Source organism: Tasmannia lanceolata, unplaced genomic scaffold, assembly GCF_043159265.1.
Source record: "Tasmannia lanceolata isolate RefF3 unplaced genomic scaffold, GAP_Taslan_0.1 ptg000015l, whole genome shotgun sequence".
NCBI classification, from domain to species: Eukaryota; Viridiplantae; Streptophyta; class Magnoliopsida; order Canellales; family Winteraceae; genus Tasmannia; species Tasmannia lanceolata.
In genome coordinates, this window is record NW_027518692.1 from 20,074,998 (window position 1) to 20,195,248 (window position 120,251).

Here is a 120,251-nt window from a genome sequence, read left to right on the forward strand (position 1 = left end):
TCCGGTGGTTGACCGTCTGCCATGCTGGAGAGCATTCCCTAATCTCTTCTCAACTGTCCTCATTAATAAAATAACTTACTTCTTAATTACTGATTTTAATACACTAATTCACATTCTCATCATCATAATCTTCTGTACTAAATTCGGTGTCTGTTCTGTCCAAAATTGCCCTAAGCATGCCTCAAGTGGGTCCGGATATCATCAGCACAGTCTAACTGTAATCCAATGGTGATCAGTTAATTTTATGTACGAAGTAGGAAGATAATTTTCACAAGGTTTGAAAGATGAAAAATGATATCAGCACGAAGACCATATTTTGACATCTGCACAAACCCAGCTGTCTTTTCTTATTTAATTGGCTCATGAGAGTTTTTTTGGGAAGTGTAATAACCTTTTGACAGCTCTTTGAATACTATAAGACAAGATGGTTAGTGAAAATATCAAATATGGTGGTGCTGATATCATTTCCCTTGAAGATATTCTGAAATTGTTTCGCGTAAGTGGGCTAAGTTCGTCTCCCGGAATTCAGCTTCCTCAGATTAAAAACATGTTTTTAGCTAGATTGATTTCAGCCCTTCATAAGGAAGAAGTGAAAGGCAAAGGTGAAACAATCTTATGTTTGAATGGCTTTTTTCCGGATTTGTAGTCACAAATTTAAAATTTTCTCTATAATTGGCAAGCAATTAGTAAAGCATTGTACCAAGGTAGTCAGGTAGAGGTTGATGACAAATGCCCCTCTTATTTTAATCATGGCAGCCCTTCTTTAGCATTTTTATGACTGTTTTCCTAAGTTAAAACTGTTGGGTATATGATATAACCTATGTATGTTATAATATAAGCCCAATAAGATAATGGACCGGTGTAGTGAGCCTACATGGGCTAGAGTCCATTAACTAGTCGTTAACCCATATGTATCTCTATATATGGGCTGGAGGCAACAAACTTGGTATATGGGCTGGAGGCAACAAACTTGGTATTCCAAACTAAATACCTTGGTTGTAATTCTTCAAGCAACTTCTTGCTTGACCTAATTACCTCCAACAATAACCACTCCAAGGTGGCCTTAGTAATGGAGCAGAACTATCATTTTCCGGGGCTGTTCTTCACAAGAGTAGAAATCCTTGGATAAGTTGTTTCAATCCTTGGATAATTTTTCCTGGAATTGGCAGCTCGGATAATTTAATCTTGAATATACCTTTAAGATTGACTACCTTGCTCTTATAGTATATCCATTGTTGTATAGTTGTGGTTGTTCTCGACGTGAGAAGATACCAAACCTATCCAAGGATAAAATAAACTAATAAATCTCGGATAGATATCCCCATGGAGAGCAACCACATTGATGGAGAAGGGAGTGTAGTAACATAGACTTGAGTTTGCATACTCTAATTGGTGGGAGAGACGGGTCCCATTTGTATCGGCATAGGTGTCATCAAACAAGCCAAGCAAACAGTTAAGTGGGCCATAGCCTGAGATCTGAATAATTAGTTATTCATAGTAATTCCAATTAATATCTTGCTTTTAAAAAATAATAATAATAACACAAAATCTCTGTGATTTTCAAAGCCGATGTTGTTTAAGTCAGATTGGATCCGTCGGGTCCGTGTTGGGATTTATGGTATATTCAATTTGGTCGGCGTTGGTCTATTCTTTTCATTAAGATCCGGGGGTATAGAATCATTGTTTCTATTGATTTGATATGTATACGTAAGCAGAATGCATCGACCGATTCGACTCTCGTGAGCCCTCTGCGAAGGGAGGAAGAACATGATGAACTGCATCTGGTAATTCATGGGGGAAAGACTTTATGAATAAACAGACAGTCTGGGTCCATTGATACCTTCTAGCTATGACCCATTCCAGAGGCGGCATTATTTTGGGACGTAGACCAAACAACGATGAACGCTAATTTGGGTGTGAAGATGTTCTACACATCGAGTCCAACTGTATTAACAACGGCACTAAAAAATACAAAATTAAAGGAATTAAGAATGATGTTAGGTGATGTCGATCCACCAGAATGCCCTTATGGCTGGGTTTTTGGAATGGGATCATGCCTGCACAATATCCTATAATAAAATAGCCATATGACTCGGTTCTTAGCATATTTTTTAATTGAAGTCAAAGTGGATGGTATTTGGAGACTATGTTTTAGATTGCATCAGAGTAAAATTAAAACACAGTTTACAAGTATAAATCCTGTTTAGTTATCAATTGAGAAAGCATATTGATGTAGACTGATCACCTAATCGTGCAGTAAGTATAAAATTTGTATGGGTTTGTATTTTGATTAGTTACTCGTCAACCCATTTCGAGAAGAGCTCTATTTATAATGGAAAAAATGTAACTAACACTCCCTTTGTTTTGTTTTATGCCAATTCTCAATTTATTAAACACTTCTTTATTAATTGTTGACATGGCTTTTTGCCATTGTAATAAACCTTCAACTGCTCATTTTGAAGGAGAGATCATAAGAAGACCACCCAATATGTCCGGAGCATCCTAACATGTGTCCTGAGGCGCCAGTCAATCGATCAAGAGTCTTGAGATCCAAACTGCTCCGAGTCCCCCTGTTACGGTCCTGAGTGGGGCCCAACCTAGGTATGGGACTATGTGGGACCTAGCTTGGTATGGGACTAGTTTAAAGTGCCTAGCCTAACACGTTCCATCAACTCTAGAGCCCAAAGCTTTTGTCATATTGGTTAGGTACCTAAAATTTGGTATTAGAGCAGCTGCTGCATCCCATGTTCGAGTCACAGAAGGGCACAACCTGTGGAGACACCTGGAAAGGGCTACCTGGTAAAAACCCAAAGTGAAGTTGCCATAAAGTGGGCTGTCGCGGAAGGGGCAACCTATGGAAAGGGCAGGACTTGTAAAAAAAGGCCAGAATGAAAAGCCATCACAGAATGGGCTGCCGAGGACGCCTATGTATGGGACTGGGTGAGATCTAACTTGGTATGATACAAGCTTATAGGGCCCAACCTAATGCATTCCATCAACTTTAGAGATTTTGGTGTATTTGTTAGGTACCTAACGCTCCCGGATTTATGAGCTTTAGTAATCCACTGGTTAGGGGCATTACCAAATGATTTGGATCAAGATAGTGAGGTACCGAGGCTCTGTGTGAGAGTTTACCTCTCCCTCCTCTCCATATTAAAGATTATAGTCTATATGGATGTGCGGCTACAAAGAAAAGACAATGTGAGAGTTACAATAGAGTGGGCCATTGCGGAAGGGGAGACTTGTGGAAGAGAGCTACCTAAAAAAAGATCAAAGTGAAAGCCGTCACAGAGTGTGATCTAGAATTTTTTGTTTCTCTTTATTAGCTACCAAGAACTAATCAGAAAAAGAACCAACCGTCTTGGGCTCTGATGCCCAGATTACATGTAATTGTCAATAGAGAAAAAGAAAAAAGGATTTGATTACTATCATTATCCCCAAAACAACTCTATCTACGGTTCCTCACAAAACCAATATACCATGGGATGTCTTCTTAGGAGATCTTCCACTAACTGTTTGATTCTCCAGCCAATAAAAACTCCCTGATGGTACGTACTTCCCAAACAAAAATGGGCTAAAATTAGAATGGTACTCCTTGTTGCAAGGTGTCAATACTTATCTCCCACCCAACAAACAAACTTCACAATTTCTGCTTTGTTATCCGTCCAGCCAAGCTGTAACGAGTACATCCAAGATGGGTTGTTTATACTGACCGTCGGATTTGATCACGATCCTCCCGGATCAGAGTGGGTCCTCCAAGATGTCAGAAGCATAAGCATGGTAAAATTTTATGGTCCTAAGTGGACTCGCCTGGGTATGGGATTAGGTGTGACCTAGCCAGGTATGGGATATGTTTAAAAGGTCTAGCTTAATGCATTGCATTGGCTCTGGGGGCGTCTTCTTGTTTTTAATTTTTCTTGGGCAGTGATAAATCAACTCCCCAGATGGATAAATCGACTCCCCATGTGTCTATCTCTCTCCTCTCTATCTCTCTGCTCTAGAAAAGAGGAGAGAGATAGACACATGGGGAGTCGATTTATCACTCCCCTTCTTTTTCTTTAACTTTATAATTAGACTACTGACATTGGCATTGCATGTTTTAATAATTGCACAAACTTATCTTGCTTTTCTTTTTTAATTGGCTTCTCAGAGCTTTTAGAGAACTCTAATAACCATTGACATCGGTTCAAATAATAAAAGACACGAAGAGTTAGTGCAGTTATCAAAAGATGGTAGTGCCAACATCAGCATCTTAATTATCATTAGCAAAATTGGCAAACTCGTTCGAGTCACCGGGTCAACACGACAAAATGTGATTATTATGTAAGGCGGTCTGTTTTTGTGTCTCTTGGTTTAGGTTCTAAAGAAGTGAAGAGGCATTTTCTCCCTAAAAAGGGTATCAAACTATCAATGGAGGAAGCAAAAACAGGCCAGACCCAGAAACTTCAGACAGGTATATTCATTTTAGTCTCTATTCTCATGGATTTTGATCTGCTTCTTCTTATTTCTGTTCTCAATCCGAGATTTTAAAATCATTAAACATCCCCTGTTTTTCAATTGTTCCTCTCTCTCTCTCTCTAGCAATTTTAAATTTGTAGAGAAAGATGTAAAAGCACCCAATCTATTAGAAATAGTGAAGGAACCTCAAAATTTGTAAAGGATAATTTTAAATTGGATTTTCTGCTTTATGGATGAAAACCCTTTTTTTGTTTTTGTTTTTGGAGCAGAAAAATATTTTCATTTTCTCTTGGAATTTTCGGACCCATCACCTTCTTCCTGAATTATCAATCACTGACCCTAGAAACAAATTTTTTTTTTTTTTTTTTCCTTCAATCTTCAATTCATCAGGCATCTGTTATAATTTGTTTTCCCTGGTTTTCTGATGGACTGGTTTGATGGAAACCCAAATAGGAAGTAATGAGTATAGAGAAAATTTCCTTCTTTTTTCCTTTAACAATTTTTTTTTGGAATATTAGACATATCTATCTTGAACTCATTGATTCAATATAAGTTTCAAGGGATAAAAGTTCTTTTTGCCTTTTCAATTTTAAATTGGCAGAAAAAAAAGTAGTAGCACCCACTCTATTCGATATAGTATAGAGATTAATGCATATTGATAAATCTTATAATCATTGAACTCATGGTCAGGAGCAGACATTGATGTTATTAATAAAGCCAAGGAAAAAAACACTTCAGAACGAGCCAAAGAACATGATCACATTAAGAGATCCCATGATAAGGAAACTCATGGAACGAGCACAGACACTGATGAACATACTAATGTTAGTGAAGTCAAGGGTCCTAACATTTTTGTGCGAGTCAAGGAAGAGGTTGAGGCCCTCATTGAAACGATGCGTGAGAAGAAATAACCCCATCACAATTCAACTTCAAAGAGGGAAGGCGATTCTGGAGCTTTCTTGGAAGAAGGTCTGAGAAATTCTGCTCCCCTTGGGATGAGAAGAGAAGCTAATTACTAAAGTTCGAGGGATCTTGCATGATTTATTACATATTTGTATTGTCTTATACATATTTGTATTGCATGTTAGGCTTAGACCCATATCTCTATTGGAAGGTTATTTGTATTTCAATATTTAGATTGTGGGTTCAAACCCTCTTACCAAAAACAAAACCTACATAATGCTCTTAACTATGTCAGTTTGTAATCCATTTGATGCTTGTTCTTTTCTTTTATTCATCTTTATTGTTTCTGGCGTGTAGCAGGGAATTTTTACTTTTTATATTTAGTGTACAAACTATTCATGTTTTTTCACAAGATTTGAATCCATTGTTATCATTCTTTTATGTTGTTGGATTTCTTTTTGTAATAGCATTGATGTTAGCTGAATTTTGGTTTTGCATCTATGTTAAAGATTGGACTGAAATGCGTCTAAAAAAGGTGTTTAAACTCTTAGGCCACGTTTGGCTTTGATATTTTAGGCAGATTTTAAATTTCAGTTTCAGCTTCCACCAAAACAAAAGTGTTCTGGTTTCGGTTGGAAATTTTGGTGGAAATATAGTAAAATCACGGAAATGTATGGGTACGTATGCAATTGATTGAATTTTTTTAAGATGAAACTTTAGGAAATGCTAGAATAAGCACAAATACACACTTAAAAACCATCACATAGTGTTTCTAGTTTGTTTTCCTCGCATTCAGTCATAGTTTGAAATATCCATGCGCCGCATAGAGTCTGTGGTTTCAGGTGGACTGCCTTCTAGGATTAGATACTGATTATCAATCATCTCCGCAGCCTTAAGATTCTTATCATCGATCACTGCGCTCTTTGTGTAGAGGCGGGTGAGTCAGTAGATCATTTACTTCCCACTGCAGGTATACCATAGATGTGTGGTGTCTCATTCTTGGGAGATTTGGAGTTTCATGGGTGTTCCCACATATCAGACCTTCTGGAAAGTTGGTACTGTATGCCTTGGCCCTAGAAAGGTAAGATTCTTTGGAGGGTGACGCTTCTGGCTACCATATAGGTTCTATGGAAAGAGAGGTAAAGGCGTTAAGTTTTCTTAAATGGAAGTCATCTTGCATATTATATCCTGGGTGAGGATCTTTCCTTTCTTTAGTTTCTTCTCTGGCTTTGACCTAATTCGGTGTTGGAAGGAGATTTGCTTTAGTAATGAAGGGGACGAGACTGTTACTCCTAGATGGACCCCCAAAGCCTGAGTAGCTTATATTCAACTTTAATGGATCCAATATTGGGAATCTCGGCCCAGATGGAGTTGGAAGGGGCTGACAGATGAAGACAGATCGGTTAGATGGGCTTTCTCAGTGCCTATCGGGTTTAAGGAATCTAATGAGGCGGAGGTGAGGGCGGTGCATAGTAAAGAATAAAGTTCTTCGATAGCAGAGTCTTGGGCATGCTTCTAGGGGAGGGAGATTCCCTTAATGTTTTAATTAGGTTGATGGATGGTAGCTGAGATATGGGATCATGTGGAGGGATTCCTGGTTTGCTGAAACAGAGATCGGCTAATGGAGAGGCAAATCACCTCACCCACACAAGAGTTACTAGACTGAGTGTGGAGATGTTTGATGAGCACCTTCCTCGATCTTTTTGGTTTGTTATTCCTTTTTCTTCTCTTGTTTTCCTTGTATTTTCCATGCCATCTCGGCCACGGGCTCTTTTCCTTGCTTTTATTAATAAAATTCTCACCATTTTTTTTTTTTAAAAAAAAAAGGAAGGAAAGAAAGAAAGAACATCAAATAAGCAAGATAGCCATCGAAACCTAGTGACATGTGTTGTCATGCACGTCAAATAATTCAGTACATACCATATTTCATATATAATTCATATAAATATTTATGCATAATACATACATTACATTTCACATAAAATTCATATTTATAATTATATAAAATATATTAATATAATATATTGCACTGATGCAGTTTTTTTTTTTTTTTGAATGGTACTAATGCAGTTATGGTTTTGGTTTCATAATGTGTTCCAGTTTCACTATGTGCTTTGGTGGGGATGGAAATGACAATATCTTGAACGTTTCGCGTCGATCTCAATGGGAAATTTAAAAGCATGATTTCTGGACACCCAAACTTTAGACTTTAGGCTTTGGGCTTCCTAGGAAACCAGCTTCCCATAGATGCACATTTGGGAACCTCAATTCTGGAAACTCGTAGCTGAGCCAGGATGCCATGAGGAGCTTTTGGCAATCATATATATAACAGTGGCTTCAAGGACTAGAAATGGGGCTAAATCATAGTTTTAAAACTCCTCCATATCATCGTGGACTCTCCCAAGTAGACTCCCGTTTTCCCTTGGCCGCATTCCGCGTTTGGCCGTCGTGTTCCATGTTTTGCCCTACAAAGTCAATAAAAACTCCTTTGACTCTTCCGAGTTATGACCTCGTCAATCGAGTGCTCAATTGCGTCAACCGAGTACTAGACCACGCCATGCCGAGTCGACTAGGATTTTCTTAGACTGCAAAACATTTTGATCCGCATCTGCATTTTAAAACACTGGGCTAAATGGCTAAAATTCTCTTGGAAATATTATAAACAATAGATGTATAGTATTCGAAACCTATAGTGGGCCCCCACTACTGGGTCCAAATACTTCTATTCACATTTTTTCAACATGTAGGCCTAGGTTCACCTTCCACATCCCTCATCTCTACCATTAAAGGGCAAAACATGTAGGAAGTGCTGAGAATTGTGTTTCCCCTACATTTAGGAAGCGAGAATTACTTAGCTGCTGAAGCGAGCTTCCCATCTAACTAATCTACCTAGGAAGCTTCTGCTAACTATATGATATACAATCGTCACATTATGCATTTATTTTGTTATGCATGTCTATCCCTCTTTTTTTAACGGTAATAGATTTTATTGAAAACAAAAAAAGATACATTGACCGAGGAGGTCAGGATAATGGAAGAAAAAACACAAAGCATTAGACAACTGAAATAGAAAAAACATAAAATCAAGGAGGGAGAAAGTCGAAAATTGCCATAGTCTCTCTTCTAGCACACACTCTATCCAATCGATCGGCCTCACTATTAGCCGATCTTCTTACGCGACAATAGGCAATGCCATGATTCTCTGCTCGATCCATAATTTCTTCAATAAAGTGCAGGAATCTCCATGGGGGCGGGTGATTACCATTCCAACCATTTAATGACATTGAGGGAGTTGCCTTCCACTATAAGGCTATCCATGGCTTCACTATCCATCATTCTGAATCCTTGAAGGGCTGCTCGCACTTCCGCCTCATTTGAATCCGAAGTACCTATTGGACCCGAATAGGCCCATAATGTGGCTCCCGATTCATCCCTTAAAATGCCACCAACCCGCCATACCTGGATTGCCAAGGCTGGACCCATCAAAATTTAACTTCACCTTCCCTGACCGGGGGGGGGGGGGGGGGAGAGAGAGACCATCTAGGAGAGTGATTCTCTATCATCTCCCTGTCTCCAAAGATCTCTCTCCATCCTTGCGAGAGATCGGTAAAATAAGTGAATCTGAAGTGAGGAAGAATATTCACCCACGATTTTATTAACGGGATCACCTTAGAGAACAAGAAGAGGGGACTTTTGGATACGCCTTCAAATATTCTAGCATTTCTTTCCTTTGAAATCACCCATATAGTAGCTAGAAGAATCACTCTCCATAAAACTTGCCCTTTCTTCCTCTATGCATGTCGATCTCTGTCTGTGATTTTATACATTCACTCAGAGATACGTACACATGGGATTCTTATCTTCAACCATTTGCTTCGATAGGCTTTGGGCAGGACTTCTGGATGAAAGTGCTCCTGAAGAAAGTTGCATATTCATGAGCATCAGTTGTGGTGTGTGTAAACTTATAGAGGTAGTTTAGTAAAAAGCTGCAGGTCATTCTTCTGATTATGGGTCGATTAGGACATTCTTGAGCCATCACTTTTGGTGCCAGACATGCCTGTGCTTGTTGACTGACGAAGCTACAGGAATTCCCTGATGTTTGTCATGACAAATGGCTATATAAAATTGCAAATTGATGGTATGACACAATATTTAATCCCGTTGATTGACAACTTCTTTGGGGCATCTGAATGGTTTGCCAGATTATGTACATGGTGGGCATTTTAAATCCCCACATGTGAATGTGTATACACATGAGTTGATAGGGTTCATCATGAGTGAATAGTGAAAAGTTGGACCTGAAACTAGTGGCCCACATGGTGTCCACCGGACTGTTCAATCAATGGTTACCTCTTTGATGGGCCAAAACCCAGATTTTGCTTCTATTGGATGACCATGGTTCATAGAAGAAAGTCTAGTGTTTAGACAGTTTGGATCATCTGATGGGTTTGATTTTGGACATGCTTTTCATTGCATCTAGGTTGGCCAAATCGTCTTTATTTTACATAATTAAATTTTTTGGGAATGCACAGTTCGGTGTTTTGGTATGTATCCCTGTTATGAAGAATTAGGAGTAGTTCCTCAAGAAGCGAAGAGAAAATAGCAAAGATGATGAGGCCAGTGAGGAAGAGATGCCAAAAGGGAGAAGGGTGAGAGGTGAAAGAAATAAAATTGGAAGACAATGAAAAAAATGGCCCGTTTGGGCTTGTCTTTTGGGATCCTAAGTCTGGTGAATGGTGATATACAATGCCGGTGTATGTTGGATTGCTCTGTTATGCATGAAAAAGGGGCACAGATTAATTGCAAAGGATTATTATCAGTGGTTACTGGGATGTAGGTTTAAGCAGATGTTTCCCTATCTAATGGAATGGTGTAACTGATCATTGCATGAGTGGGATGCCTTGTCTCCATTTGATTTAATTCGGTTAGACATCAATAAAATATGTTGATTTTGGTACCTTTCACAGTATCAATGAAAATTTTCTGTCAAATTTCAAAAAAAGATAAGAAAATCGGTTGTTTCTCAACAAAAAAGAATGGTTAAGGCAATGATGACGAGGATTGGAAAGGCGACAGCGATTATGATAAGTTGTTGCGAAATTCAGAAGCACTGAGAGACCCAAGTACTCTATGACTAGACGAAGACGAAGACGATGAGGATAACTTAGGTTGTTCATTGTCAATGGTGATGAACTAGGCGAAGAGGAAAAATTACGAGACACATGTTTCCGTAATGATCTTCCTCAAATTTATTTATCCCTCTGACATCACATTCTTCAGAACCCTCAGAATACTTTTTAACAGAACTATTGAATTTTACCATGTTTTTACTTGCATCCAATGGGATTGCCTCACATCCCATTATATGCACTAGCAAAAAGGGAATGTAACGAGGTTATTTAAGATTCAACAATCCCTACTCACCCTGAGAGAGAGGTGGGTGGGTAGATATTTAGAAATAGGAGACCTGTGGGTCAACTGTTGTCCTTTCTGAAGAAATTTAACCTTACGTTTTTCTGTTTTATTTACCCCTCTAATATGTAGGAGGTGCCTTCTCTTTATGATCTATATTATACAATATATATCGGGAAAACTTGGGTGGCTTCCAGGGTTCTTTAAAATTGTTGAGAAAAATCTGCCGGGCAATCCGATCCGATCGTGCACAAATTATACTGAAAGATAAAATAAACAAGCCACAAGATGAACACCAAGATTTTATGTGGTTCGGCAAAGCTTACTCCACGGGCGAGAAACACAATCTTCCAATATGAGAAAAACAAAATACAAGGATTACAATGGATTAATCTCAAACCCACAAACTCGCAACCCTTTCCTTGCTCTCTCAAACCCAAGACCGTACAAGAGTAACCCAAGAGAAACCCACAAGAGAAAATCCCAAGAGACAGCCCGAGAAGAAATCTTAAGAAGACCCAAGAAGAAACCCAAAGAATAAACCCTTTTCTTCTTCTCCTTCTCTATTTTCCTCTACTTCTCTTTCTCTCTCTTTTTCTCTCCCCTTTGAGGCAGCCGACACACCCAAACACTCTCTTGCCACACCCTAAGAGAGAAAAACCCTTTCTCTCTATAGTAGGGTTTTTCCAAAAACCCAAAAGACAATTTCTATTCTATGCCTCTTGCCTTCCCACCCAAGTAACCCACGATGTGTGGGAAATAAGGCAACTTTCCCAACAATGTAGATCAACTCGTCAACAAAGATCAGGTAAGCATAAGAGGAGCCACCAGCCTCTCCGCCTTTTAGATCTTTAGATTGTAGCTTTGAGGATTTGTATCCCAAGAAGAAATCTGTTCACAACATCAAAGGAACCCTCCATTTCAAAAAAATTAAAAAAAAAAACCATTTCAAAAAAACATCTAAGGAAGCCTATCTCCCCATTCTTCTGTGTCCTCTCATTCCTTTATTTCACTCAAAGCCACGACATCTTACTGTAGGGAATTTAACTGGGTAGAACTCACCCCTAAAAGCTAGCCATTAGAGGGAGGGTGCCTGCTCCCTTATAACCCATCCCCATCCATTTTACCTATCCGATGTGGGACTATTTGGTTTTGCATGGAACCCAACAATCTCCCCCTCCACGCGGAAGCAACGTGGACAACTCGCCCCTCCATGCGGTGGCAACGTGGGATCCACGATATCCTACACTGGGGTTTTCGAGATCTTCCCCGAGGGACATTCCTGCCCTTGGAGGCAAACCGGGGTTTCCTCGCCCTGAGCTCTGATACCATTTGTAGGGAATTTAACCGGGTAGAACTCACCCCTAAAAGCTAGCCATTACAAGGGGAGTGCCCATTCCCTTATAACCCATCCCCATCCATTTCACTTATCCGATGTGGGACTATTTGCTTTTGCGTGGAACCCCAACACTTACATGTCGTTGCGGGTTACAATCTGCACAAAATGTGTCTGGTGACTCCAAACCCCGTCTAAAATTTGCTAGTGTGTATGCTAACTCACATTCACGACAGAAGGCTTGAACCAGTAAGAATTTTCAAAGTACAGAGATCAGACTATTGGCTTCTTGTGCAAGACAGGAATGTTGATCATAGACCACTGTGCTCTATGCATAGAGGCCGGGGAATTGGTGGACCATATCTTCATCCACTAGAGGGTGGCTAGGAACGTTTGGAGCCTCATGCTAAAAAGATTTGGCATTTCTTGGGTCTTCCCCTCTAAGCTCATAGATGTCTTGGAGGGGTGGACGGCGATCCTGTGGTGTTGAAGAAAGGAAAAGTTTTGTGGAATCCTTCTTTGATGGCTATCTTGTGGGTTCTATGGAAGGAAAGGAACGAAAGAATTTTTCGGTAATGTCGGTTGAAATTCCGTACAAGATAAAATAGCCGTTTAATTGATTTGGTCGGATTTCGGCCGAAATTTTGAAATTTCGGTTTTGGAGAGGCCCGAAACGCATTCCTAAACCGAAATCTGAAACCATGTCAATTTGGATCGTTTATCAAGTGGGTACCGCCCTGGATGGACCATAGCTCAAAAACGTATTTGATCCTGTTCATCCGATTGTACGATTTTGAAACCGCATATGGATTCTTAAAAAGTCGTATGCTAACCATCTGATTTGGGTCTTAGAGATCTTCAAAAGTTGACTTTTATTTCAAGTGGTAAATTATGTCTCAAATGGGAATAGAAAATATATGATATGATGATTAAAATAAAGAGGGCATGATATTGTTGATGAAATCATGAAAGGGTCAAATGGGGAAATTCGTCTCTTTTAAAAGAAATTGCAGCTCAGTACTAAATTTTTCTTGTTCATGTCGGCCATGTGCCCATGTTTGGCAACCAGGAAATTTTTTTTCCAAGGGATGTTATCTTACCCAATGTTGTTTGCATTAGGGGTGTAATTCAGGTCGGGTTATGTCGGGTTGAGGCCAACCCTAACCCAACCCGAGATAGCATTCCCTCAACCCTAACCCGACCTAACCTTAGCCTCGGGTTCAGGATGGTCAACCCTAACCCAACCCGCCTCCAAATCGGGTTGGGTTGATTCGGGCTGAGTCGGGTTGGGATCAGGTCATCTACGACGACCAAACAGAAAAGTAGAAGAAAGAAAAACATAATCCTGAGAAAATCATGATAAAATTAGAAGACGGAGGTCGGATTTGGGTTGGGTTGCCAAGGCCTCAACCCTAACCCAACCTAAATTTAAATCGGGTTGGCTTTTCCCAACCCAACCTGAGAAAATGCCAACCCAACCCCTAGTTTGTGTGTGAGAGCAGTTGGGTCGGTAAACAAGAGGGGAAATCAATATATTTTGACCATTTAAAAAAAAAAAAAAAAAAAACTCAGGGAAAAAAAATGCACTCCAAGTATGATTTATTTTTCCTTCCTTTCCAGCCATTTCTAACCCTCACTGCGCTCAGTCTAATGCCCCGCAAGCCTCACCTCCAGCCTTCCCAAACCCTTATTGACCACGTGATTAAACTAATATTTCGTATGAGGTGGAACATTGCCTTAATTCATAGAGAGGTGGTCTTTTTTTAATTAAATTTTTTATTTTTATTTTTTCCATTCTATATATAAAGGAACCAATTCCAGATTCTGACAATTGAAGCACATCCTTAATTTCTTATTGGTACTATAAAAGAATCTTATTCATAAACAAGGACTAATTCTTTTGTGGTATCGAAAGAAGGCCAAAGAAGATTTTCATACAGTATACAAGGTTCATCGAATGCCTAAAAAAGTATGGGATAATTACATTTACACCCCCGTCAACTATAGCCAATTTCCAATCGGGTCCCTGTGGTTTCAACTTCATCAAAGACACCCCCTCAAATTTCTGACATTTTTAAGTAGACCCCTTCTGTTGACGGACCGTTAGTTTAACCTAACGGAATGACTAAAACCAGCCATGGTTAATATTTTGATGACAGAAATGCCCTTGGTTTTAAGCCATTTGCAGACGATTAGGGTTACGCCATTTCCCACAGCCGCTGTCGCACCTCCAGCCACCGCCGCCGTCGTAACCTCCGGCCACAGACATCACCTCTAGACAATAAAACCCCATCCCATGGCTATATCAAACCCACATTTCAAGAAAAAACAATGATAAAAACAAAACAAAAAGGCCTAAAATATTAGGGTTTTTATGCAAATCATAATAATGATATGAATGAAGACAAATAAAACTCCTAAATTAAGGGTTTATGTTAATAAATAAACAAGGGTTTGAATCAAACCCTTGATTTCAGTTTTCAAGTATGAAAACCCTAATTTTCAGTTGGAGAAGACGAGGGCATTACAGTCATTTTCTCCTCTCCATCCGTTAAAAAAACCCACGGAAACCTGAGGTGGTGTCTTTGATGAAAGTGAAACAACAGTGACCCGATTGGAAATTGGCTATAGTTGAGGGGGTGTAATCTTCTGCTGTTTTCCTAGGAAAGAGATTGAAGTGAAGAGAAACCCATAACTTTTGTTGTCTATTTATGTACCAACAAGAAAAGTTTCTATTTATGCACCAACAAAGGAAAATGGGATAATGAACATCTTCTAAAGACCTTCTAGAAAGACCGATAAGAACCCGATTCTGATTTTTTGACTGGGGGTGTTAGATTGGTATTGCCACCACCACCCATACCTATTTTAGCCATGTACTATTCGATACGGAGATTGCGGAAAATAGAAGCGAGTGTTGTAATTATCAGATCTCAGAAACACATACAAAAACAATTAATGAGTTTCAAACACGGTCTCCCACCCCTCTGAGATTATAAATTCGCTCTCCTCATTGGAAAATCCGCGCCCTTGAACGTGAATTATGTTGTAGACTTTAACGCTTTTTAACTCTACAGTGGTGCGAATTATCCTAGGGGGGTGCGAATTTATCACAAATCTCTTTTATACTTAAAATGGTTGTCATTCATTAACCACTTCCAAAACCCGATGCCGATCTTCATCTTGTCCTATTTTCAAGAGATTTGCTAGGAACCTTTCTGAGCAGTCACCTCAGATGAATTAAATCAATAAGACAAAATCTAAGCCCATGTGGCCACCCGCAAAATTCCTTCTGCGATGGTCCCTAGCAAATCCCTCATCATCTCGTACACAAATTTGATAATAAAACACCCCAACCCAACACTCTATTTCAGTCTATTGACTTTCTCCACCTTCGTCTTCTTCTTCCTGGAAATCTCTGAAAATGTTACTTTCTCTCTCCTAGGGTTTCTTCCTCCCCACTTTCATGGCCGATCTTTCCACCTTTTCCGATTCAAACGAAAACATTAGCATCAGTTGCATCTCAAACAGTGATTCCTCCTCCTCTGAAATCTCTCCTCCCACAATCGCCGCTCTCCGCCGCCTCTCCGAAAACCTAGAAATCCTAATCCAATCCCCAGATTTCAATCTATACAGTGATGCTTCAATCGTTATTAATGGCGGGTCTCTCCAGGTTCCGGTCCACCGATGTATACTCTCGGCTAGAAGTCCTTTTTTCCGGCAAGTATTTGCGGCCGCGAATGAGAAAGGTGGGAAGGTGGAATTGAAGGAATTTGCTAGGGATTTTGATGTGGGTATTGATTCTTTGGTGACTGTTCTTTCTTATCTTTACAGTGGGAAGGTGAAACCCTTGCCTGAAGAGGTTTGTTTTTGTGTTGATGATGGTTGTTCGCATATAGCGTGTAGGCCTGCTGTGAATTTTATGGTGGAGGTTCTCTATGCTTCTTTTACTTTTCAGATTGCTGAATTGGTTACACTTTATCAGGTTGGTACCCTTGTTCTTCTTTTTTATCTGTTTTTTTTTTCTTTTCTAGTGCGTCGATTGTTATTGAGATTTAATTGTTTGAGCAATTTGAATGTTGGACTCTATTTGTTCTGCTGGTTGGTTATAAGTAGTTGTCTGTTGTAGTGGAATTTTGAGTAATGATGTGGGGATTAGGACACCTGAAATGGGTTGGATTGATTTTGAGGAATTATACAAGAAATAGATTGTATTTTATTTTACAGAATTGGGTATAAAAAGTTTATTATCTATGCAAGAAAAACATTTCTGATATGATGGATTTTTTTTTCTTGGGATAACTTTTCTTTCCACGATTTAGAAGGAAATGATATGATTATGGTTAATTTAGAGAGATAATAGCGAGAATTGAAAGTACCTACCTCCTAGTAAAACTTGAATAGAGGTGGTTCAAGTTATCTTTTTTCGTGTGAAAAAAGTAGAAAATTTTAGAAATACTTTCCTTCTCAAACTTTTTCATAAAATTCTTGGAATCCAAACAGGGGTTGATACTTAATACTTGTAGAATTCTATCTTTATGAAAAACTCATAGAATGAAATGCAGAGGATGTACTATTACATGGTATCAAGTCCGGAAACTGTTAGACATGGATTGAACTTATTGCAGTTCAGGAACTTAATGAAGAAAATGCTTGCCATTCAGAATAAAATGAAGAAAAATACTTTCATCCTTTCTTTCTTTTTTTTTTGGGATCTCAGGAGTAAGTTAACATATACCCATGTTCGAATGTATGCAATTGGGTATCAGTTTCTCTTCTAATGAGATGACTATATAGTAATTGTTATTTGTTTTATTGCAGCGGCGCCTCCTTGACATTCTTGACAAGGTGGCAATAGATGACATTCTGGTGGTCTTACATGTTTCAAACGTGTGTGATAAAGCTTGTGGGAGATTGCTGTCCAGATGCATTGAAATTGTAGTCAAGTCTGATATTGATATTGTAACTCTGGAGAAGGCATTACCCCATGATGTTGCCAAGAAAATTATTGATTCACGTACAATTTTGGGCTTATGTGGAGTGGAAGGCCCGGATTTTCCGGATAAACATGTAAAGAGAATACATAGGGCCCTTGATTCTGATGACGTTGAATTAGTAAGGATGTTGCTCAAAGAGAGGCACACCACTCTAGATGACGCATATGCACTACACTATGTAGTAGCATTTTGTGATTCAAAAACTACAACGGAGCTTCTAGATTTTGGTCTTGCGGACGTCAACCTTAAGAATCCTAGGGGATACACTGTGTTGCATGTCGCTGCAATACGGAAAGAACCTAAAATAATTGTGTCTCTTCTAACAAAGGGGGCTCGACCATCTGATCTTACATTGGATGGAAGGAAGGCAATTCAAATATGCAAGAGGCTTACCAAGTCTGTGGATTATTATAGGTTCACCGAAGAAGGAATGGATTCTCCAAATGATCGGTTATGTATAGAGATATTAGAGCAAGCAGAACGAAGAGATCCACTACTAGGAGAAGCTTCTCTTTCTCTTGCAATGGCTGGTGATGACTTGCGTTCGAAATTGTTATACCTTGAAAGTAGAGGTGAGTTATCCCCATTTAACCCCAAACTTTTTTTTCCGGACATTAAAAATATGAAGTCCATTTCACATATTATTCAGAATGTAGGTATGATCATTGTCTTGTGTGAAGATCATTTTGTGGATCATTAGCTAATGAGGGTTTACATAGAAAGTGTCTTGTTTTGGCTCAATCTCTGTCTTTGTAGTAAGTGTTATGGCTTTTGTTTTATGGAATAGATCTTCGTTACTTCTTCAGGAATAAACGAAACAGTAGCTTATCTGGGCTTGACCACTTCAATCCTTTAAACAAATTCAATTTCCATGGTATGTATGGTTTTAGGATTTTAGATATATTTCTTTTCAATCCTAGAGTTGTATGACTGTGTTCCTCCTTGAGGTTCCCTTAGGCCCTGCTTGTTTTAGGAGCACTGCTAGGAAAACGGGATTCCGTTTTGGAAAATAAAACGGGCTTCAACCATTCGAGCCACGTCCACTAAAAGACAAATGGAGGGAGCTCAAATCCCCATAAAAGCAATAAATACACATTTAAAGGGGTCAAATGAAGGGTCATTTCAGTCATGTTTATTTTACAAACGGAATCCCGTTTTCAAAGTATTTCCCTTGTTTTAGATTATGGCAACCGATTGTGGAGTCCCCAACTGATTATTTGACTCAAATTTAGTGCAACCGATTGTTCTTTGTTTCTTGTTGATTCATTGTACTGACCATCTCGGTTGCGGGGGATCCCGTTTTCTTTTCTTAATATTAACATCATTGTTTAAAAACTCATTGACTCGACTCGGAACTCTCCCAAGTTGAGTCCCTTTTACCTTGGCTGTGTTCTGCATTACACCACATCCGCATTCTGCGTTTTGCCCCAGAGTCAATAAAAACTCCTTTGACTCTCCTGGGTTATGACCATGTCAACTGCGTCATTGGCCGTGTCCACGCAGATTCGACAAGGATTTTTCTTGGCCGCGTTCGACGTCACATCCGCATTTTTAAACACTGATTAATATAATCTGCTGTCATTTAAGAAAAATTGGACCATGTGTCTTACAACTGCACAGGCGTGACACGAGAGGTCTTGGCCAACAAAGATAACTTGTATTAAGTTTCTTTCCCATCGAAGTAGTGACAACATTTGAAGGTTAGTAAAACCTTTTTGAGCTCTTTGCCTAGAAGATAGAAAAGACAGGACTGCAATACGGGAAGATGAATGAGATGGAATGTAATAAAAAAAAAAGGATTAGATATTTTCAGAAAGTTATTTTTCCATTTCTTTGACTAATGTCCATACTTTGGAATAGCCCTTTTGAGTAGTTGGGGGAATGCTTGCAAGAGTTTTTTGTGGATAAACAGTAGAAATCTGTGACATCAGCAGTGAGGATGTCATGTACATACCCAGTGATTATGCCAAAGAACTCCTAGAACGTTTTATTTTCCTTTAATCCATGGTATTTTTGTGGTTTATTTTAGGCTGTTTCTTCATCTTTAGTTTCAGTTTGTCTTCCATCTCCCTCGATACAATATTCTTGCAACTACATGATTACATTACATACCGCCCCCACTCCCCACCTGCACACACACACACACAGGCGATGCAACATTGATGCAGGGCCATTCTTCTTCCGATTCAACCTTGGGTTGAAAACAGCCCTTTTTTTTACGATCATTGCTTCAACATAATGTACGCCATCATCTGGTTCATTTTGGTCTTCACCAAAGTTAGGTTCCTCCTCTTCAATGTTGTCAACATCTTCATATTCATTGTCAATTACGGTAAACTTTCTCGGATTTTTTTTGGGGGGAAGGGGGTTGCAATCGGAAGATTTGTGACCTAGTTCACCACACTTAGAGCACTTGAAAGTGTTGTTAGGATCATGTAGTTTTGGTGTTTTTATATTTCCATGATCTTGGTCCGGTTGAAGCCAGAATTGAGTAGGATCATGTGGTGACTTTTCTTGGATTGCGCGGGGGGGCGGGGGTTGGGGGGGTGTGTGCAATCGGAAGATTTGTGACCTAGTTCACCACACTTAGAGCACTTGAAAGTGTTGTTAGGATCATGTGGTTTTGGTGTTTTTATATTTCCATGATCTTGGCCCGTGTGGGAATCTCTGCTCTGGCGCTGCTTTCTTAATAATTTTTTATCCTATTTAAAAAGGCAAAAAGAACATTCAACCAAACCAAAACACCCATCTTTTTCCATCATTCTAACCATCTCACAGGTAATGACAACTGATAACACCAGACCAAATATTTGCTCTAAAAAAGTGACTAGCTCCTTCAGACCCTGCTTGCACAGTTTCCTCTATTCTATCCCTCACAATTGAACTTGTCAAACAGTATTTCTGATGAATTTATTATCTGCATCTGAATTCAGATTCTCCTGCGTAATATATGTTTCAGGCATATATTATTTGACTTGTATATGGTGATATTTTTGCAGTTGGTCTAGCAAAGCTATTGTTTCCCACAGAAGCAAAAGTTGCCATGGAGATTGCACAAGTAGATGGCACTTCAGAGTTACCATTGCCTGCAAATTCTGTGATTACCTCTGCAAACCAGGCTACAACAATGGACTTAAATGATGCACCTTTCAAAATCAATGAGGAGCATCTGTCTAGGTTGAGAGCCCTCTCCAAAACCGGTACATATTTCTTGACATTGTTTTTACCTGAGATACATCTGTGGTTAAGTTTGCATACAGGACTTTTTGGTTGTACTTAAACACCCGCATATACTTTAGTATTAGATGCTTTAATTTCGGTGTTGGTTTAAGTAAAAATAGCCCTGTTCCATTCATGATTGGTGAGTTGGTTTTTTATTTTACTTATCCTTAGAAGTGCCTTTCTTATTCATAAAATTGCCACCAACCATTTAAGTAATTATTTCGCCCAAGTTTATTTTTTCGAACAATTAATTTTATTATAAAATGAAAAAAAAATATGAATAAGAAAATTTTATTCATTCAAAAAAAATTATTACAAAATGAAAAACATATAATTAGCATGAAATTTCAAAGGCATTAGGCTTAAGACATTGAACACTTTGGAAGTACTTGGAGAAAAATAAGAATTAGAGAATGAACGAAATAAATTGTTGAAAGAAAAGGTATAAGATATTAGTGTTTCATTTGTACACTGGTTCTAAAATGAGCTGGTCAGACCACTAGCCCTTTACTAGAGACCATTTTTTTTGTTAGTACACTTTGCATTTCTTATGGAATGTAGTAATCAAGGCCACCAAGCAATCAATGGTAAATTTAAATCAATAGGGGCCTGATTTCTAAAAATAGACACGCATCCTCTCTTCTGTGTATAGTTAAGCCAACACATGGTAGTTTATTCTCTGGTTTTCATTTGTGGCCAAGGACTTTATTCTAAACTTTTCACCTTATTCATTTATCAATTTTACAACACTTCTAACCTTTTACGGATGGCCTTTTCTTCACAGTGGAGCTTGGGAAACGTTTCTTTCCCCGCTGCTCAGAGGTACTTAACAAGATCATGGATAATGATGACCTAGCTAACCTTGCCTTAGAGAACACAGAAGAGCAAGTATTGAAAAAGAGGAGATTCTTGGAAATCCAAAGTGTTCTAGCAAAAGCATTCACAGAGGACAAGGAGGAATTTGATAGATCTGCCCTCTCATCGGCATCCTCATCCACATCAATAGAAATGGTGAGGTCTAAGCTCATCAGGAAGTGAGAAGAAAAACTATTGTATGTTGTATGCATTTGTTTTCATTTGAGTTTGGTTTGTAACATAGTTAGGTTCTGCCACAAGTTTAAAGTGGTTCTTTGTTTTCCTGATTAGATATATAAGCTTGGTTTCTTTATCTTATATCAAAGTTGTACACATGTATAATTTGAGCAATGCAAGTTAAGTCTATTAATCTTGCTTAGAGAGGTAACAAGATCTTACTCTTTTCTTCTTTAATAGATGTGACTCAAATCCGATCCTTGATAGGTAAGAAATGTTACTGGGATTTCACAATGCATGCCTTACCAGCCATTGAGCACAGTACAATCTACCAAGGAAAATTGCCGATGGGGGACATCAAAATACGAGAATTACCAACGGGGGACACACTTTTGAAAAATTGTTAGAGGGACGAAATGGGGGTTATCAAGTCTCTAAAAGGGGGTTATTAACACTCTAAATGGGGTTATCAACCCCTCTTAAACAATTTTTCAAAAGTGTGTCCCCCCGTTGGCAATTCTCGTATTTTGAAGTCCCCCATTGGCAATTTTTCCATTTACAATTAACTTTCAATGTGCAATTACAACCTTTTCTCCTTTTGGCACTAGACCTCTTGTTTGCTTCCCATATTACTGTATTTCTTCCTCACTTTCCCTAGTAGGAATTATTACCAGTTTACTACTATTAATCTTCTCCCTGTGAAAACTTAAGAACACCCAGGATGCCACCCATATGATACCGGAAACTTCATCAAATAGGTGGCACCAATCGGATTCCGGTGGCCCAATGAACAATTATAACTATTCAACAAGTCAAATGATTAGAATCGAACAAAGTTAAAAGCACTTCATAATACCCATAGAGACTAGTAAATTATTGTCAATGTTGAACTTCATTTCTATGGTACTGAGCATAACTAGAATGAAACCTGAGTCATGCAAGGGGATTAGAAAAGATAATAAGTAAAACACTTCAATGTAAAAATCGAAATTAAGCTGTTCTCTGACTCTGACCTGACCCTCGAATTGCTATGGCCCTGTTTGTTTTTTATTCTGAGTACTGATTATTTGGATCGGTGTTCATTAACCCTTGTTGACACCATCCGAGCCTCTTGATAGGGAAATAAGGGGCGAGAGTGTGAACTTTCTTCTTTGGTATTTGCATGCAGAGCAAGCCTTGGGTGCCTTAGCCAGACCCATTGCGCCGCATGCAAACATCAAAGGAGAGAAATGCACAGAGTTGGCTAGAAATGCAGCGCAAGCCTTGGGGTACCTAGCCAAACCCATTGCCCGCGCCCACCACCCTGCAATTTCAACCTTGTCCTCAAGGTTGACTCGTAATAAGGTCCAAAAATTTCTGAAGGAGAGTGGTAAGGCTCCCACATGGTTTCTTCAATTGGTAAGTCTTTCTACTCCGTCGGTCTAGGCACGAACTACCTTTTTTTTAGTTCCTAAGCGTTTTCTACTAGTATATTGGTTCTAGTAGGACAATCCCAACTCTCCCTACTACTATATTCGTTCAATTAAGACAATCCCAACCCTCCGATATGTAGGGATTCATATACCACAAAAACCTCAATAGATCTGAGGGTTTGAATCATCCCGTAGAGATGATTTTAGGGGCACGACACATTTAGGTCAGGGCCCAACAACTGGATGGTTTGGATTATTCAATAATCTGAGCCCTGCTATGTTTTTTTTGGGAGAATTTTTACATGGCATTCTACGTACGTACATGCAAGTATACCAGTGGATATATAGTCCGTGAAGGTTTGCCTTTCACTGAAGGTTCTGGCAGTCAGGAAAAGATAATAATTAACAAGGGAAATGTTATCAGCACTACTGTATTTTGACGTGGGCACTCCTCTCTTTATTAAAGTACGGAATGGCCCACACCATAGGATGATCGAAACCATCCATTAGATGGGCCACAGCCTAAATAGGTTGTGCCCCAAAAATAATTTCCATAGGTTGATACTAACCCTCCGATCTATAGAGGGTTAGGATCAACCCTCTAACATTCAGATCGGAAGGTTAGGATCAACCTATGGATATAATTTTTGGGGCACAACCTATTTAGGCGGTGGCCCATCTAATGGACGGTTTGGATCATCCTATGGTGCGGGCCATACCGTACTTTTAATAAAACGAGGAATGCCCTCATCAAAATATAGTAGTGCTGATAACATTTCCCATTAACAATAGTTATCACCGATCTTATAGTTTAATATCTATACCCGCGGTCATATCACCGGTAAAAGTAAAACAGCCTTTTTTTCAAAAAAAAAAAAAAAAACTATGTGTGCAGGTAGTTTTAACCGCTGGTAAAGACCTTTTCATAAAGAAATATTTAAATTTGGAAAAAAAAAAACTAAAAAATGGAAAGAACCTGTAAACCTACATTTCAAAGAGGGCCTAAGCATGTGTCCTATCTAAATTATGGTCATTGCTGAGCTTCATTTCTATAGTATTGAATATCGGGGATTAAAAACATAATAAATAAAATAATTCAATATAAATATCGAAATTATCTCCAACTCTGACCCGACCCGACCCGCTAATTGCTATGTCCATGTTTATTTTGGATTTTTAGAGCCCTTTGTGACTCCAAAACTGATAATCGGTTCTCAAAATCCAAAACAGGTCATGTTCGTTTGAGATTATGATAACCGATGGTGAGCCCCCAAACCAACTATTGGACTCAAAATTACACTGTACATGTGTGACATGGTGTCGTGATAGGGATCGTTCATCTTGTAGGTACCACAAGACCCTAATGATTCTGCCACTGAATCAAAATGGGGGCATTTTAAAGCTCTTTATCTTAAGATTCCAAACATTAATATCTCTATTTGGCATGGGAAGAATCAGTGGCCACAAGGGTAGTGTTGCATTACCAGACCCGTATCAGCCTCAGGGTTAAAAAATCATGGGTCTTAGGATTGGTTGGTTCGGGAAACGAAGCCCAACCCAACCTGACCCGTTACCCTATTGTATAACTTTGGAGCAAAATGAGATTTTTAAACATAGGAACGAAACATTCTCACTCTGTTACAATGCAAATGATTTGCATCAGACTAGTGGATGATGGACGTCCAATCTAGACCGTTGATCAAGTGATCCTAATTGTGGATGGCAAATCTGGATCGGCTAATTATTCTCTTATAAGACTTGCTCCGGTAGAGATTTCTCGATTTCGAAATGTATCGAAGCCTTGGGTAGTAAAACAAAGTGGTGACTTTTCTGGTTTTAACAGTCCATATGAAGAGCAAATATGGGATAATCAGGATTCGTCCCTTTGGTATGATTTTCCACAATGACCCGTCCATGACAGATGGTTGCAGGCCAAGGGACCTAGAACCCATGTTTAAGGTGAGAATGATTCCTAGATTTGCTGATCGGATGGATAGCAAATTCTCAGATTTATCTACAACTAGTAAGTAGAAATTAAGAATAAGCTATCTCTAAAAAGGAAATGATCCAAAATGATCCAATATGTAGGCCTAAATATGGGTTTTCGTTAGCAGATGATAAGTAAAGGGTGCATTTGGATTGCGGGAGGTAGGATTGTAATGAACATCTTATTCCGATTTCATATTCTGACTCCCCTTGAATTGGAATGCAAAAAAAAAAATTAAAATATTAAATTTGATTTAAAAAGTTTAATAAAAATTTCATTCCAACGGGGGAGAAATTAGAATAGCACCTCTTGGAGAGGGAAACAGATTCCAACGGGGGCGAAATTAGAATAGCACCTCTTGGAGAGGGAAATAGATTCCAACATTACCTCTTTAAGATGTGGGTTTTCTGAATGGATCTGGGCATTTTCTCGGTATTTTTAGTTGGTCTGATACATTGTTTACTCACTCTTTCTTGTTATCTCTGTGTTTTATGATATGGGTAATTTATTCTGTTTTTTTTTTTTTTTTGGGTTTGGGTGTTGATGATATGTGGGTGGGTTTGTGGGTGCTATTATGGTGTTTTGTTGGTAGGGTGCTTATCTTCAACTATGTGGTTTTTGGATTATGTAGTAGTGGTCTTTTGTGTGGGTGTTGATGATATGTGGGTGGGTTTGTGGGTGCCCCGTGGAACTTGCATTCTATTCTCTGGATTATGATAATTGTTTGTTATAGTTGTTTGGGGCTTTACAAATCAGTTGAACTTGCAACGAATTGGATATGTGGTTGTATTATGGTAATTGTTGAAGAAGGGTTTCGTAATTCTCTAGTTTTCTCTAGGTTTCCAGGCATGTGAACAGCATATTTACCAATTTCCTACATATTTTCCCTCGGTTTCTGGGCAAGTGAACAGAGAGAAAACAGGCTTCCCGTCACAGTTTCTTTTCCTTTATTTTCCATTTTTCCACGTTAGATTCCTTTCATTTCTTTTCTTTTCCTGCAGTGAGAAAACAAGTGAACGGACCCTATTATAAAAGTGATTGAAATAGCATAAATATTTAGAAAAAAAAAAACTATGGGCGGAGAAATTGTGATGCTAGAGTTACTCAGAGGGTAATTTTGTCGATCAAGTTTTCCTGTCTAAAAAGATCTCAGACCCTGTTTGGATTGCAGTAATTTTCTGGAAAAGTTTTGAAAAGAAAAATATTTCTAAAATTTCCTACATTTTCACAATAAAATGATGACGGTAATTATCAAACAATCCTATTTAATTTTTATTTAGAGGGACCCTCAATTTATGATGATATTCCACTAAATTAACCATAATCATATCATTTCCCAGTAAATCATGGAAAGATAAAAATTGCAAGAAATTTTGTTACGTCAGATAAGCTTTTCTTGCAATATAAACAGGGCCCTAGTGTCTAATGTTTGCTAACAAATGTAATATTCGAAAAATTCAAATATGGGACATGATGAGCAATTTCGCGGGAAGCCATTTCACGTCTGACTTTAGCATGGGAGAAAAGCCACATAGGCTCACTTTTCAGCAGATTTTGTCTCACTCATTTAATTCATCTGAGGTGGCTGTTCTCTAATGCAAAAATCAGCCGTGAAATGGCTTTCCGCAAAATTGCCTAGCAAATCTCTCGAAATATTTTTCAAAAAGTTGACTTACAATTGTAACTAAAAAAAAGGGAAGTATGAGAGAGAGGGGTCAATATCAAAACAATGGAATGTAAATATCAATTCCCAGACTTTGAAAGGTGTAAAGGCTTTTAGCTCTATAGTGACAGTTTGAAATCGCAAAATTTATAGATTTTTGACCCTAGATAATTCAAGAGTAGTTAGAGGAATACGCTCCTTCCAACTTTATTTTGGAAATTGATAGAGTTGCCACCTAGGTTAAGGGACATGGGACTTCAATTATGAATGTCTGTAAAGTCAGGCATATGTCACCTAGATTGGGTGGGTTTAGGTTCTCGAATTACAGGATTAGAAGGGGTTAGACATCAATCACGCACTTTTAACCTTAAGGTATGTCTCTAATTACAAATTATGACTTTGATGACATATTTAACGTGTTTAATTTATAGCCCTAATTTATTTTCTTAATGGTAGAAATTCAATTAAGAAGAAAGAAGCAAAACCAAGACCGAGATGGTCAGGTCAAGTGGGGAGATAGAAGAGAAGGATCAAATACATCAAAGTAAAATCCAACAGCCTCGATGGGAAAGGAAGTCAAATGTCTCCAAACTGGGCCTATTCACACCTGCATGAGCAAGAGCATCAGCCTCACTATATTCTGCCCTTCTAACGTAACGATTTGATTAGAGCATTATCCAACTATGTCTTGAATCTCATCCATTAGCTGTGAAGACCTCCAAGGATGGGGATGACTTCCGATCATCCATCGAATAACGTTGAGGGGACTCTCATTGGCAAGTCTAATACCTTGAAGGACCGCTTTGTTAGAGTATATGCCCTGAAAAGCCAGTAGAATGACATTTTCTAATCAATAAATATTTATTTCAAGACATGAATGGGTAATTATAATAATGAATGTGTGTGATGTGCTCGTCTATTGACATATGTTCATCCTTAGGTAACATAGTAGAAATGTCATGCTCAAAGGATTCACAGATCCAAGGGAGCAAGGAGATATGACATCTCGGTTCTATACAAGCCTTAATAGTTCTTAGTTGGGAAGGAGACTGGACATCTCTTTCTGTATACAACTAGCACCAGTCTTGCCTACATGCACGTGTCGTGATGTGGTCATCTAGGTAGTGGACCCTAAGCAAGAAGAGTGGGTGCGACAATTGGATCTCGCAACCCAACTGGATCAAATAAAGATCAACTTGTGGACAAGAGAGTTTAAATTTGTTTTTTCAGTCAGGGCCATTCACATGTCCTTAGACCTGAGGGATCTTATTGGTCTGTCGACCTGTTCTAGAATCTTAGTCTATCTTATAGTAATTCTAGCTTAAAGTCACATTCAGATAGAGCTATATCCTAGAGCAAACCCTTAAGACCAATAGTGATACTCAACAAGAGATTCTTCGCCCTAAAATTTAGGAATTGACATCTACAATTTTGTCAGAATGGTAGGCCTATTAAATAGCCTAACTAGGTGGATTTGATAAAAGGTTTATCAGAATTTTTTATGAAACATTAAAAAGTTTTTAAAAGATTTTACAGATGCAGTTGGAGGCCAAACACCACTTGACCAAAATGGTATATTAACAGTGGGCCAATGGGGTAAATGTATCCACCCCCATGTGACTCAACTCAGTAGATGTAGTAAAGAAGAACGGACTTGTGCATACAAGATTTGATTAAGGGTAAGATGATCTGACAGTTATCTTCAGGGTTACGTCTCGATGGAGGCCATGACCTAATGCGAGTGTAGTTTAACTACAAAGCGAGATCGCCGTGGGGCTCACCATAGGGTTCTTTGCGACGATCCCACTCATAACTCAAATGACCCGGTAACATCCAAACAGATCAGGGTTCTGCATTTTATGCATTTGCATGGACGGATGAGATCCGTTATTATAATAATGTACATATTTATTTTATATATATATATATAATCTAATTCTAAATCTCTTTGGACAAAATGCCCTCCTCCTTAATAGAGGGGAATGAAATCTATAAGGGGTTAATTCGGGTATTTACAGTATGGATGAACGAGCAATCATATCAACATCAACGAAAAAATCGAAGGAAATTTTTTGTCCATAGTGATTTTTTGCCAATAAAATTTTTACGTCATAAGAATATTTTACTAGAAGCGAATGATCAAACAATTATATTACTCTACCTATTCGTTTGAGATTTTGACACTCTACCTATTCGTTTGAGATTTTGACAACCGATTCTAACCCCTTAACCGATTATTGGACTCTGAATTACATTAATAAGGGAAATGATCTTACCACTCCACTCCTTTTGAAAAGATGCATGACACATCTTGTCGTGTAGTATTTAAAAGGCTGTCAGGAGAATATTACAGTTCTCAGAAAGCTTTTCCAAGCCCGGTAAATACTCAACGACTGAAGTGGTGAAATCATTTCCCTTAATTTTTAGTCAAATAATCGGTTTGACATGCAATATTGAGCCTCAAACTGATTATTGGACTTAAAATTAAACGTTGATTAAACTTTTGTCTTTTTAAAACTATTAATTGATACATTAGACTAGAATTTTGTCATACTTGATAATTAAGGCAATTAATATAGGGCGCTGATATCCTCCCCCGGACGGCTGGCTAACGTTAAACATTAGGATTTAACGTATATGTCACTTTCCCACCATTTGACCGGTATCTCTCTCTCTCTCTCTCTCTCTCTCTCTCTCCACACACACAACAGGAACAGTTGGTGGGCCCAACAGAAACCGCTGGTGGAATGGTGGGCCCATCTTTGAACAACGTAGGCCCCGCCCATACCACTCCATAGGATAATCCAAACCGTCCATTTGATGGGCCATAAACGTAAATAGGTCGCGTCCCAAAATATCATTTCCATAGGCTGATCCTAGCCCTCCGATCTAAATAGAAACTACATCTTATGCAACCTCTATAGATTGTAGGGTTGTGATCATCCTATGGAAATAATTTTTGGGGCACAACCTATTTACATTATTGCCCATCAAATGAATGGTTTGGATCATTCTATGGAGTTGGTCGTATATATAGAATTAACGGAGCCAGCGGCGGGGGGGGGGGGGGGGGGAGAGAATATCAGCGCCCTTGGTAAATTTATTAGTGGACAAATAGAAAGAAAAAAAATAAAAATGAGCACAATCCTCAAGGAATTTTGTCTCTTTGTTAGTTACTTTACCCAACCGCAACGACATGACATGACGTGTTCTTCCATAATACACCTCCTCCTCATCTCCTTTTCTGCTAACCACATAAAAAATAAATGTAAAAACACAAAAAAACGAGATATTTAACTTTGATACGGCCACTCCCTTCCGAACATAAACACACCCCTCGAAAGCATTAAAACAAGAAGATGAGTCGCCATCAAAAGCATAAGAATACCAAAAGAAGAAACTGACGAACCCAGAGAGAAAGAAAATAAATTACTCAGAGCATGGAGTAATAAGTAATTACACCCCCATTTCAAACACCAAAACAGAATATTACAAGGGAGGAGGAAGAAGGCAAACCCAAATGCATTGAAACTTTACCCAACACAATACAGATAAATTACAATTTTACCACCACCATCAATCCTTCATCACAGATATTATATATAGGGAAATGATATCCACACAACCATGATTTTATATTGGCACCAACATACTTGTTTTTTAGTATTTAAAGAGCTTTTAAAAGAGAAAAAGACAAGCTGGGTTTGTGCAAATATTAAAACATAGTATATACAGATTTTTATAAAGATTAGAACAAGAGGGCACCGACTTCTTGGAGTTTAGGAAGGAGGTTGCCTCCAAGATGAAGGGCCATAAGGCTCTCTAGCCCACCCACGTGGGCCCCACCTATAAAGACAGCAGGCGCACCATAGTCGGATTTGCTATTATACGCCCCGAGCGTAGGCCTCGCCCTCTCCATCTCCACCTCATCCAATTCAATCACCGTCGGGTGGACCCCAAGCGTGGCCAGTAACCGCCTCATGACGTGGCACATGCAGCAAGAAGATTTGCTGAATATGATCACCGGATTCTCCGATATCAGCCGTTGGATCCTCCTCTCTGTGGGCTCCGCCCCGTCTATCGTTAGCGAAGCCTTAGGCTCCGTTAATTCTCTCACGGCACCGTCACTTAACGGCAGGCACCGTATCCCTTCCATCGCCGTGAAAAATTCCGTGAGAAAGAGAGAGAGAGAGGAGATTTGGAGAGAGAGAGAGAGAGAGAGAGAGAGAGAGAGAGAGAGAGAGAAGGTGTTTTACGAAGAGGGAGTGGGTTTGAGGGGTTTGTATAAATAAAAAGGGAGAGAGAGAGGGGTTGACGAGATGAGGTCATTGACACGTCAGCAATTAAGGTGACGACACGTGTCATAGAGAGGCAGACTGGGAAAAGCGGAAATGCGTCAGCCCACGACGCAGACCTGTTTGCCGTTATTACGGTCTCTGCGCCCCAACACCTGCAAAACTCTGACGTCAGAGATAATCCGGCCTCACCTCCCACGTCTGGACCGTACACGTGGCAGATCACTCGCCGTCCAATTTTTTCCAAATTCTCCTCCTTTTTTTTATTTGGAAAAAGAGAACAGCCAGGTATAAAGTCACCACCGCATAACACTGATGATCAGATCTGTAGAAGTATGTGTGAGCAATCGAGACCACCGATCTTCTAGAGAATCAAGAGTAAATTTCGACCCAAACCGAAACGTTACGAAACTGAAACCACATAAATCTACCAAATTTCGGTCAAAATCAGGAATTTCAGTTGAAATTTCGGTAAAATGCTAAATTGTTATTTCTTTAGGGCCCGTTTGGATGCAGAGAAGAATTTGATTTGGATTTCTCATATTTGCAGCCCTTTTTGCATTGTAATTTGGATCTGGATCAAATTCTTGGATTTCCAATTCAGCAACCGACAATGAAATCCAAATAAGCTGTGCAAATAAGAAACTGAAAATCCACAGATCTGGTAGTTTCCTTCACCCTCTTTGTTCCTCAACCTCTCCCCTCCAATAGGAAGTACCCCCTTCCGTCTCTCTCCCCCTCAACATGAGCTGCCGGATCTATTCATTTTGTATTCAAAACTCAATTCCAAATCCAAATACAATATATGTGGTATCCAAACCGGCCCAGATGAACGAAATCGACATTTCGTGAGCTTCTACAAAAATGTCGGGCTTTCGGCCGAAATTTCCAGTTACGGTGAACACCGAAATTATACCCGAAAATGAAATTTAAAACGATGCTTACATAGTTTCGGTACATTCTAAAGATACAAAACATGCCTAAAATACGAGAGTACAAAAATAAACGGTTTAGATTTAATAAAGGGAACCCTAACATCAAGGGTCCTAGAATCATCCGATCTAGTGTCTTTTACAAGATTTAGGGTCCCCTGATGAAGCAATGGATCCGATAAAGAAGCCTAACAGCTACCCTACGTTTAGTATTTTTCTTGAAAAGAAAATCTAGTCTCCTTTGATTGGTTACCGTTGATTTAGACTAAGGTCCAATGATAGTGTGCCACGTGCAATCCACCTTACGTGTTTCCTTAGACTGCGAATGCACATGAGGAAATTATTTCTTTATTTTTTTATAAATGCACACACCTTCTTCTCATTTTTCTCACCGTTCAAATACTAATTTTAAAGTGGAAATAGCTTTAATAGTGAAGCCCTCTTGTCTGCCATAGTAATGGGTAAGTAAGGTTTGGAAATTTGTTAAGCTAGGGGACATTTACTATTGGGTGCACTTATCAAAAAGGTCCCGACAATGAAATGGTGGGCCCACTTACATGACATCACCATTATAGATCCTTCCATCTTTTGTGGGCCCCACAAGACTTGTAGATGACGAAGCCCGAAGCTCATTGTCACTCTCCTCAGTATTCTACTTCTCCATGAAATGGGGATCGTAGAATCATTATTAAAGGAAAGCACTTGACTTTTTAGAATAGGGACAAGGGAAATGATATTTCTACCCCCTCCCTTTCCCTTCTTTCCACCCCTTTTGTTTGTTTCTTCCTAAAAGTCAAATAAATGGGTGAAAAAAATGAAAATGCAATAATTTTAAAGAAAGGACAAGCAAAAGGAGTGAGAGTGCTGCAAATGGGGGTGGAAATATCACTTCCTAAAGGACAAATGTAATGTTTCTTGCTTTTTGAAAATAATTTTCCAATGTTTTGTTAAATCATTTTTTCAGGTAAAACCATAAAATATTATGAGAGAAGATAACTTATCTACTCTCTAGTGCTATGTTTTGTTGCCTTTTTTTTTAGAAAAATAGCAGGGAATGTAATTAATTCTACTGATTCGCTGAAGGGTGTTTGGTAGGGAATTTAGCGAAATTGGGAAGTTTGACCACTAGGAATGTCGGGCGCTTGTCGGCTGATGTGGAACCCTCAAAATTCGATTGTTGAATTTCTCCAAATCAAAGAAAAAAATGGAGAAATTCTCGGGCAAATCTTACCTTTTGAGTTTTATTAGGAAGTGGCAAATCTTCGGCAAATCTTGGCCAAACCAAACATCTTTTAGATTTGCTCTCAATCTCCCCGTTAACTGATTTCCTTTTAATCTCCCTTTGACTTCTTCTTCTCCAAATCCTCCCAACATCTACCAGCAACCAAACAGAGCATAGAGTAGATAACTTATTTACTCCCTAGTGTTAAAATACAGTCGGAGCCACATTGTTTGGGTGATCCAAAGCATTCATTTGGTGGGCCCTCACATAGATAGGGTGTGCGTAAAAAAAAAGCCCCATAAGATTATCCCAACCCTTCGATTTGTGGAGGCAAAAATATGGACAGATTTGTGAAGGTTTATATCTGTCCATTTTTACCTCCACAATCGAAGGGTTGAGATGATCATGAGGAGCTGACTTTTTTGGCACACCGTATATATGTGAGGGCCCATCTAATTAATGCTTTGGATCACCCACACAATGTTGCCCATTGTTCACATTATAAGGGGGGCGAATGCGTACTGCAGGGGGGTGAAAATATCATCCCACAATCATTTTTTACCCCAAAATTAGTTTTTGTTTGCCTTTTCTTAAAAATGACTTAAAGGAAAAGATAAACAAAAAGGGAGTGTAAATATCATTTCCCGTGTATAAATATCTCAGTTAAATTGTTTGCCTCCTTCAATTTTATACACACAGGAAAACATACTTCATTTCCCAGGAATTTTATGACGATGAATTTTGTCCTGAAGCGGGAAGCACGTGGCATACCGTTGACTAGGCACGTGGAAGCGGAAAGGCAACGGCACCGACTCACCGAGTCGGGCCCATCACGATCCGGCGGACACGGAAAGGGGCGGATGATTGTACTGTCGGTTTTGTGTTTTTTGATTTTTTACGACTCAGGATATCGGTAGCGATGACGTGTCACCGATCCGACTCGGATCTGCAATCGTCATCAAAATCCAGCCCCATTGAAAATCTTTGCCACTGAGAAGAACGGACGGTTGAGATGGCTTCATTCCCGTGGTGGGGAGAGGAAAGAGATGATCTCTACGTGTAGAGCATGGTACACAGTGTGTGTAGTGTAGTGGAATGATGGTCGTTAGATCCTGACCACGGTTTTTGCCTTGTTGGTCCCACTTGTAGTGAAATTGGTGGTGGGCCCAACTATAAACATAGGGAGTAGGGACTACTATTTTGGATGCGCACTACTACTCAGAAGTGGTACCTTTTTTATGAGATAAAAAGGAGGAGTCGTCTCTGATGGGACAAAAAGAAGGAATTCTATTTCTCAACCATTGATTTGTTGGATTTATAGATAGAAAGATGGTGGTAATGCCAATTACATTTCTTAGATTTGTCACCATGCTTTGTAGGGGGCCCTTCTAGCATAATTCAAGGTGGGCCCACTTTTAATTGCAATGTGAAGAGTCAACGGGATTTTAAAATTTCTAAATCCAAGCACCATGTACTGAGTTTCTAATTATGACACACAGGGCTAATGGTTTCGCTTTTTAGTAACTTGCATTTCATATAGTTATTAATTGGAGTGCATAGTAAAGTGGGCACATGTATTGGTGCCTACATTTGAGCAGAAGAAGAAAATATTTTCATTTTTTCTCTTTATCACAACAACTCCCATGCTCTCTACGTCTCTCTTTCTTCTTTGATTTCTACTTCAATTGTGCACATCCACGTCGAAAGCCACTAATCGCCTAATCATGTTCTAATCCTCTGTAAACCATTGAAGTTGCCCAACCTTAGTTGCACACCTTGTTTAAATCCTCCTCCTTGTCCTGACCTTGCTCCAGATACCATGTATATTATCTTTACACGAGCTCATAGTACTTGAAAAGATGATGAAGATAGATATTTCAACAAGTGTGCATGAGTGCGCATGCACTCTCGCGCGCGCGCAGAGAGAGAGAGAGAGAGAGAGAGAGAGAGAGAGAGAATCATCTGCAATTACATTTACCTATATATTTATCATCTCCCTACAAAAACATCCCAAAACCCCAAACCCAAAGACAACAATTAGTTTTCAAACTAACCAAAGGTTCAACAAGCAAGACTGATCACAGGCAGACGTTGTACAGCTGCCGAGACTTACGTTGAAGGGTGGATACATGTATCTCTAGAGAGAAATGGCTGGAGAACAAATTTTCTTTTAAAAGTTAAGAACAAAAGAACGGAAAAAAAATCAGAAATTAACATGTGTTCTCAACAATTGCAAATAAATAAGACTTGTATACAATTTACCGGCCCTGTCGATTCAAGGAAGCTCATCCAGCTCCCGCGAAAACAGTAGCAAGCCAGTCTGATGTTGAGGTTTGCATTTCTGACTCAACATGCGACGGCAAGCAGAGAGGTGTTACTGCAACCTGCAAATCAGAGAAAATGAAAGAATCAGAATCTGAATGGCAGAAGTTTCAACAGGGAAGGTTTATAACTCACAAAGCCGTTTTCAAGTGCTCTGAAATCAAGATCCTCATCAGTTTCGTCTTGCTCCTTCTCCAAGAACTGCAATTTAAACAAATGTGTTTGCTCACAAGTTTATCTTATTTCTCTAAACCTTTACTCAAAGACTGAACCTCTTGCCAATAAAAAAACAGAATACGTTTATAGAAGTAGATATCTCGTTAGGGCAACGTCACAAATATCTCCGAGATTTTCAAAATACAGCGATTTTATCGCGCCATTTTGATAAAACGACAAAATCCAGAAAAATCCAGAGAATTTAAAAAATATAGCGATATTTCATTTTCTGTGAAAATATCATAATAATTTTCCAATATTTTTCTATTTTTTATTTTTTTCTTAATTTATATACTTTTATATATTTTAAATAATTTTATCTTTTATCATTTTTTTCCTATATAAACCTGAAAAAATAAAAATAAAATTTAATATATCCCGAGATTTTCCCTAGCCGAGAAATTCCCAAGAACGATATTTGTTACTTAGCGTCAGGAATTCCCGGTAAACAAGAGAAACACAATTCCCGTGTGGGTTTTGCATGATTTTGAAGTTTAAGCATCCACAAATGGATGGCAAAGGTTAGAAATTGAGTACCTCTACACGGAAGTATTTTTTTACAGTTCCTCGTTGAGAATCAGTCTTTCCTGCTTCTGCGATCGATTCTATCTCCACAGTCTTTCTTTGTGCATTGAGGCGTCGTGCTGCCCCCTGGAAGCCATAGAGTTTTGGAGGATGAACTCTGATATGCATATGAGATTCTAGAATATGAAGAGCAGCAAATAGTGGGATTTCAGAATAATGAATTATATAAAAAACTCACAGCGGCAGAGGCATCTCGGCTGAGCTGTGCAAGCTGAATGCCAAGACTTTGATGGTTGGACATGAAATGACTCGCAGAAGAGTGCCTGCTTACTGAGACAGCTTGCCAGCTTGGAGCGGACCTCCATAGACTCTGCCGGGTGACTTTGAAGCCCTGCCAAAGCAAGAATAGAACACAACCATATAAGAAAATAGCACAGGTGTAATCAGCAGGATAGGGGCAGACAATAGCAGGAAGATATCACTGAAAAGCATTTAATCACAAAAACAATACGTACTGAAGCTCGACACTTGAGCAAAAATAAATGAGCACGGAAATAAGGTGTCTAAATAAACTATTTAGTTGCTTTGGGCATTAAAAGTTGGTGTTGTAATCATGTTGGAAAACAAGTGTATACAAAGACACTATAAAATGAGACATATTTTACCTTATTTTATCAGAATGATCATCAAAATCGATGTATTCTAAATGCTTATTCAGTCTTTGAACTAACAAGAAGACTGAGAGACTTCATGTTTCATAAATTTTTAACTACAGATGTGCACAAATGCAAGCACCACAAACTCAACGTGTTTCTAACATATGATGTGGAGGCATCCTGTCAAGCCAGCTCATCTCCTCACTCTTCTTTATTTCACACCCTCAGTTATATCCCCTTAATTTACTCTTTTCCAAATTTTCAGATTATGTTTCCGGTCCCATTCCTGGGAAGACAATTCATTTTAGATTAGATATAAAATGGGACTGCCATCGCATCCACAATTTTATTTATTTTCATCATTTCTAGGTCACCAGGAGACAAGAATACAAGGTGGGCAGGTTAAAAGTACGATAAAACAGAGATCCAGATACCCAATACATAATGTACAAGATTATATTTTAAGAAATGAAGATTGGCAAGAACAACAAATTTTCCTTTTACCCCTTCTGCAAATAATTCAATCATGTGTATGTGAAGATAGATACTATCATCAAGTAGCAAGCATGTACGCCCAATGGTTCCCCCACCCCTTGGCATTTCCTTCTTGTTTTGATGATTCCATACACAAGTGATTTTGTATCACTAATGGGTTTAATAGTCTATAGTTGTAGACCTTATTAATGTGCATTCAAGGAAGCTTTGATCGAGGCCAATAAACTCTAATTGGATCATATTTGGAGTGCCAAAGTCATTGGAGATCCAAGGAGCATGGTGGACTTGAAGAGGCGAATTCAAGAGAAGATCAAGTGTGTTTGAGTCCATTTTAGAATGTATAAGATCCATCCTTAGATTAGGTTTATTGAGGCATAGATAAGTCCTAATAAGGTCCCAAATAATACAAAAGAGTAAGGTAAAATCAACCAAAAGCCCAGAAGGTAAGCAAAAGTCAAGTATCAAATTGGGACATACTTAGTTGTCCATTAACCTTAATCATAGGAAAATTAGTCCAAATAATTTTTAAATATTTTTAACAGATAGATCCCCTTCTTATATCCGTAGAGCACAAGAAAGTCGAAATCCTATAAGAAATGAAGGAGATATGGATTTTACAAGTTAACCCTGAAAATCTGGAAAACTGTCTTCGGGCACCAGAGTCCAAAGATTTTGTTCGGACGACAAAACATGGCAAACAAAAGTTACCCGAGGATCTCAAAATCTCCGAGACAGGCATCCGAAGGCATATTTTCCAGTTTTGTCTTTTTCAAACGGCTTGTTGGTCGGGTGTCCGAATGGCTTCCGAGGGACTTCCGAATTATCTGTTGGAAAGTCTATAATGGCTAGTTTTTTTATGTAACATAGATAATATATATATATATATATATATATATATATATACACACACACACACACACACACATGCGTGTGTGTGTGTGTTCCAATCTTTTCTAAACATAATTCTAAGACTCCCAAGCTATATTTGAACATATTTAAAAGTGAAGAAACTTGTTTATGCCTCTCTAATCTTAGATTAAGGATTTGGATCATAGGCTTAACTTTATACATCTTCTTCATTACATTGTAACCCTAGTGAGGATTTTGCTTTTCTTTCTTTCAACATTCAAGAAGTGTATTTGAGTGTGAAGAGACGCGGAGCCATCTCAAGAGTAAGTGTTGGAGGCACGTAGCTTTCTCCAGAGTTTGTAATTAAGTTGATTCCCCTCTGTTAAGGGAATCCATTGCCATCAAGAGTCTTGGTAGAGTGGGGTAGGTCCTAGGCTTGGACCGAACCACTTAAAAATCACGGTGCACTCTTTCTATCTCTCTCTATCTCTTTTGGTTTGTGCATTTCATTTTTACTTCTTTGTGGTTTGTGGTTTAACTTGCCATTTAGTTTTTGAATTCAGCACTTGTTTTTGGCAAAGTTTTTGAAACCCAATTAACCCTCCTCTTAGGTTGCCATCACCCCTGGGATTTCAATGCAGTTCTTTGACGGACATTCCCGATGAAAGTGAGTAAAATTTTCTGCAGTTTTGAAACTTGCAAATATTGACACCATGAAAGTGGTATTACTACTGCAGAGAGAGAAATCTGCACCCAGTTCCCAAAGTTTCATAGTCACAGAGTTGGCCTTTCTTTTCCTGGTTTCAAAAGTAGAAGCCACCTAAACCCAAGGTTTCAAATTTCGGTTTCTGCCACCACCGAAACTGAAATATTTAGGTTTCAACCGAAATCATGTAAAAAATGATAATGATTTTGTTTGTTTTAAATTTCAACCGAAATGTCTAAAATTTCGGTGTAAATTTCAGCTATTTCGTGGAAATTTCATAAATTTTGGTGGAAATTTTGTAAAAGAGGCTAAAAAAAATAGTTCAACCGAAATTTCGGCGGCATTTTTGCAAAATTTCATCGAAATCTTGAAAAGAAACGACTTCATGTAAATTTTGTTTCGGCCATGGCCGAAACCGAAATATTTTGGCCATTTCGTTTCATTTCGGCCGAAATTTAAAACCAATGGCCTAACCATATAATCGCATTTTAGGTTCAGGTTTGCAAAAATAAACACTGGTACGAAAAAAAACAGCAAGATAATTTATGTCTCAACCCATGCACATCCTTGTGGTTTGCCATTAAATTGTGTAAGCAAACAACATTCTCATGCCAGTATGACATGATCACCTTCACATGTTTTGATGAACAATAACTGTAAGAATAGCTTTGCTAGAAGTGTTTGAATGCTTTCATATGCTCTTAATTCAAGTCATTATTTACCTTGTTCAATGATTTTCATAATCTATATCAGTCACTCGATATGTCCTAGCCAGAAATTGAGTATAATATGGAGGCTAATATTTCCATCACCAATTTAAGTTTAGGTTTGCAAAAATAAAACCTGATAATAAAAATGGTCATAATTAGGGTTGCAACTTGGGCCGGGTTTTACCCGACCCGCATCGGCTCGACCTGAAAATAACATGGGTCGGGTTTAGAAATCATAGGTCTTGGGTAGGGCCGGGTTTTAAATTGGAAAACCCAACTCAATCTTGGGTAGGGCCGGGTTTAAAGAAAAAAAACCCAAAACCCGACCCGAGTCATATGGGTGTACTGTGACTTTCTTAAATATCTCTCGAATAACATAGCAAATCATTTTCCAATATATTGATACAATTGTTTTCATTGAGGTGATCATGTCTTTTATATGAAAATATAGTGTCCTTAAATTTATACACTTGACGACATAAATTTAGAGATTGTTAGTGTGAAGATTTGTTTTTCTTTTCCACAATCTTTAAAATTAGTAATTATCCTACGGTGAAAAATGAAAACCCGACCCGAGAAACTATCTTGGGTAGGGGCCGGTTTACAAATCTTGGGTTTTTCTGTAAAAATTTGATCCGACCCAACCCGACCCGAGATAATTCTCGGGTAGGGTAGGGTTTTGGAAAACCCGACCTGCCCGACCTGAGTTGCACCCCTAGTCATAATCTCATATAAATTCCTTAAACCTAATATTTCTTCATTTCTAATTTTAGTGACAACAAGATAGAATTCTGTTTTTAGGCTAGGTCAAAATAGATAAATCAATCCCACTGTCACCGAAAAGAAAAAGTGAGGGAAAAAGACGTCAACACACACACACACACATATATAATAAGAGGCTGATACTTTTTTTTTAATAGTGAGAAATTATATAAAAAGAATTGGGCAGAGCCCCTATGATTCTGATCCACGCATCAGCTAGGGTGTCACCACGTCAGAGGGTGGCCAGTCAAAAGAATCAACTCCCTAGACACCTAAGAACAAGCAAGAGCATCTGCCTCGGAGTTGGCTGACCACCACACATGAGAAATCATTGTACTATGACCCTCCAACCTATCTTGGATCTACTCAACGACAAATGAGAATTTCCACGGGTGACTAGCCTCATCTCTCAACCATCTTACCACATTAAGGGAGTCTCCTTCAATTATCATCAAACCCAGCTGCGATGAATCGAGCAGCCTGACCCAGGGATACCAACCTGAACCTCTCCCTCAATCATGTCTTTGGTCCCGATTGGACCCGAAAAAAACAGAAACAGTATCACCCGTGGCTGATCTAAGGAAGGCCACCAATACCTGCCAGGCTGAGGATGGTTCCCGAGACTTGAACCATCAAAGTTCAGCTTCAGCTTCCCTGGAGGAGGAGGCAGCCATTTGGACGTGGTCCCTTGTTGGGGACCATCTCAAGGTATAAATTTTAAGTTTCTAGGTGTCTTTTAAGCTATGATTTAGCCGACACTTCGAATTTATTCCTGACACACGCGTCCTGCAGTGTCCGACGCGTGTCCACCCATGTCAACACTCCTTTGGACACTTTTAAATGTACTGCTATAAGTGCTAGACTTAATGTGGGTGTGCGGACACGTTTTCGTTCCGTGTCACTTAATATGGGTGTGTGGACACGTTTTTATGCCGTGTCAACTGTGACATTCTGTTTTATTATTGCATATTGTGTTTATCTCTTTTAATAGTAACTCTTCTTTTATTATAAACTCTTTTTTAGCATTTGCCGTTGTATCATATATATACTTTCCATTTTAGTTGTGTCCCCGTTTCTAAATTTTGGGGGTTCGCCGTGTCCAACACTTCGTGTCCATGTCGACATACGACACATGTGTCCGTGTCCACAAATCATAGCTTTTTAAGTAGAGGGCGAGCCTTGGTGCAACGGTAAGGTTGCTCCATTGTGACCTGGTGGTCATGGGTGGATCACCAAAAGGCTTCTTTAAGCCATCGAGGGGGTTGCGTCAGGGTGACCCTTTATCCCCCTTTCTCTTTGTCATTATGATGTAGGGGATTATTTCGGTCATTCCGTGTTGGTCTTGGTGGAAATTTAAAACTATGATCGTATATTAGGATGTGATAAATGTGTGAAGAAATGTAGGGGATTACAACAAATTGCCATATCATCTTCTTGACCATGGAACTTTTTTGCATACACAATGATACTGCGCTTGGCCTAAAATCTATATCATAGAGTTTAGGCTTGAATAATTGATGCAGACTTGGAGCAATATACTATTTCAGCAACACCCACCCCCCCCCCCCCCCCACACACACGCACTCACCATCTGAAAACCCTAACCTAACACCAAACAGCCAAAAAACTGACAGCCAGCTGCAAATCAATATTAATGCATGCTCTAAACACATCAGCCCAAACACCAGTAATGTGGGATTGCAAAAATGATCGATTGATCAGCCACATGCAATGTCATATGTTGATGTCCTGCATGGCACCAGCTGCACCAAAGCTGCCGGTCATGGACAGACTCTCTCGGAGCCAACAAAGATTTTGAGATGTTGTAGTCAATTATATAGCACCAGGAAGACCTACATCATAGCATCCAAGCATGGAAGTACATATTAACTGACAAACTGCTCCGCATCCAGGTGAGTCTCAAGTACTAAAGGCTCAAAGTAATCAAACTATGGCAACCAGAAGGGTACTTAAAGATCCTCGAGTTGGACAGAGGATTTTATGCCTTCATTTTTGGTAAGAGAAGATTTTTGGTCTGCACAGTTCGTATGGCCCCTAGGTTGTAGGAGATACCTATCTGTAAACACAAAGATGGTCTCTGAAGTTTTAAGCCAGCGGCATATTCTATCACCATGACCCCTATGTGGCTGCAACTCCCTACCCTTGCATTAGAATAATGGACCGAATCATCCGTATGGGCTATTGTAAAAAAGATAAGTAGACTCTTGAGAATGGAATCTACAACATTCAAGACAACTGCCAATACCAGTAAGGAGACAGCTGAAGGTTGATACACTAGTGTTTGTATAGAAATCTATCTCAAAGAAACCATTCCGTCTGTCACCTTCTTAGGTCCCAGTTTGGCAATTTTTTTCTTATGAGTGCATCCCAGTTATCTGCCATAACTGTGGGTGGGATGGTCACCAACATGAATTCTGCCCCAAGATTCAGTTCTCTTCTAAAACCACTCCTTAGGTAGACAGTCATGTGGAAGAAAGATATGATACATGGTCTATAGCTATGTTACCTGGATATGAGTGCGGGTATCGGATACTGACAGGATCTGGCACAGAGATCCTCCAAGTTTCAAAATCTTGGAATACGGGTATGACAAGGATCCAATATGTGAGTAGGGGATATGGGTAAGAATCCTTTAGTACAATGTTAAAATCAGTGTTTCAAAACTCGTTGACTCGGCACGGAACTCGGCCGAGTCGACTCGGTTTTGTGAAGACCGCATTTCGGAGTAGCAGACTCGGCGAGTCCGGGCCGAGTCAAACACGAATATTACTTTTCTCTTGGATGGGATCGACTAGCAGGAGAATCTTGGCGATCCGTGACTTCTCCCACTGGTTGATCTTCCCAAAACATATTTCTGAATCTAAGGCGTAAAAAGACAAAAAAAAAGAAAGATCCGTGCTTGATTTATTCAACAAAAATGATACGATTCATACCTATCAATCTGTGTTGAATGTCTCACATTTCTATTCATCCAAAGAAAAGCTCAATCTCCCTTAGTTTCTTGTGCAAAAACCTTTTGCCATTGCCTTCATCCACTGTTTTCTTTTTGTGGAAGCAAACCCACATCTAAAGCCTATGATAAACCCTCCTTGCGGGGTTTCCTACTAGTTGGGCTTTCAATTTTCGGCAGAAGAAGAAAAATTCTCTGGTTTTCGTGCATTTCTTTGTTAGGAGGAAGAAGAAAGGTTCTTTTCTAGTTCTTATCTGGTAAGGTATGAAACCCTACAATATAGTATTTATTAGGGAAATTATACATCCGGCCCTGTCTTACCTGGGACAGCCCCCCATCTTTGTAAAAGAACAGACATAAACACATGAAGGTGGCTGTCCCAAGAAAGAAAAATGGGGTACAGTGCATTAAATGAGGGCCCTTGTTCTTACTTGGGACAGCCCCTTTAAGTTAAAGAAACGCTACAAAGTACAAACACACTTGAGGTGGCTGTCCCGAGTAAAAAATGGAGCACATATAGTTTTAAACTTTTAATAAAGTGAGGAGTGCCCGAATCAAAATGCAATAGTGCTGATAACATTTCCCTAAAAAAAAGGAAAAAAAAATCAAAATTGCTTTGACAGCCAGACCCATTTAATGCCATTTATTAAACACAGGCATAGCATAGCATAGCATAGCATAGGTGTACTGGGCGGCTACCCATTTTTCTATGAAAAAGTTAGCGGCTACCCATTTTTCTATGAAAAAGTTAGCGGCTACCCATTTTTCTATGAAAAAGTTAGCTGCAATTAAACTTTTAATGTTGGATAATCCAAACCGTTGGATAATCCCCTGTCATATCTATTTTAATTGGTTTGATCATCTGAGCCGTCCATTTGATAGGTGACAACGTAAGACCAATTGAAGTGGAGGGTTTCTTCAAACAACAAGGAGCTGAGGCAACTATTCAATCAAATGATATTGAGCATGTTTCCCATAATACAATAATAATTAATTGTATGGTAGAAATTGTATCATTTAAAGGAGATTGACTCCTTTAGCTTTAGAGAGAGAGGAGGGGCGGATGTAGCCAAGTGGATCAAGGCAGTGGATTGTGAATCCACCATGCCTGATTCTAACCCTCCGATCCATAGAGGGTTAGGATCAACCCTCTAACATTCAGATTGGAGGGTTAGGATCATCCTATGGAAATAATTTTTGGAGTATAACCTATTTAGGCTATGGCCCATCTAATGGACGGTTTGGATCATCCTATGGTGTGGGCCATACCATACTTTTAATAAAGTGAGAGTGCGCTCATAAGAAACAGTAGTGTTGATAATATTTCCATCTGTTTTTATTTTATAAGAATTTGCTACCAAGCTTCTCCTATGGCAATTTCTCGGCAAGTGGCCATCGTGGTGCAAAGATACGCACCTGACGAATGTTGCTAGCAAACGAAAAAAACGAAAAAAAGTAATCATTACACAGAAAAAAGTAAAATAGCTAAATTATAAAGTTTTAAATGAAAAATTACCTAAAAATGGTTATAAAATTGTAAAATTACCAAAAAAATACCAATTAAATATAGAAGGTTATGACAATTACGGAAAAAACAGATGCTGTCAAATCAGAATAATTATTACAATCCCCATATCTGCGGCATATTAGCGGGTGACCCGCGGGTTGACCCGGCCCACCCGCGGGTCACCTAAATTTTGACCCCAAAAATGCGGGTCATTTCCTCACCCGACCCGTGGACCTGCACCCGCATCACCCGCGGGTTGACCCGGCCCGACCCACCCGTTTCCCAGGTCTAAATGTGAGCCTTACAGTACTTCTTGAAAAATAATAAATCTGGTATATTTTTTGTATGGCTCACGCATAGGATGATCCAAACCATCTATTTGTTGGGTCAAAACATCAATAGGTTGTGCCCAAAAAAATGATTGCCACAAGATGATCCTAAATCTATTGATAACTACATATTATGGAAAGTTCTATAGATCAGAGGGTTGGGATCATCCTATGTAAATATTTTTGGGCCACAATGCATTTACATTGTGGCTCATCCAATGGACAGTTGGGATCATGTTATATTTTAAGCCATATAGTACTTCTTGAAAAATAATGGACTATAGGGGATTACACCATATAGAAACTCATATAATCTAATCCCTTATTTTAGTAATGACAGTCATCTCCTATTTTTACACTTTTCTAGATATAGTGACACTCAATGCCGCTTGATCCTGCATGGGAGCATGGGACGATGTCGAATCCACCATCGAGAAAAATTGTGCGTTGTATTTATTGTAACAAAATCACTACCGGTGGGATTAATCGCTTTAAACATCATCTTGCTAAGTTACATGGCAACGTTGCCGGGTGTCCAAGCGTGCCTGAACAAGTGATGAAAGAAATGAGAGCTGCCCTCGAAAATTATAACGAGGAGAAACAAGCTTTAAACATCATCTTGCTAAGTTACATGGCAACGTTGCCGGGTGTCCAAGCGTGCCTGAACAAGTGATGAAAGAAATGAGAGCTGCCCTCGAAAATTATAACGAGGAGAAACAAGCAGTAAAGAACGTGAACGAACAGATTGCTGAAGAACGAGGCACACAAGAAGAAGACATGCTAGATAGAGATATGCGTGCGGCGAGGAAAGCTAGTCAACGTACATTCTTTATGGAAATGGAAGCACAACGCATCGCACGAGATGGAGCTGGCCCATCATCAGGACCTTCACGTAGGTCAGATGCAGACCCGTCATTTGCACCTAGACGTAGGTCTGATGCTGGTCCATTTGTGGCAGCACGAAGTTCTGATGTTGGCCCATCGGCGATAGGGCCCGCAGGTACGGGCAGAGGTTTTCGTTCAGCCTCTTATCACGAGGTTCCTACAAGGACTGGAACTTTAGACCCACTTACGTTTGTACCCCCATCACGACAACCTACTTTAAGAGCAGCATGGGAGAAAGACTTGAAGAAGAAGTTGGGCAGGGTGGTGGGAAGACTATGTTATTTTGCCGGACTACCATTTCATGCGGCTTCCAATCCATACTATAGGGCGGCCATAGAAACAGCGCAACAAGTAGGACCTGGAGTTAATCCACCAACTCCGTACGAACTTGGAGGTCCCATATTAGATGCAGAGGTTGAAGATGTCAGACAATATGTTAATGACTTTAAAAGAATATGGGACAGATCGAGATGTACAATTATGGCCGATGGCTGGAAAGACATCAATGGAAGGACACTGATAAACTTTTTGGCATATTGTCCTCGAGGGACAGTGTTCCTTAAATGCATTGATGCTTCAAGTGAGCAGAAGAACGCAAAATATTTATTCAAACTATTTGACAAAGTGGTTGAAGAAGTTGGAGAAAAATATGTTGTTCAGTTTGTAACTGATAATGCAGCGAACTATAAAGCAGCTGGAAGACTATTGATGGAGAAAAGAAAAAATCTTTCTTGGGCCCCTTGTGCGGCACATTGCATTGACTTAATGCTGGAGGAGATAGGAGACTTGCCAGAATTAAAAGAGTGGATTGAGAAAGGAAGAAAGATAACAAAATTTATTTATAATCATTCACAAGTCCTAAATTGGATGAAACATCATACTGGTCAAAAAGATATTATTAGGCCCGCTGTCACACGATTTGCTACCGCATACCTATCACTTTCTAGCATAAATGAGTGTCAAGCAGGGTTGAAAAGCTTGTTGGCTTCGAGAGAATGGAATGGATCCCGCTATGCAAAACTGGCAGATGGAAGAGAGGTTGAACAAATTATAACAGATCGAAAGTTTTGGGAAAATATTCAGCGAATCATCAAAGTCACACAGCCACTTGTTACCGTGCTAAGAATGGTGGATTCGGAAGAAAGACCTGCTATGGGGTTTATATATGAAGCTATCGATCGTTCAAAGGAGGAGATACAAAAACTAACGAAAAACTTATGCAAAAAGTTGTGGGATATCATTGACAAGCGATGGGCAGCGCAACTCCATCACCCTCTTCATGCAGCAGGTATAAAAGCTAGTTTTTTCTAATGTAATGTTGAGAATTTTGTTGGTAAAAACATCTGAAAATTCTGATTAACTTAACTTTTGCAGGCTACTATTTAAATCCAATATTTCAGTATGGTGGTAGAATGTCCAATCACCCGGAAATTATGGAAGGGTTATTAAAGTGCATCAACCGCTTGGAGCCAAGTTCCTCAAAGCAAATGAACGCATCAATTCAAGTATAAATATTTACCAATCAAACATAATTTATTATAAATTCCTTTCATTAGATTCAATAGTATCTTATGTAGTATTACTGATGCATTCTCTTTTTATTTATAAGATTGCGGAGTTTCGCGATGTTATTGGTAATTTTGGGAGTGAAGATGCATTGAGATCCAAATCAGCAATGGACCCAGGTAATTTATTACGATGTAATTGTAAATAACATATGATTGCTATTTGACATGATTCTATCAAATTTATATGAATAATTATTTTTTACTTTTTTATTAAATACAGCGGAGTGGTGGAGTTTACATGGTACTAAGCATCCTGAATTGCAAAGGATTGCTGTGATTGTGTTAAGCCAAACTTGCTCATCTTCAGAATGTGAGCGCAATTGGAGTACATTTGCTCACATTCATACAAAGAAGAGAAACAGGCTTGCAGTGAAGAAGATGGAAAAACTAGTGTATGTCCATTACAATTTGAGATTGCGAGAACGAAATGTCAGAAGTGGTCCCAAAGGTCCAATCGATTTGGATATAATTTTTGCTGAAGAAAATGCTGAGGAATGGTTAGTTGAGAAGGAACCACCACTTTTAGATGTTCAGGCAAGTAGACGAAAAGAGATGGAATGTGAGGAGTCACCGACAAATGAAGGTGGGTCAAGTGACAGTTCTGATAGACATCAGCATTGCATAAATGATGAGCCTAGTGATAATGATGATGGTGATGGAGACGACGGAGGTGACTTTGCAGTTTATAATGAAGGTGTTGATGAGCCCAACCCTGATGCGCATGGAGACGCTGCGGGTCATGAATATTTTGTTGGATCTGATGATCAACATGATTATGATGACCGTGATCCGTATCAACACTACACTGGGGACGTTGACGCTTATGATTTGCATGGTGCTCTAGAGATGGATCCGAATATTGGCTATACATGGCAGCACAATATAAACACATTTGGCATATTTCTTGAATATTCTGAGAGTAACTCGATTGATAACCATAATTACACCGACCAAAGAATCCATCAATTTCCATATGGCCACTACGAGAGTGGCTATGATCCACACTACTGATGTGCCTACTCTTATATTCATCGAGAATAAATTGTCTGAGCGGAAGCCCTTGTAAAATTTTGAATTTAATGTAACACAATGCATGTATTGATCATAGGCTATCTTAGGCTCTTTTCCTTTTTGTCACCATATCGACTCTTTGCATTTTTGTCAAATATAATGTATTCATTTTTTGTAGAAAAATATGATCCATTTCACTAATGATTTAGTTACTAATGATACTTTAATACTTATTTTTACATTATTTCTATTTTTTGAATTATTTATTTATTTTTATAAAAAATTACGGCTCATCTGAGTTGGCCGCGTCAACCGCGTTCTTGACCGAGTCCGCGTCGAGTCGACAAGGATTTCCTTCGGCCGCATTCCGCGTCGAAACCGCATTTTTAAACACTGGTTAAAATAGTTTAAACCAACTTGGTTACATCTCTCCCGTACAACAAATCAAACATCTCTCTCTCTCTCTCTCTCTCTCTCTCTCTCTCTCTCTCTCTCTCTCTCTCTCTCTCTGATGCGGCATATAAAAGGAATAAAGGGACATCTAAAACTTAGAATTCTTAAAATTTACATTTCCCTTGTGATGAGAAATATAGAAAAAGATTTATGGTCAAAAGCACTTCTTAGACCAACACGCAAACAAATAGCGGCAAAAGCAAATGCCAAAAATGAAGATACAGATCAGATGTATTCAATTTTGACGGATACCGATCCTTATTGCATCCTATTAAGTTGGGTGATGGATTCGGGCTTCATCGTCCTATGGTCGAGCATTGGAAAGCCAAGGGTAAACGAGATAGTTGGACGTCCTACTCCAGCTGCTACAGTCATCAGCAGCATTACTGAGTCTTTTGGACATGTGAACCAGGATCGGTTAGCAAGCCTGATTGTTGATCTGACACCTCGTTGAGCGTTGATCCGTTCTAGATCCAGACAACCAAGAGTAACCAAGGCCCACAAATGTAGTACCATAAGAATTAGAACGCCGGTATTGAGACTATTTTTTTACATTTCGGATTCAGATTTCGATAAGGACCGAAACGAAATGGTACCGAAACCAAAATTCCCGAAATTTACCAAATTTAATTCGAAATTTCGGAAATTTAAGGAATTTCGTCGAAATTTATATTAAAATAATAATTCTTTATTCCGTCAAACAATTTCGAACGAAATTTCGGTAATTTCGATCGAAATTGTCTCAAAAATCAGGGATTTCGTGCGCCAATACCAGATTTCACCCGAAATTTCGGTTTCGGATAAGTCCGAAATTTTAGCCGAACCCAAAATTTAAAACCATGATTGACTTTAAGAGAATCACAGCAGGAAGTGCAAATTGAGTTTGGGGAAATGACAAGGAGAACCAATTATCAAGGCAAGCATTGGGTTCGATCCAGACAACCCTTGCACTGAAGCTTTTGCATTGAGAGTCACAGCACCCGAGTGCAATCCTGGTCATTCCAAAGAGAGTTTGCAAATATTGTTGTAGACAAGCCTCTCCCCTACACCCACTCGACAACCATAAAGAGCACATCTACCATCACCAAACCAAAACACGGACGTACACACCACTGCCTGACTCCAAAACCAGACACCTCCATCTTCTCCCAACCCAATACATGCCACGATCCAGTGATTCCTGTCCTCTCCACCCAATAACTACCCTTATCTACATAAAAGCCATGCAATCCTCCGGGCCCTGTGTATCCCTTTCCCTCCCTCCGCCACAGAATCGACCCACAGGCGAGGCAAGCAAAAGATGAAGCACATGGCAAGGGGCAAGCAAACAAATTGGAGGCCTCTTGGAGAAGATGGCACTAGTATTGTTCATCATGCGATCACGCCACTCAATTGAGAAAAAAGAACAGCACCAATGGTGGACTATAGATCAGAAGCTTAACAAGCCAAGCTTCAGTCGCCATGAATGGCACTAGAAGGCAAGTCCCCATAACTTTCGCCCATCAATGAAAAGTTTGTGTTAGAATATTAGAGGGAATAGGAGATTGGCTCTGTGGAATGCTTTATACACCATGACTGACTTCCACAAGCCAGATGTCCTATGTCTTTCTAAAACTCAGATCTAAATGCCAATACTATATTAGTTCACAAACAAATGTCCAATAGATTCACTGACCACATTGTCCTTCACAAGGGCAATCTGGTGGTATGGTTTTTCTAGGATCAATCACAAATCACTTTAGTTTTTGTTCCTTCGATCAACATGCCATTCATATCTCTGTGGATCCCCTCACAATATATGCTAGAAGAAACCCTGATATCCACCCAGCTCTTTGGACTAAAATTATAATTATTAACACAAATTTATAATCTTCCATATAGTCTGCTGGGTGATTTTAATGTGATCCTTGGCAATGATGAGAAGTTGGGAGGAGCCATCTACCCGGCGCACCATCACCAAGGTCTCAACCGAGCCATTAACCTAGGGTTGATCGATCTTGGATTCAAGGGTCCATGATTGACACGGACAATTGGTCATCATCACCTCATCTGTGAGACTTGAGAGGCAACCTCATCTGTAAGTCTTTAGTGTTGCCTCGCCACTTACTCTTGGAACACATGATTTTTTGGAATCCACTCTTCTACACCTCTCTTAGTTGGCATCAGACCATTGTCTGAATCTTCTCAATACGAATCCAAATCATTAACAAAAATGTCATCATTCATTCTGTTTTGAGAATCAATGGTTGTTGCAACCATCATTTCAAAATCTTCTCAATACCGATCCAAAACTCTCTCAAGCATGGGAAGAACCTCAAGTTGGATCCCCTGATTTTGTTCTGCGTCGGAAACTGCCGCACTCACGAACAACCTTTCAAACTTGGAACAAATGCACCTTTGGTAACATCCATCACCAACAACGCCAAACCCTCAAAGACTTTAGTAGACTGCAAGAAAACCTAGCCTTGGACCATCAAAACCAAAAGCTAAAATTTCATTAGAAGGTCCCCCTATGCCAACTCCAAATACTTAAATAAAAGGAAATCCATCAGAACAAAACGCTCACTGCTCACACATCAAGGATATCAAATGCTCGTTATGTGTAGATGACGAAGAAACTACATCAACCAGCTTAATGGAGAAGATGGTTCACGTGCAGAAACGCTGGTAAAATTGCTGATCTTATTCTAGGTCACTTCCAAAAACTTTATAATAACAGGTTCCCTTCCACTCCCTTTCCACCATACAATCTTTTACCACGACCAAAATGAAGAAGATAACACCTGTCTCACAAAACCAATCACTCTGGAAGAGGTATGGGATGCGATAAATCCCATGTCTCGATACCATAAAAAAAATCTAAAGTCCATGGCCCTGATGGCTTCAATGTCACACTTTACCAAGCCAAATTGGCATAATATGGGTCCACAACTGTCAGTAGGCCCAACATGCTGTGTCTGACAAACTACAATACCAATACCCATACTTGAACACTTCTGGATTTTTTTGTTGGACAAAATAATTATAATGTTTGAAATATATGTCATTCACTTCAAATTAATTATATTGTTTTTTTGCTAGTTAGTGTCACATATTTGCAATTATAATTTTGAACATGTGAGCCTCATAGATGCTATTTTAAATTTACTATTAGTTCGCTCTTCGAAGTTAAATCTAGGGTTTTTAATCACAATAATTTATTAATAAGAAAGAAGGGCCTAGAGATGACATTTTATTTATACATGCCTTGTGTCTTATCTCATGGTATATTGGTATGGGACACCATTTCTGTATTCATATTTGTATTGTAGATTTTAGAAAATGTCGATCTATATCTCCATCCTCGTGCCCGTGTCTGCATTCGTATCTAGCTAAGAGAGATGATGAACGATGCAAACATTGCACTCATCCCAAAACCATACCAAGCTACAAGGATTGACTTACTCTGAACAAAGCTTCTGCAATGTCCCTTACTGTATCCTGTCAAAAGTCTTAGCAAATTGGCTTTAAATGTTTCTTCGATAAGATCTCTCGAAATCAATGGACTTTAATTTTGGGCAGGCTGATTGGTAGGCCATTGAATGGCTAACCCTCATCAAATCAATCACCATTGGAATAGCTAAATATGATATATTTTGTTGTACCTCGATCCATCTTAGCTCTTAGCTAAGTGTGAGCAACAACAACATCAATTTCTTCGAAATAACAATGATGAGAAGGAAAAACATATGATAAGCTAGGAGTCTGGGAATAAATTTGTAGGCTAAAACACAATGTTGGATTATGGATTAGAAAGTTAATGACATGAATATCGCATTCATTAAAGAGCTTGGATGACATACTGTTACAAACTGGTCATTCCTTTGGGTTCCAGTTCATTCATGCAAAATTTCTTTATAAACATCCCTCATTTGAAGCCCAGCCATCAAGAATTGACTCCTTCAGTTGGCCGGCAATCCTTCAAGCTCAAGGCAATCTCCAAAATGGACTGCTCCTTGTAGAAGGAAATGCCAACACCACCACGATTTGGAATAACCACTCGTGGGTTTGAGACTGCTCTCACAAGCTCATACCAAACCTTTCCTCCCAACTCACTATATCAACCCAATTGACAGTGAGCGATCACCAATAGATCATACTCAACACTGGGATATTGCTAGTTTGGTTAGATGGGGATTTGGTTCAGTACTCTCAGCATTGAGAAAATGATTCAATCTCGAAGGTCTCATCTTATTAGGTGTCACTATGAGAGAATGGGGTTAGATGATTTATCAGGAAAGATTCAGAGTAACTTCAATGTTATTTGATTGACCATTTAATGGGAAAGATATATACTACTTTAGCCTTTAGGTATTAAGAGGACATTGGTATTCTCATCAGGTCGATGGATGGGAGCCGACCCCATCCATGGAAGTTTCCATCGTAGCTTTCCTTTTCCCTCCTTTGTATTGATCATCTCGGTCGTGGGGGTTTTCCCCACTTTTCAGCAATAAAAATATTTATCATTAAAAAATGGTATTCTCACAAATCTAGGAATACTACTTTTTTTTTTGGAATGGCTCTAGGATGGATATAGCCCTCCCCAGACCCCGCAATGGCGGGAGCCTCATGCATTGGGCCACCCTTATTATGGCTCTAGGAATACGATGTTACTTTATGTATTAAATTCATAACTAAAGTTATGAAGGGAGGATGGATATTTTGTAAATTTTATAATGTATAGAACTAGAGGTCTCTTAGGAGTTTTCTTTAATTATAATTAAAGTTAGATTATATAGATCTTAAGCTCTCAAATCTCAATATTTGATTAGAATTACCAACCTAAACGAAGTTTTATAAAATAAAATAAAAACCCATTTAAGATTCACTTATAGTGCAAAAGTGGAAAACCAAAGCCCTAAGGAAACCCGAGAAATGTAAGGAAGTAATGTTGCGAACATGGTCACAAACATCTCAAATTTTTCCAAATTAGGGAGATGATATTTTCACTCGCCCTGCATTACGCATGCGCTCCCCTTATAACGTGATTTGACGTGAAAAGTGGGCAACTTTAACGCTTTTTGACGACAAATCACGTTATAAGGTGGGGTGAAAATACCATCGCCCCCAAATTATCGTGATTTTATCTGAACGAGTTACAAAAATCTATACACGTCAACCGAAGGTTTTCATTTCAGCAGGAATGAAAATGAAAGCATGTAAAAAGAACGTAAGAGTAATTGAATATAAACTCATAAAAGATACGGATATGATCAGAACATAAACAAGGAGAATTTCAATGGGATTTAAATGATGACAACAAAAGCATAATTTACTTGTATGCATTAACTATAACATAACAGCGCATCAGCTAGCAAAAATTGGACCAATGCAGCATGGATGTTCCAATATATGTTCAACATTGCCAATAAAATCAAGATTAGAAAATCCGGGAAAAAAAACCTTGTTTGTAGAAGGACAGGTAGGAACTTCAATATTCAATGAGCAGCTGCTAGGGAAAAGGCCCTCCTTGATATCCCTAATGGCTGCACGTATTAATGGTAGACAAGCATCAACCGCATCCTTGAAATCACTTTCACGGCTTTCATCATTCTTCCTAACGAGAGGTTCAAACAAATCTGTCACAAATAAATATATAGAAAATACAAGGAAAAAAAGAAAATACCACATTTAACAAGGAGGTTTCCATTCACCAATTCAACGAAATTGATAGAGAAGGTACGCCACAGATTAAAGCTTCTCTAGCTCCAGCAACAGCGCCTGAGTATAAGCTGCATGCATTCTTATGTAATAAGACAAGATGAAACATACAAAAACAAACGCAAACATGGGACAAATGCAATCATAGAAATGCAATGAAGTTAACCAAACAATTGCTTTTATGAGTGGGACTTCAAAAAGGATAATCAACATTTTATGTCTATTTAGAAATTAACATAATAAACAAACTATGAAACTGGAAAAAAAAAAGATTTTGAAATTAATAATACAAAAAATATAATAAGAGTGCAATGACACAGATGCCAGATTGTAGGAGTAGATTCTGCACTGAGCTTCTATCAATCTATGAAAACACTTATGAGATGAAAATTAAGAAAAAGCAAAAAAAGACATTTCATACTTACATGTGATGACCACAACTCGATCCCTTGTTAATTCCACTGATTACCTGAATATCAAATCACAGTCATACATCATCAGTATACTACAAATGATAGATAGTAAGCCGGTAACTATGCTCTATATTGCATTTACGCACAGACTCATACCAGAGCAGGCTTCGACCAGGAGAACAATGCTCCTGATAAAGCTAAAGAGACGCAATCAGCAGGAGTTCCTATTCACCAATCAAAGTCCCAAAAAATTATCAATAAGTAAAAACTACTTACATTTAAAAATAAGAAATAAAAACAAAAGTAAAAATTGGTCAAAATTCCAATTTATCAATCATATTGATATAATCATCCAAAAAAGGAGTTCCTATTCACCAATCAACATCCCAAAAATTATCAATAAGTAAAAACTACTTAAATTTAAAAATTAGAAATAAAAACAAAATGAAAACTGATCAAAATTCCAATTTATCAATCAAATAATCATCCAAAAAATTCGCTACACAGTCTACCACAAAATATTTCATTCTTATCATAAACCCAGCAATACACTATCCTAATTCAAGATTAAACAAACCCAGATTATCTGAAACATTAAAAAAAAAAATCCACATGAAGGTGATCATACCAGAAACTTTATAAGCTGTGGCACCATTAACATCCACAGAGCTCACTGCAAGTGTTTCCCTTTGCGTAACTGAATGCCCAGAAAACGATTTATCCCTTCATACAAAAAAACCCATCAAAAATAAGAAACCCAGAAAACCCTAACTAAAAAAGAGAAGAAAAAATTATTAAGGACAGCCCTACGATTCTGGGGCGCAGACGTGAACATTGAATTGTTCTTCCTGGACTAGTGCGTCCACGAGGAACGTGAGCCCGGGCGCTTCGAATCCATCCCCATTTGTGATGAGAACAACTGGTTTTGAACTATCTTTTTCTGAATTCATCTCTACAGAACTAATTTCAGAAGAAGAACCTTCTGATTCTTGGGGTTTTGACTGCTCGATTTCGCCTTCTTTTCTAGTTATTAGAACTTGTTGGAGATTTGAAACTAGAGATGGGGGTAAGTAGTTGTTCTTTATAGATGTTGTCATGAAGAAAGCCAAGTTTAGAGAGAGAGAGAGAGAGAGAGAGAGAGATGATCAATCGATTTTAGAGAGAGAGGAAGAGTGCCCTAGTTTCAAAACCCTAGAAAAATTCAGAAAGAGAGGAACCCATGAAAGGAAAAGTGTTTGAATGGGTGCTACAAGAGGTTGGTTTTATTTGAGAAGAGAAGGAGAGGGATTGCTTGTTCTAAGAAGGATAAAATGTCTAGAAAAGGGTTTGGACAATGAAATCTAAAGTGGGTGCATTCCTTAGATTTCCTTGCCCTGTTTGGACTGTAAGAATTTTTTGGAAAAGTTTGGAAAGGAAAAATATTTCTAAAAGTTGCCACTTTTTTACATCCTATTCTTTTTTTTTTTTAACTTAGAGAGCCTTCAATATATATGAAATAACTATAGTCACAGATATGAATCATAGAAAGAAAATATTTTCCTAAGAAAACATTTTCCATCAGAAATGTTTTTTCTTGCAATCCAAAATGGGGAGGGAAAACCTAGACAGTCACTATGTATGCTCATGACATCTACCATATGGTCCATATGCATGGCACTTATATATATACATACAGCTACAAAGTTAGTTATGGGCTTAAGGCTAATTTAAGGCCCAACGGGCTTTTAATGCCCACTTCTTTTAGCCCGATAATCATAATAGCTCATGATCTGACCCTTAACAAGCCCACCAAAGTAGTTCTGCTTTTGGCCCGGAAAGTAACACCCAGTGTGGCACTTATTTTTTATGTATACTTGTATCATTGTGAAGTGGAAGAATTCATCAAATTTTGCCATTTTAAATTTTCCTTAAAAAAACAAGTTTTAAAACATTTAGGCCATGTCTGCCCGCCATGATTTTTTTTTTCATGATAAATCGGTGTATCCGAGGAGAGATGAAGGTGAAGTCGCTAAAATCGGGAAACAAAATCCAGGAAACTAGTGTTGTGGCTAAAAATCGGGAACACTAGTTTCCTGGATTTTCTTTCCAAATTTCTAGTAACTTCACCCTCATCTCCACTTGGAGACACTGATTTATCATTAAAAAAAATATCCATGATAACTAAACACACCCTTATGTTTTAAATAACATTTATGTTTAAAATTTTGAACTCTTTGCCTTCCTACTAGGATTATCATCAAACGCAAGCATATATATTGGAAGGGATTTGCTAAGCGCTATCGCACAAGGCTTTTTGCGGCTGGTCTGTTACATGTCAGACCAGCCACCTCGTGAATGGAGATAAAAGTTGTTGTCTTCATGAATGAGGTGGCTAGTCTGATGTGCGTCACACCAGCCGCAAAAACCCCTTTGCGATGGACACTAGCAACTCCCATATTGGAAAGCTTGAATGACCTACTTGCAGTTTAATATAATGGGTTTCTTTTATTATTCAACCAATTGTCAAAGGCTATTACAATTCCCAAAAAGCTCAATGCAACCAATTAAAAAAAAGAGACAAGGTGAGTTCGCCCCATTATCAAAATGTGGTAGTGCGAATATTAGTAGCCTGAGAGATGATGTATGCACTCTCTTGTTTTTATATCGGGACTCCAAACTTTATTGATCATGTTTTGATTTGTTGTTAGTAGTTTTTTTTTTAATAATTGTAGATTTCATTAATAGCTAATTGCAAAAGTATATAGCAAAGAGAAGAGTGCCATTATTAAAAGAGGTGTGCTGATATCAAATCCCTATCTCTCTTCAAACTTACATGTATGCATATGACTTTTAGAGTTATTTATCAGGCATGGTGTTATGTTTGTAATGGACATGGAGAGACTGTATGAATGGATAAAAAGATACTATATAGGGCATGGATATGAAAAAGGGAGGGCCCTTCCTTAGCCTTTTTCCACGTTGAGGACGTGCTTTCCCCTCCTATGGCCTGCCCCACCTACAACAACAATTTTTGAAAAGTTCCTCTTGTTTTTTCAATGGAAACTACAGTTGGTTTGGCATCTTTGAATGGGAAAGTAGGATCGTTTTTTGACTAATTATAAGATAAGATTACAACATTGGAACCTATAATTAAAATTTATCAGTTGATATTAGTTACATGGTTTGCAGTTTACTTTTAGTTTATGAATCATCATTAATCTTTAAATAAATTGCATTGGATATGTTAAAGGGTTTATCTCTTCAACTTTTACATGTGCATAAAGTCATCTTTTGCTGGTATAGAGTCAAAGGTGAGTGTTAAAGTATAAAAGAATAAATTCGCCTTCTCCAGCAACTTAAGCTTTTGGAGTAACTAAGTTGTTTCACATGGTACTAGAGCAATTGATCATGTTGGCCTAACTATAATGCTAGCTACACCGTTTTCCGGCGGGCAGCTGTTCTAGCCGTCCGCCCGGCTTCGCATCTACTTCTTCTTTTTCCTTACTACCCTTCTTTGATGACTCAGTAATTATTTTCAAGATCCGCATGCTCTCGCTTTACATCAGCTGTTATCAGTAGCTTCTGGAGGCACCTCCTCTGATGACCTTGATTAACATGTGTCCTTTGCAGTGAATTGGTTGTTTTTCTTTCTTGTAGAGCCATGAGGCATGATGTGTGAAACGACCGGTTACTCCAAAAGCTTAAGTTGTTGGTGAAGGTGTTATTTAATTTTTTATATTTTAATACTCCCCCTCACGTGTGGCCCCTCTTTTATGGTTGGCCTACACGTGACACATGTCGCCCCTCTTTTGGGTTTGGACATTGCATGTAGATTTTTACTAGTTTGAACTCAGGACCTCTGCTCTCATAACATGTTGCTCTGATATCATGTGCAACGACCAACTACTCTAAAAGCTTAAGCTATTGGAGAAGGTGTTATTTAATCTTTTATACTTTAACATGATGGAAAGGTGCTGCCTCAACCAGAAATGGCATAGCATGGCAACGTGTGGTGGCAGTTGAAAGACAAAAGTGGCTGGGGTAGAAATTGTTAGTCCCCCTTCTTGGGAATCATTGCAACATTCCCGACCCGTTTTGATGCTATTCCTTTTTCCTTATGTTGGCATCCATTCCAAAAATAGAAGTTTTAACGCCATATCTCATTTTACTAGGTACACCCTCTCATGTTTGTCTTTAGCCAAACAACAACCAATGTAAAGTGATAATGGCACCCTAGATTTTCTCTCTTGCCTTTCCACCCCTTATATTTATAAAAACACCGCCTCATCTTTGAACCTTCCTCTTGCCCTAAGTGAAATCCCTATCTCCAAATTTGATGTCACCACTCCCCAAACAAAAAGAAGAAGAAATTCTTGAACTGTCAAAATCCAAACTTGTAGCATACTTTCAAGATTGCCAATATATGTCATCACCATCTTAGCGTTTCTGCCAATCTTTTTCTTTAATTTTTTTGTTCTCATTTCTTATCTCAGTCGAGGTCCCTCTTCGTAGTGCATGCATGAAATAGTCGCTCTACTCAGTTGATTAGGGGCCTTGATTCCTTGAGGTTCGTGCCTGAGTAGTTTTCTGATTCCATGTCACCAAAGTCAACCCATGATGTCTTTCTCATTGATGCTTTCTTTTGCCCACTGAGGCGTTAATCCATAATGACCCATTTCTAGAAGGTTTGGTATTCAAAACTGGCCTAAAGACTCGCCTGGTATCAGAGCTAAGGTCCTGGGTTAAAAAAGAAAATATAAAGGGCAGTGATAAATCGAACCCAAATATCTTAAATCGACCCCCTATGTGTCTCTCTCTCCTTTGGGTTAGAGAGAGAGAGAGGAGAGGAGAGACAGAAAGACACATAGGGGGCCGATTTAAGATATATGGGGGTCGACTTATCACTCCCCAAGATAAAATATGCCCAAAGTATAAAATATGTATAGACCTAGAAATAAAAAGTCTGGGCATGTTCTTCAACATCTCCTATTGTCGATTATTTTAGACGGGACAAAATGGGCAGAATAGAATTGCTCGGAGTGACTCCATTTGCTCTGAGAATTCGTCGTAAATCAGCCTACATTTCCGCTCGAAATTTATGGGCCGATATTGGAGAACATCTCTCGGTTTTTTCACTCTCTGCAGTGAAAAAAGTGCAGAAGGGCTGCCGAAAAAGGTTAAAGAACGTAAAATATGCTAATATCTTAACGGTGTAATTTTTTTCCTAACATTTTCATTTGGCTAACATCATAAATATGACTTGAAGTCTTTGCTAAGTTTGTGTTGGTAAAATATAGAAAGATGGGTGCTTGGAAAGAAAGATAATATCATTTTTTTTCTTTGAAGAATTTAAATTCAATTTGGTTTCTTCCAATCCACTTTATTCAGGTAATCTCTACACTCTAGAGTAGAGGAACCCTACGCACACAAGCTATACACCCAAAGTGAGATTGCTAAGGATCAGAGGCTCCCAGTTGCTGAAAACTAGGACCCAGTTGTTTTCATAAGGTGATAAAACACAATGTGAGTCCCATCGCTCCAGTCAACGAGAACCCTTAGAATACCAAAGCACGACCAACCCTTCTAGTTATTCTAATAACAGTATTAGGTCAACATTTGGCTGAAATTTTGTCTTGTTCTCAGAGAGGACTGGGTCTCATTTGTGTGTAGTTTTGTTATAGAGGAGATCATATTTAAAAAGATGTGAGGTCACTTTCTATGGAAACATAGATTCTTACGTTCATTAATATTTTGATATCTCGTATATGGATACAACATGTACTTCATCATGTCATCCCTCAAACATTACTAAGAGTCGAGATTACGGTAGAAATGCATGGATCATGCCCATTTCTATGGTCATTTTCAAAATATTTGTAACGTTTTGCTGTGTTTCAAAACGCGGATGAGGGTCAAAACACAGCCAAAACAAATCTTAGTCGACTGGGCTCGATGATGTCGAGTACTCGGTTAATACGGTCATAACTCGTCAAAGTCAAAGGAGTTTTGATTGACTTTGTAGGGCGAAATGCGGACTCGGACAAGAACGCGGCCAAGATAAATGGGAGTCGACTCAGGGGAGTTTTAAAACTATGACATTTTGCATTTGCATTCTAGAGACGAAGAAAGAGAGGCCTCCTTCATGGCACCGATGTTAATTTGTCCAATCTGTAGAAAAGTAAAAGAAAATCAAATAAAATATGAATTGTGAGAAGAAAATGCCTACACTTAATTAATACCAGTTCTCTTATGGAATTAGGCTCCAGTAAAGACCTTGTAAGAATATCATCTAACCTGCATCCCCACATAAGGCAAAAGAGTTGGTGAGTTCACTTACACTTGTTTTTAAGGGTTGTTTTGACAAATAAGCATGCGTTTGGTAACTGCTTTCTCTGATTTTGGAGTTCGAAAGAATAAAAAAATGGTGTTTGGTAAAAGCATATTTCTTGAGTAATAATCTATTTTTGCTTTCCGGAAGAAGATTTTGGGCGATTATTTTTGGAGTGAAATGAAGTGTCTCCAAAAAAGTGATTGTGAGAATTCAAGAAACAAAAAATTGGGAACAAATTAAGGGATGATGAGCAAACACATCCTAATTTACATGAGATACCCATCTCATATGTCAAACCAAAGAACAAATTAAGTGGAGACTGCTATGGAACTAATACATAGATTGTGTATGTAGTCGAGAATCTCTGTTGTATAGACCCCACTATCCGCAAAACCAAACAAGTCCAATGGAACTATCTGTGAAACAACCAATTACTCCAAAAGCTTAAGCTGTGAGAGTTGGTATTATTTAATCATTTATACTTCAACACTGCCCCTCATGTGTGGCCCCTCTTTTGGGTTGGCCGTACATGTGGACTTTTAATATTAAGAAGTTGCTGGGTTTTGAACCCATGACCTCTCGTGAGGCATGTAATAGCTTTGATACCATGTGAAATAACCAATTACTCCAAAAGCTTAAGTTGTTAGAGTTGGTGTTATTTAATCATTTATGCTTTTAACACTTCCAATGATTTTTTTTTTGTGCGTGTTAGGCCATATTTGGCAGCTGTGAAAGTTTTCCCCATGGAATATTGATTTATCATGTGGTGGGAGAGGAGCTAGAGGGTGGGAGATAGAGATTTAAAGGGCATAAGTGAGGAGAGGGTGAGAAGTGGTTAAAAATAGGGAAAATAAAAACTCTTTTCAAAATAGAGTTTTATTTTCCCTTGTTTTTAGCAACTTTGCATGATCACAATAACTTCTTATGCTCTCTCAATTCTCTCCCTCTCCCACTCTCTTTACCCCTTTCTCAACACTGGGTAAGCTAATGTTCCATGGAAAAAAGTTTCATGGTTGCCAAACATGGCCTCGGTATCTTCACATGTTCAAACATTATTCTTCTTCCAAGCTCCATCATGGATGGGCCATAGCCCAAAAATCACACTAATGAAGTGTCCTAACCAACATTGTAAGGACCTTTGTCCAGTGATTGTGATCAAAATTTTAGTCCCACACGAGGACATATATGTGCAAAGAGAACGATGATCTCAAAAGGAAGATGAAGAAGAAGAAGCTAAATTCTGGATTTTATAAGCTAAAACCTGGATTGTACATTTTCAGGATTGTAAAATCCAAGTTTTAGCTTATAAAATCTATCTCCCAACTTACGTATCCAAAAAAAAAAATATAGGTTTTAGCTTATAAAATCCAGGCTAGCTTTAGCCTGTAAAATCCTGGATTATAAAATCCTTGTATCCAAACCACCCCTAAATGAAGCTTGATAGATCAAGGGCCATGGATCTACCTATTATGGTGCTTTCTTCGTCATGGTCGTTGATTGGATGAACGAATATAATGCACATTTGGCACAACCGGGCCCCAAAATGTGTTATTTAGGAAAGAGCCTAACAACCACAGTTGTTTAAGCATTTTTCTTCTCACATATCCATTTGTAATCCTCAAAAATCCTTTGATTGGATAGTTAGGATCAAACAATTAGTGTTCTTTTTTGGATTATGGTGTGCACAGTAGATGGATAATCTATGTGTGTACACATGCCATGTGCACCAAATGAGTGCACTAGCACCAAAATATAACATGTTTTTTTTTTCTATGGATGAAACTGAATACAGGTTGAACTTAGATGCTTGCCCATGGAGTTGGGTTAGGTCGGGTTGAGCTTTTTGCGAAAAGACGAATAGGAATCAAACCGAACCGGACCTGGTTTTAAGGTAAATGCTCAACCTGAATTCCCAAAAATCGACCCGAGTTGCATCCATTGGAGGAGAGTTTCTTTGTGGATATTGCCAAATTTGAGACCAATAATGAGTTTTGGACTTACAATCGGTTCTCAAAATTCAAAACAAACATGGCCTAAGTTTTTCCTTGATCAGTGGCCCTGATTGCCGATTGCCTTGAGATTTCATAGGATGAGTGCATGTGATGTGGAATGGGGACCACTGCTTATGATGATCGAAACCGTTCATTTGATGGGCCGCTACGTAAATAGGCGTAAATCATATCCGTGAAGTTTGGATGGAGATGATTTAGGCCTATTTATGTAGTGGCCCATCAAATGAACGGTTTGGATCATCATAAGCATTGGGACTCACTGTACTTTGAGAAAAAATAGTCCTAAAAAATCTCAAGTTCCATATATCCAAAAACTACACGAAACAAGAGTGTGGAACTTCTCACCGTGTTTTTCGGGACAGTAGATGAAGATGGAAGAAACGTAAGGAAGTTCACATCGTGGGTGGGCTTGGACGCATGATGAGAGCCCACAAGAATAGGCTATTTATTTCTCGTCACGCTCTTTGAAACTCCATAGATATCTTACATTCTACACACACAAACAGAGAGAGAGAGAGTTACAGTGTTATCAGGAAGAAACAGAAGGACAGGATCAACCCGATGAAGTCACTGATCACCGTCAGTCGCGAATCATAGAACAAAGGTATGTCAGAATTTTATTTGAAATTGTGTTTTATGATTACTGATGCCATAAATCCATTTCGAATCTTGTTTTTGGGTTGAACACGCTCAAGGGTGGAGTCAGAGACTTTGTTGGGTAATCTAAATTGATAAAAAAAATTATTAATTGGTGTTTTGTCAGAATTTGCAGTGGGGGCTGATAAATTCACCTAATAGTATGTACAATCTCTCTATGAACTGAATTATTTAGATCTTTGAACAAGATAGGCTCCACCCAGCCATACTTATTGTCACAACCATTACTCTCTCTCTCCTCTTTCAACACGAGTAGGGCCTAACAATGAATGATTTAGATCTTTAAAGAAGGTGAACACCTTGTAACATTTTATCTTTTTAAAAATGTCACCTGGGCTCACTTCTTTGGAAGATCCAAAATTCATTTAACCCAATGTAAATATGCCATGCGATTTTTGGTGTCGCCTATACGGTGTCGTTGTATTCACCTCTTTTAAGTGGTCAGTATCTTCGATCCATATATGGTGCCATCGCCCCTTTTAGATCTTTGAAGAAGGTGGACACCATAAAAAAACGTATTTAAAATATATAAAAAAAAAAAGAAAAACCCACATGTGCCCACCTAGTTCAAAGATCCAAACCGTTCATTTGTTGGGCCCCAACATAAATAGGCCTTGCCCATAAAATCATCTCCATAGGATGATCCAAAACCTTCGATCAACCTCTACATATCGGACTGTTAGGATCATCCTATGGAGAAGATTTTTGAGAAAAGGCCTATTTACATTGGGGCCCATCAAATGAACGGTTTGTATATTGGAATAATGTGGGCCGCAATGAATAAATATGTGTTATATGTGTACCCATGTACGTATGTGCACATATTTTAAAAATAAAAAATAAATTGGGGCTCAACCTTGTTCAAAGATGTGAACCGCTTGGTTGTTAGACCCCAACGTCATACCATGATGCTCATCATTGACCATTGGGTAAACTCTGGATTTCTTACGTAGAAGGAAGCGTTCTTCATTGATCATTGCGCCTTATGCATACGGGCGGGAGAAACAATGGATCATTTGCTCTTGCATTGCAATCTTGCTAGAAAGATTTGGAGTAAACTCCTAAGTATATTTGGCATTAATTGGGTTTTCCCTGAAAAACTCATCGATCTTCTATAGGGTTGATCGGGAGTCCAATGGAAGAAAAAAGGGAGAACATTATGGAATGTGTCTTTCTTAGCTACTATATGTGTACTATGGAAAGAAAGAAATGCAAGAGTCTTCAAATGGATTTATAAAAGCTCTGATTTCTTTTTTATTAAAGTATTAACGATTTCATGGGTGAAATCTCCCCCATGCTTCAAATTTGCATCTGCCTATGACTTATGGGAAGGGTGGAGAAGTGTGTAGATTGAATTTGGTTTATATGTGTAATATTTCATTGGAATATTCAAATCATCTCATGAATATTTCTTTTTTATTTCATTGTAACTTTCTCAACTCGGGAGGGTGTGGCTCGGTGTGGCTCTTTGGCGTAAGTCATGGGTATGCTCCCCAGTGACAAGCGTTCGAATCTCCCCTTGTTCAACTGATGCGCGCGTGGTCTACCGAGTGTCTGCGTGCATCCCTAGGGACTAGTCCCGCCCCACGAAGTGGGGTGGGGATACCCTATGGCATCAAAAAAAAAAACTTACAAACAATATTAACTTACAAACTCATACGTCATATTTTGTTTATATACACAATGATTAATCAATAATTATTATTGATTTAGATATTATTTTTATATTTTGTTGTTTCCAATAAGCTTAAAGTTGGAGTAGATTAGAAAAAGTGTAAAATGATGAGAAGAGTGTCATTATCAAACAAAGTAGTGTCGACATCATTTCATTTAGATGTCGACAATGGAATCAAAACGCGAAAAATTGCTCATTGCGTGCCATCTTTTATTCTTTTGCTCTCTATATTGGCCCCCACATGTTGCTTAACAATAAAGAAAGGGAAATAATATATTCATCCCCTTTTCTTCCACGGGCCACCCCTTTAGTGAAAAAAGAGTAGTCATAAGCATGGTTTAAAATTTAAGTTTCGGTACCCGTTTCGGACCCCTGGAATTTTGAAATTTCGATCGAGATCTGGTACTCAGACGAAATGATTATTTTATTCAATATTAAATTTCGGTCGAAATTTCGGTGAAATATTAAATTAATTAAAAAAACAGGATTTTTTGGGTGAAATTTAGGCCGAAATAAAATACCGTTTTGGTTTTTCCCCATTTCCGTGTCGAAATTTAAAACCATGGTCATAAATACACTAAGGGGGGTGGACCAGTAAGAAAAAAGGGTGCACACACACACACACACATATATATATATATATATATATATATATATATATATATATATATATATATATATATATATATATATATCATAATAACAGAAGTTCGGTACACGTGTTTTCATTGAGTCAGGGTGCCGTTAGTGGTTGGGGGCCACCCAACATTGTTGTCACCCTAATTTCCAACACCTGCTGTTATGGGCCCACCATGGATGAGACTAAGATGCTTTATTTCACGGGCCCACTTGGAAAAGTCATAGCTTTTCTAATCTACTCCAACTAAAGTGAAAAACCCCCCATTGTAAAGTGAATCTACATTCAAGTCATTTGATTAGATGGTTAGAATTGTGAGATGAGAGATGAGTCCCATTAGATGATCAATTTGAATTTGAATTTGGACTTCGCAATTTTGTGGGTCCGATCAGACATTGGATTTGATAGTGGGAGAGCCTTCCTAGGCAACATACTTTGGAACAGGAGTATGATAATCTCTCTTATTCATTTAATTCATCCTATGTGGCTGCTCTATCATGCAACAGCCGGTCTGAGAAATGCCTTATGGGATGGCCCCTAGCAAACCCCTCTTCATGATTTTGAAATGGAGAAATTATACGGTGGATGGCATGCCCCCAAAAAACAGTGGGGCCCACCTTTTTGGGTGATCTAAACCGTTCATTTGTTGGGCTGATGTAGATAGGATGTGTCCAGAAAATATTCTCCGATCTGTGGAGGTCAAAAGAAATCCAGGTTTTAGCTTGTAAAATCCAGGATTCAAGATTCCTGGATTTTTTATGTGCTTGTAAAATCCAGAATCCAGGATTCTATTTTTTGTGGAGACTTGCCACGTAAGATAGCTGATGGGTCCCACCTCGACAGAACGATCAGTTGTTCCCCACCGTAGCTTCATCTCCAGCTCATCTTCGAATGTAAAAAATAAAAAATAAAAAAACAATAAAATAAGAATTTTAAAAAATAGAAACGCAAAAATAGGTTCCAAAAATTGTAACTGACGAGGAGGGCCCGGGAAAACCTAGTATTGGTCCGTGCTCTCTGCAAAACCCTATTTTTTTCTCCATTTTTCTCTCATTTTCTCTCTCTCTCTCTTTTTCGATCGATCGATAGATCGAAGAATGCTTTTAATGGAGATCTGTTATTACAGCTCGTTCCCTTGAAGATTCACGAGGACTTTTTTTTAAAAAATTTTTCGTCATGATTTCAGGTACTTTTGCTTTTTTTCCCCCTTTCTTTGTAGCTGGATCGATTTTCTAGAGCTTTTCCACTTTTTTTAGCGTGCTCTACAGAGATTCGTTAGGTTTGACATGAGGAATTAACAATGTGATTTGGTTTGATCGTTAGGATTTCAAATTTAGCTAAAATTCTGTACTTTTAGGCGTTTTATTTTCTGAATTTTGGCGCTTTTGGTGTTCTAACTTCGGAATTTGAATTTTTCTATATATATATTTTTTATCTTTTATACTGCGGAGTTTGTAGATCTAGAAAGAATTAGATTCAAATTCGTAATTTAAAAAAAAAATAAAATTCACATTCTACATTCAAATTCAACCATTGGAAAAATTTGAAATTCTGAGATGTAAGGATTCTGATTTGGTAATGTTGATGCGAAGTTAGATGTAAAAATATTGTAAATTTCTTAATTTCCTGCTCTGAGATTCACTTGAATGTGGGGAATAATGGTATCTTGTAAATTTTAGGGTTTGCTGAGATTTTGGAGGATAGAGATTGATGTTGGCTATCTTTTCGCTCTTTGGACTATTTCAGATTATTCTCTCTTCCTCAACATGGCGACTTGTCAATTCAAACCTCTGAAATTTATTATTGATGGGAGGGATTGTGGAGGGCATTAATCTTTCGGATAGATCGAGGTTTTATTTGGTCTGAATTGAAACCCTAGAAGATGACTAGGGCAACGAGGATAAGGGAGAAGCTCCGATGGAGCAATCTCTACACTTTCTCTTGTATCCGTCCGAGCGTCTTAGAGTTAGAGGGGGGTGCCCATTCCTTAGAAGGCCCTGGATTTTCTCGAATCGTTTACTGCAATCAACCTCGTGTCCATCGGAAAAAGCCCCTGAAGTACCCTTCGAATTACATTTCGACCACAAAATACAATATCTTCACATTCCTTCCCAAGGCGATTTTCGAGCAGTTTCGGCGAGTTGCCAATCTGTACTTCCTTTTGGCTGCCATTCTGTCGCTCACTCCTGTCGCACCCTTCTCTGCTGTGAGTATGATTGCCCCTTTGGCCTTTGTTGTTGGGTTGAGTATGGCGAAAGAAGCTTTGGAAGATTGGCGTAGGTTTATACAGGATATGAAGGTCAATAGTCGAAAGGTTTGCATCCACAAGGGGGAGGGTAAGTTTGGTTACAAACAGTGGCAGAAGATTCGGGTCGGAGATGTGGTGAAAGTTGAGAAAGATCAGTTCTTTCCTGCAGACTTGCTTTTGTTGTCTTCAAGCTATGAAGATGGGATTTGCTATGTGGAGACCATGAATTTGGATGGTGAAACCAACTTGAAGATTAAGAGATCTTTGGAGGTAACTCTGCCCTTGGGTGACGATGAGGATTTCAAGAATTTTGCGGGAATCATTAAATGCGAAGACCCTAACCCTAACCTTTACACGTTTGTGGGTAATTTCGAGTCTGATCGGCAGATTTTTGCTCTCGACCCTAGTCAAATTCTCCTCAGAGATTCCAAGCTCAGGAATACCACATATGTGTATGGAGTGGTTATATTCACGGGTCATGATAGCAAGGTTATGCAGAACTCGACAAAATCCCCATCTAAAAGGAGCAGGATTGAAAAGAAAATGGATTACATAATATATATCCTTTTTACCCTTCTTGTTTTGATCTCTTTGATTAGCTCGATTGGATTTGCAGTAAAAACAAAGTTCCTGATGCCTGACTGGTGGTATTTGCAGCCACATAACACTACAAGTTTGTATGATCCAACAAAGCCTGGCTTGTCGGGCATTTTCCATCTGGTCACTGCTCTTATCCTCTATGGATATTTAATTCCCATTTCTCTATATGTTTCAATCGAGGTTGTCAAGGTCTTGCAAGCAATGTTTATTAACCAAGACATTCAAATGTACGACGAGGAAACTGGAAACCCGGCACAAGCACGGACATCTAATTTGAACGAAGAGCTTGGTCAGGTTGACACCATTCTTTCAGATAAAACGGGCACTTTGACATGCAACCAGATGGATTTCCTAAAGTGTTCTATTGCTGGTGTTTCATATGGTGTGGTCTCTAGTGAAGTTGAAATGGCTGCTGCGAAGCTAATGGCTGGTGATCTTAATGAGCAGAACCCAGAAAATTCCAATGTTTCAGCGCAGAACAGAGGCACTCATGATTTTTGGGGAAAAAGTGGAAACGATGTCGCGGTATCGGAGATTGAACTGGAAAATGTGATTACACATAAGATTGGAAAGCCAAGGAAACATCCAATAAAGGGGTTCAGCTTTGAAGACGATCGCCTTATGGATGGGAGTTGGTTAAATGAACCCAATGCAGAAGTTATTTTGCTATTTTTTCGAATTTTGGCACTCTGTCACACAGCAATTCCTGAGTCAAATGAGGAAACAGGGGGTTTCAACTATGAAGCAGAATCGCCAGACGAAGGAGCTTTCCTTGTTGCCGCAAGAGAATTTGGGTGTGAGTTCTGTAAAAGAACGCAGTCAAGTGTGTTCATCCGAGAAAGATATAATATGTCTGGACACCCAATTGAAAGGTAGCAGCTCTGCGTCTCAAATCTATTTTTTTTCTTGTAGATTATTGAATTCTTATCTGTCTAGTGGTAAATTTTCAGGGAGTTCAAGATTCTCAATCTATTGGAGTTCAGTAGCAAAAGGAAGCGAATGTCTGTAATTGTGCGGGATGAGGATGGGCAAATTCTTCTTCTGTGCAAAGGTGCAGACAGGTCTGATTCTCAATTCCCCTTTTCAGTGTTTTTTCCTCAGAGGACCTGTAAGCTATCAAATAGTTTGCTGATGTGATGGTTGTATATAATTTTTTATTTCCTTCTGCATTTGTCTTAGGGCTGTTTCACTTTTCTTTATTAATCATAATATGTTCTCGACTTACCCTATGCCATCAAAAATAAAATAAAATAATAATAATAATATGTTCTCGACTCATTTCATAATTAATATGCATTATAGATATGCAATTATATACACTGCTAAAATGATCAATTGCTGATAGCTACAATTATAGTATGAACAGAAAACATTTTAGTGCATGGTGATGGAGCGCTACCTTTTGAAAATCCCTAACGCCTCTTGTGTTATATTCTAAAGCTTGAACCCGGTTCTAATAGATCATTATATGAGTTCAAGCAGCACTTTTCACGGCAAATAACACAATGAGACCTGGCGTTTGATTTTGTTAGAGATTTGCTTGAGGTTGGTCCAGCTCAAAGCAGTAGAAGAAGGATCAAGCCTTGCATGACCCGATAGTGATGTTCCGACACTCAAACCCTATTCCGTTTCGTACTTCAAGTGCTTCTGTTGGGTTTAATGTAAATCTTGTAGTGGATTATTCCAACAGCCTTTCAAACTAGTACTTTTTCTAATCAACTCCATGGCTTCTTCAATAAATGCTAGTTCTTCGATCAAGTTTTGAATGACTTTCTAGTCATATCGTTCATGCGTTTCGGATATTCAGTCTCATCCAAAGCTTTAGACAAAGATGCTATTGAGATATGGAGCCCTTACGGTATCTCATACATCAAGTTCAAGCCATCAATAGTCATTCTCTCCCTCACCCAACTCACCGGATACTATAATAGCTATTAGGGCCAAGGATCATCAATCCGCCTTGCCTATTGATTATCGGAGAAGGCCTTGACCCCCGAGCCTTCCCAAAGGCTATGCGAAACTCTATAGAGGCCATATATCTCCCTAAAAATAAACCAGAGAGGCAATAATGAATGGTCGAGTCATATTTAAGGATCTATATCATAACACGAGTCGGAAATCTCTTCCAAAGAGAGAGCCGAGGGATAGAATTGTTTCTGCGCTAGCGGAGATAAGCTTATCTGGGCTTGAGCTTAAAAAATATATTGGCCCACATTTTTTGATAGATCCAAAGCATTCATTTGATAGGCCCTTGCATAGATAGGGTGTGTACAAAAAATAGCCCCATAGGATCGTCCTAACCATGCCATTTGTGGAGGTTAAAAATGTACATATTTGTGGGAGGTTTATATCTGTCCACCTATGGGGCTGATTTTTTGTACACACCCTATCTATATCTTTGGACCATCCAAATGAATGCTTTGGATCATCCAAAAAATGTGGGCCCACATGGATTTTTGAGGCTTGAGAGCAGAAACAGTATTCCCTATATATATAGAACTGCCCATAGGGCGAAAAAAGGGCGATAAAAAAAGCTCCCTCCCTAGGGCGTCGGCCTAGGTAGGGAGGCGGTTTCTCTCTCTCGTCTCCCTCTCTCTCGTCCCCTCTCTCTCGTCCCCTCTCTCTCCCACATCTTCCTCCCTCTCGTCTCGCTCTCTCTCCCTTTCTCTCTTGCTCGTTCTCTCTCTCTCTCTCTCTCTCTCTCTCTCTCTCTCTCTCTCTCTCTCTCCCCATTTCTAACCCTCTTTTTACCGTTTCTCCCATGGTTTGCAAAAGATAGCCGTGGAGGCCGAATCGGGAACCGTGGAGGCCAGATCTGGAACATGGCTTTTCCGTGGTGGTTAGATCTAGGGCTGTGGAGGCAGGATCTGGGGCCGTGGAGGCTGAATTGGGAGTCGTGGAGGCCGGATCTAAAGCTATGGAAGCCGTGAAGCTGGATTTAGAGCCAGGGAAAACCGTGAAGGTTGCTGGTGGCCGTGAAAGGCCGTGGGATGCTAAACCTAGAGCCGTGGAAGGCCAACTATAGGTGCTACGAGGCCATAGAGGCTGTGGATTATCGGATCCAGGGGTCATGGAAAGCCGGGGGCCATATATAGGGCGGAATGGCCGGAGCTGGGCTCGAGAAGGCCGGATTTAATGGTGAAAGAGCCGGATCTATTTAGGGTTGATGGAGAAATGGATGGGGGAGTTGTTGGCGGCTGTGGAAGGGGCCGATGTAAGGAAAAGAGTGTTCGGATTCGGGGGAAAAGGAGGAGGTTGGATATGGAGGTGAGGGAGGTTGTGGATAGCGGCAATAAACCTTGTAGGGTTAAGGTTTGAAGGAGGTGGAAGAGGAGAGGAGTTTTAGGGTTGTTAGGGTTAGGGTTGATTGGGGAAGGAGGTGGGGGAGTAGTATAGTCTTTAGGGTTACGGTTTAGGGTTAGGGCTAGGAGTATACTTTTGGATGAGACATTTTTTGGTTAGTGGAAGTAGGTTTTGGAGAAGATGGTGGAAGAATTTGATATATTTTTAATGGGGAGCCGTCGGTGTTTGGTGGTGGTTCGAGGTGGAGGCCGCCGGAGATCGGATGATGATGTTGGGTGGTTGGTTATCGTGTACGGTTAGGGGCGCACAATAGCTCTGGGCCTTTGAGCTAGATTTTTGAAAATTGAATTTGCCAGCGGATTACAGTGGAGAAATCGGTGTAACGTGGCAGGTCACGATCTTGACTTAGGGGTCCCACAAATTTCACACTTTTTGGTGGATTCGATTAAATTGAGGCTATTGGGTAATGTAAGGGGTAATGTGTTTTTCTTTTGGGCAAAGGAGAATGCTCTTGGGCAATTCATACTATGTAAATCTAGTAGGACTACTGGTCCCCATTGTAATTTTGCTGGTATGAATATATTTGTCAATTTTCCAAAAAAATAAAAAGATTATATGGATTTGCTAGGGTCCATCGCAAAAGCCATTTCGCAGCTGGTCTGTCTCATGTCAGACTAGCCACCTAGTGAATGGAGACAACAACTGTTGTCTCCATTCACGAGGTGGGGTGGTTTGACATGCGGTGCGACAAACCAGCCGGGAAATGCCTTTTGCGATGGACGCTAGCAATTTCCTTATATATATATATATATATATATATATATATATAGGGAAATGTTATCAGCACTACTGTATTTTGATGATGGCACTCCTTACTTTATTAAAAGTACGGTATGACCCGCACCATAGGATGATCCAAACCGTCCATTAAATGGGCGTCAGCCTAAATAGGTTGTGCCCCAAAAATCATTCCCATCACAAGGTTTCAAATCTCGGTTTCGGTTTCAGTTTCGGTACGAAATTTAGGAGGAAATCTTGTAAAAATTTCACCGAAATTTTTGAAATTTCGGGTGAAATTTTGTACTTCACCGAAACGTCCGAAATTTCCGAAACGTTTCGGCGAAGTTTGGTACTTTTCCGACTCACTATGAATTTCGTTTCGTTTTCCACCGAAACCGAAATATTTCAGCCGAAACAAAACGTTTCGGCCGAAATTTAAAACCATGTAGGTTGATACTAACCCTCCGATCTGAATGTTAGAGGGTTGACCACCCCCTCTCGCGTGGGGGTTAATTATATACACAGCTAAAATGCTACAATTATAGTATGAACAGAAAACATTTTACTGCATGGTGATGGACCACCATAACCTTTGAAAACCCTGACATTGCATTATATTCTAATATTTTAACCATCATTAAGTTATGTGATCTTGCTTTCTTTCGAGAATTCAATTATAGCTCTTTGTTTATGAATCATGCAGCATCATATTTGATAGGCTAGCGAAAAATGGAAGAGTGTATGAGGAAGATACAAGTAGGCAGCTAAATGAATATGGAGAAGCAGGGCTGCGAACATTAGTGCTTGCATACAGGAAACTTGAGGAGCCTGAGTATTCTGCTTGGAACAATGAGTTTCTCAAAGCGAAGACTACTATCGGGCCTGAACGAGAAGCCCTTCTTGAACGTGTTGCAGACATGATGGAAAAAGATTTGATTCTTATTGGTGCGACTGCTGTGGAGGACAAATTACAGAAGGGGGTATGTTTTTCAGTCTCTTTTTCCATTCTAAGTTTCCTTTACGTCCTCGTGAGGTTTGATGCTTTCCTTTTCCTTCTCAAAAGGTTCCTCAGTGCATAGATAAACTGGCACAAGCCGGTCTCAAGATCTGGGTTCTGACAGGTGACAAGATGGAAACTGCTATCAACATAGGGTATGCGTCCTCCACATTGCAAAACACTTTTTTTTTATTTCCAATTATTCCGTTGCAAAACACTCAGCTCCTTGGCTGGCACACTATGCCATCAGATTTTGCATTGAATGCTAATTTCTAGTGTGTTGCAGATTCGCATGCAGTCTACTTCGTCAAGGCATGAAACAAATCTTCATAAGCACAATGAATGCAGAGGCATTATCCCAAGATCCTGAAAAGGTATGGATTGGTTTACTGTATTTTTTTGCCATCATCACTAATTTACTTTCACCGTACAGGTACTGCGGGAAGTTGATTTCATATTAGACTTTGTTGCTATGTTTGATGACTGATCAGGCTGTGAAAGAGAATATTCTGATGCAAATCACTAATGCCTCACAAATGATCAAGCTGGAAAAGGACCCTCATGCTGCATTCGCTCTAATTATCGATGGGAAAACTTTATCTCATGCATTAGAGGATGATATGAAGCTTCAATTTTTAAGTCTGGCAGTTGATTGTGCTTCTGTCATATGTTGTCGGGTCTCCCCAAGGCAAAAGGCCCTCGTAGGATATTGTCACTCTTTAATTGATATCACTGTTATCCTGGCTTCTCTCTTGCAATTGATATTGTGCTCAAAAGAAGATTCTTATTTTCGTTCTGCTTTTGGGGTTTTATTGCATCAGGTGACCAGGTTGGTGAAAGAAGGAACAGGAAAAACCACTCTAGCAATAGGTGATGGTGCAAATGATGTTGGAATGATTCAAGAGGCAGACATTGGTGTCGGTATCAGTGGAGTTGAAGGAATGCAGGTTGGTAATGCATGTAATAGGTTGCTTCTGTATCTTCGAGGGTGTTGGTTTGTCTTCCAAGTATTTAAGTTACACTCATAGATTTCAAACTTGTCACAACTACAACAGTACAACTAGGAGAAGGAAATATACCACAATATATGGGCCGTCACTTAATAATATTCTTTGGAACCAATAGATCTCTGAGAGCATATTGTTTCTGGGAATTCAATTCTGTTTTAATTATCATGATCTTACTAAACAATTTAAGATGATCAAGTCTTGTTTTCTCAATGTCGAAGTCTCAAAGAAACTGATCGATGATTTGCTATCTACCTCGAGCTTCTGCCCCCTTTAGTATTTTGCCATCAGTTGCTGGTCTCTAGTAGATGAGCAATGGTTGTGCAACTTTTTATCCTTGGTGTTCTGACTTTGATTGGTGCATTATGTTGCAATTTAAAAATATCTACTGGTTTCCCATTATAGGAAACTACCCACGCCCCCCTTGGTACACCCACCCACACACCAAAAAAAAAAAATAGCATGTATGCACGGACATGATTCATGCAATATGTGCTTTTGTGACCAAGCTTTTATGAGGCAAAGGAAGGCACAGTAAGAATTGAGAGCTTAACTTTTTGAGTTTACTACCAATTATCATTATTAAGATATGCTCTTAATGATCGACCTTGGTTCCCACATAGCATACACCAGATGCATGCCCCATCTGTAAGATCAATTTTCAGCGAAAACCAACGGTCTAGTAGTTTAGCTTCTTTTGGCAGGCTCCTTAAGACACCTTATTTGATCGAGATTCTAGGATCATCCAACTATGGTGGGATGAGATACAATGGGCTAGACTTGGGGTTGTCCATCAGTTCATGATGGAAACTTATGGCTCGCAGATTCATTATGTACATGTGGCATGCATGTTCCAGGAGCCATCTTTCTTTCTTTCTTTTTCTCTTTTTTCGTCTGTGACCAAAAATCCTTATAGGTTTAGACTATGTTGGGTTTTTCATTTTATTTGGTTAGGTTTTCTTCTTTTTACGAGATTTTGTTGCCATGTATAGTCTGTTTCTAATTTGCATGGATTCTTTGCCCCCCCCCCCCCCCCCCCCCCCCCCCCTATGCCAAATCCGTGTCGACACGTCTCCACCTGCGAATCGGACATGGATTCATGTGGGACACACCTGGATTCTTGTCGCAGCCGTGTCCCGCATGAGTTCTGTTTTTTTTCGGGCGAATCCGATTCATCGTTGTCTCTTTTCCACACGAATCCAGTTTTTTTCAGGCGAATCCGATTCATCGTTGTCTCTTTTAAAATCCGATTCATTATTGATGTCGGAAGAACCCAACTAGAGCCAGGATTAGAGCCGGATAGATTCCTTTCACCTTCTTCATGAAATTTTTCTAAAGGATTCATTTAGCTGACCCCAACTAGTTTGGGACAAAGGCTTTGTTGAGTTGAGATGTGTTTTCTTAACTTTTTTTTATATGAAAGCACAGCTCGTACTCTTTTAATGAAAACCCCAGTGCACAACCCCTTCCTCCTTCGACTCTCTTAATATAAAACTCACAACAACCCTCTACCCTCAAAATTTTCATGAATATATACGTATGTATACACAAATATATACATATTTAAATTTTTAATTTTGAAAATTTGATTTTATTTAAAAATTACCGAATTTGAATCCTACTTTTGGGGACTTGTCGAATCCAAGACCTCGAATCTGTGTCGAATCCCGACCCGCGAATCCGAATCCATGCAACAAAGGTCTGTTGATATTATATTTGAACTTAATAACATATAGATTCCTTCAATGTATTTGTAAAGAAATTTACATTTATAAGGTTTTTAATAGCTAAAGGGAAAATTAGATGTATACGCTTTTACATAACCTCGTGGCTTGTCTATGGTCGCCCAGGTTTTCCCATTATTTATAGTATAGATTTTCGAAATATTAGTAACTAACCAGTGCAAATTGGTAATTTCTTGTGCCATCCAGAAAAAAATGCCCAATTTGTGTTGCATATATTGTTAATGATTGTATGAGCGTACCTGTGTATTCGTTTAACATTGTCCATATGCCATGGTCATACAAAGCAAAACTCAAATCAGTTTTGTTCTTCTTTAAAGGCATCTGTTTCATGTGAAAGTTGTTTTTTTTTTTTTTCAATGAAAGTTGCTTTGCATGCTCATAAATTTTCAGTTTTGTGCAGGCTGTAATGGCTAGTGATTTCTCTATCGCCCAGTTTCGGTTTCTGGAGCGGCTTCTTGTTGTCCATGGGCACTGGTGCTACAAGAGGATTGCCCAGATGGTAATAACTGAGTGTGCTCTTTGTTTCTGCTCATTGAATATATAGAGACCATATAGATGTGGCATATTGCTAACTCCTTGTGGAACTTATTGCATTCAGGTCTGCTATTTCTTCTACAAGAATATAGCATTTGGCCTAACCCTTTTCTATTTTGAGGCATACACTGGCTTTTCTGGGCAGTCAGTTTATGATGATTGGTACATGCTGCTTTTCAATGTCATTCTTACCTCATTGCCCGTCATATCGTTGGGAGTCTTTGAGCAAGATGTTTCTTCCGACGTTTGCTTACAGGTGGGTTTCTTAGACCGTTTGTTTCATCGACCTTGCAATTTTATATCTAGGCCCTGTTTGTTTTGGTGTCTTATAACGTAATTTTGAGTCCAACAATCGAAACAAAATTTAAATGAAATTATTTCTTTACAAGATTTCGGTGATATTTCACCAAAATTCCAAAATTTGACGAAATTTACCGAAATTTTGTTTTTACCCTTTTTAACAATTTCCATTTTAAAAATTCTCACTGAAATGTTATGATTTCCACGGAAATTTACGAAAGTTTAACTGAAATCGCCCAAATTTTAAACATTTCGATGGACATTAAAAAAAACCCCGAAATTATTGTCATATTTTTACCATTCAAAAAAAAAAACAAATTATTGTCATATTTTTACATGATTCTAGCTGAAATTTGGCCGAAACTGACACAGGAACCGAAATTTATAACCCTGACCACATTTGTTCTCAAAATCCAGAACAAACAGGGCCTAAACGAGCTTTCATCTTCCAGTTAGTTGTGCTGACACCTACCCACCTTTGCAGTTTCCAGCACTCTACCAGCAAGGACCAAGGAACGTGTTCTTCGACTGGTATAGGATCATTGGCTGGATGGCAAATGGTCTCTACGCATCACTCATCATATTCTTCCTCAACATCAACATTTTCTATGACCAAGCATTCCGTGCCGGAGGCCAAACCGCAGACATGGCTGCGGTGGGGACCACTATGTTCACCTGCATTATCTGGGCAGTTAACTGCCAAATCGCGCTAACGATGAGTCATTTCACGTGGATCCAACACCTCTTTGTCTGGGGAAGCATCTTCACTTGGTATCTCTTCCTAGTCCTCTACGGCATGTCCTCCCCAATTTTCTCTGGGAATGCTTTTCGCATCCTTGTAGAGGCTCTTGCCCCTGCACCCATTTACTGGTCTATCACACTTGTGATAACCGCCGCTTGCAATCTCCCTTATCTGACCCATATCGCCTTTCAAAGATCCTTCAATCCCATGGATCACCATGTCATCCAAGAGATCAAATACTATAAGAAAGACGTCAAGGATCAGCACATGTGGACAAGGGAACGGTCCAAAGCAAGACAGGAGACCAAAATCGGGCTCACAGTGAGGGTGGAAGCCAGGATCAGACAATTTAAAGGGAAGTTGGCAAAGAAATGCTCTGCCTTAACTGTGCAAACAGGCTCATAGCAACGATCATTTTTCCACTTTTGGTTAGGGCTTGCGTTTTTTTATATATATTTTTATGGTCTTTTTCTCATTCATTTCTTGGTATTTTCGTCCGGTTTCATGGGGTTAGTTCACGCCCCATTATACCGGGCATTGAGTTCTGTTCTCTGTACAATATTTATAAATATTTGTTGAGTTGCAGCTTATGAAAATTTAATACATTCACAGTTTTGTTACCTGTCTCCTCTTGTCTATACTTTGGGCGTGGTGTAAAACTTCGAACATATTTTTGCAATTTTTTGAGTTCCAGAATTGAATACTGGATCCACTCGGACAATTTTAACGGGTCAAGTTGCCATTTAATTCTGCAAAGGATTGAAAGTGTCTTTTGATAAGAAGCAAGCCATGTTTTTCTTATTTATGGAACTCTAAAGTCTCAACTATAGTTATGAGTTCAACCATACTGTTAAGACCTTGGGGATAACATGAGGAGCGACTTTTGGAGATGGCTAGTACATAAGAGAGATATGGACCTGATTCATTTTAGTTCTAAATTTTACTATTAAATGTTTGGTTTATGTTAGCTTTTGAGGGTACTGTTTTGAGTTGAGAAATGGGTCTTTTTTTTAAGTTTAAAAATGTAAGCTATAGAAAAAAATTGGTTTATTATAGCTTTTAGAAAGATAGGTTATTTGCCAACGAGGTAAATAGTAAGCATGCCTTATTGTATTACAAATGAGGTGACGACCTACTGAGGTGTTCCTCCAAGCTATAGAAGAACAGAGATGTTAATACCATCATTCTTCCAAACTAGTACAAGGAAGATGACAATAAACAACTCTTTTTCCCAGAAATACAACTTTCATGAGCTAATAGAAAAGAGAAAGAACAGAGAAATGGCTCACAGTTGATGAAGTAAAATGGGTTGATTTTTTCATTGGTAAACAAACAGCACAAAACACTGCATGGAATTGGCAAAAGATGTTATCAAAGCATTCTTAACATATTGTGCAGCCCAAAACTGGAGGCTGCTCTACAGTTGTAGTTAAAGTTCTTCGAACTGATCATGAAGACCTTGAAGATTCAAGAGAGTATGCCAGTGAGCTTTTTCTCGAACCCATCATTATCATCACCATCACTGTCATCATATATGGAGTTAATCTTATCTTCTCTAAATTGCTTCTCATTGATTCTCCATAACCTACTTCACTGTCATTATCTAAATGCCTGTAATATCTCCCAGGGAGAAAATATGAAAGCTCAAAATGGTCATGCTTCAAATCCATGCCGATTGATCTGCTTGTGTTATCATTAACTGAACCTGGTCTTTTTTTGTCCTTCACAAGTTCACTTATGCTGTGTTGGTTGCACCAAGTCCCGGCAGCTGTCGGGATTTTGAAGGAATTTCAGATGCCATTCGTTGTTTTGTTGCCAATATTGCATTGAACTCCCACGAAACTCCTTGGAATGTCTCCTAGGTAATTGTTGCATGTGTGCTGAGGTGGAATTCTTGTCCCCTCCCTATAGCTTTCAAACCAAATTCCTCCCCCCCCCCAAAAGGTGGAATTTTGCTTGGAAAATCTTGGGAATGGTGCTCTCTCTCTCTCTCTCTCTCTCATAGGACTACCAAGCATAAGATTTCCTAGTGCATCCAAAGCCATTTTCATCCATCTTGCCTCTTCTTTTCTTCACTTTGATTTGTGCAAGAGTCTTTGGTCCTGTAAATGCAGTAGGGTTTCGATCCCTTTGCACTCGGGTCTGCGGAAATCTGTGGAAAGAACTGGCAGTCTTGCCTGTCTTTTTTCCCTCTCTTGTTTATAAAGCAGAAGCACCATTATTAAAAAAAAGGAGGTGCTGACATCATTTTTCCCCAACAAAATAATTTTACTTCTGCACAAATAATCAAGTTGAATTGCAAAATAATTATTTAATTTTGCACTAGCAAGAGTCCATGAGCTTTCTTTGGTCCTGATTCTCACAATTCTTAGTTGTGTGGGCATCAACAAAGAGTCACTTATACAGAAAAAAAAATGAATAGGGAATTGATATTATCTATGAATAAGTTACAGGGAAAATAGGATTACAGAACATCGATAACATGTTGGTAGAACATCTATAACATGTTGGTAGTAGTCGTTAATCCATCTGTAATAGCATCTGAACATCAAATTTCTTGAACTCTATTTTATCATCTGGGCCCTTGTGTGCAAGGCCAAGTGACGATCAACCCAAGTTGGTTTCCGCATTCATCGGAGTCTAATACCATGCACCAAGAACACATTTCCTTTATATCTAACTAACCTTTCCTTAGCCCCCACGCACCAAACATGGCCCTGCAACTCCAACGCCCCTTTCATTCCTGCTATTTCCCACACAAACTTGAACAGCCCAAGAGCCCTATCCAACTGCTTTATCCCACTCCATACCATCCTCTCATTTTCTGATGTCAAAACCTTCCCAACACACAGGCAAAAACTACCACTACCTCTCCCATAAACACCTCCACGAACTTCTACTTCAATATCTCTAACACTCCCATTTAGATAATACAGCAAGAGCGTGAACAGACATCGAGACGAGTGCCCCAAGTTGGCTGTCAGCTTCTTCTGAACTAAGAATTCTTGATGCCGCGCCTCCCTATAGCCTAAATCTCCATCAATTAACACATCCTTGATCTGATAGAGCCCTTCTCTCATCCCCTCGAGCTTCAATACATGATCTTCCAACCTCTTCTCGTGTTTTAAGCACTTTGCAAGGTCACCAAACATCTCTAGAACATCACCCCATCTACGAGAAGGCCGATGATCAGCCTTCTTTGTGGGGGCAAGTCTCATCCACGAAGGTGAGTCAGTGGCAGAGGAATTCATGGTTTTTGTCAAGAATTGTATACAGTTTGAAACTATCTGCTCTCCCAATTGCACTCCAATTGTGATGGGATGACTACACAATACACCCATTTCAGATTTCAAGTTGTTTAATTGTTCAACAAGTGCCCCCCTCCATATATGGTGCTGCGTCACTTGTGGGCAAATCTTCAAGCGTACAGACTTCCTCTGTTGTGCAGAGACATCAAGAAAGTCACTTACTTTGGTGAGGGAGTTGAGAATTAAGGACTCTCTCTCATTTGGTTTACTAAAGCAAGTATTAGGTATGGAGTGGGTGGCCGAAAAATGTTGTTTCTGCATCGATGGAGCCGCAATGAAGGCCCTGCCAAGTGACTTGAACTCGTTCATCTCACGATCGATATGATCATCTATGACAATCGAATTTTCATCCATGTTCATTAGCCTTCCATTGTTCATGTCCACATTTTTCAATATATGGGTGAGTTTAAGAAACTTTGGATAGGCCTTTTCGTACCATTCTGATGGCGGGAACTCTTCTTCGAGCTCTTGTGAGTGATGGTAGAAGCACACGTTTAAACGCCTGAGCCCAATATGCTTACTTGCAAGAAGGAACTTTGAGCAAAACCCAAGTTTCAGCATAATTGGAGAACCTACAATGGCTTAGTCCTGTTACTGATCACTGCTCTCTTTCCTGCTTAATAGCATAAATCAGGGTGATACAAACACATTTCTCAATTAAAAAATTACACATTGCTATGCACGTAATGGTATTTCTTTGTGGCATTCTTTCAAACATCAGGCATGCATTTTTACAAACGAGGAAAGAAGATTGAAGTGGAGGTATTGAAAAAGATATTGGAACCCCCTAAATTTAATAACCCATTTCGAATCCGAATCCACATGCAAAACCCAGATACAAAAAGGCCTCCCACTCGTAATCTATAACAAGGATCCAAAACCCTGAAAACCATCACACACCAGGAAATGCAACACAAACACTAGAAAAGGAACAAAAGAATTTCCTTCATAATGATAGTTATAGGCTACTGATATTGGCACTGCCAAGTTTTAATAAGCAAACAACGGCTTGTCCTTTCTTTTCTAATTGGCTGATGAGAGTTTTTTGGGAAATATAATAACCTCTGATGGTTGTTTAAATAATAAAAGACAAGATGAGCTAGTGCAATTATCAAAGCATGGTATACCTGATTAAAAAGAAATGTAGAATGGCGATGCTACCCCATACTCTTCCTTGGATTAAAATTTGAAATTTGTAAAAAGAGCCCTCATTCTGAACTAAAAGGCCACATATTGTTTGGAGTTTGATGTCAAATGGACATATGGCGTCCACATATTCTTTGGAGTCTGATGCCAAATGAACATACGGTGTCAGGTGTCGAGGCCTTTGCCTAGAAGAAGATAAGGAAAATTATATGGTAACAGAGGGTAAAGCCGATGGGAGAAACCAACAATGAGCATGTGCCCATGTGAGTCTGTGATTTTCCTTAACCAAAGGACTTGTATGTCACTTGTGATGTGGAGAGAACAACCCTGTTCGGTTGTAAAACTGGTTTCCGAAGCATTACTTAAGAGATAAAAATATCATTAGTTACATAAAAAGACTAAACTGTTTATATTGGCAACCATGGAGTCTTTCGGGGTGGGTTGTAATGCTTATATTTGCAACAAAAGAAAGGGTTTTGTTGATGTGATACCCAAAAACCAAGCAAAACCCCCCGCTTTATTTTGGATTTTGAGTCAAAACTAAACTTTTAACATAATTTTAAGTTCAATGCTAAAGTTAGTTTCAAAACCCAAGACAAATTGGGACCTAAATAACAAGAAGAACATGGAGAAGAACACTCCTCTTTGTGGGTTCGGGTCATTGACAGTAAGTATGGTTCATCTCCTGGGAATTGGGACTCCGTTGATACTTTCAAAATCAAAGGAATCACAGTATGGAGGGACATATTGCGTTTGAAGTCCTTTTTTGCCCCTGGAGTTCGCTTCAGAGTCTATAGGGGGGATCGAATTCGGTTTTGGCAGGACCCTTGGTGTTCGTCCCATTCTCTTCAAGTTTTATTTCCTGACTTATATATTGTATCTTCTCAGAAAGAAGCTTGGGTATCGGAATGTTTCGAACGGGTCCAAGGGCAAGTGGAGTGGATTCCCAAGTTCCGTCGAGCCTTTTTTGTTCGGGAGTTAAGCGATTACAGCGCCCTTATCTCCTTATTAGGCTCTTGCTTCATCAAGTCTTCGGGCTTAGATCGTCGTATTTGGATTTGGAATCCGTCGGGGATTTTCTCTGTTAAATCTTTTTATCTCCATCTGATCCCCACTCTAGTGGAGCACGCGTCCTCCGCGGTTTGGCGCCTTGCATGCCCTCCAAGAGTTGCTTTCTTTGGGTGGTCGGTTAGCTGGGGACGAATTCAGACGATAGATTTCTTACGGAAGAGAGGAATGTGGCTGGTGGATCACTGCCCCCTATGTCTATCCGCCGGGGAATCCATCGACCACCTATTTATACATTGCCAGGTTGCTTCATATATTTGGGGTCATCTCTTTTCTAGATTTGGAGTCAGTTGGGTTGCTTCCAATTCTATGGCCGAATTTATTAGGAGTTGGGACTGGGCTCCGTGGAAGAGGAAAGGTAGAATTTTGTGGAAGATGTGTCTCTTAGCCTCCTGGTGGTTCTTGTGGAAAGAGCGGAATGCGCGGGTCTTTGAAGGGAAGGTCAGGTCCCCATATTGGATTTATATACAGGTGGTAGCAGCGGTCATCTCCTGGGCCCGTTCACTTCCTCTTTTTCGGTTTGTTTCTGCGTATGCCCTTTGGGAAGGGTGGTCAACCATATGCATGGAATCGGTTAACAAAGTGAAATCTCGACCCTCATGGTCCCCCCCGCCACCGGGGTCTCTGAAGCTCAATTTTGACGGTTCCTCTATCGGTAACCCAGGAGCGGCTGGAGTGGGGGGGTTATGTCGGAACCATAAAGGGGAAGTCATTTGGGCCTATTCGGGACCTCTTGGATATGCCGACTCGTCTGAGGCGGAGGTTCGAGCCATTCACAGTGGGATTCTTTCCATGCCTCGCTTGGAGTGCGACAGTCTGATTGTCGAAGGCGATTCCGTAAATGTTATTAGCTGGCTTTCGGGAGACGCTTCTCCCCCTTGGAGATTTGTGCACTTCTTTGAGGAGATAGAGGATAGAGGAAAGGGCTACTCCATGGTCTTTCAGCATGTCCGGAGATCGGCCAATGTGGCAGCCGACTCTCTGGCTAAGAGTGGTGTTTCCCGGGCCGAATTGGAGTGTTTTGACTATCTCCCCCCTTGAGTCATTGTCTTGCTATTTTATTTGCTCATTGTTCCGACAGGACCATCTCGGTTCTGCTTATTCATATATATAAATATATATTCTGTTGCTTTCTTCAAAAAAAAAAATAACAAGAAGAACATAAGATGATTAAGGGCGCGTGTTATTAGATTAAGAGCAACTCCAGTTTTCATTATGATATCTTTCTCATTATTTTGAAGATTTCATAAGGATAAATGAGAAATTAAACTTAATTTGGATAAATGTGACAATTCACAATTATTCGGTAATTTCGAAAGTTCAAATCGAGGTTTTTTTTTTTTTTAAAGAGAAGTCTTCTGCTCTGCTTTATTTGCAAAAAGAGTCTTCTAGTTTGACAATTTGCAAATAGCGTCATCACATTTGAGTGAATTTTGCAAATCTGGTCATGCCATAAGTTTGTGACCAAAATACCCATGAGAGTTTTTTGAATCGTAAAAATGGCGAAACATCCATATATGTGAAAAGGCAAAAATTACTTTGCGAAAAAGACAAAAAATACCCATGACACTCAACTATATGTTTTGATAGGGCGAGTCCCACAATTCAACTCAAACCGTGCATAGGGTGAAGGCCCACCATTTTACACCTCGATCCTGTTCGTTTTAGATTGTGACACCCGATGGTGAGGGCCCCAACCTATTATTGGCCCAAAGTTGTATTGACTTTGGGCCAATAATAGGTTGGGGCCCTCACCATCGGTTGTCACAATCTGAAACAAACAGGGCCCTCGTGTTTCGATAGTGTGGGCTCTTTAATATTTTGATAGGGTGGCTCCCACCAACTCAAACCCATGCACTGGGTGAGGCCCACCATTTTACCTCATGTTTTGATGGGATAGGCCCCACAATATCCCCCGAGCCTATGCGTAGGTGGGGCCCACTATTTTACACCTCATGCTTTGACGGACGGGAGTCAATTTGATTTTTTACACTGTAATTTTCATCTTTTTTTCACATATATGGACATTTTGGTCTCTTTAAGAGTGAAAAAAGAAATCTAAAATAAGTATTTTGGTCACAAATTTATGACATGACTTGATTTGTAAAAGGAAAATGATAACAACAGATACGAGAACTCAACATTGAGAATCTGTCATGTGGGCAAAACAATCACCTTTTTGGTGATTTTCTTAAACATAAGGCCTGTTTTATGTCACTTGTGACATGGTGACAACTTATTTGTTTGGTCTCTCCAGCATTACTCTTTACAAAATTCTCTCATATGTGAGTATTTATTAGGAGATTATTATGACTATAGGAAGAGAGAGGAATGCTAGACTAAAGGGAAGCCCTTGCAACAATCAAGTAAAAGGGCTCCTCCATTGGCTTGATGACACCATCCAAAAATCAAGTGAAAGGGCTTCCCCATTCGCTGGACGCCTTCAGTCTAGCATTCCTCAGATAGAGAAGCTCAGGAAAATCCTAATAAAATAAAGGAGTGGCAATCATGGCTTTAAATTTCGGCCAAAATCTGATAATGAGAAAAGGTAATATTTTATTAATTTCGAAACCTAGGCTGAAATTACCCGAAATTTTGGAATAATAATATTTTTTTGAAATTTTTCAAAATTTTAGCTGAAATTTCCGAAATTTGGTAATCGGCGAAATTTGGATTCTGGCAAAATTTTGCGGTTTCGGACCAACCGAAATCCGATACGAGGACGAAATTTATAACCATGACTGCCGATATCAAACGACTCTAGCTTTTCCCATGCTCGGCTCCAGGTCACATAATGCAAATATCAAGGCCCACGTGTTCTCCTATAATTGGTTGGTCAATGTCGGTTTTGGATAATATTCGTACGGGGCCCACCGTGACGCTTCATTAGCTAACCTGCGCATTATGATGATCGCATATTTTGTCTGGGCCCACCAGATCATTGAATGCTGGGCCCACTAGATGGACTGTCTAGATTGATGATCTGACTAAAACATCCTTCCCACCAGAAACTTATTGTAAGGTTTGCAGACAAAAGTTTCCATCACGTGAGAGCAGGCGTCAGCGACAGTAGTCACGTGAGTCCCTCACTTTTTGAAACGACAAGAATACCCTTGTTTTTCCTTCGAAATTGCGTACCGGCCAGGATCCATTTTTTTATTCTTGCACGTAATTATCTTCTCAAGTCGCTTGGGTTAACGTAAAAGCCTTCTCGATAATGTAAAGTGTAATAATAAACAAGAAAAGGGAAATGATATTTCCACCCCGTTTCATTTTCACACCCTTTTCCTTGTCTTTTCCTCAAATAACTTTTACTTTCTGTAAAAGTGAAACAAAAGGTGAAAAGGAGGCCATTTTTAGGAAAAGACAAACACGAGCAGGTGGAAATGCCGGAAAAGAGGGTGGAAATATCTGCCCATATTTCAATAAGGCTATGTTCACTTGTTTTTCCCCGAAAGGAAAAGAAATTCAGAGAATCTGTGCAGGAAAAGGTTTCCCTGACTGTTTCTGGACTGTTCACTTGCGCAGGAAAAGGTTTCCAGGGAAACTGCTTGCCCTTCTTTTTGTACTAGTTTTCTCGGGAAACGAAATCCGATTGTTTTTTGTCGTAAATGAAATCCCTAAAAGGGGGGAAATGGGCTTTTCCATGTCATTTTTTGACTAATTGTAGAAATTCCACATGTGTAATTCTATTTTCCCGGGAAAGCAAATGAAATCCCTTTCAATAATGTTTAGGACTCTCAACTATATGATTTGAGTCTTGAATTCAAGTGAGCACTTTTAATGACTCGAAATCGTGATTGAATGTGACCGGTTGCGTGAAAATACTAAGGGTGTTTCAACTTTCAAATAGGAATGTATTAAAGCAAGCGCATTATATCATTGGCGATTCGAATTAGAATTTGATTACTAGAATTCGATTTCGTTTATATCAAATTTCAGATGTAAGAGTACGGAATTAAATGGGGCAACGGTATGATATCTGCACGTGGGCCGAAATTCAAAATGGAGATCGAAATATGATTGCCGCTCGAACTTTGTAATTGCTAGAAGTTTGAATTCAAATTATGAGAGAGGGGGCACATGAAACATTTGGTGGTTTGGGCCGTGCGTTGTTTCAAATGTCGGGGCAGTGGTTCGTTGACAATTGGTTTGCTTACGTGTTGAAGAGACAATGTAAGACAGAGCGGTTAGAGGATGGTCGGTCAGTAACGTCGAGAACCCGGGGGGGGGGGGGGGGGGGTAAATACGAGGATAAAAGATTGTAAAAAAACTCTATAGACATCGACATACAACCTGTATCTTTTCTTTTATCTAGGAGTAGTTTGTAATGTAGATTCTTTCTTTTCTCTACATTTTCTTTCTGTAATTTGAATTATATAAGGTGAAGGAAATCAACGGACATAGCCTCAAATAATGTATTCTCTGGTAAATTTCTTTCTCTTTACACTAAACGAATTATTAAGTCCGTGTTCACAAGGCATTCTAACCAACAGTTGTTTGATCGCGGTTCTTACATTACTCAAATTCAAGGTACATTTTAATTAATTGGAAAGGCATTCGAAAACCTTGGATTGAAGGATATTCCTTCTCCTATAAAGTAGAGTGTAGGATTTTTGTATCAAAACCCTCTTGCTGGCACTTGTGAAAAGGATCTGATATCTTTTTTCACAAACATAACAAGGGAACTTAGCTGTGAGTTTTTCCTTTTTACCCACATTCGAGAAACACACATAATCTGTTATGATAAGTTTTCCCAAAAAGACATTTATGATTAGTTTTCCCAAAAAGATTTACTTTTTACAAGACTTTCCCGCAAATCAAACATCACATAAGAATAAAAACCGATTATAACCAGCACCCATTTTCGGATTCCAACAAAAATACTCGAATTTTCATTTTCTGGCTCATAAATCCATGCAAGAAGAACAGAAATACCACGTGAGCAGATACAGTACATAAATTTTTATCCATTCTTTTAAAAAAATTCCCATTTCTTAGTGTTCTGAATTGAGTGTGATGAGGTAGCTGGGTACGAATATTTGCAGAGCCCATTTGGAAATAAATCAATAAAAAGAGGGAGGAAAATGACAAATGCTATTTGATTATTTTATGTCATTTTTTTTTAAAAATTGTGCGGGAACACAAACTCATAAAAACACGAACACCTAGGAATGATGTAGTGGCCCTCTTTTGTTTACTATTGGCGAGTTTTTTTTAAATGGTGTAAGCTCTTATAGTCCCTTATTTTTTAAAAAGTACTGTACCGGCCACATCATAGGATGATCCTAACCGTCCATAAGATGGAACACAACGTAAATAGGTTGTTCCCCAAAAATCATTTCCATAGGATGATCCTAGCCCTCCGATCTATTGAGGTTTCCATAATATGCAATTCTATATAGATCGGAGGAGGGTTGGGATCGTACTATGGAAATGATTTTTGGGGAACAACCTATTTACCTTGTGTTTCATCTTAATGACGGTTTGGATCATCCTATGATATGGGCCCTACAATACTTTTTGAAAAATAAGGGACTATAAGGGCTCACACCATATAAAATCTCTGCATTTACAATGGGAAGTGATATATTTGCCCCCTTTCTTCCCCGAGCCACCCTCTCTAGTGTATGTATGACTACCTTTTATACTACAAGGAGGTGGCTTGGGGAGAAAATGGGGAGGATATATTATTTCCCATTTAGTATTTATGCTTGGGAATTGCTAGCGTCCATCGCAAAAGGGTTTTCGCGGCTGGTCTATGCACATCAGACCAGTCATTGCGATGGAGCTTAGCAAATCCCTTTATGTTTATAATTCATTATCCATTAGGACGATGAACTTTTCAAAAAGTACGATCTGTCTATTCGGCGGGACACAATGTAAATAAGTTGTGCCCCAAAAATCATTTCCATAGGATGATTCTACCCCTCTGATATATTTAGGGGCTCCACATTATGGAAAATTCTATACATCAGAGCGTTAGAATAATCCTATGGAAATGATTTTTGGGGCACAACTTATTTACAATGTGGCCCAACAAATGGACCGATTGGATCATCTTATGGTGTGGGTTGTACCGTGCTTTGAAACATAAGGGTTTATACAGCCACACATCGCATAAAATCTCATATATTAGAGTTTTTATATTGTTTAAAAGCTCGGGGCTAGAGTTAGGGCTGCAACTTGGGTCGGCCTCAACCCAATTTTGGCTCGGGTTGGGTTGGCTTTTCCCAGCCGATTTGGGCTAGGGTTGAGGCGTTGGGCAATCAACCCCGACCTCTGTCCTCTAATGTTATTGCGATTTCTTAGGGTTGTGCTTTTCTTTTAAGTATTTTTCTATTTGGCCCTCGGTTAACCTGAACCCAACCCAACTCTACGCGGCCTGATTTGGAAAAAAGCAAGTTAGACGAGTTGGGTTAGGGTTGAGAGATTCAGAGGCGGGTTGAGTTAACCGAGGCTTGGGTTGGGTCTGGTTAGGGTCGAGGGAATGCTATCTCAGGTTGGGTTAGCGTTGGCCTCAGCCCGATCCAACCCAACCCGAGTTGCACCCCTAGTTAGAGCGGGACTCAAATTGGTATTGGAGTGAATCAACTCGGTGGGAGGAGTCGTGGTCCACAGACAACATCTCTCTCTCTCTCTCTCTCTCTCTCTCTCTCTCTCTCTCTCTCATAGCTGATTTCCTTGTCGGTCACTCTCTGTTTGGAAATCATTTTTCTTTCCTTATTTCTTTTGTAATCTTCTTGCCATGCTTTTTCTAAACCTAATAATTGACAAGCCCATCTTTGATAGATACAACCTCTTCATTTCAAACCTAAAACCAACAGCTGAAACTTATAATTAACTTCCTTCAGTTGATTAAAAACCATCCATGCCGGCTTGCAGCCCCTCTAACTCCCACCTTCTTAGCCTAACTGCCATTTTTTTGGGCTTCAGATCCCCTCACTAATCTCCCCTGCAACCTCTTTAACCTTCATGGGAAAAAATCAAACCCAAAATATCAATGCAGTACCCAACCCAGTTTTGCCACTTTTCCTCATGCTTTCCCATTTAGATTTAATTTGATTGAATGTCACAAACATCCTTCCCAAAACATCCCTCCACCAACCAGTCAACCTTTACCCATTTGATTTCTTTAACTATAAAATAAAAATTCCCTCTCTATTCTTGCCTTATCCTACTCCAACCTTTGATCTAAACCCTTCATAATAGCCTGACCTATGGATCTATGATGCAGCCCACACGACAAGTTTGAAGCCCAGATGAACCATCCTAAGCAAGTGAGAAGGTCAGCCCGCATCCAAGCCCAACACAAGGCCCATGTCCAACTTGAATCCATTAAGCATAAAGACCATCATGGACACGCTGATCTAGCTGGAGTCCTGCATTAATGAGTCTGACCACTTTTTGGAGTCCGCTTTTGGACCTCTAGATGGACGAATCAGAGAAAATGCTTAACTAGGAAGTTGTAGGTGTTTGAATTATCTTTCCAACAGATATTCATGGTCCTAATTTGGCTCAGTGGTTGAAGAGTTATGACTATTTTGGTAGACTATGTTTGCTAGCTTTGACTAGTTAATGTGTTTAGAGTTCCTAAACTATTAATGATGTATGTGCGTCCCTAAACTAGTTAGTGGACTAGTTTGAATGAATTTTCTCATGTATTTCTCTATTTAAAGAGTATCAAACATATGTAATGGAGTTAGTTGAATATTTGAATGAAAATTTGCTTAGTGCATTTTTCCTTGAACCTTGAAGAGTTCTTCCTTGAAACCTCGAAGAGTTTCACTTATTCCTTGAAGAGTAGGAGCTTTCCCCTATTGTTTGCATCCTTGAAGAGTTGCAACCATCAATCTAGAAGAATTGATGTTATCTATCTTCCTTGGCAACCTAGACGAGTAGCCATTGAAGTTATCTTTCTCTATTTTGCCCCGCTCTATTTCCAGAAACTTGTCCATTCGCATTCATCCACTTCCATCACCATTTCAAGCCCTTTCCAGTATTTTTCTGAGCAAACTTTTGTCAGCAACGTTGTAGATCTTTGAGTCCTTAAAATTTTGGCTTTTGAATCAAGTCATTCCGACCTATATCGAGGGAGATACGCTTATTTTACCGAACTTGCGCAAATATGTTTTTCTTGAATCCGAATTCTTGAGCATTTGAGTGTGTGTCTGTCACTCTCCCGATCCTTAGTCCAAGAAGCCTAGAAGAGGCTTGCATCATTTTGGTATCAGAGCTTTGGAGGAGAGGACAATGCCTCCAAGACAAGCCCGACGTCGAGGTGGTAGAACAATCCCCTTGGATGAAGTACACACACTTGTTGAAAATTTGCAGCAGCATATGCAGCAACAAATCAATGATTTGACTCGAGAAGTTGAACGTCTTTGTGCTGAAGCAAACAATCCTCCACCCCATTCCAGATCTGGAAGAGCCAATGGTGATTCTTCTTCTTCAGAAAGTATTCAATCTTTGCGACAAGGTAGGCGCCCTCAACCCCACACACAAGGTGTTCGAGAACCGGATTGGGAAAAGGAAATCAAGAGAGACATTCCAGAATTTCTAGGAACTGATTCCCCTGATGAAATCATTGATTGGTTAACACTTGTGAATGAAGTTTTGATTATAGAAATGTCCCGGAAGAGCGTCGTGTTGGCATCATTGCCATGCGATTCCGAGGCAAGGCCATAGCTTGGTGGAGACGTGAGAAGCAAACTCGCCACTCCGTCGGTAAAGATCCTATCACTCAATGGAGAAAGATGGAGGGCAAGATCCGCAAGTACTTCCTTCCCAAAGGATATAAGAGGGATTTGTACCAACGGTACCAAAATTTGAGGCAAGGTACGCGATCGGTGGAACAATACACCAATGAATTCAATGAGTTGGTAATTCGCAACAATATTCAAGATCCGGAGGAGATGCTCGTGAACAAGTATTTGGGAGGCCTTCAACTTCATATCCAAGACACCCTTGATGTTCTTGACATCTGGGATTTGGGAGATGCACACCAAAGAGCTCTCAAGGTGGAGCGTTCGCGCTCTCGAAAGCAACAATCCACATCCTTCACAAATCGAGCAGTTCAAGGTGCGGTTGGCACCAACAAAGCCGGAAACACAAGTGCACACACCAATAGCATCAACAAAGCCTCTGCCCCACCCAAGGGTTCTAATCAACCCCCTCCTACCGGTCAAAGCTCTACAATCGGTATGCGTTGTTATTCATGTGGTGAGATAGGACATCGTGCTAGCAATTGTCGGAAGCGACAAGCGGGTAAAGCATTACTTGTGGAAAATGAATCTGATGATCCGGGTGAGGAAGACACTGATATTGACCCAAAGGATGATGAGAGTAACTTGGAGGATTAGCAAGTGCTTAATGCCGATACCGGTGAGTTCCTTATGATGTGGAAAATTTTTCTAACTCTAAAACAAGAAGCTGGAAATCGTTGGTTGCACAACAACATTTTCCACTCGGCATGCACCGTTTCTGGAAAGGTATGTCGATTAATCATTGATTCCGGATGTTGTGAAAATGTAATTTTTGAGGCGGCGGCAAGCAAGCTGAAATTGGAGTTGAAAGAACATCCAACCCCTTACAAGATGTCTTGGTTAAAGCGAGGTATGGAGGTAACCGTTTCCAAACGTTGTCTTGTCAATCTTTCTATTGCTTCCATCTACTTTGACAAGATATGGTGTAATGTTATACCTATGGATTGTAGTCATATCATCCTTGGCCGTCCATGGCAATTTGATAAGAAAACAATCCATGACGGGTATCGCAACACTTACTCTTTTGACTATGGAGGAAAGAAGATTACTTTAGCACCTATTAAAGAGTCAATTCAAACTACTTTGGTTGAAAACTCCCCATCCTCTAATTTTCTTGTGATGAAAGATGTAAAGAGTGCTATGGAAGGGGTTAGTGTTATATACATCTTACTTAACAAGTCCGATATTGGAGATGTGGTTGCACCAATCATTCCGAATCAAGTCAAGCCTCTTTTGGAAGAATTTAAAGATCTATTTCCATTAGACCTTCCCTCTGGCCTTCCCCCCATGAGAGACATTCAGCACCAAATTGACTTGCTGCTCGGTGCATCTTTACCCAACCTAGCTCACTATCGGATGAGTCCAGTGGAGCATGAAGAACTACAACGGCAAATCATGGAACTATTGAACAAAGGTTTCATAAGAGAGAGCCTCAGCCCATGTGCCGTTCCAGCCCTTTTGGTGCCGAAGAAAAATGGCACTTAGAGAATGTGTGTTGATAGTAGAGCCATCAACAAAATCACCATCAAATATTGCTCTCCGATCCCTCGTCTTAATGATCTCTTGGACCAACTTTCAGGTGCCACCATCTTCTCAAAGTTAGACTTAAAGAGTGGATATCATCAAATCCGAATCAAGCCCGGAGATGAATGGAAGACGGCATTCAAGACCAAAGATGAACTATTTGAGTGGCTAGTCATGCCATTTGGATTGTTTAATGCACCTTCCACCTTCATGAAGTTCATGACACAGGTTCTAAAGCCGTATCTTGGACGTTTTGTGGTTGTTTATTTTGATGATATTTTGATTTTTAGTAAGACTACTAATGAGCACTTGTAGCACCTTCAAGATGTGTTACGCCTGCTAAGGCAAGCACGCTTATTTGCAGCCCCTAAAAAGTGTTACTTCATGGTGCCACAAATCCTATTCCTTGGATTTAACATTTCAAGAGAAGGGATTTCAGTTGATGATGCCAAGATCAAGGTGACAAGAATGGCCAACCCCAATAAACGTGCATGAAGTTCGAAGTTTCCATGGCCTAGCTTCCTTCTACCGACGATTCATTACATACTTCAGTTCTATTGCTGCCCCACTCACTTCTTGTATGAAGAAAGGTGTTTTTGAGTGGACCATTGAAGCCCAAAGAAGCTTTGAACAACTCAAGGAAAAGTTATGTACAGCCCCGGTCCTTGCGCTTCCCAACTTCGATCTCATTTTTGAGGTTCATTGTGATGCATCCGGAACCGGCATAGGAGGAGTTCTAAGTCAAGGAGGACATCCCATTGCATTCTTCAGTGAGAAGTTGAATGGTGCCAAACTCAAATATAGTACCTATGATTTGGAGTTTTATGCCTTGTTTCGCACACTTGAGCATTGGAGGCAATACCTAATCCATAGAGAATTTATTTTGTACACTGACCATGAAGCATTGAAGTACATTTCAGGTCAACAAAAGCTAAATTCTCAGCGTGCAAAATGGGCGGAATATCTTCAAGATTTCACCTTCAACATCAAGCACAAGGCGGGTGTACAAAATCAGGTTGCCGATGCTCTCAGCCGAAAGAAAAGCTTGCTCAATACCATGCGCACTACTATGCTCGGCTTTGACTCATTCCAACAGCTATACATGGAGGATGAATACTTCTCCAAACTCATATCATATGCTCAAGATGAGAAGCTTGCTGATTTCACCTTATGTGATGGTTTTCTCTTCAAAGGAAATCGCTTATGTGTACCGGATTGCTCTCTTCGGCAAAAGGTGATTGGTGAAATACATAATGAAGGTCATTTCGGTCGTGACAAAACTCTCCAACTTGTTTCAGCAAAGTACTTTTGTCCACATGAGAAACGGGATGTACATCGTTATGTTATGAGATGCCGAAATTGCCAAATTGGTAAGGGACAAACTACAAATGCCGGTCTCTATTTGCCTTTGCCTATACCACATGCACCATGGGAAGATATATCCATGGATTTTGTCCTTGGATTGCCACGGACACACCGAGGAATGGATTCCATATTTGTTGTCGTTGATAGGTTTTCCAAAATGGAACATTTCATACCTTGCCGAAAGACTATGGATGCCTCACGCATTGCTAGCTTATTTTTCAAAGAAATCTTCAGAATGCATGGAGTACCAAATGCCATCACTTCAGACCGAGACACGAAGTTCCTTAGTCACTTTTGGCGTCAATTATGGAAGAGTATTGGGACCACACTACAGTATAGCACTGTGTTCCACCCTCAAACTGATGGGCGAACCGAAGTTGTAAACCGATCATTGGAAAATTTGTTGAGAACCTTGATTGATGACAATCCCCGTTCTTGGGAAGACCGCCTATCACTTGGAGAATTTGCTTACAACAGTTCAGTGAACCATTTTACAGGTTGCAGCCCTTTCTTGGTTATCTATGGGCGACAACCCAAGTCAGCACTAGATATTGCACCTATTCCATTTGCTGAAAAGCCCATTGCCCAAGTTGAAGATTTTGTATCTCAAATGAAGGTTATACATGAAGATGTTAATCGTAAGCTGGAAAGTAAATCTGAGACCTATAAGAAGGCTGTTGATAAGAGGCGTCGTAAAGTCATATTTGAACCCGGAGATTTTGTTTGGGCTTACTTGCCACCAGAACGTCACCCCGTTGGAAGCTACAACAAGCTTAGTGATAGAAAGCTTGGTCCACTTGAAGTACTTGAACGCATCAATCCCAATGCGTATCGTCTCAAGCTTCCTTCCCATATGAAGATACATGATGTGTTTAACGTCCGCCATTTGACACCTTATATGGGAGATTCCACTGATGATGATACCTCGAATTCAGAGACGAATTCTTTCAAACAATGGGGGAATGATGCAGCCCACACCCATGAGGTTGACAAGTTTGAAGCCCAGATGAATCATCCTAAGCAAGTAAGAAGGTCAGCCCGCATCCAAGCCCAACACAAGGCCCATGTCCAACTTGAATCCATTAAGCATAAAGACCACCATGGACACGTTGATCGAGCTAGAGTCCTGTATTAATGAGTCTGACCACTTTTTTGGAGTTCATTTTTGGACCTCTAGATGGACGAATCAGAGAAAATGCTTAACTAGGAAGTTGTAGGTCTTTGAATTATCTTTCCAACAGATATTCATGGTCCTAATTTGGCTCAGTGGTTGAAGAGTTATGGCTATTTTGGTAGACTGTGTTTGCTAGCTTTGACTAGTTAATGTGTTTAGAGTCCCTAAACTATTAATGATGTATGTGAGTCCCTAAACTAGTTAGTGGACTAGTTTGAACGAATTTTCTCATGTATTTCTCTATTTAAAGAGTATCAAACATATGTAATGGAGTTAGTTGAAAATTTGAATGAAAATTTGCTTAGTGCATTTTCCCTTGAACCTTGAAGAGTTCTTCCTTGAAACCTCGAAGAGTTTCACTCATTCCTTGAAGAGTAGGAGCTTTCCCCTATTGTTTGCATCCTTGAAGAGTTGCAACCATAAATCTAGAAGAATTGATGTTACCTATCTTCCTTGGCAACCTAGAAGAGTAGCCATTGAAGTTATCTTTCTCTATTTTACCCCGCTATATTTCCAGAAACCTGTCCATTTGCATTCATCCACTTCCATCACCATTTCAAGCCCTTTTTAGTATTTTTCTGAGCAAATTTTTGTCAGCAACGTTGTAGATCTTTGAGTCCTTAAAATTTTGGCTTTTGAATCAAGTCATTCCGACCTATATCGAGGGAGATACGCTCATTTTACCGAACTTGCGCAAATCCGTTTTTCTTAAATCCGAATTCTTGAGCATTTGAGTGTGTGTCTGTCACTCTCCCGATCCTTAGTCCAAGAAGCCTAGGAGAGGCTTGCATCAATCTACCTTTTGTTCCATCCTTCTTTAGATATGGAGATTCCAAGTCGGAGTGTGTGGCATGAATTGATGCATTTGAGGATTATATATATAAATATGGCCTGAGTCACGCAGAGATAATTAAGTGTGCCAAAGCGATTGTTGGCCTTCATGCCAAATTATTCTTGATAAAGATGGAACGGGAACGATATAGATCGGGAAAAACACCCTTCAATTATTGGTAAGAAATCCGTAATCTCTTTTCCAGAGAATTCACACCAATTATGTATCGAGAGTCTTCAAAAATTCAAGCTAAATTGAGACGTGAGAAAGTCCAAAAGGCTAAGGATCGCGCCAAGAAGAAAGCCACGTAAATAGATTAAAATACAAGTTGTACGTTAGTTTTACAATCAAGATTCAGAGTTGGTGGTGTCAAAAGATTGCCCGAGTTGATTACTTGTGTACAAAAGATGCCACCAACATCATCAAAGAGCCTGGAGAGCCCGAATCACTCGATGGAGCATCGTGATGAAATTATAGATTGCAGCACACGAGTAAGAGCAAATGGAGATGTAGAGTTCTTTGGCACTTTAGAAGAAGAAAGAAGCTATTAAAAAAATATAAGAGGAGAGTTGTCTTGCAAAAATGTAATGCACAATGGAAATTTGCAAAACCGTGGATGTTCTCGGGAAAACGGTGGAATCACTCAACTATTGTGACTACGTCCACCTTTTATTTACACCATAAGTGCGTCGGTTGGATAACCACAACCCAATTGAGATAAAATGAAACTCCTCCATATTATCTATCCAACAAAACAAAAACTCTTCCTAGCACAGATCCAAAAGACTTTCAAATATCTATCATACTCAAACTAAAAAACAAGAAATAAAGACTCTTAAGAGTCGGTGGTTAAATACACGTGTTCACAATTCTCCCCCTCAACACTGACTCGTGCCAACTACGATTCAACCCCGTCGGCCCGGCCCCTCTGCGCCATGCACGAATAAAAATCACGTTTTTCGTGTGATTTTTCATTGTTATTAGATCGATAATCTCTTCTATACCCATCATTTGGCTTCTTATTTTTCTGCTACTTCTGCTTGCTATTCACTGCAAGAGCTTCATCACTTTCTTTCATAGACAATCTAGCCATCTGTGTTGCCAACATCTCTTGATTAATCAAGAGATTCCCCAGCACTAGGAGAGCCTGTTGCATTGGCCAACCACGTATAGCGGTGATAAATCCGCTAAACTCGAGCCTCAAGCTGCAGATAATCATTCTCCCTTTCACTAATCCTAGACTTCTCATCTAATTGACATATTTCATTACACAAGTTTTTAGCTTTCGTAAAATAATCGGAGACAAATTGTGTTAATGAATCAATCTCGTTCTCTAAGAACTGCAGCAGTGCATCGTTTGCCTGTGAAAAGAGAGATAAGAGTGCCTCCCATGCTTCTTTCAGAGTTTTCGCATCTCTAATATGTTCAATCAACTCCTTCTGTATTAATGCCTTCAATATGTACAATGCTTTTCCGCCACAGATCTTCCACTTCCGTAGCGTATCCACTCCCTCTTCTGGTGCCTCGGTGTCGTTGCTATTCGCTATCTCCCATAGATTATGGCCTTGAAGATACGACTCCAAGCACGACTTCCAATAGATCTAATTGGTATTGTTGAGCTTTTCAATCGCCGCCAACATACCAACATTTTCCGCAATCTCTTCTTCCAACCTCGATATCACCTCGAAGCAACCAAAGAATAAACCAGTATTTTTGCCTCAATATCCCCCTCGAAGCAACCAAAGAACAAAACGGTATTCCGATCGAACAACTCGCTCTGATACCACTTGTAAAGTTCTTTGGCACTTTAGAAGAAGAAAGAAACTATTAAAAAAATATAAGAGGAGAGTTGTCTTGCAAAAACGTAATACACAATGGAAAGTTGCAAAACCGTGGATGCTCTTGGGAAAACCGTGGAGCCAGTCAACTGTTGTGACTACGTCCACCTTTTATTTACATCATAAGTGGGTCACTTGGATAAGCACAACCCAATTGAGATAAAATCAAACTCCTCCATATTATCTATCCAACAAAACAAAAAATCTTCCTAGAACATATCCAAAGACTTTCTAATATATATCCTACTCAAACTAAAAAACAAGAAATAAAGACTTTCAAGAGTCGGTGGTGAAATACAGGTGTTTACAGGAGATTTACCCCATTTCTATGATAGCGTTGTTCATACCGAGCATAGTGAAGGATATATTCTGCCTCAGCTACCTTGGATTGAAGAGTTTATCAAAGGCATGATTTCTAGTTGAATCAAGTCCAACCTTCTGTCCACATATGCCGGATTACCAGGCAGATGGAAGTATATGATTCTATGGAGAGGATATCAATTTGAAGACGAAGCAAGCAATTCATCCGTACATATTTACTCCACAACGAGTCTAAATTTCAGTTTGTTCTCTTCATTTCTGTCTAAACTCGAGGGCGAGTTTCTTTCAAGTGGGAGGGACTGACGTAGGACACTAGGATTAGTATATTTCTTTTTTTTCCACCAAGATTAGGAACTTCCTTTCTTTCCTTTTTACTAGGAATAGTATCTTTCTTTCTTTATGTGGTAGAGTTATAGTTACTTTCTTTCTTTAAGTGATAGAGCTATAGTTACTTTCTTTATGTCTTCATTTATGTCTAAACTCGAGGGCGAGTTTCTTAAGTGGGAGGGACTGACTTAGGACATTAGGATTAGTATATTTCTTTTTTTCCACTAGGATTAGTAAGTTCCTTTCTTTCCTTTTTACTAGGAATAATATCTTCTTCTTTTTTACATAATAGAGTTAAAGTTACTTTCTTTCTTTATGTGATATAGTTACTTTCTTTACGTGTAGGATTCTAGACTCTATTAATATGTGATAATGTGAAAGGAGATAATCAATTCGAGATAATCAATTCGGAAGAAACAATTGACGTTTGGTATGCTCTCTCTCTCTCTCGCTCTCTCTTTCTCTCTCTCCTCCCGTTCTCTAGTGGATTCTAGGGTTCTTCTTCTTCTTCTCCCTTGGTGGATTCTAGAGTGTTTTTGGATCGTACGCTTCGACTGCGATTCTTGTTTGATCCGCTGCTCAATTAAATTTAAAAGTAAGTATATAATTAAAATTTACACATTTGGAAAGATTGAATGATTAGCTCGTAGCAGGTTCTGTGGTGAAAAGTGAAAACTTAAACACTTAGGTCCAGTTTGTTTTGGATTTTGAGAATTGATTTTTAGTCCAAAACTGATTATGGCACTCAAAATTATTTTGAGTCCCATAATCAGACTCAAATTCAATTATAAAATCTAAAATGAATAGGGCCTTAGTGATTTTAAAATCACTTTCTTAAGTATCTTTTGTACGGCCACTGAAACGCCCAACTTCTAGGGACGTTTTCGTCCACTAGCCCTATTTGGGCAAAATTGGAAAAGTGGTATATTTTGGGGGGTAAATTAGTAAAATAACTAAAAACTAGATTTTTAAGTATAAATACACTTTAGATTTCCTAATGCATCACTTTTTCTCCAGAGAAAACCCTAGAGAGCGAGTTTTGGAGATGAAACCCTAGAGGGAGGAGAGAAGGCCTTGGAAGGTGATTTCTAGCAAAGAAAGCCTTGTTTTCTAGGTAAGATGTTTATTTCAACCATCAATAATGATTGTTAATAGTTCACACCGTTAAAGATATGTAAAAATCGGTGAGATAATGATGGATCCTCAATGAAAGATCTTTCCTTCATCATCGGATTCGATTCGGAATGAGTTCTGGCGATTTTCTTGAATCTTGGGGATCTTTAATCACGAAGATTTCCATGAATGATCGTTTAAGGGTCATCGCAATTAAAGAATATGATTAGTATTAGATATAAGGGTTATAAGATGATTTATGATGGAAGAAAATTAAGGTTTTGGGTAGAAAAACCTTTAAAAATTGAAGGACCTGCGGATTTGGAAAATTTCCAAATTGCATGCATGGCTGACCATGCGGCCTACCATGAGGGCTTCTGGTCATTTTTGGGGATTCAATTTTCGGATTGATTTTAAGGGTAATCTTTGGTTCTGATTGACCATCTGAGATGTAATAAATACTGATCTAATAATAATAACATTGATAGGTCTCAGATCGACACAATTTTGTAGGTCTTGCGTTTGAGGAAAAGATTAATTGTTCTTTTATTGGTAAGTACCATATCTCTATACTAGGGTTTTTGAAATCATGATGTTGTTTTATATCACATGTTATTGTGTTTTGTGATTACGTTCAATGTTGTATTTGATATGTATTCATGAAATCATGTTTTGGAAGAAATCGAATTTCTTGGCTTATTATTTTTGTGAAAATTGGATCAATCATTTGTGCATATTCTTTGTTGGAAAGTTATTGCTTTGGTTTCACTTGATTATACTATTGGTTCCATGGAATTGGTTTTGGCCGTTTGTTCATGGTTGACTACGCATATTATTAGGCTAGCTACGTGCTTGGGAAAGTTCCCTTGGTACCTTTGGTATCGACCTACCAGTGGGGCTGGACACTAGTATGTGGTCATGTAGAATCGGTCAAATTGTGCAAATCTTGGGATAGTTCCCATGGTACTTTGAGCATTGTTACCTGCCAATTGGGGCTATGGCACTGACTGTGACCATGTTGGACCGATCAACATCTGTTAGTGGTGCTAAGCGATATAATTGGATGACGCATGTTTTAGTGCTTATTGCATCTTGGTATAACTTGTTGTTTGGAAAAGTTGTTCTGTTGATTTTTCCATGTTAAATATTTTGGGATATGTTTATGCTGAAAATGTCTTGTTTTATATCATGTTAAGATCATGTTTTACTTGCATGCTTTTGATCCACCTGTTATAGTGTTTTGGTTACTTGCTAGGCATTCGCTCAATCCTATATATATATGTGTGTGTGTGTGTGTGTGTGTGTGTGTGTGTGTGTGTGATTTGCTAGCGTCCATCGCAAAAAAGCATTTTGCGGGTGGTCTGTTGCATCTGACATCAGCCACATAGGCTCACTTTTCAGCAGATTTTGTCTTCATTCACGAGACGACTGTTGTCAGATGCAACATACCATCCTTGAAATGCCTTTTGTGATGGACACTAGCAAATCCCTATGTGTGTGTTTCTGAGCTCGAGCTCAGAAACCATATCTCCCATAGTTGTTTGACTCATCCAACCCATTCATTCTATAGGTTATGACTAGGATTATGGTTTATGGTTATGGTATGGAGATTGTAGGTTATGGTTAGGTTTATGATTTGTGGAGGTTTAAAATGGATGGCTAAAAGATGTTCTTCTATAGATTGAATGATTAGGATTATGGTATGGAGATGGTTTGTTAGGAATACCCTATCTATGTGAGGTCTTATAGAATGAATGGGTTGGGTGAGTCAAACAACTATGGGAGATGGTGTCAAAAACCACGCTCTCTCTCTCTCTCTCTCTCTCTCTCTATGTGAGGTCATATATAATGAAAAGGGTTCCTGAGGTTAACCTTATATAAGCTTATATGAGGTGACGCTCACAAAACATAAGGGGCCCACATTGCTAGGATGATCCAAAGCATTCATTTGAAAGGCCCCATCATAGATAGGGTGTGTAAAAAAATCAACTCCATTGGATCATCCTAACCCATCCAAAAGTGGAGAGCAAAATGGATAGACACTTTTTGCCCACAAATCTGCCCATTTTTTCCTCCACTTTTGGAGAGGTTAGGATGATCCAATGGAGCTGATTTTTGGTACAGACCCTATCTATGATGGGGCCTTGCAAATGAATGGTTTGGATCATCCAAACAAAGTGGCGCCTTATGTTTTGTGAGCGCCACCTCATATAAGCTTATATAAGGTTAACCTCACGAACTCTATTCTCATATATATATATATATATATATATATATATATATATATATATATATAGGAAAAGGATTGTACGCTCGAGTGTACCAACCTTATGGTACGCTCAAGTGCCCAATCACATGTGGGCCCACATTTTTAGGATGATCCAAAGCATTCATTTGAAAGGACCTTATATAGATGGGGTGTGTACCAAAAATCAGCTCCATAGGATCATCCTAACCCATCCATTTGTGGAGGTCAAAATGGACAGACACTGTTTGTCTACAAACCTGCCAATTTTGCCCTCCACTTTGGAGGGGTTAGGATGATTCGATGGAGCTGATTTTTTGTACACACCCTATCTATGATAGGGCCACCACAAAAAAATGTGGGACCCATGTGATTGGGCACTCAAGCGTACCATAAGGTTGGTACGCTCGAGCTTATAATCCTTTTCCTCCTATATATATATATATATCAGAAAAGTGATCGTACTTGGTCGAGAGCTTATCTACTCGACCGAGTAGATATAGGGGAAATTGTTTATGAGCTTGAGCTCATATAAGCTTATATGAGCTAGAGTGCCGAAACACATGGGTCCCACATTTTTTGTGGTGATCCAAACTATTCATTTGCAACACCAAAATCATAGAGAGGGTGTGCCCCAAAAATCAAGTCGGACCCATGTTTTGTGGCACTCTAGCTCATAAACAGTTTTCTTATATATATATATATATATATATATATGAGGAAACTGTTGGTGAGCTTAAGCTCACCAAACTTATGGTGAGCTAGCTTGCCCAATCACATGGGTCCCACATTTTGGGGAGTGATCCAAACCATTCATTTGCAAGGCCTTATCATAGATAGGGGGTGTACCAAAAATCAGCTCCATAGGATCATCCTAACCCCTCCATTTGTGGAGGACAAAAATGGGGCAGATTTGTGTCTGTCCATTTTTGTCCTCCACAAATGGAGGGGTTAGGATGATCATATGGAGCTGATTTTTGGTACACCCCCTATCTATGATAAGGCCTTGCAAATGAATGGTTTGGATCACTCCCCAAAATGTGGGACCCATGTGATTGGGCAAGCTAGCTCACCATAAGTTTGGTGAGCTTAAGCTCACCAACAGTTTCCTCTCTCTCTCTCTCTCTCTCTCTCTCTCTCTCTATATATATATATATATATATATATATATATATATATATATAGAGGAATAAGATTGTACGCTCGACCGTACCTAAAGTTAGGTACGGTAGAGTGCCAAATCACATGGGTCTCACATTTTTGGTGAGCATCTAAACCATTCATTTGCAAGGCCCTATCATAGATAGGGTGCATACCAAAAATCAGCTCCATAGGATCATCCTAACCCATCCATTTGTGGAGGCCAAAATGGACAGACAGTGTTTGTCCACAAATCTGCCCATTTTGGCCTCCAATTTTGAAGGGGTTAGGATGATTCAATGGTGCTGATTTTTGGTATGCACCCTATCTATGATGGGGGCCTTGCAAACGAATGGTTTAGATGCCCACCAAAAATGGGGGACCCATATGATTTGGCACTCTACCGTACCTAACTTTAGGTACGGTCGAGCGTACAATCCTTTTCCTCATATATATATATATATATATATATATATATATATATATATATAGAGAGAGAGAGAGAGAGAGAGAGAGAGAGAGAGGAAAGTGTTCATAAGCTATAGCTTAGATAAGCTTATTCTAAGCTATAGCTAAAAAACACATGTGGCCCCATATTTTTTAGGGATCCAAAGCATTCATTTGGAAGGCCCTTCCATGGATAGGGTGTGTACAAAAAATCAGCCCTATAGGATCATCCTAACCCTGCCATTTGTGGAGGGGAAAATGGGCAGAAACATGGACACTGTCTGTCTATTTTCCCCTCCAACTTTGATTGGGTTAGGATGATCCTATAGGGCTGATTTTTGGTACACACCCTATCCATGGAAGGGCCTTCCAAATGAATGCTTTGGATCCCCCAAAAAATGTGGCCCCCTATGGTTTGTGAGCCATGCACAGATAGCTTATATGTGCAACTGCACATACTTTATTTCCTCTCTCTCTCTCTCTCTCTCTCTATATATATATATATATATATATATATATATATATATATATATATATATATATATATATGAGAAAAGTGTAGCTACACATACGTGTAGCTAACTTAGCTACACCGACGGCTTAAAATACAGTGGGCCCCACATTGTTTGGGTGATGCAAACCAGTCATTTGATGAACCCTCACATAGATAGGGTGTGACCAAAAAATCAGCTCCATAGGATCATCCCAACCCTACAATTTGTGGAGGCAAAAATGGACGTGTAAAAACCTTCACAAATCGGTCTATTTTTGCCTCCACAGTTTGAAGGGTTGGGATGATCCAATAGAGCTGATTTTTTGAGCACACCCTATCAATGTGAGGGCCTATCAAATGAATGGTTTGGATCACCCAAACAATGTGGGCCCACTGTAGTTTAAGCCGTCGGTGTAGCTAAGTTAGCTACACGTATGTGTAGCTTCACTTAACTCATATGTATGAGAAAAGTGTTTCTAGTCTGCCGACTAGAGATCATTCTCTAGTCCGGCGACCAAAAAACATGGGTCCCACCTTATTTAGGTGATGCAAAGCATTCATTTGATGGGCCCTAACATAGAGAGGCTGTCCACAAAAAATCAGTTATATAGGATCATCCCAACCCTGTGATTTGTGGAGCTTAAAATGGACGGTTATAAATTGGCACAAATTTGTCCATTTTTTAGCTCCACAAATGGAAGGGTTAAGATGATCCTATGAAGTTGATTTTTTGTGGACACCCTATCTATGATGGGGCCTATCAAATGAATGCTTTAGATCACCACAAAAAATGTGGGACCCAAGTGTTTTTGGTCGCCGGACTAGAGAATGATCTCTAGTAGGCAGACTAGAAACACTTCTCTCTCTCTCTCTCTCTCTCTCTCTCTGTATATATATATACATACAGTAAAAGGTTTTTGAGGTATCCCACAGCCTGAGCAGCCCTCTATATACGCCATCTCCCATGTTGTTTGACTCATCCAACCTGTTCATTCTATAAGAGCTAACATAGGTAGGGTGTCCCTAAGAAATCATGTCCATAGAATCATGGTATCTGTTGATTTGTGGAGTTTTAGAATGGACGGCTAGAAAATGGGCTTCTACAGTCGAGTGGTTAGGATGATTATATGGAGATTGTTTGTTAGGAACACCCTATCTATGTGAGGTTCTATGGAATGAATGGGTTGGACGAGTCAAACAACATGGAGATGGTGTGTTTATAGTGGCTTGCTCAGAAACCTCGCCCCCCCCCCCCCATATATATATATATATATATATATATATATATATATATATATATAGAGAGAGAGAGAGAGAGAGAGAGAGAGAGAGAGAGAGAGAAGTGTTTCTAAGCACGTGCTTAGGGAGCTCCCTAAGCACAAGTGGCTTAAAAAGCCACCGATTGGTTCGTATGGCGGGTCCACCTCTGCAGGGTCCACAAAAAGCGACCAATCGGTGACTGTTTAAGCGACTTGAGCTCCCTAAGCACGTGCTTAGAAACACTTTTCTCATATATATATATATATATATATATATATATATATATATATATATATATATATATATATATATATATGAAAGAGTTGATGCGCTCGAGCACAGAAACAGGGTGGGGCCACATTTTGGGTGGGATCCAAAGCATTCATTTGATGGACCCTTTCATGGGTAGGGTGTCCACCAAAAACCAGCTCCATCCTCAAGCGCAGCAACCCTTTTCTTATATATATGAGGAAAATGATTGTGAGCTTGAAGCTCATATAGCTTATATGAGCTTGAGGGCCCAAACACATGGGTCCCACATTTTTTGTGGTCATCCAGACCATTCATTTGCAAGGCCCCATCATAGATAGGGTGTGTACCAAAAAGCAACTCCATTGGATCATCCTAACCCTTCCAAAAGCGAAGGGCAAAAATGGGCAGATTTGTGGCAAACGATGTCTGTCCATTTTGCCCTCCACTTTTGGATGGGTTAGGATGATCCTATGGAGCTGATTTTTTGTATACACCCTATCTATGTAAGGACTTTTCAAATGAATGCTTTGGATTATCCTAACAATGTGGGCCCACATGTGTTTGGGCCCTCAAGCTCATAATCATTTTCCTCATATATATATATATATATGGGGAAAATGTTTGTGAGCTAGAACTCATATAAGCTTATATGAGCTTGACCTCGCTAACATAGGGGGCCCATATTGTTTTGATGATCCAAAGCATTCATTTGATAGGCCCTCATATAGATAGGTTGTGCCCAAAAAAATCAGCGTCATAGGATCATCCTAACCCTTCCATTTGTGGAGGTTAAAATGGGTGTTTTAGGATGATCCTATGAAGCTGATTTTTTGGGCACACCCTATCTATATGAGAGCCTATCAAATGAAAGCTTTGGATCATCCAAACAATATGGGCAACCTATGTTAGCAAGGTCTAGCTCATATAAGCTCTAGCTCACAAACATTTTCCCCATGTGTGTGTGTTCGTTTGTTTGTTTGTTTTTCAGATAATGAGGAATAGATCGTGGTGAATAGCGTGGGAATAGGGCGAGCATGGCATGGATAGAGGACTGGATTAGATTTGTTTTATTTAGAGATTTTAACATGAACAAATCATTAGTTATTTTATTTATTGTAGGAACTAGCTAATTAGAATTATTTATGATGGAGAAGACTCATGGTATTCATTTGAACAAAGCACTCTTAGTTTGCTCTGTGTATCACTGTATCAGCTTTCTCATACGGGTGATGATGTGGAACTACTTGTCCTTGTATACCCGTGCGGGTGCGTCATGGGTGCATGCAGCATCTAATATAGCCTTTACAAGTTTGAGTCGAGTCGACTCAGCTTGGCCGAGTTTCTTGCCGACTCAGTGATCCTTCTTATTGCTAAAATTAGTTGCATTGAAAAAGAAGGCGTTTGTGGAGTTAGGCTCTGAAAATTCAGTTTAAAAAAAAACAAAATCAAGGTAAAGATAAGTTATATAAGCCCAATTATTTAAGAATAATTATTTTTCAAACAGTACTAATAATAAGTTAAAGTAAAACATGAGAGGAGAACTGTTTTAGATGAACATGTCTCTTGTGAGTTCAATCAATGAACCAATCATGTTAGTGTAAATGCAGAAGCTGAGAAGGGTTGCTTTTTACCATACCCATGTGAAATAAATCAAGAGGTTATCATTCTCTCTTTTACTTAAAACCTTTTTAACCTTTAGGAGAAGAGAAAGTTATTGTCATTAATGAAATAGAATAATAATACTAGTTCATGAAAACAGGTATATAATATTAGAATAGAAAAGGGGTGGAGAAAAGAAACTTCTGGTTATGTATAAAAAACAAAGTAAAAGACAGAAAGTGCTACGTCAGAATAACATGTTGGGCGTGGGTATTGAATGGGTGGACAATTACCCAAGGTTTCCTCATCCACATCTCCCCCACCTTTGCAGAAAATTCCCCTCCATACCTTTCATATTTTCCTCTCTTTCTTTGTTTTCATTACAAATATAAATACATGTTCAATTTTTTATCTATTTATTTTTGTTTTAATCTCTTCTACTATGTTATTGGATCTTCTTTATTCAATTATCTGTTTAGTTTGGTGTGGTATTTGATGGGTTTTCTTTGTATTAGCTATTACCAAAGAGAGTTATTGGAACATGAGATAAAGTTGCTGAAAGCTTTGGTACAGTTCATGTATTTACCAAGGGTTTTTAGTTTTAGTTCTTTCTTTCTTTCTTTTTTCTTGTTTCCCTTTTTAGTTTGAAGCAAAAGAGAAAAAAGAAATCATCATAAGGATCTTTGAAGAGAGATGGGTTTTCTTGCAGTCTGTAAGAGAAATTTCAGGAGATAGTGACTAGTGCCAATTCCATCATCATTTCTACAGTTTTCCTTTTATTTGTTTTTCATTTTTTTCTCATTGATGCATGGGGGAGTGTGACATGATGATTTTCCATTTTCTTTTGATGAAAAATAGAATTGTCAGTGCTTGAGCTCTTGTTCCATTCTGCTGTAATTACAGCTTTGAAAGATAAATAAAATTAGAAATCTTCCTCATGCCTTTGATACCCATGTCTTGACCCCTTTATTATTCTTTTGTGTGTTCATCAAAACCCTAGAATTTTTTTTCTCAAACCATGCAGCTTCAAAAGAGATGATGAATGGCTTGATAATTCAACAACACCCAGCTGTGGAGGAGAACATGTCCAATTTGACATCTCAATCCGGGGATGGAACTGTTTCTTCTGACCACATAGCTGGGAATGGCAACATGTATGAACAGTCTTTTGCTACTCCAAATCCATCTACAGGGAAGAAAAAGAGAAACCTTCCAGGAAATCCAGGTATCATATAACCACACACCTCTATTCTAAATGACTTTGGGTTTTTTTTTTTTTTTTTTTCATTTTTTTTATTGATGCTTATTCTCCTTTCATTATTTCATCTGGGTTTGTGGGTTTTCTTATTTTTGAATCAGACCCAGATGCTGAAGTGATAGGTTTGTCTCCAAAAACACTCATGGCAACAAATAGGTTTGTGTGTGAGGTATGCAAGAAAGGGTTTCAGAGAGATCAGAATCTTCAGTTGCACAGGAGAGGGCATAGCCTTCCATGGAAGCTAAAGCAAAGAACAAGCACAGAAGTAGTGAGGAAAAAGGTTTACATATGTCCAGAGCCTTCTTGTGTGCACCATGACCCTTCAAGGGCACTTGGAGACCTCACAGGCATAAAAAAGCACTTTTGCAGAAAGCATGGGGAGAAGAAGTGGAAATGTGACAAGTGTTTAAAACGTTATGCAGTTCAATCAGATTGGAAAGCTCACTCCAAAACTTGTGGCACCAGGGAGTACAGATGTGACTGTGGAACCCTCTTCTCAAGGTAATTATTCATCCCCCTCTCCCCTTCAAAAAATTAAAAGATTAATGGGAACTCAGTAGACTCATTCAATACAATATATGTACCTTGAACAAGCATTAAATTCTTCCTCAGAGACATTCCTATCTATAGAAAATATAATCACAGGCGCTTTGTATATATTTGTTCATGAGAAAGACAGCATGAAAGTGGAAAGAGAGAGATAGGGACAAACTAGCAGAGCTCCATGAGTAATGTCTATAAAAATCTTGAATCATGAAAATGGAAACATGGGTTTCCTTGGTTTTGTTTTATTTTTGGAGTATTCTCAAGTTTTTTAACTCTAGCATTTTTGTAATGTTTTGTTCTTTTGTTTTCTTTTGCAGGAGAGATAGTTTCATTACTCATAGAGCCTTCTGTGATGCATTGGCAGAAGAGAGTGCAAGAGTAATCACAACAAACCCTCTTCTACCCTCTCAAGCCATCACTTCCACACAACATCTAAACCTACAAACCCAATTCCCTCACATCTTGAGAAATACAGAAAATAACAATACCAACATAAACAGCCATGCCCTTGAAACACAACAGCATTTCAACACTACAGAAGAAATACCACCATGGTTAACTTTCTCTTCTTTAGTAGGATCAGGACAAGCATTTTCACAATCCCAACCTCCAAATCCTCCTTCCTATCTTCCAACACCATCTCCACACATGTCTGCAACTGCCTTGCTTCAAAAAGCTGCTCAAATGGGTGCAACCATGAGCAATCCCTCTTCTTCCTCCTCCTCCATGTTCAATAGTCACGTGTTTCCTAATGCCACCTCACGTGAAGGGATGGAAAGTGGTTTTGTTGCTGCTTTTGGGACTAATAAAGCTGCCCTTTTTATGGACCACGCAGCATCATCATCAGCTCCTCCTCTACTCCAAAACACAATAACTTCTCTTTCTTCAGGTACTGGTTTAGAAGGATCTTTTGAAGACCCCTTTGGAGTGTTGTTGGGTTCACAAAGCGAAGGAAATTTTTCAAAAAACCATCAAAATAATGGTGAAGGTGTGGCAAGTGGTGGAAAGGATGGGTTGACCAGAGATTTTTTGGGAGTTGAGGGCTTGCCTGATAGGGACATTCTGAATATGGCTGGCATGAATTCTTTTTCATATGAACAAATGCAAAATCAGAAGCCATGGCAAGGTTAGCTTCAAGGGAACTGGGATGGGGATGGGTTTTATCTTCCATAAACAAATATCATAGATTTTGGTGTTTCTTCTTACACTTCTTTCTCCTCTCTCTCTATATATATATGGATTCTGTTGTGCTAAAATCCATACCAAACCTGGTGGCTACTCAGTTTCTTTCTCCTCGCCCTTTTACCTTCCAAAAGGAGGATGGGTTACTACCATTTTCTATATCTCTTATTTATGATAGGGATCTTTCCTAAACATAATATTTATGTGGTCATTTAGTTGATCTCTTATATGATTGTTTTTACTCTTTTTATATTTCTTGTATTACTTCAGTTGTGCTTCTATATTGCAGGTACAATGAGGGGAAAGTATCCTCATTGTAAGTCATGTTACTTCTTAGGAATGATGAAATGTTTACTTGACAAAGAAAAATGAAGTAAAATAAAAACCAAAGGGACAACTTGAGTTTCATTTCTTGCTCTAGCATTTCATTATTTTTGTTGGTTTCTGGTAGTCTAAACCATACCCATTTGTTTTTCCATGTCTTCCATTATCATTGCTTTGGAGCTTATTGGAAAAAAAAGGGAAACACTAAACACCCATAAAAAAAACTAAACAAAAGTGAAACATGAAACTTGGTGCATATGAGAAGAATGCTTGTAAGCTATAGATGTCTAGTTTTTGTCAAAATGTCTCGGTCTCTGAAACTGTGAAGGGTTTTTATACTTTTTACAGTCCTTTTTCTTTTCTCTAAAAATGGAAAATTTTCTCCCTTTTTTTAACTTTACGGTTGTTTGCAAGATGAAACGTAAGCATGTCAGAGGGTTGGAAAGTTAGATTAGGCATATACAGCCTAAAGTTTGGTTTAATTTCTCACATTGGATGCTGAAATGACATTAGGTGGCAATTTTTGGTGCTCATTTGTTTGAAAGTTTTTCTGTTTTTCTCCTTCTCAACATGTTTGGCAACCACGAATTGACAATTTTTCCATGGATTTTTTTTCCTTGGAAGATGATGTCCCTATTTAGGTAGAAAATATTTGAGGTAAAACTTTTCAAGCAATGGTTGCCAAACATGCCCTTTGTGTTCTCTATTGAATTAAAAAAGAAAGAGGTAATGGTTCGTGTGAAAACATCCTTTTACTCCAGAAGCCTAAAGTTGATAGAGTTGTTATTTAATCATTTTATACTTAAACACTCCCACTCACGTGTGGTCCCTATTTCTTTGGGTTTCTCATACCATGTGAAAACAACCAATTAATCCAAAAGCTTAAGCTGATAGAGTTGGTTTAATTTAATCATTTAAACTTCAACAGTTCCATATCCTCATTCCCTTTTTTTAATTATGTCACGAGTTCCCTAATTAGCTGTTTGAGGTTGGTATAATTCCAAAATGCCCCATCAACAGCCAATAGAATGTGTAAAAATAAAGGGGATACTCACATTATCTAAACAAGGGAGTGCAGATATCATTTCCATTCTAATCTATTGTCACAACTCTCTATTTTTACAGTTTTCTACTTAGCTGTTTGAGGTTGTTATAATTCCAAAATGCCCAATCAAGAGCCAATAGAACATGTAACATAAAGGGAATTAATATGCTGACATTATGTAAACAGGCAAGTGCAAATATCATTTCCCTTCTAATCTATCTTTCAGGGTTTTTTTTTATTAGAACAACTTACTCTCTCTCTCTCTCTCTCTCTCTCTCTCTCTCTCTCTCTCTCTCTCTCATGAGAATAGTTCCAGGCCAAACCATCTAGATTCCATATGGTTGTCTAAAATGTCATAAATAAATAACACGTTTGAATCTACTTTAAATAGTCTAACAAGTTTTTGGAAAGTTAGAAATTTTACACAGGTTATAAGTTTGACTGAATTAAACTTGGGCATGCTGCAACTACATGCAAGACTCTTTGGGAGTTGCGATAGTAAGTCACTCCATTGTATTTGCGTTGATGTTTTGCATTCAAGTGAGGAGGAATCATGTCTTGCCTCATCTTTTCTTTTTCTTTTTGTTATCATATTGGTAGTAATATAGGACGAACCATGTATCCATTTAATATATGATGTTGGTGACAATTGCCAAAGAAAGATGGATTTGTACTCATTTGTCTAGGTTTGGGGAAGGGGACTGACTGGGCCCTCTCACATGAAGTTTAAACGATTAGGGTTCATCATGTGCCTCCTTTGGGATTTGGTCATAGCCAAAGTCGCTACGATCCGATAATCCAAACCAGCAGATCATTGGTTTGTGAATGACTATTTCAAAGAATAGTGATAGTCCACAACTCCACATTCAACATGAAAAGGATCGTCTAGGGCCTACATAGCAATGTTTGAGATGATATATACTTTCTAGCAAACATTTGCACTACTCGAAGGAAAAACATTCATCGAATGGTGAGATTTAAAGGGGTAATGAGTGATGAGAGCATGAAAAGGGGCTAGAAAATAGGGAAAGAGAAATATTTATTCTAAACATAGAATTTTTTCTCTCTATTTTCCAACCCCATCTCATGCTCTACACACCCACTGCCCTCTGAAATCTACTTGGGGGATGGTGATTTAATACCAAAATTGGCAAAGTCGCTTTGTTACCTATTCCAATAGGAATTAGAGATTTTTAGGTACATCACATTCATGCATTTATGATTCAGGTAATCGTATTGATACTACTAAAAGGTGTTCTATTTGCCAATAGCTCACGTTTGCTACCTGATAAAGAAAATCTCAGTTTTTGTTTATGTGAGGATCCCACAAATATCTCTCATCTCCAACTCCCCCTTATCTTTCCTTTGTCTTCTTTTATTAGACATTTATCCTTCATTTTTTTAGATGGCAACATCAATATTTCTATTTGGGAAGGATGGGGTGTGGTGTGTTTGAGTAGTGAGTGGGCTAATAAAGTTGTGCAGAGATGGGAACCACCGCCTCAAGAAGCAGTGTTAAAAATAAACTTTGATAGTGCTTGCTTTGGGAATCCTGGTCCAGCCGGGGTGGGAGGTTTATGTCGTGATGATGCCGGCAAGGTTCTTTGGACTTTTTAGGGCCCTTTAAGTGTGATTGACGCTACGGAGGCGGAAGTCCAAGCGGCTTTCAATGGCATAAAAAAGGTGAGTAGTAATTGTTGAAGGGGACTCGTTTAATGTTATCCGGTGGTTGAGGGGTGCGGTAGCTCCTCCTTGGAGATTTTTGTATCTTTTTGACAAAATAGAAGATATATTGGCGGAATCAGATATTGAGTTGATCCATGTTAGAAGGTCTGCTAATGAGAAGGTGGACGCGTTGGCTAGAAGAGGGGTGGTATGCAACTCGATGAATTGGTATGATCAATTTCCTATTTGATGTCCTATTCATTGTGTAATTAGTTTTTTATTTTTTGTTATGTAACTTCGGGAATTCCCTTTTGGGTGTCCCTTATGATTCTTTTATAATATTTGCCATTTCAAAAAAAAAAAAAATTTCTATTATGTATCTTTGAATAAGATTTTAGATGTTTTATTATTAAATAGTAGCATCTTTAGACTTGAAAGGGGAGAAGTTTTGTTGAATGCAAGTTTGGAGAGTTTCTGCCTACTCTCAAATTTATGCCAGTTATTTATCTTCTTTTATATATTATTTTTCTCTTAAAATCATGTAAGAGGTTTGGGAATTTTATTAACTAGTACTGGAGCAAAGGTCTTCCCCGTCTTCTTCGCCATGACAACAACATCAAACAATACCAAGGCACCAGCTTGTAGGGAGAGTGGTTCAACAAACTGTTAACACAGACAAGGTCAATTCCTCCATGACCTCCAACAGCCTGTAGAGGACATCGGCATCCAGTTGCAGAACATCTACACTGGCATTCAGACCCTTCAAGTTTCTTCTCATCAAGAACAACAACAATCGAATAGCAGAGAACGTCAGCGCCATGAAGAGCCCTGCCATCAACTAAATCAATGTGTCTCGCAGGAACAACCACCCGTTTAATCTCGGCCACATTACTGACCAAATTCGATGGTATAAACCCGGCTGAATGAATTTATGTTGTCTATCAATACAGGCCATACATCAGCTCTCCGATGAAAATTTGATGACTAGCGGTTTTCCATCTTATTGGGGATGCAATCCCATGGTATCAATGGCTTATCAAAACCTTGTGACCCATATCATGGCCGCGTTTTAGATAGTCTTTGAACATTCGCTTTGGCATGACAGACACAAATGATATGGGAGGTACCTTATCCAAAATTTGCCAAACAACCAATGTCCATGGTTATCAAAACCCAATTTGAACGGTTAACAAACCAGATCACTCACTTTTCAGAGGAAAATCTCATGAGTTACTTCATTATTAGATTACAAGATGACATCAAATATGGTGTGAAATTACTACACCCCCTTACCCTACAACAAACCTTTATTCTTGTTGTTTGTCAAGAAGAGGCTTTAGAAGAAAAATTAAAAGTTTAGCTAGGTAAAGCGGTCCAACACAACATCTGAAGAAATCACATGGGAGAACTAGTCACAATTCTAGCAACATTTTCCTTATTTCGCACCTTGTGTCCAAGGCGCTCTTTAAGGGGGAGGGAATGTGAGGATCCTGCAAATATCTCTCATCTGCTACTCTCCCTTATCTCCTCTTTATCTTCTTTTATTAAACATCCACCCTTCATTTTTTAGATGGCAACACCAATATTTCTATTATGTTTTCTTATTCTAGATTTTAGATGTTTTAGTATTCAGTAATAGCATCCTATGACTTGTAAAAGGGAGAAGATTAGTTGAATGCAAGTTTAGATAGCTTCCGCCCACTCTCGAATTTGTGCTAGTTATTTATCTTCTTTTCTTTCTTATTTTGCTCTAGGCAGGGAATCCTATTAAAATCTCTCTCACCAACCCTCTCAACCCCCCTCACATAATTTATATAGGGATTCCAAGCTAGTCACTTTTATTGACTATTTATCGTTGTTATTTTTCGGAATTAGCCTCCATCAATTAGATGCACATAATGCCTTCATGGTGATTTAGACAATGGAGTTTACACAACTACGATCACTTGGTTTTTCTAAAAAGGTCATTTCAATAAGTCTCTATGGACTTAAAATATGCCACACATAATTGGTTTGCTAACTTCGCATCCTTCTTTTACGAAGTATATTCTAATTAAGCAATCTAAATCCGACTATGAGAGAAGAGATCTTGATGCTTATAAATCTGGGACGTTTGGGTGTATGTAGGATCCATCTTTCATTGAATAAAATCCCAAGTTTTTACCTTCCCTTGTGGATTCAAGGTTTTTCTCCTTGCTCTTGTGGATTCAAGGCCGTTACTACCCAGGGTGAGACAGTGATATGCCCTCATCTGTAGGTTTCGCCTTACTCGCTTATAAATATGGGACGGTTGGGTGTATGTAGGATCCATCTTTCATTGAATAAATTTCGATGTTTTAATCTTCTCTTGTGGATTCAAGGTCTTTTCTCCTTACCATTATGTATGCAAGGTCGTCACTACCAAGGGTGAGATGGTGATCTGTCCTTTTGTTAGCTTTCACAGCATCAAGTGGTATCAGAACAAGGTTTTAGTTCCTCCTAGAAGATTAGTTTCCCTGAGCTTTACCCAGGTTATGCTCTTCATTATCATCCTTAGAAGCATTCTTCCTACTTCCTCAACTTCCAACCTTAACAACCTTGCTTTGCATCTTCCTAAAGCCTAAAAACAACCAGTGAGTACCACCCTCTTTTGTTTATCAATATCCTTTTGTAAAACACTTGTTTTTCCTATTTCTTAATCACACAAAAACCCGAAATATTCCCCCTTTTCACATGAATCACATCCTTAAAAAAGCCTCAGCCCCTTAGTTTTAGTTGAGCCTGTCATCCTCTCTATTCCTAAAGAATATATACTCCCTTTTCTTATTGGCCGAAAATCACCCCCACATCCTTGGTTTTTAGCCTTCCCAAATCCTAAAAAATAAAACGCCATCTTCCTGCCCTGTTCAGCTGCCCCAAATTTACCCGAATAACACCCATTCGTCCCATAATTTTAGCCATCCACACCATTTACGAAAACCCCCTTTTTATCTTGATTAATCGACAACCCCTTATTGTTTTCCTAATTAGCCACCCAATAACTACCCTTTAACTTTAGTGCACCCATAGTATTCCTTACACAACCACATTCCCTTCAATAAAGATTTTCATTAGTTTTACCCCCCTTTTGTCTCCTTTCAAAAATTTTAGGTGCCCCTTCAACTATTCCAACTACCCATTTTTAACTCTTTCAACTGCCAATTTCATTCCTTTTTTCAACCCTTTTCCTTATGTTTTCTCCAATTCTCTTTAATTTTCCTTCAACTAATCCCATCACCTTGCCCTTAACATCCTACGAACCGTTTGTCCCTTGCTTCTTTGGATATGGGGATTGTGAGTTTGTGTGCTTGGAATGGATCGATGCCATTGTGGACTGCTTCTTTGGATATGGTGATTGTGAGTTTGTGTGCTTGGAATGGATCGATGCCATAGTGGACTGCTAGGAACAATTTGGTCTAAGCCATGTAGAGATGATTCAATGTGCTAGAGCATAAGTTTTCGTGTCAAGTCCATGTTGATAAAGATGGAACATGAATGATACATATTGGGATAACTACTGTTTACCTGATGGGCAGAAGTACGTGATCCATTTCTAAAAGAATTTGCATTAGTTACTTATCAAGAGTGTTTGAAGATTCAAGCTAGATTGAGACATGAGTAGAAAGCCCAAAATGCCAAGGATTATGCTAGGAGGAAAATTGCCTTTATTACCATCCAAAAGACATGCTGCATGTACTAGGCCAAAAGATAATATAAGAGTTACATCAATTTTTCCATTATGATTCGGAGTTTGTTTCGTAAGAAGATTGCCCGAGATGATTATGTACGCATCAAATGTGCTACTAATGTAATCCAATTAGCTTGGAGAGTTTGAATCACTGACCGAGTTCGATGCTTATAGTTTCTAATTTGAGATAGAATACTTCTTGAACTAAAGTTAAATTAACTAGTCTTTTAGTTTGAGAAGAAGTATTCTAGTTTTAGTAGGATGAGGAGTTCGAATTTGAATAGGAATTCTTGTTTGGGTAGGAGAGAAGAGAGGTTGATGCTTATAATTATAGGACGTTTGGGTGTATGTAGGATCCATCTTCTGCCCGATGATATACGAATTCCTGCTCAAAAGAGAAGAATTTTCTCCAAGCTTCTAATTAATAAATTATCATGTCCACGTCATAATAAAGAGCCCCTTAATGAATTATTAGAGAGAGAGAGAGAGAGAGAGATTAGGACACATGATGGTGAAATGCAAGATAAACAAAGACCCAAGTTGGTTTTTTAGTTTTGGAAAGAAAAGAAAAACAAGAGATTCCTTGGAGCTGTTTTACTATTTCTCTGTTTCTATATTGTCAAGGTCCCCTATGACAAGGACCTTGGTCGGGTATCTTACTGAGAGAGAGGAGTTTGTGCATGGGGAGTCTAAGAGGAAAACTAGCATGTTGTGAGTTTTAAAAGCAATGCCTTTTTTTTAAAAAAAAAAAAAAACTTTCTCTGTCTTGGGTAACTTACATGGTGGAATGTCTACTTGTCTAGGCAGCAATCAGGAGGTGGGCGGACAAAACCACGCCCACCCAGCCACATTCAACCCTTCATTGATCTTTCTTATTTTATATTATTTACCGCCACACTGCTTTTTATTTCTTCAGTTTTAAAAGTTGGCACCTCTCCCTCAAAAGCTGCAAATGAGAGAGAGAGAGAGAGAGAGAGAGAGAGGGTTAGGGTTTTCATGCGCCCGTTGACATAGAAAGCCCCTATTTATGCTGCCTTTCTTTTTGACTCGAAGGTCTTGTCCCTTTTCTTGGAATCTCTCTCTCATCTGTCATGTAAAGAGGTGGGGGGCCTCTAATAATTTAGCCAGGTTGGAGGGTCCTTGTCAGGTTTATGAATTTTGAAGTAAATTATTGTACTGATAGAAAAATCTATCATCTTTTTGGTAAAATTTTACAATGGGTGCTGATACATCCAACCTCTTCTTTTGTTTTGATAGCTACATCTTTACTTTTTCTAAGGAGATCATATATGCCATCCTTTCTTTGGATATTGTTCTCTCTTGTATTATTTTTCATGTATGAAAATATTAAATAAAATTTTTATAGTGCATCCAATCAGACTCTAAGTGGTGGTATTGTAAGGGCTTACGGAAGAGGTTAAGTATGGGAGGAAAATTCAATTTGATTTTTATAGAGTTGGCACTTAGGATAAGGTTGCATGACCCGTGTTTGACCCTATAGAGAGGACTATCAAGTGCCAATCCCTTTATCTTTCAACGAGAAATTATATGGTGCCCAAGCGGGCATGTCTCTCCTGTAAGCTTTTAGCATGAGCATGCCGTCATTGATATTTGATCCAACACGGGATTTTTAAAAACTGTGTTTCTGTTGGATCAAATATCAGGAGCGGTCCTGCTTACAAGAGCATGTCCCTCGGACACCATATAATTTCTCATCTTTCAGTGTCTGTAGGATTGATGGCAAGTTTTCTCTTTACAAAACCGGAACGTAGGAATGCCATACAGGACATTAGTGTTCTCAAGTGGCAAGTT

The 120,251-nt window shown here is 39.1% G+C and overlaps 7 protein-coding genes and 1 long non-coding RNA gene across 14 annotated transcripts; 6 read left to right on the forward strand and 2 right to left on the reverse strand.

Annotated features, from left to right (window-relative positions):
- The first annotated feature begins 3,365 nt into the window (after positions 1 to 3,365).
- Positions 3,366 to 5,708, forward strand: LOC143845789 (uncharacterized). The gene is made up of 3 exons (XR_013234527.1): positions 3,366 to 3,386; positions 4,358 to 4,453; positions 5,149 to 5,708. It is a non-coding gene; the product is annotated as an uncharacterized LOC143845789 (long non-coding RNA).
- A 9,756-nt stretch (positions 5,709 to 15,464) lies between these two features.
- LOC143845968 (BTB/POZ domain and ankyrin repeat-containing protein NPR1-like) lies at positions 15,465 to 21,564 on the forward strand. The gene is made up of 4 exons (XM_077354371.1): positions 15,465 to 16,094; positions 16,931 to 17,678; positions 20,106 to 20,306; positions 21,113 to 21,564. Exons 1-4 carry the CDS (start codon positions 15,576 to 15,578, stop codon positions 21,364 to 21,366), a joined length of 1,722 nt encoding a protein of 573 aa, XP_077210486.1. The 5' UTR covers positions 15,465 to 15,575; the 3' UTR covers positions 21,367 to 21,564.
- Positions 21,565 to 34,829: 13,265 nt separating this feature from the next.
- LOC143846784 (uncharacterized) lies at positions 34,830 to 56,298 on the reverse strand. 3 transcript variants are annotated; one of them, XM_077355348.1, is made up of 11 exons: positions 55,760 to 56,298; positions 55,578 to 55,672; positions 55,106 to 55,173; positions 54,962 to 55,005; positions 54,530 to 54,607; positions 54,279 to 54,432; positions 36,173 to 36,325; positions 35,947 to 36,060; positions 35,329 to 35,394; positions 35,134 to 35,255; positions 34,830 to 35,022 (listed from the first exon to the last, which is right to left on the reverse strand). In XM_077355348.1, the coding sequence occupies exons 1-10, from the start codon at positions 56,044 to 56,046 to the stop codon at positions 35,157 to 35,159; spliced, it is 1,158 nt and encodes a 385-aa protein (XP_077211463.1). In that variant the 5' UTR covers positions 56,047 to 56,298; the 3' UTR covers positions 34,830 to 35,022; positions 35,134 to 35,156. The 3 variants fall into 3 exon arrangements, with proteins under 3 accessions (XP_077211463.1, XP_077211462.1, XP_077211461.1); XM_077355347.1 differs by having other exon boundaries at positions 34,830 to 35,038; XM_077355346.1 differs by having other exon boundaries at positions 34,830 to 35,255.
- Positions 45,601 to 49,290, forward strand: LOC143845828 (uncharacterized). The gene is made up of 5 exons (XM_077354232.1): positions 45,601 to 47,092; positions 47,179 to 47,309; positions 47,414 to 47,489; positions 47,593 to 48,291; positions 48,977 to 49,290. The coding sequence occupies exons 1-5, from the start codon at positions 45,601 to 45,603 to the stop codon at positions 49,288 to 49,290; spliced, it is 2,712 nt and encodes a 903-aa protein (XP_077210347.1).
- A 7,455-nt stretch (positions 56,299 to 63,753) lies between the features above and the next one.
- On the forward strand, positions 63,754 to 79,116 carry LOC143893120 (putative phospholipid-transporting ATPase 4). Of its 5 annotated transcripts, none has more exons than XM_077398099.1 (11): positions 63,754 to 63,875; positions 67,987 to 69,960; positions 70,039 to 70,149; positions 73,875 to 74,151; positions 74,235 to 74,323; positions 74,455 to 74,542; positions 74,630 to 74,869; positions 74,990 to 75,115; positions 77,321 to 77,419; positions 77,519 to 77,710; positions 78,239 to 79,116. In XM_077398099.1, the coding sequence occupies exons 2-11, from the start codon at positions 68,123 to 68,125 to the stop codon at positions 78,899 to 78,901; spliced, it is 3,723 nt and encodes a 1,240-aa protein (XP_077254214.1). In that variant the 5' UTR covers positions 63,754 to 63,875; positions 67,987 to 68,122; the 3' UTR covers positions 78,902 to 79,116. The 5 variants fall into 5 exon arrangements, with proteins under 5 accessions (XP_077254214.1, XP_077254213.1, XP_077254212.1 ...); XM_077398098.1 differs by having other exon boundaries at positions 63,769 to 63,875; positions 67,920 to 69,960; XM_077398097.1 differs by lacking the exon at positions 63,754 to 63,875 and adding an exon at positions 67,278 to 67,426.
- Positions 79,117 to 80,782: 1,666 nt separating this feature from the next.
- LOC143845454 (exosome complex exonuclease) lies at positions 80,783 to 83,314 on the reverse strand. The gene is made up of 2 exons (XM_077353808.1): positions 82,932 to 83,314; positions 80,783 to 82,417 (listed from the first exon to the last, which is right to left on the reverse strand). Exon 2 carries the CDS (start codon positions 82,363 to 82,365, stop codon positions 81,127 to 81,129), a length of 1,239 nt encoding a protein of 412 aa, XP_077209923.1. The 5' UTR covers positions 82,366 to 82,417; positions 82,932 to 83,314; the 3' UTR covers positions 80,783 to 81,126.
- A 10,102-nt stretch (positions 83,315 to 93,416) lies between these two features.
- On the forward strand, positions 93,417 to 94,268 carry LOC143891831 (uncharacterized). The gene has a single exon (XM_077396342.1). It carries the CDS (start codon positions 93,417 to 93,419, stop codon positions 94,266 to 94,268), a length of 852 nt encoding a protein of 283 aa, XP_077252457.1.
- A 6,992-nt stretch (positions 94,269 to 101,260) lies between these two features.
- Positions 101,261 to 111,951, forward strand: LOC143893119 (protein indeterminate-domain 7-like). Its single transcript, XM_077398095.1, has 4 exons — positions 101,261 to 101,278; positions 109,738 to 109,938; positions 110,073 to 110,472; positions 110,835 to 111,951. Exons 2-4 carry the CDS (start codon positions 109,749 to 109,751, stop codon positions 111,646 to 111,648), a joined length of 1,404 nt encoding a protein of 467 aa, XP_077254210.1. The 5' UTR covers positions 101,261 to 101,278; positions 109,738 to 109,748; the 3' UTR covers positions 111,649 to 111,951.
- The last annotated feature ends 8,300 nt before the right edge of the window (positions 111,952 to 120,251 follow it).

Excerpts from the sequence above, each read along its gene's own strand:
- LOC143893119 (XM_077398095.1), top strand. The coding sequence starts at position 109,749 with ATGATGAATGGCTTGATAATTCAACAACACCCAGCTGTGGAGGAGAAC. Across the intron at positions 109,939-110,072 it reads AAACCTTCCAGGAAATCCAG|ACCCAGATGCTGAAGTGATA; the intron begins GTATCATATAAC and ends TTTTTGAATCAG. Across the intron at positions 110,473-110,834 it reads TGTGGAACCCTCTTCTCAAG|GAGAGATAGTTTCATTACTC; the intron begins GTAATTATTCAT and ends TTTCTTTTGCAG.
- LOC143891831 (XM_077396342.1), top strand. The coding sequence starts at position 93,417 with ATGTGGAAAATTTTTCTAACTCTAAAACAAGAAGCTGGAAATCGTTGG.
- LOC143845828 (XM_077354232.1), top strand. The coding sequence starts at position 45,601 with ATGAGAGCTGCCCTCGAAAATTATAACGAGGAGAAACAAGCAGTAAAG. Across the intron at positions 47,310-47,413 it reads AAATGAACGCATCAATTCAA|ATTGCGGAGTTTCGCGATGT; the intron begins GTATAAATATTT and ends TTTATTTATAAG. Across the intron at positions 47,490-47,592 it reads CAAATCAGCAATGGACCCAG|CGGAGTGGTGGAGTTTACAT; the intron begins GTAATTTATTAC and ends TATTAAATACAG.
- LOC143845968 (XM_077354371.1), top strand. The coding sequence starts at position 15,576 with ATGGCCGATCTTTCCACCTTTTCCGATTCAAACGAAAACATTAGCATC. Across the intron at positions 16,095-16,930 it reads AATTGGTTACACTTTATCAG|CGGCGCCTCCTTGACATTCT; the intron begins GTTGGTACCCTT and ends GTTTTATTGCAG. Across the intron at positions 20,307-21,112 it reads GAGAGCCCTCTCCAAAACCG|TGGAGCTTGGGAAACGTTTC; the intron begins GTACATATTTCT and ends TTTTCTTCACAG.
- LOC143893120 (XM_077398099.1), top strand. The coding sequence starts at position 68,123 with ATGACTAGGGCAACGAGGATAAGGGAGAAGCTCCGATGGAGCAATCTC. Across the intron at positions 75,116-77,320 it reads GTGGAGTTGAAGGAATGCAG|GCTGTAATGGCTAGTGATTT; the intron begins GTTGGTAATGCA and ends AGTTTTGTGCAG. Across the intron at positions 77,711-78,238 it reads CTTCCGACGTTTGCTTACAG|TTTCCAGCACTCTACCAGCA; the intron begins GTGGGTTTCTTA and ends CCACCTTTGCAG.
- LOC143845454 (XM_077353808.1), bottom strand. The coding sequence starts at position 82,365 with ATGCTGAAACTTGGGTTTTGCTCAAAGTTCCTTCTTGCAAGTAAGCAT.
- LOC143846784 (XM_077355348.1), bottom strand. The coding sequence starts at position 56,046 with ATGACAACATCTATAAAGAACAACTACTTACCCCCATCTCTAGTTTCA. Across the intron at positions 55,006-55,105 it reads CCTGGTCGAAGCCTGCTCTG|GTAATCAGTGGAATTAACAA; the intron begins GTATGAGTCTGT and ends TTTGATATTCAG. Across the intron at positions 35,256-35,328 it reads GAGCACTTGAAAACGGCTTT|GTTGCAGTAACACCTCTCTG; the intron begins GTGAGTTATAAA and ends TCTGATTTGCAG.